This window comes from Antechinus flavipes, chromosome 3 (assembly GCF_016432865.1).
Source record: "Antechinus flavipes isolate AdamAnt ecotype Samford, QLD, Australia chromosome 3, AdamAnt_v2, whole genome shotgun sequence".
Classification (NCBI taxonomy): Eukaryota; Metazoa; Chordata; class Mammalia; order Dasyuromorphia; family Dasyuridae; genus Antechinus; species Antechinus flavipes.
Window position 1 is genome coordinate 566,049,432 of NC_067400.1, and position 144,179 is coordinate 566,193,610.

General features: G+C 39.4%; 2 protein-coding genes across 2 annotated transcripts; both read right to left on the minus strand.

The window, feature by feature from the left end:
- Nucleotides 1-18,766: 18,766 nt before the first annotated feature.
- TRIT1 (tRNA isopentenyltransferase 1) lies at nucleotides 18,767-85,588 on the minus strand. Its single transcript, XM_051987767.1, has 11 exons — nucleotides 85,394-85,588; nucleotides 49,544-49,686; nucleotides 46,170-46,266; nucleotides 44,944-45,110; nucleotides 38,818-38,960; nucleotides 32,011-32,122; nucleotides 31,169-31,281; nucleotides 30,746-30,823; nucleotides 24,552-24,661; nucleotides 22,442-22,559; nucleotides 18,767-19,912 (listed from the first exon to the last, which is right to left on the minus strand). The coding sequence occupies exons 1-11, from the start codon at nucleotides 85,571-85,573 to the stop codon at nucleotides 19,791-19,793; spliced, it is 1,383 nt and encodes a 460-aa protein (XP_051843727.1). The 5' UTR covers nucleotides 85,574-85,588; the 3' UTR covers nucleotides 18,767-19,790.
- A 22,979-nt stretch (nucleotides 85,589-108,567) lies between these two features.
- MYCL (MYCL proto-oncogene, bHLH transcription factor) lies at nucleotides 108,568-118,470 on the minus strand. Its single transcript, XM_051987768.1, has 3 exons — nucleotides 117,879-118,470; nucleotides 116,773-117,307; nucleotides 108,568-111,596 (listed from the first exon to the last, which is right to left on the minus strand). The coding sequence occupies exons 1-3, from the start codon at nucleotides 117,969-117,971 to the stop codon at nucleotides 110,983-110,985; spliced, it is 1,242 nt and encodes a 413-aa protein (XP_051843728.1). The 5' UTR covers nucleotides 117,972-118,470; the 3' UTR covers nucleotides 108,568-110,982.
- Between the last annotated feature and the right edge of the window lie 25,709 nt (nucleotides 118,471-144,179).

Consider the following 144,179-nt stretch of genomic DNA (forward strand, 5'->3'; position numbering starts at 1 on the left):
TACAAGGTTGTTAGGGTAGGAAGTGGGCAAGTTATGAAGGGTTTTAAAAGCCAGGGGATTAAATCAAAGGCCATGTGCTAAAAACAAGCAGCCTGGTGATGCAGAGGACTGGGCCTCTGGTCAGGTAGATCCAAATTTAAATCCATCCTCAGACATTAATTGTTTGATCTTGGACAAGTCACTTCATCTTGTTCTGTTTCCTCAACTCTAAAATGGAGATAAGAACAGCACTTTCTCCCCATTGTGAGAATCTCAAGAAGCATTTGTAGATAGATTCCTGCTAGTCCTCCCACTTCTGACATTTCTCTTTAGATATGGGTTGGACAGCAGGCCCTCTAATTCAAATTTGATAAAGTTCTAAGGGCCCTCCCAGCTCTGACATCTTGTTTCTAAGGGCCCTCCTGGCTCTGACTCCCTGGGTTCTAAGGGCCCTCTCAGCTCTGACATCCTGAGTTCTAAAGGCCCTCCCAGCTCAGACAGCCTGTGTTCTAAGCTCCTTCCCAGCTCTGACATCCTGGGTTCTAAGCTCTCTCCCAGCTCTGACAGCGTATATTCTAAGGGCCTTCTCAGCTTGGACATTTAAGGGCCCTCTGGCTCTCACACCCTGAGTTCTTTGATTCCAATCCCCAGTTACATAAATTGACTTGTTCTTTCCATTGGGGGCAAGGGGGAGCTGACTGGAGAAGTGCAGAGTGGACGGTGGAAGGGGGTCTTCGGACAGCTGAGAGAATTGAGTGGATGCTATCTGCACAGGCGGCTCAGGACCACCAGGGGGCAGAGTGAGCCTGTGGCACTCAAACTCCCCTTGCAGAGACCATTTCCCTTTGGAGAGCTTTGTCCAGAGCCCAGAGTGTAAGCCCTCCAGTCACACAGCTGAGCTAGTCCCTGAGGGGACCACTGAGGGAAGCCAGTTCAGATGCTTCATAGCATTCCGAGATGGAGAAGCGAGGGGCAAAAGGGAGATGAGAGGGAGAGAGCCCCAGAGTCAAATCTGGGTTCCTCTCCCTACCAAGAGCTTTGTATGGAAAGTTTTGTAGCTGAGCCTCCCCACTGACCCTCAAGAGTTTCAGTGTTGGCAGGGACTTTACTTTGTCCAACATCATTTTACAGATGAACAAACTGAGACCCAGAGAGCAGGAGTGATTTGCCCAGTCACACAGCTGGTGACCCTACTCCTATTGCTCATTCCATCTCTCCATTTCTTGAGGTCAGAGATCTGTAATAGCTAGGGAGTGAATTAGAAGGGCGAGGGTCCCTGAATCAGGAAGACTTGGCTTCCCGAGTTCAAATCCGCCTCAGATACTTCCCAACTGGCAAGAAAACCCCAAATGGGGTCGTGTGAGACGCAACCAAACAACTCCTTCCTTTTACAAATGAAGAAACTGAAGACCAGAGAGATTTAAGTAGTTTTGCCAGGGTAGTAGCCCTTGAACCTAGATCCTTTGACTCCAGAAAGGAAAAAAATTAAGACCGCTCCTATTTGTAAATCGTTTTTCAATTGTCTGACTCTTTATGACCTCACTGGGGTTTTCTTGGCAGAAATATGGCAGTGATTTTCCATTTCATTCCTCAACTCATTTTACAGATGAGGAAACTGAGACAAACAGGGTTAAGTAACTAACCCAGTGGGGTCACCCAGCTGGTCAGTGTCTGAGGCTGGACTTGACCTCAGCTCTTCCTAACTAGGCTGGCCACTCTCTATTGCCCCACCTAGTTGCCAGGTCCCTTCCTTTGGGAGGGGAAGGACCGGGGATTCCTTTAAGCCAATTTTACAGATTAGGAAACTTGAGGCTCAGTGAGGAGATGTGCCTGAGGCTCTGGGCATCATACAAGACCAGGGTTATATAACCCAGGACTCTAGCACCCTCCCCAGCCTCACAAAAGATAACGAAATAGGGTGGGGAGCACCACCTCTTTGCCCAGGGGTGGAGGAGGAACTAAATGAATCCAGAGCTCAGCCTCAAAAGGAAGCGTTCCATCTCTTTCCCAGTAGCTGCCTAGTCATTAAGCAGCCACAACTTGGCTTTGGCCACACAGAGAATAGGGATTCCCACAATGATCTCCTCACTCTAGGGTCCATGGATAGATTTCAGGAAAAGGGTTTTTTTTAAAGCATTTTTTAAAATAACTACTTCAATCTAATTGGTTTGTTTGTATTTAAGAACATGAAGACCTTAGACTTGGGACAGCTAGATGGCACAACCGATAGAACACCAGCCGTTGGAGTTAGGAAGACCTGCTGATTCAAATCTGGCCTCAGATACTTACTAGACATATGACCTTGGACAAGTCACTTAACTTCAACTGTCTCCCCAAACCACCACAGCCTCCATAGCAGTTCATCTCAAATCTCTTCCCAATTCAAAACCCATTTTCTCCTCAAAGAAGAGCCGGCAACCCTAAAGCTAGGTTTAGTCTTGGATTTACAGTGTGTGGATCTCCCAGCTGGGTGACGCATGGCCAGTTTCCTTACATTTCTGCACCTGTTTCACTTGTGAGATAGGGATGCTAAGCCCCTTGCACTCCTGCTTCACGGGGCAGTGGTGAGGAAAAATCTTATAACTCACAGGGTCATCAAACCTGGAACAATTCCACTACTGCTTACATATGCATTTAAATACAGAAATGAACATTTTCACTCACTGGTATCTGGAGCCTGATTTTCTATTCCAAAGATCGAGACCATCATCCTCCTCTTGAGGACCAAAGAGCCATCTGCTCTGATGGCCAGCTCACACCTGGACAGGGCAGGACACACACTCCAGATGAAGGCTTAGGGTTCTAGACATCTTTGCTGACTTTTCCCCAAAGTTGGAATGCTCTAGCTCTATATCTGCTCTCCCAGCTAAAATCCTACCTTCTTCCAAATCCCTCTTAATGCTAGTATTTTCCCTTTATTATTTCCAATTTACTTAAGATGCAGTTTATTTGTATGTCCTTGTTTGGATCTCTCTCCTCTTAAATTATAGGCAGGGGCCTATCTTTTTTGGGTACCTCTAGCCTTAGCATACTTAAATGTTTACTGATCTATGGTTTAGGGGCCACCACAGGGGCCTGTTAGGACCCAGAAATGCCAGTTCTTACCTGCTTCCAACAGAAGCAGTAGCCAAGGTGAAGCGGTGGCTGACCTGCTGTAAGTTGCTGACCTTGGAGATGCCTTCAGGCCTCTGGGAACACTGGGACAAGTGAGATTGCCCGTTCTCAATAAAGGTAATTTCCTGAGTCTTACAACTAAAAACTAGGGATTCCATATGAAACCAAAGCATCTCTTGTCTGAGGGCCTTTGATTCCCCCCTCCTACCTCCTGAATCAGCTCTCTCAAAGACCCCTGCTTATGGATTTTGGGGGGCAGGAAGGAATGGGATATGTGATAGGTTTACAGAGGCTTTCCTCACATAAACTGCACAAAGTAAGGAAAGAAGTAGCCTTATCCCCATTTTATAGATGAGGGAGCAGGGACTAGAGAGATCACATTTGGCCAGTGTGTCTGGGCTAGTGGCGAACCCAAGTCTCCTAATTCCAAGATCAAGTATAGTTTACAACAACTCTCTGAAGGAGACCAGAGAAGTAATATTTTCTTTTTCTAGATGGAGAAACAGCCTCAGAGAAGGAAAATGGCTTGTCCAAAATCACAACCTGGACAAAAGAGAAGTTGATCTAAGATTCAGAGCCAGGTTTTCTGAATCCAAGGCTTTTCCCTTTATTCCACCATGTGTATACTTAGCGTGTGCAGAAAAACCACACCCAATGTGTATCAACTTGGATTAGGAACTGCATAATGGAGACTTTCTCCTTTTAGATAAAAAGCAGCTGCTGGGGTTAGCCTTCAGGTAACTCATGCCTCTTCTTGTTTTGAGTTTTAAGGCCTTGATTCCTAGCAGCTGCCCAACTAGGAGTTGCCCTCTGAACCCAATTCAGAGACTAGAAAGCCATTTATTCCACAAGTGACCTAAGAGTTCTTAACCTTTTTTGTATCAAGAACCCCTGAGCTTTTATGTGAAACCTAGAACCTCCCTCAGTCATACATACAATTAACTGCATAGAATACATAGGATCACAAAATCATACTGAAATAGTTATTTGGGGAAAAAAAAAATTAAATTCTCAGATTCCAGGTTAAGAATCCCTGCTAGAGGTGTGGTTTCTGTGGTTCCTTCCAACATAGATGATCAATTAGGAAACATTTATTAAGTATCTACTTAATATGCCTGCCTAAAAGCATTAGGAGAACAAAGGTCAGACTGTTCCTATCCTCAGGAAACTTAGTCTAAAGCTGGAGACAACATTCAAACACAAGTATGCACTTAAAAAAAAAAAAAAAAAGCTATGTACTGGATAAATGAGAGATAATCAATGGAGGGAAGACACTAAAATGAATGGGAATTGGAAAAGGTTTCCTTTAGAAGTTGGAATCTTAGCTGTGACTGGAACAAACCAGGAGGAGACATGACTAGGAAGTGCATTCTAGGCATGGGGACAGCAAGTGTATTTTCTGGAGTTCAAAGTGTTCAAGAAACAAAAAAGATACTGGTGTCAATGATGTGTGGGTGTTTGTGTAAGGAGGAGGCACGAAGGAATCAAATTTTCATGAAGGGCTTTAAATTTAAGAGAACTTTCTATTTCATCCTGGAGATTATGGGCCAAATCTGCATTTTAAAAATGACCTTGGCAAAAAAATTGGATTGGGGGAAAGGGTGGATAATAGCGAGAAAGTTTCAGCTGAGGAAGATATCCAGATTGAGAGCCCAGGTGAGCAGGAGGATGGTGGAACCCTGGGAAGATTTGGAGAGAGAAGGTCAAAGACTGGTTCACTTTTGGACAAGATGAGTTTAATATATGTACACTACATCAAGCTTCAGCCATCCAACAGATAGCTGGAGATGTAAAACTGGAGAAGTCAGGGCTAGATAAGTGGATTTGAGAATCATCAGCATAGAGATGATCATTGAATTCATAGGAACTGATGTTACCAAGTGAAACGGTATAAAGGGAGGAGAGAAGGTTCAGGTTGCCTCCACTGGGCACCCACTAACTAGCAGGACCTGGCTGAAATCCCAGTGGAAGACTTGTATCCAGGAATAGTCAGTAGAACTAGGAGAGAGGAGTTTGAAGGACAAGCAGGTAATCCACAAGGTCAAAGGCTCCTAAGAGGTTAAAGAGGGCAAGAACTGAAAGGAGATCATAGGGACTTATGGTTGACAGTCTGTGGAACCGATTTGAGGGAACAAAGTGGAGCTCCCTTCTGCAGATGGCTGCCTAATAGACTGCCTGTAAGGTACCCATCCAGAGAACTGTCCACTTGGTGAGAACCACCCTCCTTCACAGGTGAGAAAACAGACGAATGACTTTCTCAATCACATACACATCTAATAAAGGCATCTTTTGAGTTGAAAGGTCAGCTCTTGGTAATACCTCAGAAGATGCTGGACCCTGGGATTGACTACAATCCTAAGGATACTTCTTGGACCAGGGACCTTTCCCCATTCACATAGGGATACGTGATAGTTGGAGCTGGGCTGTAAGAAAAGAGAGGTGGTCAGGTGCCCAGCAAATAACACCAGATCTAGATTCCTATACAGGTGTCTATATTCAGTGCCTAGCACAGCCTCAGGCATAGCAGGGATTTAATGTTTGTTGTGGACCGATGTGGACTAGTCATTCAAACTCTCTGGGTCTCAGTTTCCTGATTTGCAAAAATGAGAAATTTGGGTTAAATGACCTCTGGGGTTCTTTCAGCTCAAAAATCTATATTCCAATGAAATCCCAGCTCAGACACTGACCAGCTGTGTCCTTGGATTCTGGGTTTGTTTCCTCATCTGTAAAATATTGGGGTGGGCCCAGAGGGTTCCCGAAGTCCCCCAAACCCCATGATCCTGCGATGCTACGCAGTCCAGCTAGGTGACCACAGGCAGGCACTCTCCTGCTGCACCTGCCTCCATCTGCCAAGTGGGAATGATCCTTGTCTCCCCTTCCTCGCAGTGTTGCTGCCAAGGAAGTGAAATGTGGCTTTTTCCTATACCCATCCTTCAGGCAGGCTTGGCCCCATCCTAGCAGCAGAGTGGGGCCCCATCACCACTCGGACAGAGGAGCCCCCGGGGAGGTGAGGAGGGGGTAGAGGGAGGCCGAGCAGCTCTTTGTTGTTGTGGGCCGGGCCCGGAGCCAGGCACCCGCTGGGGAGGGGCTAAACCAAGCCGGCCCCTGAATGGGAGGCTCTTGGCTTGCTGCCAAGCCCTCTGACCTCATGCCCTGGCCAGGTTAGTTCCCGCGCTTCCTCCTTTAAGCCCGCCAGTGGTCGGAGGTTGCCAGGGGGCTCTCCAGAGGCCAGCTAGGGTTCAGCTTGATGTCAAGCGCTAATGCCAGACTGGCAGGCCTGCTCTAGGGTCGTGGTGGGTGAAAGACCACCAGACTCGAGTCTGGCAGCTTGCTTGGGCGAGCCTGTTCAGAGCCTATTTCCCTATCTGTACAATTAAGGGTCAGATTAGATGAATTCTCAGGGCCCTGGTGACACTAATATTCTGTTTATAAGTGGGGAGTTTTTTCCCATACCTTGGATTCCAACTGTGTGTGTGAGAAGCACCAGTGGCTTCAGGGGAAGAGTAAGTAATCCCCTACTGCAGGGAAGACAAGAATGGGCACCAGGGACTCCAGGTTTGCATCTTGAGCCCTGCCACTCACTCTATGGAAGGCCCTTGAAGGACTCGATGCCTTTTGGAAGCTTTCTCTATGGAAAAATGGAGACAACTATTGCCCTCAGCCGGCTGTTGAGAGGATCACGTAATGGTGAAAGTGCTTGCAAATCAGAATTACCTTCTCTTCCCAGAAGCCTTCCTTGGTCCTCTCCCTTCCTCCCTACTTATCAGTCCCTCCAGTTCCAGCTCAGATGCACTGTTATTAGTACAACCTTAGAACTGATCTCCAAGGTTATCCCATTTTGCAAGGAGGAAACTGAGGTCCAAGTTGGTCTGAGGTCATGCAAGGATTGTAGAACTGGAACTTGAATCCAAATCTGACTCCAGAATCCTATGAATAACATGAGTCTTGCTCTCCTTTTAAACCTTCCCTTTTCTGGGAATTGCACAAACGTTCAGCACACAGCAGATTCAAACTGCTTTTGCACTGAATTTTGAGGCTGACACACAGGATTCCAACTAATCACAACCATCACATGGAAGGAGGTGAGAGGCAGGGATCTGGAAGAAAAGGGAACAAGGACTCCTTAGGTGGAAGGAGTTGGAGGAATATGCTGAGAATTTACTGTACAAGTATCTAGCTGAGAATTCCAGCTCAATTACTTACTAGCTTTGTAACTATGGCTAAGCCCTTACCTAATCTTTTTTTCTCTGGGGGAGAGGGGGGGAAAGAACATTTAACTAGCTAATTTCTAAGACTTCCTTCTAGTTTAAATCCCATGATTCTATGACTGTCAGATCTGTTAGGCCAAGGATGCAAGAGCAAAGAAAACGCCACCTGTTTCCCAAATTTGGTCACCAATCCAAAGTCCTGTGGCTCTGAAGCATATGGGTTCCTGAATCCATGCCCTATCTCGGGTGTGGGAGCAGAGCACTCGAGGTCAGTGTGTAATGTATGTTTACCCTGGTGGGTCTGGCAAACAGTATCCAAAAGGAGTGCCCTTCTCTGGAGGCCCTATCATGCAGCTTACTGCCACCTAAAGGAAGTCACAGACAGGGCTGGAAGATGAAATTTGCCTGTTTACCAGCACCTGCAGATCCAGCTTCCTCCCCTACTGGCTGAGTCCCACCAGCAGGCAAGTCTGAGCAGAGAGAGCTGGGGCTGGGTTCTGTACCTGGAAATGTCTCAGAAAACCCCTCCCAACATCTGGACTAGATCCTCACCTGCTACATTTTTTGGCCCCAGTCCCCACTGACTGCTTAGTCTCTCCCCAGAGGCTTTGTCTCTACCTCCTTTTTTTCCTCCACCAACCCAAACTGTTAAAAGAAACAAGGAATCTGTGGGTCTCTTTCTTTGCTGCTTCCTACCTACTCTGGTTCTCTTCTGAAGAGCACTAGATTTGGTCAGATGAGTTGGGGTTGAATTCTTAATCTACTTATTACCTGGGACTTTAGGGAAGGCACTTCTACTCTCTGGGTCCATTTCCTCATATGTAGACAATTGATTCCAGTTTAGACCTCCAGGAATGGTCTTCTGAGGAAGCCCTTCCCATTCTCAGAAAGGTGGTTGTTGAAGATCCTTTGACATCGAGTCAAAACCTGCCTTTCAGTAACTTAGGATTTAGAGGAAGTAGAGTTCACCTGATTAAACCTGTTCGACTTACAGAACTCATAGCAGGTTCCAGCTGACTCCAAAAACCAGTGCTCTTCCAACGACACCATTCAGGCCCCGTCATGCTTTCTGAAGCTATACAGGACAAGCCTATGCCTATTGTCACAAGACAGTACTTGAGATTTCTGAAGACAGTGAGTGATCATTCCCTACTCCCCCAAAGGTTTTTATTATGCTTTGATACTTGTGATTTTATTCCTGTGGGCGTAATGCTTTTTCATCATGTGTGACGCCACCTGTGCTTGTCCTCCCATAAATCCTCCAGTTTATTCTCTCCATGTGGGGGATGCCTTCCTCTCTCCTGATGTTGCTTATGGGCTGGCCACTAGTTAGCCCTTGCTCTCACTCCATGATCTACCTTTTTCTGGCCATGTATCTTCTGTTGATAGCTTTTACATAAACTTTGCCTCTTCCATTGCCTTTTGGGCAACAACTTCTTTAAATAAACACTTTAGCATCCCATGATTTATTGCCATACATCAGCAATGGAATAATACTTACTGATCTTAAGAGGGAACTTTATTTGGGGGAAAAGCCTGAGGTCATTAAAAGTAACACATGATTTTTCAAAGGCAAATTTGGGGAAACTTCTTTTTCAGTTCACCTCTTTCTCCTTGATTCTGTTGTCCATCTATAATGACTACACAAGAACATGTGAACTATTGGACTAGCTTTATGGCCTGTTCCTCCAAATGCATTTCTAGTCTGGACAATAGATGGTTTTCATTAACTTGGTTTTTCTATATGAATGTGACTATAGACCTCATTCAGGAAGCTCTGCAATGTTCTGGGGCTGGATGAAACTAGCACAAGGTCATCTGCAAACAGGAAAGCTTAGAGGACTTCACGACCTATAGGAAATCCTTCTTTCATCTGGACTCTACACTAGGTATCATCCACAACAGTAACAAATAGCCTTTCTTTCTCTGCTGTAACATGTTTAAAGGAATAGTGCATGACTTTAACATGCATAGAGATACCTTGTTGAAGAGAGCTTTATCTTCCAGAAAGTTGGCTTTTTGAACTATTGAATCAAAACCTTTGTTATAATAAAAAATACAAAAAAAAGATTATTTTGGGACAGCTAGATGGCGGAGTGGATAGAACACCAGCCCTGAAATCAGGAGGACCTGAGTTCAAATCTGGACTCTGACATTTAACACTTTCCTAGCTGTGTGACCCTGAGCAAGTCACTTAACCCCAATTGTCCGGGGGGGGGGGGGGGGGGGAGGGGGAAGGGAAGGGGGCGGAATTATTATTTTCTGAACCATTAACTCTGTGATATCTATCACTTGCTAAAGACAGCCTGTTCTCTTCTCACACATTCACCAACAATGTTTTGTTTTCTTTAGGAACATTTCTATTTTTCCATTGGCACAGTGAATGAAGACTGTGATGTTCAAATGTAATGGTTTCACTGTCATGGATGGGAAGTTTAGTACGTTTTAGTATGGCTTCATTAGTTTTTCCACTCATGACCCCTTTTTACCCAAGAAATTTTGATGTGACCTCAGGTATATAAAATATACAAATCAAACATTTACTGATAACAAGTTATAATTTTGCGATCTCCCCATTGCTATGAGACGCAACCCATAGTTTTAAGAAACTGGGGTCTATATCAATATTTATTCTCTTATCCATTTCACATTTTCTGGCACCAGCAGTTTAACCAGTAAGTCAAATTTCAGTAGCTTCAACTGTATGCTGTCTTTGACATTTTTGTTTAATTTGCTATTTATATTAATCAGTATTCTAACACTCTGAGTGAACAAAAGCCACTGATTCAGAAATAATTAGTAAGCTATCATTTCCTGTTTGTAAAAATGTTATGAATTCCATTTTTAAAAAATTATTTGGCATTTGCTATGTCCAATACCTCCTGATTCTCTTCTTAAAGAATGTAACATAGCTATGTGGATTCTATAACATATATATGCTGCCACCTCTTTACTTTTTATTCCCAAACCATCTTTCCAAAAATCATTTTGTTGGCATCCTCAAGCTCATTTTTGCATTAAAGTTACTGAAAGTTAAAGTTAGATATTTATTTAATTTGGGAGATCTTTCAAGCTCTTTAGAAAATTTTTCTCTCTTCATCCTCTGTACTAGATAGTGGCACATAATAGCACAATGGCAATTACCTTCATGGTGGCTTTTTTGAAAATCAAATGCTCATCATAAGCACTTATTATATGAGATGACCAAGTATTCCAATGTTGCTTCTTCTTGGCTTTCTGTTCACAATAAAAATCATGTCTATCACCTCCTTTACTTGCCATCCTTCAAGGCAGGTGCAAGTCCCTTGTGTCTTCTAGTTTTACTTATATATAGCAAGGTCAAGATTGATTAAAATCATTTCCTCTGTGGGAATGTCTATCCAGTGGCCACTAGATAAGGATCTCATGTTGAGAGAACCAACAGTAAATTAATGTTTATAAACTGCCTAAAAACTGCATGATTCTTAGCACCTCCTAATCCTAATTATAAGATATTACATTATTGAGGGCCATTTTGTATTTCTTTGTTTTTTGGGTACAGTAGAACTTGGGCTAAGCTGACAACTTTCAAGAAGTAACCTCCATAGGGCAATGAAGTACCAATACAGAACGGTGGATTGTTATTAACATCATCTCTCTATTCTTTGAATTTAAGATCAAGTTCCTCATAACAATCCTGTGAACTAGGTAATAAAACAATGATTATTCTCATTTTAGATTAGGAAACAAACTCAAATTGAGAGAGAGGTGAAGGAGGACCAATGTGGTTTTCTAAGTCCAATGTACCAGTAGATAATCACAGAATCAACCCACATTTACAACCATTCCATTCCATTCTACTTCCTGTCTTTCCAGCCTTTAGGATCTTGTGCCCTCAAATAATCTTTTTCTCACTGAGATATAACTCAGTTAACAGGAAAGGTGGAAGAAATCGGGGAAAGCGTCACAGAAGAAATAGTACTTGTTCATTTTTGCCCTGAAAGATAAGAATCTTGCTCAAGGGGACACTGAGGCAACTCTCCCACCTCCAGGGACTCTTCTATGAGTTTTCCAATAAGATCGAATGTGAAATTGGAGGGGATGCGGGAAAACGGGGACACTGATGCATTGTTGGTGGAGTTGTGAACGAATCCAGCCATTCTGGAGAGCAATCTGGAATTATGCCCAAAAAGTTATCAAACTGTGCATACCCTTTGATCCAGCAGGGTTTCTATTGGGCTTATACCCCAAAGAGATACTAAAAAAGGGAAAGGGACCTGTATGTGCTAAAATGTTTGTAGCAGCCCTGTTTGTAGTGGCTAGAAACTGGAAAATGAATGGATGCCCATCAATTGGAGAATGGCTGGGTAAATTGTGGTATATGAATGTTATGGAATATTATTACTCTGTAAGGAATGACCAGCAGGATGAATACAGAGAGGCTTGGAGAGACCTACATGGACTGATGCTAAGTGAGATGAGCAGAACCAGGAGATCATTATACACTTCGACAACGATATTGTATGAGGATGTATTCTGATGGAAGTGGATTTCTATGACAAAGAGACTTAACTGAGTTTCAATGGATAAATGATGGACAGAAACAGCTACACCCAAAGAAGGAACACTGAGAAATGAATGTGAATTATTTGCATTTTTTATTTTCTTCCCGAGTATTTTTACCTTCTGAATCCAATTCTCCCTGTGCAGCGGGAGAACTGTTCGGTTCTGCAAATATGTATTGTATCTAGGATATACTGCAACATATTTAACATAACCCTGGGCAAGTAACTTTACCCCAATTGCCTTAGCAAAAAAAGAAACAAAGAAAACCTATGTTCTCCATTCTGCCATCTTGGGGGGGGGGGGTGGAGGGAGGGAGGGGGAAAAACGAAACATAAGCGAGTGCAAGGAATAATGTTGTAAAAAAAAATTATCCTGGCATGGATTCTGTCAATACAAAGTTATTATTAAATAAAATAAAATTTAAATTAAAAAAAATAAATAATTTTTCAAGAGTTCCAAAAAAAAAAAAAAAGATCTAATGTGAAAAACTAGACAGGGAGGGGGCTTCCTTTGGCAGAATGCCATTCAAACCAAAGTTGAACTAACCCACCTTATTGTATTTAGGAAAAGAGAATGATGTTAGAAATGTGCTTACTAGAGTGATCAGGCTGGAAATCATAAAGCAAAACAGAAATTTGAAGAATTAGCTATCATCAAGTTGGGATTCAATCATAAACTTTTTGAAGGACTTCCCAGGGTACCAGGAGACCGGAGTTTGAAGCTTTTGCTCTGGCGCTTGCCAAGTGGACTGATTGTTTCATCATGTGCCGTATTTGTACCCCATGTGCTTAATAAATACTTGTCTGGTTACTAGCTAGGTGACAGTGGGCAAGTCTAGTCCAGCTTTACATTTTATGATCTGAAGTCAGCCATAAAACTTTAGGGCAGGAAGGGGTCTTAGAGCTAATTTAGTCCAAGTCTCTTATTATGCAGGCGTGAAGGGAGACCCTCAGGGACCCAGTACTGGACTCAGAATGGAGAACATAGGTTTTCTTTGTTTCTTTTTTTGCTAAGGCAATTGGGGTAAAGTTACTTGCCCAGGGTCACATAGCTAGGAAGTGTTAAATGTCTGAAGCCAGATTTGAACTCAGGTCTTCCTGACTCCAGGGCTAGTGCTCTATCCACTTCAGCATCTAGCTGCCCCGAAAACATACTTTTTCATAGGATTGTCACAAGCAAACTGCTTTATAGATTGTAAGGGGCATAAGAAATAAGAGAAATCATTATAGGACAAGCTCACCCAAGGAAATAAGCTCAAACTGAAACCTGGTCTTCCTGATGACCAATCCAATATGCTTTTCATGACATCATACTTCTTTCTCTAAACCGCTATTTCTTCACTTATAAAATAGGGGATAGGATAAGCAGCTAGCTTCAAAGACTTGGGTTCGAGTCCTGTGTGACATGCTGGCTGTGAAGCTGGGCAAACGACTTTTTAGGGTAACACCAGGCAGCTAAGATAATAATTTGTAGTAAGGTAGCTAGCTGATCTGCATCAATGGTTTCCTTGAAAGGTCTTTTCTGTACCAATGAAATCATAACTTCAGGGGGAAGAGGAAAGAAGAAAAAGGGGGGGAAAAAGGAAGGGGAAGAGGTAAGAGGGAAAATGAATAACACCCTGGCAAGATTGTTCCAAAGGCAGTATTCTGCCAATCACAAAACAAGAGCAGCAAAAGCCTGGATGATGTATGAGGGAGGCATTCTGATCTCACTCAGGCCGAATTCTCTCTTTCAGGTCACTGAAAATCTGTATCTTGTTTCCTGATGGACTTCTTCAGACAATTAAGCATTCCCCAGGGGGGTGCTGTTCCCCACCTGTCAGGACCCACTTTGCTTTTCCCATCCATGCCCCAGGGAGCAGCAGATGGAACGTCCTGAAGCTTTAAGCTTTCCCATTCCCCAACTTTCAATAGCTTCCTGCACCTCTCTCACCGTCTTTAGGTCATCTTCATTAAGATTATCATTGGTAATTTTAAAATAAGCTTCCAGGAGCTCAGTCATTAAAAGGGCCAACAGCTGTGTTCTTCAACACTTCAAGATTTTTATCAACTTGGCCACTCCCTCCACCACTGAGGCAGGTCATAGACACCTCCCCCAGTCCCCCCAAGCTTTTTGGTTGGCCAGAAAAAATTCATTCCCTGGTGGTTCATACCTAGTGATGAAGCTCTCTTAAAATTAGTCTTCTCTTCAAAAACAAGCTATCCAGTCTATCAACAAGCCTGTGCTTTAATTTTTCTCAGCCTGGTATAACCTTTGAGTGCCCAGGGACTCAGCTACACCATCACGAGGCCTAGGAGGATGTCGGTGAAAACCAGTTAAGTATGGCTAAGGGAGAAAAGGCTCCAAGTGCCCCACCCCCTTTCCTCTCATCCTCAGACACAGAACAGCTGAGGCTTCTTAATGAAATTCTGACGCTATGGGAGGGCTCCCAGCATGACACTGGCCCCACCTCAGTTTCCAAAGGCCAAATCCAATCTCCAGACCAAATAGTAAGGTTTCAGCTCCCTGACACTAATCCAGAGTAACTTTGGGTTTGTATCTTGCAGCTGCCATGTGTCTTCACACATGTACCCATCACTCGTTGACATGCTATCCCAGCTTGCTGCCTGCTTCATTCAGGGTGGCTAAACCAGATGAACTCTCACCTTCTGGCTTGGGAATCTTTCTCTTAGGTAGAAGCTTAAGGATAGCAGTACCATGAGCCAGCTGTTAAACTGAATTGAAAGGCGTAAGACAGCTGCATTTCTGATATTCACATTTTCCCCCTCAATCCAACAATTATTCCAAAGGGACAGGAGCAACTACTGAACAGATTCCCCTCCCATGTACTACCTCCCCAGCTCCCAAAGACTGTTCTTCCCCAATAATACCCCCCCAAAAAAGAAAACTACATTTCTTTACTACTTGCCTCAGGAGTATTCTTTTCCTCTTGTCCAAGGAGTTATTTTAAAGTCAGGACTTGAATGTTTCTAAGATAAAGATGAGATAGGGAAAGGATTGGAAATCTGAAATCCCAAGAGCTGGGTTTATATGCCAATTCTGCCACTTGTCATGTACTCTCAAATTCCTTCCCTTTATCTGGCCTCAGTTTCCTTTTCTGAAAAACATTTAAGACAATCACTAAAGTTTTTTCCAGTTTTAAGGCTGATAAATTTCTCAACCTCCATATTCCCCACCTTCCCCTTTTCATTTGGACTGAGTTGCGGGAGCATAAGTGATTATTCCAAGGTTCCCCGAGGGTCAACCCAAGTGCCCTAACACTGGGAGCTCTGCTCTCCCACATACCACCCCTGAAGCTCAATTAAATTGTTACAAAAGGAGGGAGCTGGGCTTTCTTTCCAGAGCCAAAGTATCTGCTACATGTTTAAACAAAGCAGGCTGTCTCCACTTGGAAGGCAGGCAGAGTGTTTGGGATTGTAATTGATGGAGACATGCACAGAGCTGTACTCATAAGGTTTTCTAATTCCATTGTAATTAGTGACCTTCTTCTTGGCCAAAGCCATTTAGATAAAGTGACTGGTATGATAGGCACATAGACTCTAGCAGCCCAGATGGAAGAGCTACATTTGTCTGGGGATTCACAGACAGATGGTATTAAATAGCATTCTTCATCTTCATTCCACTCTGCAGGAACAGGCCAAAGCTGCTATCTTAAGGTCTTTCCCAGTTTGGAAATGTTATGTTTTTGACTCCTAACAACTTTGTTCTCATTTGGTGAAACTGCTTCCTTTCCCTGTGGCTTCCGGAGCCAGCAAATTAGGTAGGGAGGAAGCATAGTGCTAAAAAGGGATTTTCTAGAAAGCAAGATTGAGCCTGGGAATCTGAGGCAAAGACACTGCTTTCAAAGCTTCATCTTAATAGATGAGCTTGATATAGTGGAAGCAGCCTCCTATAAGCTTGAGTGACCTTGGAGACAAGTGGCTTCCCTTATTTGAGGCTAAGCATTATACTGGGAAATATTTGCTCAGGAAGATTTGGGGGTTGGGGATCAGAGGAGGGGGAACACAAGATCTTTTTTTAAATATCTGAAACTCAAGTTGAAAAATTAATCTTGCTTTGCCTGGGGCCAGAGGGCAAAATGAGTAATAAAGGGGGAGAGGGGGAAGAGAGTTGAAGAGGCCAACATCGGCTGGATGTAACAGTGAGAACTATCCCAAGTGGAATGGATTAGGGCCCCTTCACCAGAAATCATAAGCTGACAGATTTAGAGGTGGGAAAGACCCCAAATGTCCTCGAGTCAGATCCCTTCATTTGACAAATGAGCAAACCAAAGCCCAGGGGTCAGCACTAAGTGGCAGAGCTGTGTTTGAAGTAGGCCCTCTACATCAACCCCAGCTTTGAACTCCATCGCAGTCCTTCTGAAATGGTATGTTTTAGCCACAGTCACACAATTCTATCAACAATGCAAACCTGAATCCAGCGTCTAGTCTAGGATCTCTCTCCCACCTTCCTGAGAAAGCTGACACTAAACTGATAAAACTGCTGCTAAAGGTTTTTCAGGCCCAAAGCTGGGAGGGTTTGGCTTTGAGAGAGGATTATTAAAACTAGTCTTTCCAGTTCTTCCACTAAAACACATTTTAAAAAGAGCTCTAAAAAGACATTAGCAATTCAAGTTAAGTCTTAGGTTCTGAGTGTAGATGCAGTGGGGATAGCAGGTAGAATCCCGAGTTTACTCAAGGACCCAAGGGATTCCAAAAAACCAAAGGTGACCTTGGACAAGTCTCATTTATAAAACATGTGGGCTGAACTAGCTGCACTCTAGAGACTCTGGAAGGAGGTCCTGAAGCATTCTGGCCTGGACAGGGTAGGGACAAGCTAGAGATAACATTAGCTGGGGAAATGGAGAGCCTAGATGCTCAATGCAAGGATGGGGGTGAAGGGGGAGGTGAAGGGAGAGTGCCTGGACCCCATTTTATCACCTGACTCCAAAAGACAGAGATCTGGTTTAGCAAACAAGTAGAAATTGGTGGGATGCTGAACAAGGTATATGAATATGATGGAATAAGAAATGATGATCGTTGCAGAGATATCTGGAAAGACTTACATGAAATGAACCAGAGTGCAGTGAATATAACCAGAACAATTTGTAGCAAAACAACGATTTTGTAAAGATGAAGGCAACTTTGAAACTGACCAACACAATGCTCAATCATAATGTGAACAGGCTGCAAGATGAAACATCCTATCCAACTGTAGCCCAAGAGCCCAAGAGCAGTCACTCAAGAGTGACTGAAGCATTTTTTTTCCCCATTCTTTTGCTGAATGGATGGGAGAGGGTTGTAGCAGCAATTAAGTAAACACTATATTTGTAATGGATTTTGTTTTTTGTCTTCCCAATGAGTGGAAGGAGTGAAAAATTCAGAACTGAAAATAAAATTGGAATTTTGAAAAAGAGACCTGCCTGATCTGAAGCCAAAAGCTCTGAGTTCAAATCTTGATTTTTGTCATTTAACAGTTGTGTGGACTGGTGTAATCAAAAAATTTATCGGAGAGTCTTATTTTTCCTCTCTGTAAAAAAAGAATATTACCTTCAATATTGATCTCCCCAGAGGTTCAAAAGAAAAGATACATCAAAGGCGCTTTAAGCTAAACTACTATATAAATATCAGCAATATGAATTACACAAGAATCCCTGGAGATTCTAAAGTTAAATTACAATTCTTTTACTTCACTGTAAGTAACATAATACAATATAACATAAATACCGGGGCTCTGTACCTCACAGAGTTGTTGGAAAGAAAGCACTTTGTAATCTTCAAGAATTAAAGGAATCAGAACAATTCTTCTTACTGTTCGCCCCCAAAACAGGAGATAAGGGAGCATGCCCAGAGCTAAATTCCCAGTCCCAAAGGGCTCTTTTTCTAGGTGTTCCATAAAATCCATGGGCTAGCAGTCATTATTTCACTTGGAGTAATCTCACAATTTGGGAATCCTGAAATAGTTACCAAACTGGTTAGGAAAATTTAACCCATTTCTAACACAAAGAACAAGATGGGGCTGATCCAGTGATAAACTCTTCCCTCTTTCACAGAGTATGGACTTGGCTTGTCCCTGACATTTAAATCTGCCACTGGAGCTGAGGGAGGCATAGAAGTCTGAAATCTAGTGTCACAGCTCAACACTTGACTTCTTTATTCTAGCACCATCTCTAAAATACCAAGGTGGATAAAGCACTGAAAATTTCTATCTGTTAGGCCCCATTTTCTTTTTCAGCATGTTAAACGATGCATTGTTTTTCCTCTTCTCTCCACCCTTCAACAAGTCTTTATTGAGCACCCACTGGGTGCCAAGATATTATACTTGTTCCTAGGGATACAAAGACTCAGCCTGCCTCTACTCTTTATTCACCCTATGCCTTTGCATAGCCTATTTCCTGTGCCCTTAAGACAATATACTGCATTTCCCAAATGTACTCAAGATGGGGAGGAATTCAACACACTCCTGAAAGAGTTTTTAACTGGATATAACTTTGTACTTGAGCCAAACTACTGGTTCTCCTTTGCTTAAAACAAATAAAAGAAACCCCTAACCTCTAATCCTAGTACTCAAGACTCCAATGCATTACCCAGAGATCCTGTTCTCATCCTGCCCTCTCCCATCTTTCTGGCTTTGCTCATACTACTCCCACATCTGAAATGAACTCCATTTTCCCATATCCCATCAACTGGGTGTTGATACCTTTCTTTTTTTTCAAGGCCCAACTTAGGTGCCATCTCTTCAGAAGCCTTCCTTCAGATACTACCCATTGTGCTGCTTATAGCACTTTGCCCAGACCTGTCCTTTGCATATACCTTATTGTTCTTCACAAACTCTGCTAAGAATGGGCTCTGTGTCCTATGTGTATTCCCTAGTACCCTCAACAGCTGCTTAATAAATGTATGCTAGATGAATAAGACTTCCACTATCTATACAACAGAAAGTCCAGTGGAAATTACTAATTTTATTCCTAAACCAACACAAACAAGAGGCTATCATATAAACTACAAACAGTTCACAACAGCAATGGAAATAAACATTACATTTAAACAAAAAAGAGGACTTTGAATTATCTGTAGGGCTTCCTTTATTCAATTTGTGGAGCCAGACTCTCAGTGAGATGATGAGACAACTTTTATTGGGCTACATCTCACATGCAACATATTTGTATTTCAAGTCTTTATAGTCAAGGATTTAGGTCCTTCCCATCTAAATAATGAAACAGCTTTTAATAGGCAAAGTTTCATCAATATAAATAGCCCTATTTCCTGGCCTTTGCTTACATTTTCTTGATTGCACTGATTCCAGCCTGATTTCCATAACCATGGTCAAATGTTCCCAGTTAAAATACTAGAAACTGGTTCAGATAACTCTACAATTGACTATAAGACACCATAGGGCCCTAAACATATATATATATATATAGATATATGTATATATATATAGTAGGCACTCAAATGTTGAATGAATGAATGTTTAAACAACTGATTAGGAAGACTGAGTGTCCCAATCACTTTCCTAACCAAACCTTTGTTTTGGAGGTATGCAGTCTTTGTCTGGTAAAAACCAGATACAGCTTCACAGGAGTTCCTGAAAAGTGAAGAAAACATTTTCTGTATCTTTTCAAAAAGAGAATCTCTATAAAAACAAAAACCCTTTTTCAATCATAATTGCACCTATACCCCTCTGCCCCTAACCCCAAGTCCTCCATTACCAGTCCCCATGTAGAGGGGCCAACATGAATAGCCAGAGTTAGCAAGTCAGTCCATCTGAAGCCTTTTGCTTTTCTGACCAAAGCAGCCCATCAGTTCTGGAAGGACCTGCTCTTGACAGCCCCTCCCTCCTTCCTCTCTCATGGTAGGCACTGCTTTCTGGCTGCTGAGGTCAATCAGCTTGTGACCTGGCTGGCCACCTGCTTCTCAAATGGGAAATATAATCCCTTGATCCCTCTGCCCTGGGGAACCCTTCTCATGGAGTTCTTTCATCAGGTTTGGGGAAATGGCTTTGACTTGTCGAGGTGGTAACAGCATCAGGATCCAATTTTCTTCTTTTCTTCAGCTGGTGCAGGTGTGACTTGGACTTTGTATGCGCTGAGGACAATAGACAGAAAGAAAAATAAAAGGACCTCAATAAAATTTTCTAAGGGGTTGGAACATCCCCATCCATTTTTCCCTCTAGAAGTAACAGGACTAACTCGAGACTTGGGGAGGAGGGAGGAAGGGGGTGGGGAGGAAGGGATCTGGACTCATTACCCAAGACGAACAAGAAAAAAAGCTGTCTTTCCCTATTTGTTATTCTGCTTTCATGTGGCTCCGTCAAGCCTCTTCTGAAAGAGACAGAGCTCTGCTCCACCTCCCTCTTCCAGGAACATTTCAACCCTTCAGAAGGCAGCACTGCAAATTGTAGCAACCCTACCAGCTACCAAACACAGTACTTTTCAACAATGAAAAGAGGTCATCTGTTTATGCTGGGAGGACTGCAGATTGTCTTTTCTACCCAGCCATCCTAGAACCCTCTGGCAACTATGCTGCCCCTTCTATGTCTCTCAGACTGCTTCCTGGGTCTGCCCCCCAATCCCTATTTGTAGTTCAGGCTATCAAAAGCCAAAAGTATAGTCCTTCTTCTTGTGTCCAGCAAGCTGACCATTTAGGGCTGGAGTTTTCCAAATAAACAAAGCATCCTTGAATACACCGCAAGTATGAATCTCCTTCTAAGGAAAAAATAACAGGGATCTGAAATCCCACTGAAAGCCTCAAATGCAAAAGTCTCAATCACCTGGTCTTATTTCAGGCCGCTATACTGAATTAGTTCAAGGAGCCACATTTTTAACTGCCTATGTATTATCAAAGAAAGATGATCTGAGAAGAACAGACATATGTTCCAGTGATCAATTTTCCTGTGCAAGTACCACAAACTGATCGTTAGCAATGGTTTGAAAGAAATCCATAATGTTAAAAAAAAAAAAAAAAAAAAAGATTAAGAAGTTCACTTATCATCATTCTCAATCCAGACCTTGTGGCAAAGCACAGGGTTCTGGCTTCTCTTTCCACTGGCAACAAGAGAAGAAAGAAGGGGATCGACAGATGGTGCTATAGAATGTCTTACACAACCCACCCTCACAAAGCCTCACAAGTATGCTTCTATAAGAGGAATGGAGACAATTCCAGAAGCACTTTTTGCAGGTGGTACAACTGAGTTTATCAGCTACATTCTTCTCTCTTCCTCAACTCCCCCAATATGGCTTGTGTAAAACCTGAATATAGCCTGTAATTGGTAATATTTTTAAGTGTAAGTGTACAGATTTGGAGATCTCACTTTCAGAGGGTGGTCTGTATTCAGGAGCTACTTCTATTAGCACCAATACGGTATTCTCTCTTCCCCGTCAACACCACAGTCCAATTACAATTGGGACTGCTACTGGCAACAGAATACCCTGCTAGACAGTAGAGGGTCTGACCCCATATGGCAATTCCTGTATCTTGACAACAGAGTGATTTATTAAATTACCATTTAGGAGAACAAGCAACTTAGTTAAGTCAACATGAGCAAAACAATCTAAATTTCACTATTCTCATATTTTAATAGTGGCCATAATAAAAGGATTTCCTGGGGGGGAAAGGAGGGAAGAGGAGAGGAACTCCTTCTAGTTACCCTACCTACCAAAGTATAAATGTATACAGTATAAAAGAAACTGCTGTGAACCTGGAAGATTAGAGTTCAAGTCTCAGCTTTGTCTGCTGCTGTGGAGCTGTGTGAGCTTTGGCAATTGACAGAATGTGTGTTCCTGGAAGGATTCATCTACTCCATTCTTCTTATTTTACAGAGAAAAAAACTGAGACCCACAGTGGGGTCAAATGGCTTTCCCATAATCCAAAAAGCAAAAAGGCCCATAGTGACTTTAAATGAATTCAAGTCTTTCTGGAAAGATAATAATCTGGGGTAGTACCTAGTCACACAGTATCTGTGCTAGAAGATAAGTTCTAAAGGGCATCAACACCAAAGGACATCTCCAACTAGACAGTAATTCTCTCTAAAACAAGTTTTGAATGTTCATCCAGGGTCCAAGTGAACACTCAAATATTGGAAAACTCATTACTCCTCTCTGGATACTCAGTTTCTCCAAATGTAAATGAGATGTTTAAACTAACTTCTCTCTTCTGGTTCTGAAATATTATGACTATAATTTACTTAAACTTAAAACTCCATCTTCTTGTAGAGAGATGGGATTTGAAGTACATATGGACAGTCTGGTTCAATGAGTTCAAAATGAAATTACTGCAGGTTTATAGAGTAGAATTAACAATAAGTCTCTGTGGTCTTGTCCAGGAGCTCTTCGTGAAATTACATAGAGGAAATTATTAGAAGCTAGTCTCTGCTCTCTATTATCTATTTCAGCTCAAACCTGAAGTGACTGAGTTTTTTGAAATTCCAGATAAATTAGTAGCTCTCTCAAGAAAGACTCCTTTTAATTTAATCACTCATCATTAGAACCAAAGTACAAATTTCAGAAAAGATTTCAACGAGCAAAAGCTATTGTTTTACCAAAAGTCTTGAAAAAAGACCCAAATTAACAACTCTTCCAAACCCTCTGCACCCTTCAATTCTTTCACCAGATTTACCTGCCCATTCTCGGTCCCCAATGATGATTCTATCACACAGTTCACATCTGTGATGACTTCTTTTATTCTCAGTTACATCACATTGCAACCTTATGGGAGTGGCTACAGGTTGCTTGCCCTGGGGAAAGCAAATCAATTAAAAAAAATTTGACAGAAATTTCTATTTTATTCTCATTTCTCTGAGATAAAGCTTTGATTTCTATAGGGCTTTACAGATTATAGAACACCTTCACAACTGGTCTGTTAAAAAGGTGATAATCAATCTGCATATTAATTATCCCCATTTTACAGGTAAAGTAATAGGCTCAGAGAAAAATAAATTATCCCTAATTACACAAGCTAGTTTGCCACTAAGAGGCAGCCTAGTAGAATAGAAAGGATACCAGGTTTTGAGTCATAGCCCAATGCATTATTGAAGACAGGTCTCTCTCTTTCTCTCTCTCTCTCTCTTCCATTTCTCTCCCTTTCTCCCTCTCCCTCTCTTTTTCCTAATCTTTAAAATGGGGATAATACTTGAATTTTAGTCTTCTTGTGAACAAATCATTTTTAATCACCTTTTGAATTTAAGTTATTAATAAGTCTTACAAGTTCTACATAAATGTGAAGTCACTGTTCATTTATTATCCTGGGTCAGAGACATGGTGAGAGCACTGGTTCTGGCAATATTTTTACAAGTATGAAAAGCAGATAAGCCAAAACCTAAAACAAGTCTGTTCAGAGGAAAGACAGAGGAATCTCAAAAGTAATGTTTTGTTTCCTTCTTAAATAAAAGACTGATATGATCATAAACAATAAAATGGACAATTTTAATTACATGAAATTAAAAAGCTTTTAAACAAACAGAATTGACACATATAATAAGAGAAATGATCAGTTAAGGAACAGAAGCTCAGCACATGTATCTGGTAAAATACAGGAAATTTGTAATATAGAAGAAAAAGAACTGCTATCCAATTGATAAGTGAACAAAGGTTAAGACCCAACACCTTTCCAAAGAGAAAAACAAAGGAATGCTCTAAAACATTAATGGAGGAAAGCAAATGAAGACACTTTAAGGTTTCTTCTCAAAACAACCCGACTTCTAAAGATGATGAAAGACAGAGATAACCCACCTGAGAAAGGCTTAAGGAAAACAATCGAAGATTATCAGTCTCCATTAATTAACTATGAATGAGTTCAAATGTTCTGAAAAACCATTTGAAACAACTGACCATCTGTGTTCCTTGTTGCAGTGACACCATTAGTGGGCACAACTTGCAGTGAGATCAAAGATAGAAACAAAGACCCAATCACTACCAGAATATTCAAAGCAATACCTTTTTGCAGTAGCAAAGAAACTGGAGAAGAAGTAGGTTTTTATCCCGGGAAAATGACTGAACAAATTATGGTATAGAACAGTCATAAAACATTAAGTAAGAGTGTAAGAAACAAAGACTGTGAAGAATGCAGAGAAATTTTTATGAACTTTATGAGCTAATGCAGAGTGAAGCAAGCAGAATCAAAAGAATAATTTAGAAAAGGGTCACAATAACATAAAGAAAAACAATCTTGAATTCTGATTAATAGAATGACTAATCTTGAATTAGAAACATAGCTCTCCCCCAATGACAGATTTAAAATGCTAAATGATACAAACATTTTCTGAGCATGGCCAATGTTTAAGAATTTGTTTTACTGTTTTAATTTTTTATCATTCAATTTGGGGTAGGGGAAAAATTGAGAGGGAGAGGAAATAAGTACTTGTTATCGTTAAAAACAAAATTAAATTTTCCTTTCCCCAAAAAAACTTTTAAATAATAAAGATCTTTTTTGGATCAATGTCTCAAAATTTTTAATTAAAAAAGAAACAGGCCTCCCCCCTTCTCCAAGCAAAGAAGTGATAAGATTACAGATGCAGAATAAGATACAGCCAATAGACTGTGTTTAACAATATACTTTTTGGTTATGAAAAAAGGCTGAGAAAGACCTTGGAAAGTAAAAACTGGAAAGGCATGGAGAAAGCAATAAAAACAAGTAAACAAAGTTTGGTGCCTCAGAGGCAGGTTCAAGGCAACAAACATCTCTCCTGAGGAAAGAACCTTATCCAGACAGTACTGCACCTGGAAGGTACCTGGATGAAGCTTCCCACAATCTGCAGAGCAGGTCCCAGAACTGACTCATCCCATTTTAAGGTATCAGTAACCTCCAAACCATAAATCGGGGGCACATTGGATCCAGGGCCTAACAAAAAAGAGAAACTATTAGTTGACAGCATCCAAGCTCAAACTAACTTTGCTCCAAATATTCTGTAGCTTGATAACACTAAAACTTCAGAGACACCACATTCACTGTTCAGAATCCAATTCACACTTGATGATAAACATGCTACCTCGTCTCTGGGCCAAAAGGATAGTCCCAAGTGTTTTTGGTCTACTTTGGTCATCTTGACAGCAATAACAATGATTGTAAAAAATCCAAAACAGTCTGACTGACAGTAGTTCCAGCTGCCTAACTCCTAAAAGGTGAAGAAGCAACTAAACAAGAAATGGGTACCGGAACTCCTCAAGAAATCTGCACACATAGGATATGTACACATAGGAAGCAATGCCAATACACCTTAGCAGGAAACCTAGTATAGGCTTGTCTTTCTTTTTCTTTTTTCTTTTTTTTTTTTGCCAAAAGCAATGTCTGGCAGAGGAAAAAAAAACCAGACTCAGAATAAGAAGATATGGTTTGAGTTCTAGATCCATCGCTTACTACACACCCGACTCTATACCAGTCCCTTTCCTTTGATTTGCCCCTGTTTATCTCACAAGGGCTACTTTGGAGCCAATGAGATAAGGTATATGTAAGTATCATATCAGTGTGAGCTATTATAATAAAGTAGGTGTTTTTCCTGTAGCCTTAAACCAGAACATATAAAAGAAATAGTCCCTGGAAAATACTTGCAAATACCTTTCACCACCACCTCTAAGCAGATGATGTAAATCTTCTGTCCTGAACTCTCCAAGTTCTAGAGTTGAATAACTTAATTGCAGATATGAGGATGCTTTTGTCTCACTGGCACCTCAGATTCAGGATATCCCCAACTACCTTATTATTCATTCTCCTAAACCTATTTTTTAAAGACACCTTTCTGTCTGTGACACTACCAATGCCCCTTTATGCCCTAGCATTAACCTTGACTTCCTCTCTCAACAGAAGTCCTACTGACTCCACCATGGCAATCCCTTGCATGAATTGCAGCCACTGTCTCAACTGCAGTAAAGAGGTGCTCATCACCATCCTTCCAAATAACATAAAGTATCATTCCATTATTAAAGAATTTTCCTATCTTAAAGTATGGCCCTTCCATTTATCTTTCCTATCTTTTGTCAGAGGTAATCGTCTGCATAGATCTAGATCATGTCACTTCTGGTCAGAAACTTCCTGTCTTTTCCTACTGTCCATGAAACAAAGCTCATTCTCTCTGATATTTAAAGCCCTCCAGAATGTGACCTTTCTAATCTCATCTCATATTATTCTCTCTATATACTTTTAGGTACCAATTAGAATGGACCATGATTTTCCTAGTGCCTTGAATTTTTTTGTATCAGCATCTTTCTATTTCCATTTAGCCTAGTGTCTGGGGATATAGTTTGCTGTTATTCACTTGTTTCCAACTCTTTGTGACTCCATTTTGGAGTTTTCTTGCAAAGGCACTTGAATTTTTGCTATTTCCTTCAGTTGGTTGTGAAGATAAGGAAACAGAGGCAAAATGGGTTAAGTGACTTGTCCAGGGTCACATAACAAGTAACTGCTTTACTCTATCTACTTCCACACACACACACACTAACCGCTCCTCCCCTCCAATCAGAGTTAGTGCTTAATAAATGCTTACTGAGTGACTGTCTTTCTATTAGGTACTTCCCTAGGCCTGGAATGTCCTCCCTCTCTTTTCTCCTGTTAAATCCATACCAATACTTTAAATCTTGAAATCTTAAATGTCAACACTAACATGTCCTTCAACATAACCTCTCAGTTATTTCTAATGCACCCACTACTATCCTGTAATTCTCATAAGAAGGGTCTTTAAATATCCCCTTGCACCTGGCCAAAGACTCAGCACACAGTAGGCACGTAATAAAAAAGGCAAATGGGACTTGGAGTGGCAGAAAGTATGCTTCCATTTTATGATGTTAAAACCCCCTATGCCCAGTGACAAGCGAAAGTTTAGTGCTAATGAAGACTGAGGCACCCAGCTACCATTAGGAGAGGTGGAGGTGGACATCCTGGCACAATTCAGCTAAAGACAGGCAAAGAGCATCAAGCCCTGGACAAAAACATCAAAGGCCACAGCATGCCAACGGCTGGCAGGTGCTGGCCTTTTTACTGTGCCCACCACAAAATGAGCTTCTTCAGAGAGACGTCTGAGCTGCACCTGCCCTCCACCTGCCCTTCCAGGGAAAGGTGAGACTGGGAGGTACGGGCAGTGCCCACAGTCCACCTGGCTTGGGGTAAGCTCTGCACCTGTTTCAGGGCCACTCTACACTCTGCTCTCCTCCGAGGTCTTTGTTCGGTTTCTGTGTCTGCCCTCAGCCCCTTTCCACAAGTGCTCAGCTCCCAGCTGCTGTCGATGGCTCAGATCCAAGGCTGAGCTCGGCTGGGGAAGTCCCTCTGGCTTCCCGCCAAAGCGATGTCTCCCCAGCAGAAGAGGCCCAAGCCAATGGGACGGGCTCCTGATGGGGAAGGCGGCCGTGCCTCTCACTCCAGCACTGCGTGTGTTTGTGTGCAGGATAAGCAGACATATGACATGCTACGCCATCAGCTCCATATGCTTCTGGAGGGGGCGGGCAGTGCCAGAACTCTGTGGCTTTTCAAGATTACCAAGTTCCAACAATGAAAAGTGTTGTCTGTTAGAAAATACTTATTTCGGGAAGGCGAGGGGGAAGAGAAACATCATCTAGGGTTTGTGGCACACCCAGTCTTCATCTTGGCTGAGGATCAAATTTCTCTTAAGTGGACAAGCAATGAAAGAGTACCCAGTGTGTGTTCCTAGGGCCAAAGACCCCCTAACTCCAGTCTGCAAAGATGGCCTCACTCACCTGGGCAGCCCCAAGGAGTGTCTTCGAGAGTGTGAGGCCCAGGTGCTCAGAGAGAAGATGCCCTGGCACCGCAGCCCTGTAGCCCAAAAGAATACATTCGTTTTGCTAGCGTTTATGAAGACGAGGGACTCAAGCAGAGGGAGGAAGGCCCCGTGCTCATTGGCAGAGTTCCTGGAGTCCAGAAGCCTGTGATCTAAGGGAGAGGTTTGTGGAGAGAGAGAGCGATGACAAGGAGGTGTGGTATGAGGAAGGATGTGACAGGGCAAAGGACATCCAGGCTCAAGCTCCAAGAAAGTCCAAGGAGGGAAAGCTAATGAAAGCCATGGCTGCTGGGCTGGGCCTCTAAGGAAAAGAAAGGTTGTCAAGAGATAAAAATGTATTCCCTCAGCTGTCCTTATCTGCAAAAGAAAACTCACTGCTCAAAGCCACAGAGGTTCTTTACCCAGAAACAATCCCGGCACACCCACCCCCACTTTTTCAGGTGTCTCCTGATGAGCTGCGCTTCTTTTGGCCTCCAGCCATATTTGTTGCTCCTTCTGCTACCACACGGATGCTGCTCAGGTAACTGAGTGCTTGGCAGGGTGCAACTACAATCTGTTACCTGAACACCAGACAGACTCAGAAGGCTTAGTGTCAGTGTGAATGGGGAAGGGGAAACCTACAGCAGATTCCAAAGGCTAGAAAGCTTAAATTTAGTGTTTTATAATCTTACTAAGGACTGTTTCCTCTTGACTTTGGAAAGGAATTCCTCAGCAAAGAGGAAATGCTATTGGGTAAGAATGAGATATCAAGTTGTGGTTTTTTAAAGCTTAAGCTGATAACCAGGTACATGTTTTCCTATGTCTTTCCTACACCTTTCTGCAGAATGCCCATATCTGTATCACAATGAGGCAGATCTCACCTATGAGATGGTTTTTCCAGAGATAACAAAGGGGAGAGAATTCCAGAGAGTGAAAATGTTTCACTTGTGTATATGTCGTCTCACCTGGTCCTCAGCTACCTTGTCCATTTGATGGCTAAGGAGCCAATCTCAAAGAGGTGAAGAACTGGAATGTAACATGGCTAGTAAGTCTTTGTTCCTTCCTCTCTCTGTCACCTCTGATGAGCCACCCAATTGCCTTGGGCCTCAGGCTCCTCATCTATGAAATGAGGGGATTGGATTAGATGGCCATTATGATCCCTTCAGTTCTTGATGTGATTTTATGATTTCAATCCAGTTCTTCTGACTCCAAATGATACCACATTTGTCTTTTAACTACTTCAACAATGGCTCTCCCATCTAACTCAAGAGACAATGTGGTACACTGGAATGGTCCGCCCCCATTCCATTCTCTCACCCAAAGTTCCAATCAAATCCCAACTAGCCCTTCCACTAATTCCATTAGGATGCCTATTCCACAGGCAATAAAGTTCCCTTCATCCTAAGTATTTTCTTCTTCCATGCCTTAAATTTCCTAGCTATTACCAAAACCTGGTTCTCTCCTGATGACAAACCTTCAATAGTTTCACCCTTTCCAGCACTGGCTCCCCTTGGCTCACTGGTCAAGGAATAATCCTTGTTTCCCACTACCACTTCCAAGTTTTCTTCCCACCTCAACTACTCTATAATGTTTTCTCATTTGAGAATTGATGCAATTTATTATTATTACCCAGTCAAAATCTTTACTTGAACTTTCCATTCCTGCTATTATCCTATATGTCTTCTACCATTTTTTGCTAAACTCCTTAAAAAGACCATCTATATAAAGCACTTTTTTTCCTCTTACTCTTACAATATGACTTCTGAATCATTATTCTACCAAAACTGTTTTCCAGAGGTACCAATGCTCTTTTAATTGCCAAATCTAATGGCCTTTTCTCAATCATCACTGTATTCAACTTCTCTGCAACCTTTTTCTTGATTCTTCTCTAAGTTTTTGGGACACAGTTATCTTCTGGTTTTCCTCCTATTAACTGCTCTTTCCCTGTTTCCTCTTCAGATCATGCCCTTTTAACTGTGGGTATTCGATACAGGGCTTTGTGCTGGGAGTTTTTCCCTTCTCCCACTATACAACTTGTTGAGCTCATCAGCAAGCATAGATTTAATTACCATCTGATGTCAATGTTTCTCAAATCTATTTATCCTAACCCAACCTCTCTGCTAACCAATCTCACTCCCTTTTCAGACATGTCAAGCAAGATATTTAGTTGACATCCTAAACTCAACATTCCAAAACAGATTATTTTCCCCACTTCACCCTCCTCTCCCCTTCTCCCCAATCAATGCCTGGACTATTACAATAGCCTATTGGTGGGTCTACTTACCTCAACTCAAGCCTCTCTCCACTCTCACATCTTCCCTTCAGTCATCAAAGTGATATTCCTAAAGCACAGGTATAATACCTTCTTTTCTCTTCCCCCTCAATAAACTTTGCATCTCACTGCAACTAGGATCAAAAGCAAAACACCGCCTAATCTTCAAAAACTTTACAACCTATCCTTGTTCATAACTTTCCAGGCTTTTTATACTTTACTCCCCACCATGTACTCCGATTCAGTGACAATGACTTCCTTTGACATTCTATTCAATCTTTCCATTCTGGTCATTTTCACTGGCTGTCCCCAGGCCTGGAATGCTCTCCAACCTCACATCCACTTAGTGACTTCCCTGGCTTCCTTTAAGCTCCAACTAAAATTCCATCTTCCACAGCATACCTTTCCCACGCCTTCTTAATTTTATTGCCTTCCCTCTTTTAATTATTTATCCTATACATAAATCACTTTGTATATATTTGCTTGCATGTTGTCTTCTCCATTATTCTATACGTTCCCTGAGAGGAAGGACTTTTTGCCTCTTTTTGAATCCTCAGAACTTTGCACAGTGTTTACAGTATAGAAGGTTCTAAATAAATGCTCACTAAATGACTGACAGCAAGAATCAGGAGACTCAAGATTTAGGTTCAAATACCAGCTCTAACACTTAGTACCTACTGACTATAGTAAGTCACTAATCTCTCTGAGCCTCAGTTTTATCATCAATAAATTCGAGATAACACTTATTTATCTACACATATGATACACACATCTCACAGGATTGTTGTGAGGAAAACACATAAATCTTAATGTGCTTTAGAAGCAAGTTTAGAAGCCCAAGTTGTTGCAGAAGCCTAATTTCACTTACTGGGGTCCCCTAAAATTAAGGAAAACTAACTTTTCAGTATGAAAGAAAAGATTATAGGACAGGCTGGTCTAAGGAACTTACGACTTAAGAAGCGGTTTTTAATCCACTTGTTTTGTTTCCGAGCATATCTCTTGGTTACTTGTTTTAGCGCCTCAATACCTGAAAACAAAGAAGCCATAATAAACCAAATGATCAGCATCAATGTCCTCAGGGCCTGTTAAACAGAGTCCTAAAACTTGAGATTGGAGAGCAGATAGTCCATGGACAGCAGAAAAGAACATCTGAGCTTTGCTATGAACCCACATGTCCAAGGACATGAATGCTTTGACGGATTGGAGAAATGTCAAGGGCAGTGAGTCAGAGACTTTGAGGAAAGGACTTAGCTCAAAACACCAAACAGGAGGGAATTATTGCTATTAACGTCTCACCCTGGGCTATCAAGCTTGTACTTGTACTATTAATTTTGAGTTAAGACTCCCTAGGATTGAATAAAAAATTTCATACCTTTTGTAAGGAGAAGGTTACTGGCTTCTGGACTGCACTGATCATTACTGATCAGGTATTCATGGAACTCTTTGAAGCCAATGGACTGAAAAATGCCATGCTGATAGTTCTGACTGGTTTAAAAAAAAAAAAAAAGCAAAAAACAAAAAATGAGTCATCCAATTCTCTGAAGTGAGATTCCCACCCTCCACCCCCCACCTTTAAAAAAAAAAAAAAACATTCCTTAGAATCTCTTTCATTAGTATCACAGAAGCTCAAGTTGAAAAAGAGCTAAGAGACCATCTGGTTGGACAACTGTATAGGAGATGGCCTCTAAAGCAGCCTGAGAAAAAGCCAGATAGTCACTGCTGTACCTAATGATAAAGACCCCACTATTTCTGGTATTTGTACATTTCACTTCTGTACAGCACTGTCAGCATATTATTCCCTAAATCTGCCTCTCTGCAATTTCCGTTCATTGCTCTTGGAACACCCACGAAAAAGAATAAGTCTAATCCCTCTTTAAATACTTAAAGGCAGCTAGCATGTCTCTCTCCCCCTCAATCCCTCAAGTATCCTCTTCTTCTGGCTGAATATCCTCAGATTCATTCAAGGAATCTTTAAATGGCAGTCTCCAATTCATTCATTAAATCGGTCACCCTTCACTTGGTCAATACTCTTCTCAAATGTGGTACCAGAACTGAAAATAATAATCCAACTATGGTCTGAAGAGGAGGGCTATATGCCATAACCCTCTTCCAGGAGACAACAGAATAAGACTGACAGAAACTAGTTTTCACTCTATTAACTGAGACACAATTGAAAGGTACTGAAGGGCAAAGTTAATGAGCCTATATACTCACCAATTCTCGGCAACTTTCTCCTGATTGTAGCGTCTATGAAACTCTTTTAGCTCCTCCAAAAGTCCAGAAGCTATCATTTCATCCACCCTCTTATCCAGGCGCTGGTCTAGCACTTGAATTGAAATCAATCAACCAATAAGGCTATATTGACTCGGGGTCTTCCTTCATATGATCAGTATTAAATTCATACAAAACCAATTACATAAAATTAGAACTACTAACAAGGCAGTAAGGTGGCCAATGAATACCATACTGGGCCTGGAGTCTGGAAGCTTAAATTTAATTTCAGATATTTATTAGCTGTATGACCCTGAACAAGTCACTTAACTCTTTTGGCCACTGCTTCCTCATGTATAAAATGAGGATGTTAAAAGCACCTGCCTCCCACGGTTGTTATGAGGACAAAAATGAGGTAATATTTATAAAATGCTTTGCAAATCTTAAAACAATATAAAATGCTAGCTGTTATTATTATTACTTCACATTGCCACATTAGACCAAAACAGTTAGGAGAGCATAAATGCAAAAAACGATATGCTACTGGCATACAGCTCTAATCATGTCAGCTGAAGAATTTCAAACAGCATATTTTTAATTTACTGGAAGCCAAATGCATTAGTCTAAAAATTAAACTTTTTTTTTTCTGAGATTTTTAGACTCTCAGAAACCATCTAATCCAACTCCCACACTGCATATAAAGGGAAACAGTAACTTCTACTTCTGAAGTGTATCAAGCATTTTCCTAACTATCTTAACGGGATAATACAAATATCATTAATTCCCTCTTACAGGTAAAGATATTAAGGTACAAAAAGGTTCAATGCTTTTACCATCACGCAACTGGAAGGGCTGGATTCCAAATCTAGATGTCATACCCTTACCTCTTAGAAGCTAAAGCCCAGATGTTAAAATAACTCATCCCAGAATACAAAAGAACAAATGAAAGAGCTGGTATTCTTTAGGGACAAGTAGTCTATTCTAATTCTAAGTAAATCTATCATCCTATAACTATTTATTCATCTAATTCAAGTTATACTTCTTTTCTCTTATGATGTATTCACTCTTTTGTCATTTATTTCATTTGCCATTCTCACCTAGATAAATTATCTCAAAGTTTCAGGATTTGTCACCTTGAGGAAGAAAGTAGTGTTAAATATCTACTATTCTATCTGATAATGGCATGATGAATAGGCAAGCCTCCATAAAGTCTTACTGAGACAACTCAATCTAGTGCAGAAGTGATTCTGGACCCAAATGCAAAATGCAAGTTTTAGCACATTCTATCCTGTTGGAAAAATTTCTGAGTATGGTTCTGGCAAAAGACAATGTCTGCTTTTTCTAGACCAACCTAGCTAAATACAGAAAAACTCTTTACCTCTGGCTACTTTGTGAAAAATTCTTTGACCACAGCAACTCAAGAAATAAAGAAAAGATTTTAAAATTTCTACAGAGAAGGAAGTCTAGAGGCAGACACAGAAAAGCAAGACAATTTTAAAAACACAAACTGTGTGTAGATGTCCATGGATTTAGGAAGGAACAAACATCATGGTACCCGAATGTAATGAAATAATATTGTGCTGTAAAAATCAAGACATGATGAATGCTGAAATCTGGATGTTGTATTTGGAAAAATAAAATACTACTAAAAAAATTTTTTTAAAGGAAAAAAAAAAAAAGAACCAACAAGCATTATAGCTGCTCTCTTTGTGGTAGCAAAGAACTGGAAATTGAGAGAATGCCCATTAATTGAGGAATAACAATAAATTATGGTATATGAATATAATGAAATACTACCGTTCTATAAGAAATGAGGAGCAGGTGGATTTCAGAAAAACTTGAAAAGACATGTAAACTATGTTGAGTGAATTGAGCATAACTGGGAAAACATTATTCAGCAACACTGTGTAATGATCAAGTTTCAGAGACTTTGCTCTTCTGAGCAATACAATGATCCAAGACAATTCCAAAAGATTTACAATGGGAAAATGCTGTCCCCATCCAGAAAAAGAATTATGGAATCTGAATGCAGATTGAAGAATACTATTTTTACTTTTTTTGTTTTGTTTTTTCTTTTTTGTGGTTTTCCCCTTTTGTTCTGATTTTTCTTTCACAACATGACTAATGTGGAAATGTATTTAACATGACTGACTGAACATATATAACTAGTATCAGATTGCTTGCCACTTTGAAGAGGCAGGAAAAAAAGAAAATCAAAAGTTTATAAAAGTAAATACTAAAAATTAAAAATATATACAAAAAAGACTAATATATGGAAATAGATTTGACATGATTGTACAGGTATAGCCATCACACTGCTTGCTATCTTTGGAAGGGAAAAGCGAAAAGGAGGAGAGAGGAAAAACTTAAAACTCAAAATCTTACAAAAATTAATGTTGAAACCTATCTAGGTGTAAAATTTTATTTGAAATAAAATCTGTAGATGACATAAAGCTGAGAGGAATACTCAATACTCAGGATGACAGAATCAGGATTCAAAAAGACTGATCAGCAAGTATGTCACAAAATGAGATTTAATAAGCATTGCTAAATTTAAGGTTCAAAAAATAAAAAGACTAAATACAGAAGACATGACTAGAAGGCAACTTAAGTAAAAAAGACTTAAAAGTTAGTAATTCCAGCTTCAACATCAATCAGCATAATTAGGTAGCTGCCAAAAAAGCTGATCCATTCTTATTCTGCATTAAGGGACAAACATCCAAGAAGAGGGAAGTGACAGTCCCTACTGTATTCTGCATCAATCAGATTTCAATCAGATTACAATTAGGGTACTAGAGGGACACTGACCCTTACTCTATGCCCCAGGACACAGTCCTTTCTGCTGGGACACAATTTCCTGACAGGGAGCATTTCCATTGGCTGCTGATAATTGCCCTGAATGCTCTCCCTTCTGGTCTCAGCCTACTGGCTTCCTTCCAATCCCAGCTAAAATCCTACCTTCTACAACAACCCATTTTTGGTCTCCATTGATGTTAGTGACTTATACTCCTGTACATATTTTAAAGTCCAGTCAATAAACATGTATTAAGCACTTACTATATGCCAAATACTCTGTTAAGCAATGAATGTAAATATAAGCAGACAGTCCTGTTCTCAAGGAGCTGCCATTAGTCTAAGAGGAGAAGTAAGCTAAAAGGAGCAAGGAGATTTGGGGGTGGGGATGGGGAGGGAAGGAGAAGATAAAGAGAAGAGACTCAGAGCAAGGCACTGTAGAGGAAGCCTGGGAAGGTAAGGAGAGCAACCTGGAGAGGAATGAGAAATGGTTGGCCTGGGGGGCAGCTAGATGGCACAGTGGATAGAGCACCAGCCCTGAAGTCAGGAGGCCCTGAGTTCAAATCTGACCTCAGACTCTTAATTCCTAGCTGTGTGACCCTGGGCAAGTCACTTAACCCAAACTGTCTCAGCAAAAAAAGAGAGAGAGAGAAAGAAATGGTTGGCTTGGCACCCTCCTTAAATGGAGATTCTGCAAAAAACCAACCAAGCAAAGAAGAGTCTGCAAAAGCAAAGATAATGCAATGTTAAAAGATATTCTCTATCATTAGAATACAAATTCCTTGAGGGTAAGGTCTGTTTTTGCCTTTCTTTGTATCCCCAGTGCTAGCACAGCATAAGGACTTAATATGAGCCTCCTGACTTAAATGTGACAAATCAGAGCACATTTAGAAGAAGACAAGGATGGTGAAAGGAATAGAAATCATGTTATAAAAGGATTTGTTTAAAGAATCATCTTGATGATCACAAATCAAGAGCAAAGGGCAGCTGACGGACAGACAGACTCTACATACATACTATCTACGGATATAGAGGCAGGCCCCACAGCAGGGAGTACCAACATGGTGGGATCACTGACACACTGAAATAGCCAAGAAAGAAAAAAAATCAAGAAACATCACCAGACCAAATTCTTCAGTCTCAGTCATGGACTCTTAACTTTCCCTAACTTCTGCCTAGTCAATTGCTAAATCTTGTCAATTCTGTCTTATTAGCATTTCTTACATCCTTTCTTTGGAGGCAATCAGGTAAGGGGCAGAGGACAGAGAATTGAGTCTGGAGTCAGAAAGATCTGAGTTCAAATCCAGACTCAGATTCTTACTAGCTCTGGGCAAGTCACTATACTTCTGGCTGACTGTTTCCTCATCTGTAAAATGGAGATAATTATAACACTGACCTTCCAGAATTGTTATGAGGATTCAAATGAGATAATAACTCTGCTTAGCACAGTCCCTGGCACACAATAGATGCTTAATAAATAATATTTCTTCTCAACTCACTATTCAAAGTCAGATCTCCCTCTCAGCTGGACTATTTGATGCCTTCCTAACTGGCTTTCCAGTCCCATTCTCCCCCTTTTCAGTCTCTTGGGCACGTTAGTTTTTAATTTTTCTATAGTCCAAGTTGGACCATGTCACTCCTTTGCCATGGTCCCTCCCCCTCCCCCAAAAAATACAGTTTTCAATATTCACCCTTGCAAAACCTTGAGTTCCAAATTTTTTTTCTCCCTCACTTTCCTCCCCTAAACAGCAAGAAATCCAATATATGTTACACATGTGCAGTCTTTCTATACATATTTCCAAATTATGCTTCTGCCATGAACTTTCAGTGATTATGCATTTCTACTGGGATAAATGAAGAATTTCTCAATTTGGCATTTTATACTGTGGCTTGCATTTGCCTTTTTAGGAATAATACAAATTATGCTTATTAACAAACTCTTTTCAAGCCAAACTAACATTTGCCATTTCATGAACTCACCCTGGCCTCCCTTCTTTGTGCGTCTGCTTTTAAGCAACACCCCAATTCTAGAATATACTTCCTCTCAGTTTTGCCTTTTAGAATTGCTTACTTCTTTCAATGCTCAGGTCTTCTGCAATCCATAGTTTTTGGAAATCTTTCCAAACACTCTTTTCATCTTCAAATTATTACACACAATCATCTGTTTATGTGTTGTAACAACAGAATGTAAGCTCCTTGGGGACAGGAACTTCTTTCTTTTTATATCCTTAAGGCAAGGTTCTGTGTGTGTGTGTGTGTGTGTGTGTGTGTGTGTGTGTGTATAATAAATGCTTAACTCTCTTTAAACATATAATGAGTTGGTAGGGAAGAATTGGCTATCTTTATTCTCTTTTGCTGCAGAGGGCAGAAGTAGGATCAGTGGTTAAAGATTACAGGAAGCTAAATTCCAGCTCATATAGACATGTGTGAAGTTGTAAATTCAGAAACCCATGTCTGAATAGTGAGTCTAGCACTTACTACTTAACGTTGGCCAAGTAATAGCCTTTATAGATCTTGTTTGTGAAAATCAGAGGATTGAACCAGATGATTTCGAGTTCTAAATTCTAAATACACTTTTCTGTTAATTAGAATTATCAACAAGTGTTCTGAGCTGCCTGATAAGTTCTGAATAACTTTCCACTGAAGCTGGTCAAAGAGAAATTATATCACCTCTTGTAAAGAATAATGTAGAAGGAAATGTATGATTCAGGAGCGGATTGTCCAAGACAACCTTCCAAAGTCCCTTCCTTCCACCTCTGAGATTCTCTGATTCATATCTAGCAGCCACACACAAAACTACATGGTGAGCCTGGCAACATAATCTAATGTTGCCATTTGGGGCTTAAGTTTATTTTAGAATGTTCACCATTAGAGAGCTACTTCTTTCCTTCAAACAAGCACATAATTGACATCAATTTGAAAACAGCTTTTCTTAATCTCTTCTACATTTTTCCTTTTGTTTGGCAACTATGTTTCTGGATGAGATAAATTTGGGAATTTTCTTCTGGAAGGATCTATACTGTCTCTCAAGCTATACTATGTCTTTTATCTATGTCTTTATCATGTTCTAGCAATTTCCTCATAGGATTTCCTTAATGTATTCTGGGCATCATGGTGAAAGAATACTAGATTCGGTGTAAGATGATCTGGGATGCCTACTAGCCGCTTGCTTCTTTTTGACCAGAGCCACCGATGTGATGAGGTGGCATGGTATATGTAGTGCTGAGGTATCAAATTTGGCTCCCAATAGTGTCCCAACTGATTAAAATTAGGAAACATTTAACAAAATAAAAATACAATTCAACAAAGATAGTGTTAATTTGTGTTTCATACTACAGGTATAGCTAATAGAGAGGTCTGGGAGCCAGGAAAATCTGGGTTCAAGTCCTGCCTCTGATATATGCTGGCTAAGAGACAGTCACTCATCCTCTCAGTGCTCCAGGAGACTCTAAGATATCAGCTGTAGAGAAGACACTTAATTGTATTGATAGAGGGCATTTTCTCAGCAATGAGACCACAGGTCTATTTCCTTCACTTATCTAGAGACATGAAGCCCATAACCTTAAGGTCCTTTCCAGCTCTACATTTACAGCTCTACAATCTTTTCCCTCTGTAAGGCCTAACTATGGTATCTGAGTTTCCACTATGCCCTCACAATTTCAAAGTCTGCTAGCAAGTAATCACCAAGTAAATTATCTAATCCATCTTGACTCTAACCCTTCTAGTTTAACTGAGGATCCAACTAGTCTGTGGTCATTTTCCACCAAGACCCTCCCCTCTCTGTTCCTTTATCAAATCTTTCACAGGCCCCATTCTGTCTTCCTCTCCTTTTTTTATATAAAGCTGATTACTTGAACTCACTTCTCTATCACCTGGAAAATGGATTCTCCAGAATAGGGACAGAATTATTTTTCTTTTGGTCAATGGATACTGGACATATGGAAATCATGTGATATGGAGTTTATATATCTCAGAGCAACACATTTTAAGAAAAATCTTTAGGAATTATTTGCTTACCTGCTTGATCTGCATGTAACCAGAAAATACAAGGGTTAGGGAACTTCAAGGGACCCCCTAGAGGGCCCCCACCCTCTTCTGCATGTTGACGACTGAGAAGTTCACTATGTGAGATTCCTGTTTCTTCAAACACTTGTAAACTCCTAAAACATTCAAAAAAAAGATGGACACTTCCTGAAAGACCAATAGGAAACAGATGTTTAGTCTGTGTTAATGGGCTCAGCCAAGAGGGAAGCTGTTAGAAAACTGGCAAACTTGTTCTCACAATATAATTATGACTAAATGTCTTGTTGGTACAGAAACTCAAAGCTAATCCAAAGCTGCCTGGCTTCTCAAAAAGCAAAGAAAAAGGGTCAGAGATATGACTAAGCTTTTAAATCTATTATCTCTCTCTTCCTTCTTCCTTCCTCCTTCTCCCCCTTTTTTCCCCCTCCCTTCCCTGGACTCCCCTCTCATCTTTTATTTATAGATAGGCACAACTATTTATAAATCTCCTAATTATCTCCTATTCTCCCTTCTCTAAAATATCCCTTCAGATTGCTGTCCCCCAAATCTTCTTAATCCACAAGTCTACTGCTCAAAAACCTTCAATGGCTCCCTTCCTGTTGCCTGTAGTATAAATTTATAATAAGTAGAAATTGGGGTAGACCTCCAATTATCTTTCCTGTCTTCTTATACCTTACTCCCCCAATACACTCTTCTATTTATTAACACTGGTCTCCTGGTTGTTGCATGAACAAAAGCCTCCATCTCTCCACTTGAACCATTTGTTCTGGCTATCCTTCATGCCTAGGACATTCTCCCTCATGCCTAGGACATTCTCCCTCTTCCTCTCTAACTAATGATGTCTTTTAGCTTCCTTTAAGTTCCAATTAAAATACCATTTTCTAAAGAAAGACTCTCCCAGTCTAGTGTTTTCCCTCAGTTACTCCTATTTATCCTGCTTTGCATTATCTGTTTGCACACTGTCTTTCCCATTGCACTATAAGTTTCTTGAAGGCAGGGGCTATCTTTTACTTTTTTTTTTTTTTTTGTATTCCTATTAGCTTAACATGCCTGACATAAAGTAGGTGCTTTATAAAAATTTAATAATTGATTATTCAAAAAACTCCAGTGATTCAGTATTATCTCTAGGATCAAATACAACTATGCTCTGGAATATTTACAATCTGAGTCTAATGTAAACTTTTAGGCTTAGACTACTTGCAAACACAATTCGTAGCACATAGTATATGCTTAATCATTGTTTTTTCATTCATTCCTTCAGTCAAACAGAATTGCCTTTTTGTTATTCTTCATATCCATCATTCTATTTCCTCCTTCTTTAGTCCTCACTCCTCTGATGTTGCCAGCACTCACTTTGGTAACAAGGAAGCCTGCAGACCTATTGAAGAATACCTAGTGGGACCTTCATTTGTGAAAGCAACATGTAAGCCAACCTTCATTCCTTTCTTGGTTCTGTCCTAAAGCTTTGGATTTTACCACCTTCCTCTCACAAGATTCCTTCCCCCTCAACCCCTTTTTGTGTTCTTTTTAGTGTTGTCTTCCTGCATAAAAATGTAAACTCCTGGGCAGCTAGGTAGTGCAGCAGAAAGAGCACCAACCCTGAATCCAGGAGAATCTGAGTTCAAATTTGACCTTCAAACACTTAACACTTTCTAATAACCCTGGGCAGGTCACTTCACCCCAATTGTCTCAGGAAAAAAAAAGTAAGTTCTTTGAGGACAGTGCCTGATACAAGATAAGGACTAAATAAGTGCTACTATAGTTGAATGATTGCCTTCTTTTGTACACATATCCCAGATCCCCAGAATAGAGACTGCTCATTGACTGTCTGAAAGTTTATAAAGCTTTTATCATAGAAAAGCTTATTTGAGTTAAGAATGAGAAATACTTTTTTGACACTTTCAATCTAACTGATGTTTAAGATCTCCTACCTTTTCATCATCTCAGATCTGTTTCCATGACATTTTGTAAATGCCACTGAAGGGGTCTAGACACTGACCAAGTGTTCCTCTGGGTCCCTTGATATTGTAGAGATAAAAGTATTGCACAGAGGCTAGTCACTGGTTCATTTTGCTTTTGTTAAAGGAGGGAATACAGTGTAGTGGAGAAGACAGTGGATTTAAGAGGTGGGAAAACCTTCATTCAAATCCTAAGCACTTATTAGGTGTTTGATCCAGAGCACTCATTTTAACTCCCCGAGTCTGTTTATTACTCTGTAAATGAGGTCAAGACCTTCAGGGATCCTTCCAACCTCAAATCATAGATTCTGTGATCATAGATTCTGTGATTCCTTTTCCCACCCCAGGTATTATGCTCTTCAGAGCAAAGAGGCATAGAAAATAAGAGTGCTGGGCCTAGTCAGGAAGATCTGAATTCAAATCTGGCCTCAGATACTTACTAGCTATGTGAACCTGGGTAAATCATTTAATCCTGTATGCTTCAAGTTTCCTGACATATAAAAATGAACTGGAGAAGGAGATGGCAAATGACACTAGTATCTTTGCCAAAAAAAACCCTTCAAATTAGGTCATGAAGAATCACACACAACAATTACAACCTTCATTTTTATAAATGTAGAGACTAGATTCAGAGAGCTAAGTAAATTGGTCATTCTTATACAGTTAAGTATCAGAAGCCATGTTTTACAGACTGCAAGTCCACTGCCCTCTACCCACCATACCACCCTGCAGCCCTTTGTCACACAAAAACACAAATTTCTTCATTAGTTTGCAGATCCTTCATGATCTGTTTCCACCCAGTCCCTCATCCCTCTGAGGATTATAGCATCTCATGTTGAAAAGAGTCTGTATTAGTCCCAAGCCATTACTGACAAGTAGTCATCAAGCCTCTGCTTGAAGAACACTAGTGAATGAGAACCATTCTATTAAACCTATCGAGGCAGCATATTTCACTTTCAAAAAGCTTTGTTATAAAATGTTTTCTTAAATGAAGTAAAAATATTTCTATTTATTCTCTCTTTCCTGCCCTTTATCCACTCTACATTTTAGGCAAACTGAACTCTTAAGTATACCATGATCTTATCTTGTACTCTCCCATCTCATACATTTTAACAAGCTGTTTTGTATACCTAGAACATACTATTTCCTCATCACCACCATTGGAATCCTCCTCTTTCTTCGAAGCTTAAAGGCCATGTCCTCTAACATGTACCTTTTCCTGGTGTTTCCTAACAGAAAGCTCTGGTTTTTTGTACCTATCAGTTATCATACTCGTCTGTATGTGTACCTGTCATCTTATCCCTCCTTTAGATTTTAAGTTCCTTGAGAACAGGAACTGACTCTTTTTTCATATTTTAATCTCAAGTGACATGGTAGTCACTTAATACATTTGTTAAAAATACATTTTGGAAAGTTTATTCTAAAACCAAGTTGTTTTTCTAGATTACTTTTTCCATAGCACAAAGGTGTATTCATATGTCCACCATACTTCAAAAATATTTGAATGAATAAAGGATATGGTTGGACTGTGTATAAACATGCTCTTATATTATCATCTTCTGAAGGCATTATCTGCCTTCATTAATGAAGGCAGAATCAGAAAATTCAACTTCTATAGCCATACTCAAATCATTTAGGTAACTACATTTTTGGGGCTTAAATAAAATTCCCCCCTCATCTGCTCTTTCCATTTCCTGAACCTAGTTTATTAAAAGATCTCTTATTATTTATTATTTGTTTTCTTAGTTTCATTTATTTATTTGTTTTATTATTAAAAGATCTTTTCAAATTAGTGATAACTGAACGAAATGACAAAACAATACAGCACCTACCACCTCACTTGCAAAGAGATCACAATTGTTCAGATCTCCTCATAGAGCCTACCACCTTGAAAACAATGAAAATGAAAACAAAACAGAACAAAACAAAACAAAAACCTCTGAGCATACTTAGCACTACCTAAAGCACTACATATATTTAATATATGCTATATTTAAGCCAAGCAATTTTCTCCACCTAAGAGAGGCTCTAAGACCAGTTTCTGGCACAGAGCTTTAGTAAATTAAACACACAATTCAAGTAGACATAGCTTTCAGATTAACACCAACAAACTAGAAGTGATGGGAAAACATCAAAAGCAACTATTTATACATATAGTAGATCAAATAATCCTCCAGTAAAAAAAAAAGTTTCAATATGAAAGGAAATAAATTCTAGATTTACCATGCATATGCATAAAAGAAAGATTTTTTTTTTCCACAAGGAAAGCCTGTATTCTACATGACTTTTCTTTTCTTTTTCTTTTTTAAACTACTGCTGTTTTTGGAAAATTGGAAAATGCTAAATTTGGAAAAATTTAATTGGAAAAAGTTACTTACCAAACATGCCCCATACTCTGTGGACAGGCTCCACATAGCCAATGCCCAGGTTAAGAATCTCTGCTCTGACCAATCAAATTCCTCCATCAGGAATGACCTCCCTGCAATTTATTTTCTTCAAGTACTAGATTCCTAGCCACTTTGTAAAGCCCAACTTCAATATTATCTCTTTCTAAAAGCCTTCCTTGAAGCTCCACACAAAACCTTTTCTTATACAACCCTTATAAAATTCTTATCACTCTAACATCATCTATACCAGTGGTTCTCAAACTCTTTTTCTCAGTATCTTTACGGTATTAACAACTATTGAGAATATGTCCAAAGAGTTTTTGTTTATATGGGCTACATAATAGATTTTTATCATAAATAGGAAAAAAAAACTAATTTTGAATTTGTAGACCCTCTGAAAGGATTTCAGAGACCCTCCAGGATTCATTGTACCACACTTTGAGAATCACTGATCTATACATTCTAAGAGGGTGGGCGCTGTAGTTATCTAAAATTTGTTGTATCTTTCCCAGCAGCTAACAGTGTTACTTTTATTAGTATGGTGCTTAATCAAACATTTACTGAATTGAATTCCACCAGTAAAAAGTGGTAGGTAGAACTTTAGTACAAGAAAATCTAAAAATAAGCAGTATGCATAGTAAAGTTATGTATTGTTTCAACAATTACTTGATGCAGATCAAAACTAATGATATTATTTTTTTGCTCAAGAAGGGAAGGAAAGATTTTTGAAAGATTTCTGTCCCAACTAAAAGTCACAGTAGTGATCTCAGAAGTGGTCATTGTCTTTCAGTTGTATATTCATTTATATAGAGTAAAAACACAATGCCGAAAGAGACTGCTATGTGAGGCAACTCTCCAGTAATAAGAACATAAAATAATCAATCTTTCTTTTTCTACCATGATGATAATTTGCTATCACCTATAGTTAGCGTGGTCACATACCAAAATGTCACACTGATTCTTACTCTTCAGTTTCTAGTTGGACCTGACTTTAGTTCATAGTGTCCAAGGAAGTTGTGGAATTTGCCACTATGCATGAGACCTTGTCTGGTCACCCCAATGTTAGGAAGAAGATTCCCCTCAGATTCCAAACCCAACTCATTTACCACTATATACTGCTACCTCATCCCTTAGGGAGAATTTGAATATAGAAGGTGAGCAGGCAGAAGATTTTAAAAAGTCACCTCCCACACACCCCTCTGATGTGAAAGATGTTTAGTATAGAACCTGGTATTGCACAAATGATTGAGCAAAACAAATAAAATTCCAATGTAAATGGACTAGATGCCAGAAAGAAAAATACATGAAAACTGTTATTTAAGCAAAGATCAAATAGAAAATGAACCAAGATTACAGAGGCCCCAGGGAATTGTGCTATAGTGTACCAACAAAATAGGGCGTAGCTATTTATGGGGGAGTGGTATTGAGACAATAGCCCAGGGCTCCCTAACAGGTCTATCAGGATCAACCAGTCAATCTTGAAGCATCTCTTTGAACAGCTTCCATGCAATCCTCCCACTGGTCCAAGGGGATTTCCACAATTCTTTCTATCCCATCCCCCAAATGACTTGCACTGTCAGCATCCCCTACTTCTGCCCCACTCTCCCCCAAAAGAGTTGTCAAAATCCAGCAAATCTGGTCCAATCTTTTTTCTTCCTCCTCCCCCAACCTCTACACCTAAATTTCTCTTTTGGAAAAAGTTAGGAACTACTTTACAAGCCACAAAAATTTTCCCAGGAACCTGAAATCAGCTGGCCTTGGCCAGGACATCTCACCTGGCTACTTTGCGTTTATCATGTGGGTGCAGCTTGGCTGCCATCTCTGGATCCACCTGGCTTAGCCGGTGATGCAATTCAAAGCCATCCATTTTTTCCAATTCTATTTTCCTGTCGATCACTTTCTCTTCCTTACACATTTCCTCTGAAGAATGAAGAGCTTTCCCCTGGGGTTACCAAAAAAGTTTTAAAGTGAAGACAGCCTGCTTTCTGGTCAAAAAAAAAAAAAAAGAGACCTAGGACTACCCCCATCATGCTAAGGGCTTTAACCTTGATAGTACTACCTATAAACAGCAGAGCTGCTATTACATTAGAACATTTAGAAAAGCCTCACATTAATCAAGTCCCCCCTAAGAAAGAAAAAGTTGAGATAGTTTTAATAGCATCCACAGCTCCAGATTTCTAAGGCTAGCTATCAAGTGATGACTAAGCCTTTCTTATTCAGAAATCTGGTAATATCTACTCTGCTAAAGAAAATACTTAAAGGCTCCCTAAATACCTACAATATATTGTTCAAATTCCTCAGCCTGGCATTTAAGGCTAAAGTCATTCTATCTATCTAGTCCCAATTCTTACTACTCTCCCTCACTGTATATTACTCTCCAGGCAAACTGGTTTATGTATTGTTTGCTGAATGCTCTATTCCCTCCCAACTCTCTATGTTTTTGTTTATGGCTATATCTCATACACAGGCGGTGTCTCTTCTCCTATCAAAATTCTACTAATCTATTAAAGCCAAACTCAAATGTTACTTCTTTCAGGAGGCCTTTCTAAAGGCCTAGTCTGTCACGACTGCCTCACTTAGAGCCAGTCTGAACTTCTCTAAAGCACTTATCATATAATATTTTGTTCAAGTTATTTATATGTGTGTCATATCTCCCAATAAACTACAAGAGCCACAAAGGAAGTTTCATCTAAAGATCTTAATCACTACCTAAAGTTCCACGCTTTATACAGTAGGCATTATTTATTGAATTGCATTATAAAAACTACAGTAAACTTATACAAGATCTAATCTAACCTTAGGAAAGACAGTTTGCCCCTACATGTCCTTCCCATAGGTCAGCCAGGAGAAACTGCACACATGGAGCTGGTATTTCCTTCAGAATATTAAATGGGAAAATGACAGCTGCTATTCATAACAAAAAAAAAAGACTTGTAAGGGTATACTTCCTCCTAACAAAATTCACTGTGGGAGAAAGAAGAAATCTTTAAACCATCATTACCTTGGTATTGATCAGAACTTTCCAAAGCAAGGATTCAATATAATAATTAGTACCTCCTACAACAATTGGGATCTTCTCTCGAGCAAATATATCTTCAATGTTAACATTAAGAAATATAGCACCAAACTGTATTATCAGAGTTTTTCTTAAGTCGGAGACTATCCCCACTTTTACAGAAGAGGACACAGTGGATTACAAAGTTTTTTGTTATTGTTTGCTTGCATTTTATTTTCTTTCTCTTTTTTTTTCCCTTTTTCAATCTGATTTTTCTTGTGCAACAATGTAATTGTATAAATATGTGTGCATATATTGGATTTAATATTTATTTTTACCATGTTTCACATATATTGGATTACCTGCCAACTAGGGGGAGGAGTGGGTGGATGCGAATGTGGTCCCTTTAAGATTCCTTTCTTTCTGATTCCCAACCCCCACCAAGTTAATGTAAAGACCCTTCTAGCTAAATTTCCCATTATAAAAGGTCCACACTGGGCCTTTTACAGAGGTCCCTCTTTGCAGAGGTCCCAAACATGCTAGCCATGTCAGGACCCTCTGTCCACTGGACCCTCTGTCCGGTGCCCTCCTTATCTCTACTTTCCCCTATTTCCTTAACTATGCTTTAACCTTGCTTCCAAAACTTTTTTATCAATCTAGCTTTTCGGGGTGATAAATGTTTTATTGGGGACTCGCGTCATTACTAGACCTCATTTACCTCCGTATCCTTCTGCAGAATCCAGGGAGGGTTACAGGGGAGCTCCATTTGCCTCCCTGTACCCCGAATCTGTCACTAGACCTCAACTAAACTCTAATTTCATTTAGGTACCCCATATCTAGACCTCATCAGGGGGAAGAAGGTAGAAAACTCAAGATTTTGCAAGGGTCAATGTTGAAAAGCTATCCATGCATATGTTTTGAAAATAAAATGCTTTAATTAAAAAATAAATTAATTAAAATTTTTAAAAAAGAAGAAGAGGACACAAGCCAAGAACCAGACAAATTTTAAGGTCACACCAGTTAGTAGCAGAATTTGAATTAGAATCCAGACGTCTTGACCTTGTGTCCAAGGCTTCTCCAATAAATCCTGCATCAGTATATTCTTTCTTCTTGTCTTATCTGGGAATGACGATAATAAAAAGAACCCATATTCTTCTGCTCAGGAGGCTGGAGGGGAAAAGGAAAGTACAAAGACCTTGTTCTACCAGAAGACCACAGGGGAAGTTAACCAACCTAGAACAACATATACATTTAAGGAAAGAGTCTGAACTTTAGCACAACTACTTTGTAAACATCGTCCAGTTCCCTACCATGCAGCCAGCCTTTGTTTCTAAACATATGCAGCTTGGACAGCTCTTTTCAAAAAAAATAGGACAAAAACAGATCTATTTCTTATAGAACAACAAATATCTGCTACTTGGAGTCACAAGATTATTAGATTGGAAGAAGATTTTAGAGCGCATTTAAGAAGATTCATTTTAAGACCTTATTTTAAGAGGAAAATGAAAGAACTAGAAGGAAACGTGACTTGCTTCAAGTCATATATGAAATCAGTATTTGGGCTGAGGCTTAAAGCCAGTTCTTGCCACTCTGATTTCTACCATCCTTATACCATACCAAGATGGAAGCATAAGGGATAACATACTAAATGTTACTAAGCAATCAATTACTTTTAGAATCCCTCATCCAAATGAACACAAATATGTTCTAATTCAGAGAAAAAACTAGATCTACCTGGGATATCTGAATTGCTGTCTCCACAATGACTACGGAATAGGTCATTTGCTCTACCGAATGCCTTATACCCAAAGGCACTAGATAAAGAAGTCTTTCAACACCCAGATAAAGGATTATTTATAAAGTCTTCCCAGGAATCCCTGGATAGCAAAGCCTAGAGGGCAAGGGTAGAAATTCTTTTTTCTTTTGGAGGACCATAGAGGGAAATAAGCAATCTAAAACCACACAAATGTTAAAAAGAAACAAAGACCTCACCCAAATAAAAAGTTGTTTGTTCCAAGAGAAATTTTCCACTAACAGCAGGTATCATAGGAAAGATTAAAAAACAAAAAACAAAAAACAAAAAAACCTCTCATGAACAACTAAAATTCTTAAAATGTTCTGCTTTTAAAATTCTGAGATTAAAAAAAGAGGATATGGAAAAGAATGCTAAGTAGGCTGCTGGTGAGACCTGTCAGACTCTCCATGACCCCTTTTGGGGTTTACTTGGCAGAGACAGTTGTGCATTTTGCCATTCCCTTCTTCAGTTCATTTTACAGATGAGGACCTAAGCCAAACAGGGGTAGGTGATTTGCCCAAAGTCACATAGCTGCTAAGTATGTGAGGATGCATTTGATTCCTGGACAGGTGCTGTTTTCTACCTCAGTGGAATGCTCACCTTCAATGCCCAATGCTCAGGTTGATCAGTTACTAAAGTATTCCTCCTATTGTGTTCACTAAAGTGCGGTGTGTGTGTGTGTGTCCATATAAATAACCAATTGTCCAAAAATAAGTTGACCATGCTTTTGAATTCTTGTTACAACTGTTTGAAATATATCTTTCTGCACTAAAAATCTTCTGCTTAATAATATCTTAGATTTTAAAAGTACTTTATAGTTAATAAAGTGCTTTCACAGCTATGAACTCATCTGATCTTTAATAGATGCCACCATTCCTATTTTATGGTCCAAAGAAATAGCTTTCCAGATGGGAAAGACTTAAGAGATTATTTAGTCTAACTCCCTAATTTTGTAAATGAGGAAAGGGGGAACGAGAGGCAGGAAATGACAACTCTAAAGTCACATCACAATAGAGAATATTGATGTTTCTGCTCAGTTCAGCTTTTTTCCATTTTATTACTTTTGGTATTTTGAAAGATAAACCCTATTTCAGCAATAACTTTATTTCAGAAAAGAAAGTTTGAATAAGGCATTTAATCTATTGCATTATATTTACCTTTTCCAAACAATTCAAAAGCATTTTGTTTTGTTTGGGGCTGCAGGTGAAGAGGGGGTTAATGGGTCCTGGTAAGGGTGGTATGAAGTAAAAACAATCTTCATGAATAAATGGCTTATTTACTATTCACTACTCTGTAACTGCTCTTCTTAAAGCTTTGGGGATCTAAGTGAAATCTGAAGGAGTAGCCTGCAGAGGAGGGTAAAAGGACTGCATACTGTGTCTGCATCTGAGAAATATCAATTCTTGCTTTTAGTCAAAGAAATTAGAATCAGAAGGGTCTTTAGAATCTTCTAGTCCAAGACCCTATGTTCTCTTGGTTCGAGATACAAGAATCTAGGAGACATTTTTTCCTGTGTCTGGTTATTGTTACCCTCCCCTCCCCCCACCCCCTTCCTCCAAACCAGCTGCCTGCTTTCTCGAAGGATATTAGGGCAGTTGCTTTGTTCCTGAAGTCCACCACAGTGTAATTCATCACAAGGGGATCCACAAAGCTGATCATATGGTGTTGGCAGAGTCTCTGTTCTTGGGGGGAGACCTTGTTGGTGATGATATTTAGACCCTCATACACCTACAGAACAGAAAATTAAAAACAGAAAATTAAACTGTCCTCTCATAATCAAATAATATAGATCAAACACCAATGAGGTGGGGGAGAAAGGGAAGGGAGGAAGCTGGAGCAGATTGGGCCTTTCTGGGCACTAAAGACTTCCACTTATGTAAGACTTAGGACCAGGGATTCTTAACTGTTTTTATATCAGCAACCTTTTTGGCAAACTGGTGAAGCCAATGGACCCTTTCTCAAAATGTTTTTAAATATAAAAGAAAACCAATTACACTGAAACAGTTATCAAAATATTTTTTAAAAACAACTTTATAGACTTTCAAGTTAAGAAATTCTGTTCTAGTCAGGCTGGAAATAGAAACAAATAATGAATTTTTAAAAGGTTCTCAAAGATAGTATTTAAAAGTACCTGATAATGAATTCTTTGTTTTGTTTATTCAGTTTATCATAAGGCAAACTTAAGGTGAAATTCTGCATTGCTAACAACTCTCCTTCAAAAATGGTGACATTTCAATTGTTTGTTAATGGTACTAAAAATTTAGTCAATTTTCAGATACGGTCTACTTCTCTGATCTATCACTCACTTTGCCTACATTATCACCTATATATTACTGAATCTACTAATCTGATGCTGAAATCCCAAATGATAATAATTCATAACTCTACAATTCCTTACAATGTACTGCTTTCACCAAAAACCAATAATCTCTCAGTTTTGCTAAATCTGATGGCCTATATTCTCAGCCCTTTTCCTGTTTGACATCTCGAAAGCATTAAGGCAAACGCAGAATGGGGAGATGCTTAGGAAGGGAAGGAGAGGAAATAAGCACTTATCTATCACTTATAATGAATGTGATAAATAATCTCATTTGCTCCTCATAACCAGTGAAAGTATGTGCTATTACTACCAGGCCCAGTTTACAGATGAGGAACTTTAAACAAATAAAGGTCAAGTGACTTGCCCAAGGTGACACAGCAGTCTGAAGCTGACTCTAAGATCCTTCTATCGTGCACCTAGCTGCATTAGACATGCTGAATCACACTCTTTCTTATATTCTCATGACACTGTTATCTCCTGTTTCTTCTCTTAGCTGTCTGACCACTACTGAGACTCATAATGGGTACCCACTCTCACACCCCCTCTTGGATCTTTGTTTCTACCTCTGACCTGTTTTTTTGTGATTCTATTTGTTCTAATGGGATAAATATCAATCACCTTAAGTCAGATGATTTTCGTATCTATAATCTCAATTCCTCTATTGAACCCCAGTCCCTTTATCAGCAGCTTCCCACTAGGCATCTCTGAATGAATGTCCTAAAAGCTTTTCAAATACAACAAGCCTAATCACAGTCTTTATTTTTTCCCTCTAAGCCCTCTTCCTCATCAAAACATTTCTATTTCTCCTGAGAGTACCACCATCCTCACAACTACATAAATTTGTAATCTTAGAATTATACTGCCCTCTTTACTTTGCATCATCCCTCTTCCCATATCCAGGTGGTTCTCCAGTCTTGTCCATTTACTCCATCAACATCTTTGGCATCAATCTATTTTCATTCACAAAGTTAGTCAGCAACCCTATTTTGACTCCTCACCTTTCAGTCTCTTCTCTCTCCAATTCTTCAAAGAACTGCCAAAACAATTCTCATAAAGCACAAGACTAATACAATATTAGTTCTGCTTCAGAACCTTTAGTGGCTCCTTCCTACCCTGGAAACTGAATTTGACGTTTAATAGTTATCACAAAATCTACCTCCAGCTTACATTATCAGGCTTATTTCATATTACTTACTCCTATTCACACTAGTTTACTATTATTACACTATTTCCTTATCAATCACCTCACTTCCTACCTATGTGAAATGAGACCTTTTCATTAGTGGTCCCCTGTGCCTGAAATGCACTCCCTCCTCACCTCTTCCTAGCTCCATTCCATGCTCAATTCATATGCCATCTGCTTTTGGAAACTTTCCCTGATCATCTCAGTACTGTCCTTTTTCCTCAATTTATCCATTATTTACTTAAATTTGTTCACATATCATATGCCTCCCACCCAGCCCCTTCCCAGTAACCTCAGGCAAGAGCTTTGGAGGGCAAGGAATGATTTTCCATTTTATCTTATCACTAGGACCTAGCACAGTACTTTGAATAAAATAACAATTAGTACTTTTTAGACTGGGGCACAAAATGCTTTCTTCACAACCACTCAGCCAGGTAAGTAGTATGGTATCATTATCCCTATTTTTACAGCTAAGGAAACTGAGGCTAAGAAAGACTAACTTACTTACCCATTGTCATATAGGTTAGTGGTATAGTCAGGCTTGAAACTATAGCATTCGAGACTTACATGAACTGATGCTGAGTGAAATGAGCAGAACCTGGAGATCATTATATACCTCAACAACGATACTGTTTGAGGATGTATTCTGATGGAAGTGGACCTCTTTGATAAAGAGAGCCTTAATTGATCAAAGATGGACAGAAGCAGCTACACCCAGAGAAAGAACACTGGGAAATGAATATAAACTGCTTGCATTTTGGTTTTTCTTCCTGGGTTAATTATACCTTCTGAATTCAATTCTCCCTGTGCAACAAGAAAACTGTTCGGTTCTGCACACATATATTGTATCTAGGATATATTGCAACCCATTCAACATGTAAAGGACTCTTGCCATCTGGGGGAAGGGGTGGAGGGAGGGAGGGGAAAAATCGGAACAGAAGTGAATGCAAGGGATAATGCTGTAAAAAATTATCCTGGCATGCGTTCTATCAATAAAAAGTTATTAAAAAATTAAAAAAAAAAAAGAAACTATACATTCCCCACCAATACAAAACAAAAACGTTTGATTTCCCTGAACTCTACTTTGAAGGTCACTTAAGCAAAAGTCTGACTACCCAAACAGGAACATCTTGTCTGCTGGCTCTTTATCTGTCATTCTGACTAGTAAAAGTTCAGGTCACCCTTTTCCAGATACAGGTAAAGACATGTCTGAAAATATTTGTTAGAAAATGATTAATCCTTCAAGATACATAGTTACCTGAATAAACACAAATAATAAGCATTTCTGCAAATAGTAAAAGCTTTTCTTACTCTATTATTTTTCTTTGCTTCTAAGTTTTTGGTCAAGTAACCAAAGAAGAAGAAAAGACTGAAAACATCACTGAGATCACTCTGGTGACATCAATCACAAGAAGAACATCAACCAAGATTTATGTCCTAAGTGTTAAGAGCTGAAAAACAAAAAGATGAATAACAAATTGTACTTGCAAGGAAGTGACTATTAGGATACATCCTGATGAAGAAGACAAGTACACATAAGTAAATAGAGATTAAATACAAATAAATACAGGATAGTATGGAGAAGGAGTCCTAGCAGTTGGGGAAATCAAGGAAAGGCTTTATGCAGAAGACTTTGGACTTCACTGGGAAGGAAAGAGAGAGATCCTCTGAGAGATGAGAAGGGAGAGAGAACATACTAAAGACATGAAGGATGGACAATTTTTTTTAAATTTTTAATAGCTTTTTATTTACAAGTTATATGCATGGATAATTTTACAGCAATTGCCAAACCTTTTGTTCCAATTTTTTCCCTCCTTCCCTCCCCCCTTCTTCCCACCCATGGCAGGATGACCAATACATGTTAAATATGTTAAAGTATAAATTAAATACAAAATAAGTATACATATCCAAACCGTTATTTAGCTGTACAAAAAAGAATCGGACTCTGAAATATTGTACAATTAGCCTGTGAAGGAAATCAAAAATGCAGGTGGGCAAAAATATAGGGATTGGGAATTCTATGTAATGGTTCTTAGTCATCTCCCAGAGTTCTTTTGCTGGGTGTCCAGGGATGGACAATTTAAAGGCACAGAGAAGAGAAAGTAAATGTTAAGAGAGAAAGAAAGAAACCCAACTGAGATGGCTAACAATGAAAATAACAAAGGGAATGATGTTCACTGAGGCTAGAAAAAGCCAGAAGCCAGATTATAAAGGTTTAAAAAAATAAACAAAAGTTTATATTTTATTCTAGGGGCAATAAGGGACCACTGGAATTGAATGAGTAGGTAAGTGACAGGGTAAAATCTGCAAGCAAGGAAAATCACTTGGATAGCAGTGTGGGATGGACTGGAGAGAAGAGGGACTTGAAGCAGAGAGCATTCACAAGACCATTAATAATAATCCAGGTGGCTTATATCCCAAAGAAATACTAAAAAAAGGAAAGGGACCTGTATGTGCCAAAATATTTGTGGAAGCCTTTTTTGTAGTGGCTAGAAACTGGAAAATGAATGAATGCTCATCAATTGGAGAATGACTGGGTAAATTGAACGTTATGGAATATTATTGTTCTGTAAGAAATGACCAGCAGGATGAATACAGAGAGACTTGGAGAGACTTACATGAACTGATGCTAAGTGAAATGAGGAGAACCAGGAGATCATTTTATACTTCAACAATGATACTGTATGAAGATATATTCTGATGGAAGTGGATCTCTTCGACAAAGAGAAGATCTAACTCAGTTCCACTTGATCAATGATGGACAGAAGCAGCTACACCCAAAGAAAGAACACTGGGAAATGAATGTAAACTGTTTGCATTTTTGTTTTTCTTCCCAGCTTATTTTTACCTTCTGTATCCAATTCTCCCTGTGCAACAAGAGAACTGTTCAGTTCTAGCTAGGACATATATATTTAACAGGTATAAGACTGCTTGCCATCTAGGGGAAGGGGGTTGAGGGAGGCAAGAGAAAAGTCAGAACAGAAATGAGTGCAAGGGATAATGTTGTAAAAAATTACTCAGGCATATGTTCTGTCAATAAAAAGTTATTAAAAAAAAAAAAAAGAAGAAGAAGAATCCAGGTGGAGAGTACACCCTGAACTAAGCAGAGAGAAGGGAGTTAGATATTAGATAGATAGAAAGATATTATAGAGATAGAAATGGCATGATTTGACAAACAACAGATTATATGAAATGAGAGAAGCGGAAAAGTCAAACATACTATGAAGATTACAAACCTGGGATACTAGAAAGATTAAAGTGACCTCTCTGGAAATACATAAGTTTAGAATAGGGGAGAGGATTTGGAGGGAAGGGATAATGGAGTTTTATTCTAAACACTCTGAACTTTAGGTGCCTTGAAGACATTCAGTTAGAAATGTCTAACAGGCAATTGGTAACAGGATTAAAGCATATGGGAAAGTGATTGTTGCTGAATACACAGTGGATGTGTGAGTCACCTTCATATTGTTCCTTGTTTGTTTGAAAGAAAACCAATGACATCACAGGGTGATGTCCTGACTTGTGTATGAACTGGATTTAAGTGAAGCAGTGTTGTGCAAAGTCATCAGCCTCATCCTCTCTTCCATAGTCATCAAAGTCCAGTGACAGAACAAACATCAGGATGACTAGCAATGACCCTAGATGAAATAGATGACCTTGGTATTTTTGATTTCTGACAAAGTCAGAACTCAAAGACAAAGCTCTAAGGGCTGCACAGAGCATGCTTCATGGCTGCTGAAACAAACTGTTCTCATCTGCTCATTCTGTCTGGGGAAATTTTCACATGCTTGGGATAGACATCCCCAGAACTCACCAATTCTGAGTGAATTGGGGGCCCTCAATATATTCTACCATCTGTCAAGATAATTGTACCACATACCAAGATGAGGTCAAAATGGATACATGAATTAGACATAAAGGTATCATACTTTATGTCACGTGCATAGAGAAAAGAACTAAATTCCTGGAACTTGATGCAGTTACAAAAAGTCTCAGGAAGAGGAGAGGGTGCACAATAGAATCAGAACATTCAGTTCAGCAACTATTAGACCCCAGTTCTACAGTCTCCAAGGGGAATTTGAAAGCTACCAAATAAGGGAAGGATTTTAATTACAGAATAATAGGGGCAAAAAAGAGCTTGGAGGACATCTATTTCAGGTATAGAGCATGCTCTAAGCAAGACAAGGAGATTATAGAGGGAAGGACAATAAGAGATATAGAAAAGTCTACTTTGGCTGGAACAAAAGAGAATAGAATGACATAATGCTGGACAGATCAGCTAGAATCCTAGACACAAAGTCAGGAGTTAATGTTTTATTTAGTAGGTAACAGGTAATTTGAAGTTTTTGGAAGGGTAATGACATGATCACAGCAGGGAACTGGTTAAGATTATCTGGGTAGGCTATGGGTAATAGACTGGATAGAAATGTGGGGCAGTCTTATTAGAATATTCCCAAAATGTTGGCAAGAAAAGATGAAGGCATTGCCTAGAATTCAATAGTGCTATTTCTAAAAGCAGCAGAAAAACAATATAATAAATTATTGCTGGATTTAAAATAATAAAAAGAACAAACTTTTCCAGCAGAAATAAAGTAAGAAAATGGGAAAATAAGAAATAGATTAAGTAAAAATAGAGACAAAGCTTCAATAAGAAGAAGGTCAAATTCCAACATGTTATCTTGTGCCTGATAGTTCACTATGGTGAGATGCAATAACACTATGGTGTTATTTTTTCGATTTTTTGTTGTTGTTGTTGTTGGGCATAGTCTTTTTTTCCCTTTACTTATTTGTTTTTAATTTTCAATAGTGTTTTATTTCCCAAATACATGTAAAGATAGTTTTCAACATTCATTTTTATAAGATCTTGTGTTCCAATTTTTTCTCCCTCTATCTCTTACTTCCCCTCTCTCCAAGACAGCAAGCAATCCAACATAGGTTAAATTCCTTTTAAACACAGTTCCATATTTGTTATATTGTGCCCCCCCCAAAAAAAATCAGACCAAAAGGAAAAAAACATGAGAAAGAAAATTCTTTTCTCTTTGGATGCAAATGCCATTTTCCATCCAGAATCTATTGGAATTGCTTTGAATCACTGCGTTGTTGAGAAGAGTTAAGTCCATAGAGCAAATCATGACATAATGCTGTTATTACTGTGTACAATGTTCTCCTGGTTCTACTTGCTTCACCTAACACCAGTTCATACTATAAAACTTTCCAGGCTTTTCTGAAATCAGGCTACTCATCATTCCTTACCAAACAATAATATTCCATTACATTCATGTACCATAACTTATTTAGCCATTCCCCAATTGATGGGCATCTCAGTTATATCTCTTTTAATAGACTTCAACAACTGTTCAAAAAATGCTGAGTATCAACTATATGGCTCTTTGAAAACTTTCAAAGCAAAAAATGGTCGGATGAAAGACAAGTATGCTCAAGAGAGCTGGGAATCAGGCTACTTATTAGCCATATGATCTTGAATATTCTGCTTGTCTAAGAGTCTCAGTTTTCTCTTCTGTAACAAGAATGGCTTAAATTTAAAAAGATCCCACTCATTTTTGACACTGTTTGACTTTATCTGGAAGTCAAAAAGAAAAAGTAAACACAATTAGAATCTCATTCTCTTTCTTCTTGTCTCTCTCCTTCCTTCAACAATAACTATTCCTATCTCTTTTATATTTAACAAAAATCTTTTTCTCTCCCTTATCCTTTTCCCCACTGTGGGGGAAAAAAGGATAACATCCTTGCAGCAAACTGGCATAACCAACTAAAAGAAATTCCCATGCTGATTATGTCCAAAAACCTTATGTCTCATTCTGCAGCTGAGTCTATCACTTCTATAAAGTGAATGGAATTTTTTATCAGTCCTCTAGAACAGGGGGCAGCAAACTAAGGCTTTAGGGTCAACTCTCACAAATCCCACCAAGCTCTGTTTGTTTACTGTATGTGAGCTAAAAATGTACTTATTCCTGTTTTAGAATACTGGTTGGTCAGAGTTCCTCAATCTTTCAAAGGCAACTAGGTGGCACAGTGAACAGAGCACTGGGTTTGGAATTAGGAAATGCTGATCTCAAATCCAGCCTCAGACCCTTGGTAGCTACATAATCCTAGGCAAATCAATGAGCTTCCATTTGCCACTATTTTCTCAGCTTTAAAATAGGAATAATAACAGTATCTACCTCAAAGTAACTATAAAATCTTAGCACGGAGCCGTACACGTAGCACTTGATATAAATACTTATTCCCTTCTCTTTACCTTCTTCCTCATTACTTCTTACAGACCAAAGTATTACATACATTCACCACAGTTTGGTCATCACTCAATGAGTGGGTACAGTTCTTTTCTACTACAAAACAAGCTGCTATAAATATTTTTGTATCTATAGGTCCTCTTCCTCTTTCTGTGATCTCTTTAAGATATAGGCCTAGTAGGAGATATAGCCAGGAGGTAATACAATTTAGCAATTTTGGTGACACAGTTCCAAAATGCTTTCCCAAACAGGTGGACCAATTCAAAGCTCCACCAACATTGCATTTAGTTTGCCTATTTTCCTGCAGCATATCTTCGACACTTTCTTTATTTGTTAACTTTACCAAAAGTCCAGTGCATTTTTTAACTACACCATGATGTCAAGCTGAAAGATTTCTTTAAGCTCATTTAATTTGGCTTCTTCATTTTCCCGATGAGAAACGTGCCAGATTCAGACTTGTTGGGCCTACTTAGTATTAAGTTCTGAGCTAGTCATTTTATCTCTCTAGACCTCAGCTTCCTCATTTATAAAAATAGATGTAATATTTGAACTAATATAATTCAAAGGAAAGTAGTTTGTAAACATTATACATTACAAAAATGTAGATTAGTTTTCACATACCTTCTGATGTCTATATGCTATCTCATCTTGGCATGCAGGTTTTGTGGATGTTCAAAGGCTATATCAACAATATGGGATCTGATAGGTTTTCCCAAACAAGAAATCAAAGGAGCCTTCTAATATAGTTTGGTGACTTTCTGTGGTTCAAAATTTCAAATGATACCATAATCTAAATTACAGAAATTTGAACAGGCAATTTAACCACTGAAAGTAACTAACTATTGACTGACCATAAGTCATCAATGCCCAGGGAAACAGACTTTCCTATAAGGACATTTATCCACTCCAACAGCATTCAAAAGGAAATATAAGCTACAAATGTCTATATCCTTACACCAAAGTGCTCTTAGAAGAGAGAGCGGGTAGAAAACATGTAACTTTCTTCATGTCTATTATCAGATGGCTTTTTAGAGCTAGGTTAAATTTCCATATGAACATTTATCTGACTTGTCTACAGGTTTAATATTTAACTGATTATGAAAATGCAGGGGGAAAAAATTAAAGTTAAAAAAAAATGCAGAGTAGATAAGTAGACTCAGGAAGAGAAAAATGGCCAAACTATTCTCACCCCTACCCCCAATAATCTTAATTGTTTAATAAAAGGAAGGAATGGTTTCAATTTTCCCTGGTCTCCAAAATGTTCAAGTAATTCACAGATTGATGCAAAGAATTTGTCAGCTCAAAAAAAAAAAAAAAAAAAAAAAAAAGGCAGAAATTCACATCTTATTTCTGGAACTGTCAAATTAAAAGCTTTATAACAATACAACAAACAACAACAAAAAACAATTTCTCAAACCTTATTTAGATGTAAAGCTAAATGCCTGATGCTGTGATTCCTAGTCTCACTGAGAAGACTAGAAATCAGATCCCATGTGAATTAAAAAAAAACAAACAAAAAAAACCCCTGACTCTTCAGATATATGATGATAACTAGTGGCAATAAAGGAACTTTATAAAACTAACCCATAGATTTAAAACTGAGAATGGGCTTAGAAGCCATCTAATCTAATAATCTCATTCTATAAAGGAAGAGGTGAAGTTTTACTCAGGTTGTAAGAAAATCAACTTCCAAGTACAATATAGAAGAAACAATTCTACAAAAATTTAAACAAGATTTGGAAGTATTAGGGAGCTTTCAGCTCAGTGAATTTGTGGCAGGCCAAAGAGTGATAAGACTTAGTCCTGCATTAACAGCAGCACAACTTTCAAGCTCTAAAGAAACCACAGTGTTTGCAGTTTACTCTGGTCACACCATATCTAAAGGATGAATTTAGCTCTAAGGGCCACAGCTCAGCAAGGACAAGGATAAATTGGAGATCATCCAGAAGAGCAATCCAGATGCTGAAAGGGCCTTGAGTCTCAACTATATGAGAATTAGTTAAAGGAATAGGCTGAAAAGGTAGCTCAGGGGGACATGACAGCTGTTTTAAAGTATTTGAAGAGCTGTTATGATGAGGACCAGTCTGTTTGGTTCCAAAGAACAGAAACAGGATAAGGTTCAAAGCCAAATTGCAGACTTTAAAGAATTTTTTTTTAAAAAGTTTTTTGTTTTGTTTTGTTTTTGCTTAATGGCATATTATTTTTCCAATTACAAGTAAAGATAGTTTTCAACATTAGTTTCTGTAAGATATAAGATTCTGAGTTCCAAATTTTTTTCTCCCTCTATCTCTTCCTTCCCTCCTCCCCAAAATAGCAGGCAATCTGATATTGGTTATACATGTACAATTACTTTAAATATATAGGATAAAGGAGAGGGGAGAAAGGAAGAGAAAAATTTTGGAACACAAGATTTTACAAGGTTGAAATGTTAAAAACTGCACATATTTTGAAAATAAAATAAAAAGCTAAAAAAAAAAAAATGAAAACAAACAAACAAACATACAGAAAAGGTTTTTCCTGCAGAGGGATGTTTTGTAGATGGCCTTCATGGGGGCCTCAAAAGAGTCATGAGAGATGAGGAATCATCAGATCATGTATTTTGTTTTGTTTTGTTTTTTTAATAGGGAAGACACAGATAAGTTTCTAGGCAGAAGGAAGTAGTCCACTGACAGATGGATACAAAAGAGAAGCCAACCTTTTGGAGAAGATGAAATGGAATGGGATCACTTGTACCAGAAGGGTGAGCCTTCAAGGAGAAAGGGCACTTATGTGAAATAGATGAAAAAGGAGATAACAGCAGAAGGCATCTGAGTGAAATGAAAAGAGAGGAGAATAACTTTTCTGAGAATAATCTCAATATATTCAAAAAAATATGAGACAAGGCTCTCTCAGTTGAGAAGAGGAAGGAGCTGTGTAAAGTTTGAGGAGGAATGAAAAGGTATAGAAAAGTTACTGTGCTGAATGGATAGCGAATCTACTAGAAAGGTATAAAAAAATAGCCTTGCAGCAGTGAGGGCCCAGTTGAAGTTATGTAACATAAACTTATGTTATGTTAGAGATTCACGATTTTTTTTTCTACTTTGTTTAGCAGCCCAGAAACAGGAGGAAAAGGAATAGATTATGGGAATAATCTAAGGCTGGGATTGGAAGGGCAAGATAGAAAGGGCCTGGGAAGGAAAGGAAGGGATAAGTGATTAGAGAAGTATCGGTAAGAACAAAAGAATTTAGAGTTGTAGGAAATGGAGAGGTAGAAAGACAAAGAGATTAAAGGTTGTCAAATTAGATCAATAGGATTTTAGAGCTGGAAGGGACTGATGAAGTTAATCTAGTTCAACTCTTCTGGTTTTTACAACTATGCAAATCGAGTCTCAGAAAGTTATATGCCTTGCCCATGGCCAGACAGCTAGTCGAAGGAGCATCAGTGAAATCTGAACCCCCCAGGTCCTGACTCCCATGCCAGGGCTATTTTTTTGAATCTGTCACTCAGTGTCTTTATAAGTAAGCAGTTAAGTAAGCAGGTCATCAAGAGCAGATTTTTTTTTTTAAAGGAAGAAGTTAAGAATTATTTCCAGTACCCACAATTCTGTGAAGTTTTATAATAAAAGTCTCTGCTTTTCCTCACCTATTCCAAGAAACATAAACACATATGCAAATACCAAGCATTTATGAAGGGAACTTTTTGCACTAACCGCAGCTGTTCGGAGAGCCATTTGCCTTGATCCAAGGAACACGAAAAGATAAGTCTCTGAATATGAAAAAACCAACAAATTGAGTAAATATCAGAACTAAGCCCAGATCTATATGCTCGGGCAGTAAACAGCAGAAGCAACTTTGCTATTTTACTATTTTGTAGAACACTCAGTTCTACCAAGACAAAGAGTTTCCTAAAGCAAATTATGTTTACCCTACTTTAATAACTTCAATCCATATTACTTTCCCTCTCCATGAATCCCATAATCTAGACCAGGGCTTCTTAAACTTTTTCCATTCACAACCCCTTTTTTGCCCAAGAAATTCTTAAAGGATGCCAAGTATGTAGGTATATAAAACAGGTATACAAACAAAACAATTACTGATAACAAATCATAATTCTGTGATCCCCATATGGGATGGGTAAACCACAGTTTAAGAAGCTGGGTTCCAGACAAACTGGGGTAAATAGCAAATTACTATGACCTAGTCTCATCATGAGCTTTCCCACTTTGTGTAGTCTCACAGGCTGCCCACCCCTCAAGCACTCCTTTTTATGACATTTTTTCAGAATTACACATAGTGCCATAAGCGTCATACTTCAAACAGCCCGATTATATAATATAGATATAGTACAAATTATAGAGAAACTACTACTTCCCTTAGTCAAGATACTCTACCTCTTTTAATGTGGTAGAGGAGAGCACTATCTTTATTATCAAGTCAAATAATCAATGTATAACCCCAAACAGCCTGTGAAAACCCTCAGACTTCCCAAAAACACTCTACTCTCCTAGTTCTTTCTAGAGTCAGTCTCATGTTATATTTATGAAGCTAATTTTTTGGAACTTAATAGAAATTCATTTTTCCAATTAATTTCTCTAATGCAGCTCTATATTTGCTCCCAACTATTCTGGTAAGCATTGTGTCAACTATCCAACTCAATAGCAAACATTTTGAACAGCAAAGGATTATGAAGGAGAGAACCCTAGGCAAATCAGTAGAAAGCCCTTCAACAATTCATTAAGGACAACTTTCCAGATCTATCAACCAATCTAGAACCAACCCAACAACCATACTATCAGTATCACCACCCAGTGGTGTCAAAAACAATTAGAAAGAGATGCGGTTTGCCACATATTGACTTAGAAATTCATAAATTAACAATATTTCTGTTGTACTATATCAATTCTTGATGTCTCATGGTCTTTTTAGCTTTCACTTGCCCAATTCTAACTTTTAAAGAGTTGTTTTTCCTCAGTTAGCTTTTGCACTTTCTTTTTCATTTGGTCAACTGTTCTTTTTATGGATTTGTTTTCTTCAGTGGATTAGTCTATCTCCTTTCTCATTTGGCCAATTCTACTTTTTAAGTAGTTGTTTTTCTTTTTCTAGGCTGTAGACTCTTTTATCAATTCTCTTGAATCACTCATTTCTTTTCCCAATTTTTCTTCTACTTTTTTATATGAAATGAACAATCTTAAAGCTCTAAGCTGCAGTACAGTCACATAGGTATTAAGCAGAGGCAGGCTTCAAACTCAGATCATCAGATTCCAAATCTAGCATCCTATAAATATAGCCTGCTGCCCTTCAAACATGTATGCAGTGGACAATAATGAACAAAAGACAGACCCAGATAAGTGCTTTATAAAAATATGAGCAAGGAACAGAAAGCTTAAAGGGAAAAACACAAGTAATATTACCCCATTTTACAGATGAAAACACTGATATTTTCCAGGGACAACATATACAATGATAGTAATTATCAGATTTGGGGGATAAGAAGCTAAAGATAAAGAAGAGAAGAAATCTGGACCTCTGGTTTCATCAATACACAAAACTCCCAGTTCAAAAACATTCTCTAGCAATGAAGTTCTGTGAGTATACTAAAACTTATAGTTTTAAAGACTTGTTCAAACAATGAAAAATTCAATAACTTGTTCAGGATCGCATAAGTATGTATCACTAGAAGGATTTGAATATAAGCCTTTCTAAATCCAAGTTCTTTTCCCTTATCAACTATTCAATCACCTCCAGAATGGGCATATTAGAAAGAAGCATGAGAAATGCCATGAACATAGAAACCTTGAGTTACTTACAACTTAGGTCTTATCCAATATCAAATAATTCATACTGCTGAGAAACCCTTAAAAATGCAAGGAATATGAGAAAGTCTTCAATCAGATTAATATTTCATACCAAACATAAACTCAACCAAGGAAAAACCTTGAACTAAAAGGTTTGGGTGGTATAGCTAGCCCCTTGCTCCCAAGCAGAGGGAAGATCTTGAGAACTCTGTTCATGTAGCACCAGTGCAGGATAGCAATGAGATCAATGTACCATGGGTGTGTAGACTTGGATTCTTGTATCAGCTCTATCTCTGCCTGGCTATTTTATCTTGATCCCTTCACTCTCGAATTCTATAATTCAAAGAAATAGCTCTCAAATGGCTTTTATTACCAATTGAATGCTTCTCCCCAATTTCATCATAAAATATCAGAGACATTGAAAGAGTTTAAAGGAAGTGGAAGTCCAGCATGAGCAGAAAAGAAGTCACAATCCTCCTTCAAAATTCTCCTAGGAACACTTGTTCTGTGATCCTGAGAGAGGCCCTTCCCTCAAAATTAGAAACCTGGAAAAAGAATGCTGTGTCACTGATGCATTGCTGGTGGAGTTGTGAACGAATCCAACCATTCTGGAGAGCAATCTGGAATTATGCCCAAAAAGTTATCAAATTGTGCATACCCTTTGATCCAGCAGTGTTTCTATTGGGCTTATACCCCAAAGAGATACTAAAGAAGGGAAAGGGACCTGTATGTGCCAAAATGTTTGTGGCAGCCCTGTTTGTAGTGGCTAGAAGCTGGAAAATGAATGGATGCCCATCAATTGGAGAATGGCTGGGTAAATTGTGGCATATGAATGTTATGGAATATTATTGTTCTGTAAGAAATGACCAGCAGGATGAATACAGAGAGGCTTGGAGAGACTTCCATGAACTGATGCTAAGTGAAATGAGCAGAACCAGGAGATCACTTTACACTTCGATGACGATATTGTATGAGGATGTATTCTGATGGAAGTGGATTTCTTTGACAAAGAGACCTAACTCAGTTTCAATTGATAAATGATGGACAAAAGCAGCTACACCCAAAGAAAGAACACTGGGAAACGAATGTGAACTATTTGCATTTTTGTTTTTCTTCCCGGGTTATTTTTACCTTCTGAATCCAATTTTTCCTGTGCAACAAGAGAACTGTTCAGTTCTGCAAACATATATTGTATCAAGGATATACTGCAACATATCTAACATATATAGGACTGCTTGCCATCTAGGGGAGGGGGTAGAGGGAGAGAGGGGAAAAATCGGAACAGAAGCGAGTGCAAGGGATAATATTGTAAAAAAAATTACTCTGGCATGGATTCTGTCAATATAAAGTTATTATAAAATAAAATAAAATATTAAAAAAAATGCTGTGTCAGTATGCTGCTGAGAGTAAAACAAAGGGGTTCTTTGAAGATGGTGAAATAAAATGAACAATTAAGTTTCATTCTGTGGCCATCGCCTGTGCCTCAAGTTTGAAACATCTTTGATAATATTTGTGGCAGCTTGCCTTTTCCCCACCCCCATCATGTACCAAGTGTGATAACAATAGGATATAATCATGCTGATGTCTGTATATTTATGCTTAAAAATAAAGCAGTGCAACTCACTGGTAGTGGATAAACAGAATGGCTCTCAGATTTTTCCAATGGCACCCCTGGGCTACACAACCTGAGAGAAAAGGATCACAAAAACAAAGAACACAAGAACTGGAAGTAACCTTAGAGTCTACTGAGTGGAAGTGGGGTGAAGGTTTGGTTCTAAGCCATTTTTGGAGGGAGACAGGAGGTGTCAAGCACAATTCCTTTGCCAGGCTTTTGAAACCTCTGGTCCCTTTCTATGACTGTTTTTAATTAAAAACAGTAATTAAAAGACATTTCACTTAGGAGGTCAGGAAAAATAAAAATGTAATTTTTTTCTTCATCTAATTTCACAGACTCTTGAAATTCCACCAATTCCTTGGAAGTCCTTAGAGCCCAGGTTCTAGTTCACTATCACTTTAAGAGAGGAAAACCCAAGACCCAGAAAAGGGACAAAATTTCCCCAAAGTCACATACTGAAGGGATGAAAGAGCTGGGCCTATAACAAGGTCTGTTGACTGCTAAATTACATGCCCTTTCTACAACACACTATACTGATCAAAAGTTCATGAGATAAGGAATATGTTTCATGGGAGGCAGACAGGAAGAAGGAACCTGGCATGTTCCAGATTAGCAGTAGATCTGCAGCAGTAAAACATACTTCAAAAGTTAGCAGGCAAAATCAATTAATCAACATATTTATTAACAAGAAAATTTCATACTTATTGAGGGACTTTTAATAACAGCCTAAATAACTCTAAATAAGTAACTTTCTTTTTACTGGCATCAGTTTCCTCACATGTAAAACAGAAGGAGAGGGGAAGGTTGATTAAAGAAGCCATGCAGGCTCTAAATCTTACAATCACATTAAGAATGGTTAATGCATGGATGCAAGTATACCTTGTTAAGTCCACATACAGACCGTACTCCTAAAGTCAGATCTCTTCGAAAGGGGAGAATCCCAACTTTGCAGGCATATCGAACAGCCAAGTTTTATAAACCAGATTTGGAGGAAAAAATATGGCTTATATTCCAACTAATACAACTGTCTGTGGCCTCAAATAACCCTGGCATCATAAGTAATTTTTGTTGAACTCTATAAGAGTGGTCTGAGAGTATATGCAGCTGTTCTGAAAATCACCAAGGAGTCTAGGAGATAAGGAAGAAGGCTCTGTTCCCAAGGTCATAACTGAATGTAAGAGCCCCAAACCCTTAGGTGGTGGCTGAGCTTCAAGCAAGCTGTGGGCTTACTTCCATTTCATCAAAAGATTCTAAACTTCAGATTATGTTAAGAAAAATTTTTAGATTTTAAAAAGCTTATTTTAAAATGTAAAAACCATTCTCAACTCTATATAGCCAGTACAAACCAGTGGCAGTGGAGTCTGCTCACAGAATACTTTTTACAACATTCCAGACAAATCAATATCCAGTAATCCAACTGAAGATTTCCAATTTCCACTATCCTAGAAAGTGACCCCCTGCGTGTACGCTCTCTCTCCCCCCCCCTTTCCTTCCCCCTCTTCCCCTCCTTCCCTCTCTACTTTCCTTCCTCCCTCTCTCCCCCTCCCTTCTCCCTCTCCCTCTCATTTTACATACTAATTCTACATATGCCTTCTAATGCCAAGCAGAGTAAGTTTTCGCTCTTTCCCATGATAACCCTTTCAATTGCCTGGGGAGAATGAACAGTGTTCTTCAAGAAAATAGTTCTTCAAGAAAAATACAGCATAGTTTCAGGCTTTGATAAGTGGGACTCTGGACTCAATCCAATTTGTTAAGGTCTTTCCTAAAACATGACACTCAGATTTCTACACAATACCTCTAGATGTGGTCTAACCAGGAAGGAGAACAATAAGATCATTACCTCTCTGGCTTGGGATTCTATATTTCTATTAATGCAGCCTAAGATCAGGCCTTAGTTTCCAAACCCTCTGAAAAATGAGAGGGTGAGACTAGACAATCTCTCTGATCTTATAATTTCTTTACCAGCCAAGTCTCAGAGACTCTTCCTGCCTACATTGAATAGATCAAACCAAATCAGACTGCATTTCACTTTAGCACATATATACCATGTACAAATTTCCAGATACCTAAAATAAACTGTAAACAATTAATCCAACTAATACTAGATCCAGATAGTCTGCTTCTAAAACACTGCTGCCACTCAATCAACCCATCCTTAAAAATTTTTTAAATCTTTTAAAATGTCTTGTGCTCTGCCCTTCTGGCCAATGGTCACTTTCTTTTCCAAACAAACTATAGGACTTGAAATGTCTCTAATTCTCTTTCTTTAAAGTACTAAAAGGAGAGTCACAGAATACAGGCACCCCATCCCACACAATCCAGGAACCTCAGAGCTCACACATTTTTCACAAAGCAGAAGGAGCCCAAAGATCCCAGAAGCTTAGTAAAGATTAGGCTAGTCAAACATGTTGTCTTTTCTCTCACTTTGTCAAGCTGCTAAAAACTCAGTCCTTTGAATAGGACTGTCTCTACTACCTGTGGCATATGTCCCCATCACACTACAGATGATGAGGGTCTTTACTCTTGCCTTTTGTTTTCCATCCTACTTATGGGATTCTGTAATTTCATATTCCCTTTCTCTTTCCTGGAACAACACTGGATAGACCTGCTTCTGGTACAAAATCCTGCTTCTAGAGGATGAATCCACGCAGACACAAAGAAAACCTAGCTTCACAACTACATCCATGATACCCAGTCAGACTGCAGTGAGGAGCACAGAACTTATCTGATGCTCTCTCCAATGCTTTATTCAAAAACAAAGTAGACCATGCCCCAATGCAGAATGGACTAAAAACATTGATGCTTCCTCTCTGTAGAAATCACAGTGTTGCACTTGTTTATTTTCTTTAATTTACAGTTGAGAATCTGTAATATTACACTATCTTTGTATGTCTTTTGCCAAGTGCCTTCAAGTTTCTCAGTGCAGCACTTTATCTAGTTACTAAGGCCTTGAACATATATAGAGAACAAGCTCAGGATTCTTCCTGAAATACCTCAGACATTACAAAATATCCTGAAAACCCGATGTAGTTCCAAGCTCTGCCATTTGCCCAATTGTACAACCTCTCATTTTTCTGTGCTTCAGTTTTTCCATCTGGAAAAAAAAAGGGGGGGGGCGGGGAGAAATAACATTAACTGCTTACTATAGAAATATCAGGATGAACGAGCACATCCATGATTCACTGATTTAATGTGAAGCATTTGGGGTTTGAGGGAAAAAAATTAAAGCAAAGCAACAATAGTACAATAGAAACACCAATGTTTCCCGTGCAAGGCTTTGAGAACAGATTAGAGGGCCCTTACATTTGCCCTGTCAGCTGTGCAGGAATCCACAGCTCAGCCTTGCAGGGGACCATCTGTCTTCACCCGAAAATGAGCAATGCCTCATAGACAGAGGATGTCAACTCCCCATAGAGACTGCTTATGCTGAACAAGCAGGAGACTGAAAGCCTAAATCAGAATAATTGGGTATCTGAGCTACAGTGGGGAGGGTTAGTCCAATACTCTCTGGGCTCTGTGACTCTACTGCTTAGCTACAGAAGGATTCCATTAATAAAGGGGTCACTGTGTACCAGGCCTCATGCCTACATTATCACAACAGGTGGTCTCTGGAACCCCCTCACCCTCACATACTCCCCACCCCACCATGATTTCTACTCCAACAGCTGCCCAAACACTGCCAGCATTTGTCTGATGTTTGCAAAACCAGGACCAGGCATTTCCCATGAATGGACAGAGGGTTGGAACTTAGCCTCTGTCAAATGGTACAGAATGATAAGCTGACAGAGCAAATTGTAAGGGCATTATACTCTATAAACACTCATAGAATCACAGGATATCAGAACTGGGAGGGACCTTCGAGTCCTCATCTAAACCAATCTCATTTTACAAAGAAGTAAACAAGGGTCCAGAGAAAAGGGACTAGTCCAAGGTCAAACCACTAGCAAGAGTAGAGACAAAACAAAAACAAGTCTTCTGACTCAATCCCAGGACTCAGTCTTGTGCTTTTTACACTATCCCCAACCTGCCTATTCAAATCCCTGTAGGAAAAAAAAAAGGACAACAAATCTCTATAGATATAATGCACATCGTTAATAAGAACTTGATTAATTTGAGTGTTCTTTTAATAAAGGTAAAGAAACATTGAGAAAAGAGGAAACAAGGAATCCCAGATTTCTTTGAGGGCAAGGATTGTGTCATTTTCATTTCTGTAAACCTAGCTCTTAGCAACAAACTGAAAACAGTTAAAAAAAAAATAAACTTTTTGAGACATACATCTGGTAGATTACATAGTTCTGTTCTACATTTTTCCAATATCCGTTAAATGTCACTGAAGATGCTAGAAGAGGATTCATAATGACCTGAATGTGAATCCGGCCTACAATTCGTAATGACAATGGGAATCTAAACCAATCACTTAATCACAAGCCTCAGTTTCCTCATGTGTAAAATGAAACTAATAACAGCATCTACTTCACATGGTTGCTGTGATAATCAAGTGAGAGAACATGAAATGTTTTACAAACTTTAAAGCACTATATGAAATGTTAACTATCATTATTTTGAGTAAGACAACAATTCAAATGCCAATAAATGTTAAGTATTAAATAAGTACATTTGGGGAGCTCTTTCACCTCCATTTAAAGCTGAACAACAACACTTCACCAAAGCAAATCACAATTAAGATCCAAGAACAAAGAAGAAAAAAGAACCAAGGCTCTTATGAATCAAAATAGATATCATAGTAAGCATTAAGACTGTACACGGAATACTTTATTCATAGGGGACCCTCTCAAATTCTTAAGAGCCAGCTTACTCTTACTTTACATATATTCCTAATGGACTTCATTAGCTGGTTCCTAAACCCACGATAGGATTATAAACAGCAACTAAAAAGAAGCAAGGAACAGAAAGTCAGTTTCCAGGTATGTTTGAGAGAACACTGGGCCTGGTTGGCAGTGTAGAGGGCAGTTGAAGAGTTAATCTTGTAATACAAATGGAAGTTTGAGAGTCAATGACTGAAGTCAATAAAAATGGATATAAGTGAACAAGATTTATGACAAGGAGGGAACAAGAAAAAGCTTAAGGGCAGAATCTTGGAGGGTATTTACACAGAGCGGGTGGAAAGAAAAGGGACAAGTGAAGGAAATCAAAGAATGGACAAGGAAGAGAAATAACCAAGAAAGAGTGTTTCAGAAATCAAAGGAGAGAACATCAATAACAGATTACATTTCCCAAACAAATAAACTTCATACTTCTATTTGTCCTTTAACTCAATCTAAATTCAATTTAAACATAACTATACTAACTCAAAACACATACAATTTACAAATGGGATGGGGGAATCAAAATACGTTCATAGTACATAGCCTATTAGAACTTAGAAGTGATTTTGTAAAAGATGATTAGCAGAAATTACTCATTACTATACAGTATATAGCCACAGCTAACCTGCCTGGAATGGAATGCTGATTATTGATTACATTAATATGCTAATTTGGCTTTTTGGGGGGGATTCAACATTTAAGGTAAAGCATGGCACAAAAGACCTGGATTTGGAGTTAAGACAAAGATTAGCATCCTGGCTCTGTCTTTTATTATCCTGTATGACCTTAAACAAGTTTCTTAACATCTCTGACTCTCAGTTTCCTCATCTGTAAAATGAAAAGACTGGAAGAAAAGACCTCTGAAGTCCCTTCCAACTCTATATCTATGTTCCTAAGATCAGTCAGTTATACTTGATATAACATGGCATAAACAAGGAGTTCATAAACTCTGATGGGGAAAAAAATTACCTCCTTCTAATTGAAAATTAATATTTCCAAAAAACAAAAAAGTAATGTTTCCTTCAATTATGAATGAAAAACCCAAATAATAGTAGTACCTGTGATTTATCAAGAGAAATCAAATAGTTACATTTATTGCAAATAGTTCAAAGTGTTTCTATTCTTCAGTATTTCAAGCCCCCCCCCCCCGGTCGAATGCATGTAATCTTCTCAATCTTCCCATCTACAAAATGGATTTCAATACAACTGGCTTCCAGATTTTATTCATTTAAAACAACCTGAGAAGGTTGAAAATGAAAATATTTTAAAAATATGAATATTACTCAATTTAGAGTTATACAAAATTTACAATTAGTAGATTGTAGCTTGCAGACCCTGGTTCTAAAGATTTCAGGGCCTGAAGTTTTTAAAATCTTTAATTGGAGAAAATCAAGTGTCTCTTTAAAGGAAAAAGCACTGGCTAAGGGTCAGGAATTTAAATCCAGCTTTGGATATTACGTGTGTCTTTGGGCAAGTCACTTAACTCTTCAATTCCTCAACTGCAAAATGGGGGCACTGAATTCCCAGACTTGTGAAAATCAAATGAGATAGTATTTGCAAAGTGCTTATTAGTACTATACTGCGCACACAGTAATTTAATAGATGCTTACTTCATGTTCTTCCTCTTCCCTTTTGGATATGGATAAAAAATGGATATTTTTGGATATGGATAAAAAGGGAAAGGTTAGGAAAACTGTGTTCCATAGTCAAGAAAAAAAGAATGAGAAAGGAAAAAAGATATGTTAGCTTTCAATTCATAAGCTCTCCCTAATAACAATAGCTGGCATTTATTTACTCAAGGTGCTTTAAGGTTTACAGCACTTAACATAAACTGTCTAATTTGAGCCTCTCAAGATGAGGAAATTTAGGTTCATAAAGGTTAAATAAAGAGTTTGTGGTCAGAGGAATTTTTCTAAAAATATCTTATTTTCCCCCAATTATATGTAAAAATTATTTTAAATACCTTTTGTTTATCTTTTTTTAAAGTTTTCAGTACTAAAGTCTATCCCTTCCTCTCTCCCCACCCCTTTCCTTGAGAGAGTAAGCAATCTGATATAGGTTATACATGTACAGTCATATAAAACATTTCCATATTAGTCATTTTGTGTAAGAAGACTTAAAAGAAAGAAAAACAACATGCTTCAATCTGTATTCAGACAACATCCATTCTTTCTCTGGAAGTGAATAGCATTCTTCATCATGAATCCTCTGGGACTGTCTTGGATAACTATTACTGAGAATAGCTAAAACAGTGGTCTTCAAACTTTTGTTCTCAATATCTTTATCCTATTAAAAATGATTGAGGATCTGTCCAGAGTTTTTGTTTATGTGGTTTATAGTTATAGATATTGATCACATTAAAAACAAAAACTAATTATGAATTTGTAGACTCTCTGAAAGGATTTCCAAGATTCCCAGGATGCTCTGGATCAGACTTTGAGAACCACTTAGCTGCTAAGTCATTTACAATTGTTTGCTGGATGATATTGCTATTATTGTTTACAATGTTCTCCTGGTTCTGCTCACTTCTCTTTGTATAGGTTCATATAAGTCTTTCCAGATTTTTCCAAAACTATCCTGTCCTTCATTTCTTATATCAAAATAATATTCCATTATAATCATATACCACAACTTGGTCTGCCATTCTCCAATTTATGGGCATCCTCTCCATTTACAATTCTTAGCTACCATAAAAAGAACTGCTATAAACACTTTTGTATAAATAGGTTCTTTCCCCTTTTTTAAAAAAATCTCTTTGGGATATAGACCTAGCAGAGAGGAGGGAAAAAGTCACTGTGGGATTGGAAAGTGTAATTTCATTTGTTCAATAAGCATTTTTTAAGGATTTACTATCTGTCAGTCAGTTGGTCCATGAGCTGAAAGTACTAAAGATAAGTAAGGCTACAGAGAAGGGAAGGGAAGACAGTGATACTGTACCCCAAAGGCAGAATTGAAACATAAAATGTTTTAAGGCTTACAAAATGTTTCACACACCAGAGGTGTAAAATGAGACAGTTTTTGGCCTTGGACAATGCAAGAATTTGTTTTGCTTGACTATGAATGTTTGTTACAATTGTTTGTTTGGGGGCAGCAAAGTGGTGTAGTGGATGTAACACTAGAGAGGACCTGAGTTCAAATGTGGCCTCAGATATTTAACACTTCCTAGCTAGCTATGTGGCCCTGGGCAAGTCATTTAACCCCAATTGCCTCGGCCAAAAAAAAGAGAAAAGAATAATTGTTTGTCTGAGAAGCAAAAGTAGGGAAAAATAAAATAATTTTCTGTAATTGAAAAAAACCTAAATTAAAAAATTTCTCCCAAAAAAATCCTAAGTGTTTTGCATAGCACAAATGAGCTTGATAATAGCTCCATCCATGAGGTGAGCAGCAGAGATATCATTAGCTACATTTACAAATGAGGAAAAGAGGTGACTTGACACAGTCACATAAATAGAGAATTTGAATCTGAGCCTTTTAAACCCAGAATTCTCTGTCCACTACATTACGCTGCCTCCCAAATTCTGGAACTGTTCAATAGTTTAATCCAATTGTTATTAAGCCATTTTTCAGTCCTGTCTGATTCTTTATGTCCCCATATGGGGTTTTCTTGGCAAAGATATTGGAGCAGTTTGCTATTTCCTTCTCTCAGCGCATATTTAGAGATTAAGAAACTAAGGCAAAAAGAGTTAAGTGACTTGCCCAGGGTCAAACAACTAGTAAACTTTTGAGGGCAGATTTGAATCCTCGAAGTCTTCTTGACTCCAGACCCAGCACTCTATCCAAGCTAACACAAAGCTGCTTAATCCAGTAACTCTAGTCAATTTTTATTCAAATTAACCAGATATAAATGATTTCCATACTGGGAAAAAGAGCAATCTTTTGACCAAAATGCCATTTTGGTTTAAAGTTACACAACAGAATGTCAGCAGAAAGCATTAAGAATTAAAAACATGTTCTCTCAGTGGTTTAAAATAAGACAAGAGTAGCACAAGATGAAGTTTGGAAAGCAGAAATACAAAAAGCAGCAGAGTTCCCCTGCTCTAGATGACCACAGTGAATCAGACCAAACTATTTTCACTGAGTTGAAAAATTACACAGACACTCAAGGTATTATTAAGAGTAAATGCCAACTAGGAAGTCCAAAAGTTTAATAATCTTTAAAGAACTTTTATATATATACATATTAATTTTTGACATAGGAAAGAACCCTAACTTTGCTTTCCATATTGTTCATGGTTTCCTCATTTTTAAAAACTCTTGCTCAAACTCTAGCTACCTCCCTATATCTTCTTCTCTTTATACTTAAATTCCTGTTTCCCTTCAAAACTAAATGCACCTTCAAAATTTAGGTACAAGGCTTCGGCATGAAACACTTCCTGATCCTCTGCTACCAGTAGTCTAGTCTCCCCAAAAAATCTTTTTTATGTGTTATTATATTATATTTTATTATATTTGTATAATATAATACTTTGCAAGAACTTGTATAAATGTTATCTCCCATGGCAGTAAATTTCAGTTCACTGACTGCAAGGGAGAAGTCTTGCTAAACTGTGTGTGGACGGACATTAATATCATAATATAATAACAGAAACTATAACAGTAACATAAAAGGATTCTAAACGTCACTGCAATATTTGAACAAGGCCTCCTTCACCTAGTCTGTTAGCTTTTCCCCATAACTTTGTGGTCAATTACCTCAACCCTCCCTGGATATTATAAACTCTCACACCAACTATCATGCCCCCTGCTATACCAATTCCCAGACATATCATTCCAATGTATCTTTTATTCTTCTTCTAGGCTAAATAACACAGCTGAAGAAAAACACAGGAATTTCTTCCAGACAAGTGGTAAAAGAATAAGAATATGCAGTATTCAAAGCAATCCAAGCTATCAATAATAATAATAGCTAACACATACCATTTGTTACATGCCAGGACATGTGCTAAGTGCTTTACACTCAACTATTTTGATCCTTCTGAGAGGTCAATGCTATTATTACAGATTAAATCCCATTTTACAGATGAGGAAACTGAGTTGAACTGAAAATTCTGGTCTTCCTGACTCCAAGTCCAGAGCTCTATGCATTGAACCATGAAAAATGCTCCAAAAAGAGAATAAATTAAAGCAACTCTGGGGACCTATCTTAAATCCATCAGACTGATAAAATGATAAAAAGAAAAATGACAAATGTTGCAAAGGGTTTCTAGGAAATCAGCACATTGTTGCACTCTTGATGAGGATATGAACTGGCCCATCCATTCTGGAAAACAATTTGAAACCATAAACAAAAATTCACTAAACTATGTAAACCCTTTGACCCAAGACAAAACCCTTTATTGCTTCTCCTTTTGAAGTGGCAAAGAACTGGAAACTAAAAGGATGTCCATCAATTAGGGAAGAGACCAATTTGTACATATGAATATCAAAAAATTATTACAGCTACATAAATAGTGATGGAACCGACTGTTTCAGAGAAAACCAGGAAGACATATAAAGCGATAAAGTACAGTGAACGCAATGAAAACAACTTATACAAAAGACAAAAAAAACTCTGAAAGACTTAACTCAGATAAATGTAATGAGTAATCCCTATTCCAACTAACTCACTATGAAAAAACGTTATCCCTTCTCTCAGAGAAGTAATGGAACAAAGGTGTAAAATAAGACAGACATTTTTGGATGTAGTTAATGTGGAGATGTTTTGCTTGACTGTGCATATTCATTTTTCTTTTTCAAAGGGAGAAAATGGGAGGCAAAGAGAAGACAGGATTGGGTTCCTCTTCCCCCAACTAAGAAGTGAATGGAAGAAAGGGAAATCCAGAAGGAATAATGCCTGGCACTTAGTAGGTTCTTAATAAATGCCTGCTGCCTTGATTTGGCAGACAAACAGGACAGCTTTGAAAGTTACATATTATAGATTTAAAAAGAAAAGCAAGTGCTACCTAACAGATTTGCAGTTTCATGAATAATCTTCTGTCATTATATATATATATATATATATATATATATATATGGAAATGCTCATTTTATTTGGTACTTAAAGCAACTAAGAGATTGCATTCCAACCATAAATTTAAGTTTGGTATTATATATATGTATATATATGTATATGTATACGTGTATACACACACACATAAACATATATATTTACAATACATATGGACATATATATATTCATAATATATTTATATAAATAATATATATATAAAATGGCCCATTACTATTGCATCCTGGCCAACTTCAGCTGAGCCCTTGCCACTACACAACAATACCTTTATTCATCTTTCATTGATTTCCTAAGATATACAGGTCTTCATAGCTTTAAAAAAAATAAAAGAAAAAAAAAAAAGAAAAAGAAAAGAAAGCACTTCTTATTTCAGACTACAACCCCCTTTTTCTAAAATTCAATTTTCCTCAATCCTCTCAAGGGAAAATTTCTAATACAAGTATTTACAACCAAGTACCACATCTGTTACCTTCTAGTTACTATCAGAAATAAAAATGTTCTTTTCAAAGGCCTTTATTGCCAAATCCAATGATTTGTTTATCTTCTCTCAGGACTCATTCTTCTTGGCTTCTTTGATACTGTTAATCAGTCCAATTTTTCAATATTTTCTTCTAGTCTTCCCTAATACATCCTGCTTTTCCAGATGCTTCTTTAATCACCACTGCTGTGTCTCTCATTTCAGAGATTCATTCCCCTGTTACTTCCCAGCTATGAGTGTTCTCCAAAGTATAGTCCTTGCACTCCTTCCTTTCTCTCTTTCCTTACATTCTCTCCTGAGAAAAGCTCATCCATTCTTTTCTATGATGATGACTTCCAAATATTTATTACCAGACTTATTAACCAAAATCTAGTACATACCTCCAAATGACAATAAAATCTTTCTTATGGCCAAAAACCAGGTCCCTAAAACTAAATTCCCCCTCTTTATTCCCGTGTATATCAATTTGATTCAAATTCAATAGACATTTATATTAATCATCTATTGTTTGCAAAACACCACATAGGTTGCTGAAAGAGATAAAAGGTTTAGATAATGGAGTTTAGAGTTTAGATGAGAGATAATGACAAAAACATGGATACACAACACAAAATATCATGAAAGATCAGCGTGTCTGAAACTGTTTAAAACCAAGTGCTTTTCAAGGTACAAAAGAAAAGATAATTACTGAAAGGGAGATCATGGAAGACTTCATGTAGTAAATGTCATTTCGATTGGGCTTTAAAGGAAAGCTAGGAATTAAGTAGACCAGCTCTAAGCTTTATTAGAACCTCAGGGAAAAATATAGAAAGAGACCACTGATCAAAGATCACCTTTAAGAAAACCCAAAAGGAAAACTTCCAGAAAGCAGAGTTCCTACATCAAAGAAAAAATACAGTAAGCATCCAGAAAGAAGCAGTTTAAGTGCTGAAGGAATCACAGATTGCCAGGATCACATTAAGACCTAGCAGCTTCTATTTAAAAGGAAAGCTCTTAAAATATGGTATTTCAAAAGGGGGAAAAAAAAAGCATAGAAAAATGACGGGAAGTTTTGAAAGTAATGTGGAGTATATGTGTGTATATATATATATATATATATATATTATATCTATCTATCTATCTATATATATATACACACACATACACATTTTTTTAAACAAAAGCAAGCACATGAAATGTAGATTAAGTTTCAAAAGCAATCCTATTTTTACATTTTTTATATATAAGAAAAAGATATTTAAGTTCAGAATTTTTTTTAGAAAAAATTTAAAATGTTCGAGCAGGAGGAACAGCAGGAGCAAAAGATAAGTAGATGCAGCAAAAAAAAAAAAAAAATGCTTGCTTGGAAAACAGAATACTTGGAAAAGAACAAAATGAGATAAAACTGGAAAGGAAAGTTGGCATCAGATATGCAAGGGCCTTGATTATTAAGATAAAAAAATTAAACTTAACTTGCCAGGCAATAAGGAGCAATTAAAGATCAATTTAGAGAGGGATGACATGTCTAGATCAAAGCACAAGGAGAATTAATTTAGTGGGGCTGGAAATGTAAGGATAAAAAAGAAAAAGCCCCGGTCCTCATGGAGCTTGCATTTCAAATGGGGAGACAACATGTATATAAACAGTACAGGACAGTTAGAGGCAGGAACACATTTACTATTTAAGGATATGGTAAAAGCTTCTTGTAAATGGAATTTTTGGTCACTGAGCTGAGTCCTGAAGGGAATGAGGGATTCTAAGATAGAAAAGGGAGGAGAGAAGCCATTCCAGACACAGAGGCCAGTCAGTACAAAGGCACAAGGACAGGAGGAGAAATGTCACAGATTAAGAAAAGTAAGAAGGCCAATTTGGTTGAACCACAGAATGTATGTGGGGAAGTAACATATAATAAAGGTACTACCAGGTATGAGGCCAGGTATTTAAGGGCTTTAAAGAATAAAGTGAGAATGAGCCACTAGAGCAAGGTTTTTAACCTTTTCTGTAACAATCTCCTCTGGAAGTTTGGTGAAGTTTATAAACTCCTTCTTTGAATGTCTTTAACTGCATGAAATGAAATGCCTAAGATTACAAAAGAAATCAATTGTACTGAAATACAATTATCACTTCCAAATGAAAACTCTTAAGAATATCATAGTCAAAATTTGGAGCCTACATGCCAGAAACAAAACAAAACATACAAAGACCCCCCCAAAAAAAACTCCTAAAACTGCAATCTTCCAAAAAGAAATTCAAATACCAAGGAAGCCACAGTCAGCAATCGCCACTTCAAAGGAGTGGAAAGATTGGAAAATGATATTTAAAAGAAAAAAGAAGCCTACAGCCAAGATTAACTTATCTAGCAAAACTTGGTATAATCCTAAAGGGGAAAAAAAATGAATCTTTAATGAAATAGAGAACTTTCAAGCATTTCTGATGAAAAGACCTGAACTTAATAGATACTTTCTTGCTCAAATATAGGAATTAGGAATTAAGAAAAACATAAAAATATACAATTGTAAGGAAATAATAAAGAAGAATAAACTATTTACATTCAAATACAGAAGGATTTTACACATGTTCTCTCAACACTATCAACTGGTGACAGACAGGAAGTCCAATTATGCAAGGTCTGAGTGTTTCTATTATACCTTGATCATCTTATGAGAAAAATGGAAAGAGAAAAGAAGAGGAATACTCTAGGAATGAAAGGAAGGAAGGTTAGGAAAATTATTCCACATAAGCAGGATGAGCAAATAAGCATCTATAACAAATAAGGAAAAGAGAATAAGGGGAAATGGCTGATGCTTGGTCCTCATCCTCAACTGAAATGTTCAAAAGAAAAAAGAATACATATAAACTCATTCAAAAAGGAAAATAAGAGGATAGATATGAAAGAAGAGATAATTAAAGAGAAGGTAGATTAAAGTATAGATTAGTCCTAAGCAAAACAAACACTTCACTAAGGTCATACAAAAAATATTTATAGCTCTTTTTGAGGTAGTAAAGGATCAGAATCTGAGAGGGTATCCATAAATTGAGGAATGTATGAACAAGTTATAATATTGTGATGGGATTGTTACTGTACTGTACAAAATGATGATAGGGGTGGTTTCAGAGACCACTGTTAAGACTTGTATGAAGTGATGCAGTAAAGAGAGCAGAACCAAAAAAAAAAAAAAAAAAAACCCAAAAAACAATTTATACAAAGGCAACATTATGAAAAAGACAAACAAGTTCAAAAGAATTAGGGACCCTCAAAGAATACAAAGACAATTTTCAGTTGAAGAAATTAAAGCCTTTTATAGCCATGAAAAAATGCTCTAAATCACTATTGATTACAAAAATGCAAATTAAGACAACTCTGAGGAATCACTTCACATCTCTCAGATTAGCTAAAAGGAAAAAACAATGATAAATGTTGGCGGGATTAGGAAAATTGGAACACTAATGCATTGTTGGTGGAGCTGTGAAATAACTCAACAATTCTGGAGAGCAATTTGGAACTATGCCTGAAGGGCTACAAAACTACATGCTTTTTGAGGCAGCAGTCTCACTACTGGGTAAGTATCCCAAAGAGATCACAAAAGAAGGAAAAGAACCTACAGGTGCAAAAATGCTTATAAGAGCCCTTTTTGTGAAAGAAACTAGAGGGAGCTAGGTGGCCCAGTGGATAGAGCATCAGCCCTGAAATCAGAAGGACTGAGTGACCCAAGTTCAAATCTGGTCTCAGACATTTAACACTTCCTAGCTCTGTGACCCTGGGCAAGTCACTTAACCCCAATTGCCTCAGCAAAAAAACAAAACAAAACTAGAAATTGAGTGGATGCCTATCAGTTGGGGAACGGCTAAGTAAGTTATGGTATATTAATGTAATGGAATATTTTGTTCTATAAGAACTGATATGCAGTATGATTTCATGATTTCAGAAAAATCTGGAAAGATTTATATGAACTGATGCTGAGTAAACTGAGCAGAACCAGGAGAACATTATATGCAATAAGAGCAATATTATATGATAATCAACTGTAATGGACGTGACTTTTCTCAACAATTTGGTGATATAGGACAATTCCAAAAGTCTTAAGAATGGAAAATGCCATCTGCATCTAGAAAGAAAGAAAGAAACTTAATATGAATGGAAGCATAGTATTTTCACTTTTTTGTTGTTTGTTTTTTCTTTCTTGTGGTTTTTTCCTGTGTTCTGATTTTTCTTGTACAACACAACATGACAATGTTTAAAAGGATTGTACAAGTATAACATCATATTGCTTACTGTCTTGGAAAGAGGGTAAATAAAGGAAGGAGAAAGAATTTGGAACACAAAATCTTACAAAAATAAATGTTGAAAATTACCTTCACATGTATTTGGAAAAATGTTATTGAGGGAAAAAAAGAAAATAACAGTATCAAATATAGGAAACTAGGTAAAGAGTAACCATATATAAGAATGTTATGGAATATTATTGTTCTGTAAGAAATGACCAACAGGATGAATACAGAGAGGCTTGGAGAAACTTACATGAACTGATGCTGAGTGAAATGAGCAGAACCAGGAGATCATTATATACCTCAACAACGATACTGTATGAGGATGTATTCTGACGGAAGTGGATTTCTTTGACAAAGAGATCTAACTCAGTTCCAAATGATCAATGATGGACAGAAGCAGCTACACCCAAAGAAAGAACACTGGGAAATGAATGCAAACTGTTTGCATTTTTGTTTTTCTTCCTGGGTTATTTCTACCTTCTGAATCCAGTTCTCCCTGTGCAACAAGAGAACTGTTCGGTTCTGCACACATATACTGTATCTAGGATATACTGCGATATATCTAACATATATAGGACTGCTTGCCATCTGGGGACGGGGCGGGGGAGGGGGGTAGAGAGAGGGGGACAAGGGGTGGAGGGAGGGGAAAAATGGGAACAGAAGTGAGTGCAAGGGATAATGTAAAAAATTACTCTGGCATGGGTTCTGTAAATAAAAAGTTATTAAAAAAAAAAGAGTAACCATAGCATATAAAAAGGCAGTCTGCAGTGGATAGACCACCAGCCCTGAAATCAGGAGGACCTGAGTTCAAACCTGGCCTCAGATACTTAATACTTCCTAGCTGTGTGACCCTGGGCAAGTCACTTAACCCCAACTGCCTAGGAAGGAAGGAAGGAAGGAAGGAAGGAAGGAAGAAGGAAGGAAGGAAGGAAGGAAGAAAGAAAGAAAGAAAGAAAGAAAGAAAGAAAGAAAGAAAGAAAGAAAGAAAGAAAGAAAGAAAGAAAGAAAGAAAGAAAGAAAGAAAGAAAGAAAGCAGTCAAGGGGAGCAGCAGATTTAGGAGGAAATAAAATGTTTTAGATAGGTTGAGTCTGACGTTGTCAGGTAGGATGTCCTGAGAGTAATGGAGTTGTAGGCCTGGAGAAAATCATCAATAAGTCATGTGCATAGCGGAAACAGTTAAAGGCTACCTCAGTAAACAGAAGAGCAAGTCAGCTTACCTCCCTGCACCGGTTTCCTTATCTATATAAGGAGAGAGTAAGACTAAGTGATCTCAAAGGTCTCTTTCAGCTCTATGTCTAAGAACTTCTATATGATCTTAAGGCTAAGTTATATGCAGTGTGTTGGCTGAGAGGAGAGGAAAAAGGGAAGACAGTCAACAAGAACAGAAAAGCTGATAATTAGCAGCAAAGATGAGGTTGTGTACTATCAATTTATAGTGGATAAAATCAGCTCAATTTCTTGCCTTTCTTCAGCAATAATCTGCAACCCAGAATTGAGAAGTAGTAGAAAAATCATACAATTATGTAAAGAGCTGAAACTCTTAAAAGGTGTGCTTGAATCAGACAACCAAGCACTTAAGGCTAATTACCTACTGGACAATAACTCCATTAGCATATCTTGGAAAAATGGCCCTTCTCACTAGTCCATACTGGCTAGATCTTTTGGTGTATATAGATAATCATAGGAGGGATTAGAGGGTGGAGTGAGATGGACCAGACTCACTTGGTGGCAGGACTGAGAGGAGAAAAGTGTGGAGATTCTGAACTCTAGATCTTTGGCAAAACTCCTGGCAGTTTTGTCCATCTCCTTCACTCCTCTTCCTAAAGACCAAGGACTTATTTATCCTGACTCTGGCTGATTCTGAGGCCTCCAGAGAGCCAGCTCAGACTTTACATAGTATTATTTAATCAGGAATGAGATTTACCTGTAATACTGAAAAATCTAGCAATTAAGTCCAAAAGGACTCTAGAAGAGCAGTCCATGAAATGTTAAAATGACAGGCCATTAGATCAAGGCTGAAAACAAGATAAAAAAAAAAAATCTAAGATAAGATAGGTCAAAGCCCTGATATAGTGACGGGGGGAGGAGAGAGGGGCAAAGAATAAGTTTAGTATAAAGGAACAGAAGAGATAAAAGCAGATCAGGCTGCATTTGGAGAAATTTCAGTCCTTAAACTCTTGGGACATATGACTTCATGTGTAATCTTGCTTTCTCTATAGGTAAGGGGGAGAGGAAAGGCAGAGAATTTGGATCTGAAAATAAAAATACAACTTAGGAAAAAAAAAACTTGGGCATGGTGAAATTACAAGAAGTTTTAATCATGAGTTTAACAGAGTACAACTGAAATAGGGTTGAGGAAGTCACTAGAATCAAAGCATTATGTGATCAGGGATGTGAGAGAAGTCCTCAGTATGAACTATGAAGTCTATGAGGATGATAAATAAGGAATTGGATAGATATTAAAGTCATTGAGAAAAGCTCAAAAAGTTATCTGGAAACTGACAAAGACATGGATGGGGAGAAGGAAAGGCAGACAGATTGAATGGACTTGAAAAGAGAAATCATGGAAGTATGGTAATAGAACAATATGGAAGCAGCAATGGAAGGAAGAAGAAAAGAACTGAACTACACAAACTCTGCTTTCTATTCATGAATCCAAGTTATAGGAACAACATTTTTAGTTATGTCCTTGGGAAAGAGTAAGCTTTCCTTATTTTACCTTCCTGCTTTCTAGGTCAATCAATGAACATTTATTAAGAAACCTACTATGTTTCAAGCACTAAAGAGCTAGGATATAAATAAAAGCAAAAAATAATTCTTGTTCTCCAAAAGATCAGTCTAATGGGGGATAAAATATGCAAATAATTATGTATTAAAAAGCTATCTGTAGAATAAATTGGAAATCCTCAAGAGGGAAGGCACTAGAATGAATGAGGAAATTAAACCTTTCATACTCTGTACCTTCTACCAAGGCTTTTCAGAATTTAGCCCTCTAAATCTACTGTAGGGTTCATTTAAAACTCTCCATACATAAAATGGTTTTTGTCCTCTTTCTCCCAAAATAAAATCTCTTCTCTACTCATTCAAACATTCCAAATTCATATTTTTTCTTCAAGCCTTTACTCCCCATAATCTCCAAAGATGTCCTCCTTTACATGACCTTTCCTTTTCCTATTCTAATGGTACAATCCAAATTCTACTTTCCATATGAAGCTTCCTTAACTTACTTTTCACTTCTATGACTTGGACAGAACTCGGTTTACCCTTTAAAATTTAGCATAATTCTATATTGTCATACTCTTTGGTCAGGATCGCTTGTCTAGTCTGCCCAGTTAATGATCTTTGTGAGGTTCCAAATCATAGCTTTTAATTGTTCTCTAATTCCCATTTTAGCATCGGGTATATCCCAGCATTCACATGTCAACAGACTACTTCAAAATCAGTAATAGTTTACTTTCATTCTTCTATCATTTCTCACTTTTAAAAGGGCAGAGAACACTCAAATAAGAAAACACTCCCCTAAGAAAAGCAATCTAAAGTAATTCTCCACATTCTACGAGATATAAAGGATAGGCTCCTTCCCTCTAAAAAAGAAATTTAAATATGTTTGCTCTCTATCACCAAAAAATTTTAAAAATACAGGTCTATGTGTCCATTCCCCTTCCACCCCAACAGTCACACCTAACATGCAGCGGGTATAGAGGAATCGTTTAATATTTACTGAATGCTTCTAGAATACCCTTTTTAAAAACACCCCAGGACCTAACATTCCTATCCTGTATAGGGAGAAGAAAGAGATATGAACGTCTATAATCTTAGGTAAGGAGAAAAAAGGAAAGGAAGAGACAAGGAGAGGGGGTTAAAGAGCAGAAAGAATCACTGATTTAGAGCTGGGGAAGAACTCTGGAGAGCATGTGGTCCAATTCCTTCATTATAACTCAACAAATACCTACTATATGTAAGGCACTATGTTATGTGCTTGATTTACTGACAGAAACAAATGACTTCAAGAAGATATGTTATGGCTAATCCAAGGTCACAAAGGTAGTAAGTAGACAACTACTATTTTAACTCAGGTTCTTTTAAGGCTTTTGAAATGTATCACTATCTTGGATGAGGTAGGGAAGCTAGAGGGGGCTCGGTGGGTAGAAAAAGAAAAGAAAGGGGATATTTGGGGAAGAATGACAGAGAAGTAAGAGAAGGCTGGAAGGGAGAGAAACTCACAGGAGAGAAGGAGAAAATGATGGTTCGGGGAGAAGAGAGGAAAAGGAGGGAGGAAGAGAGAAGGAAGGGAGAAAGGGATCGAGGGAGGGAAGGAGGGAAAGAGGAAGGAAGAAATAGGAGAAAGGGGGAAGGGAAATAGAAGGGGAAAGAGAAAAGGGAAGGTGGAGAGGGGAGAAAGGGAGAAGAGAAAAAGGAAGACAGAGGAAGAATGGGAAGGGGATAAGGGAAGGCAACGGGGGAAAGAGGAAAGAACAGGGAAGGGCATGCAGGGAAGGCTGTCTTGGGCTCGGAGACGCCGGCTGGGGCTGCTGGGAAGAAGAGGCTGAAGGACCGGGCGCACGCCGCGCAAGGTGCCCAGCGTGGACATCTCAGTGAGGGCCAGGCGGAGCAGGCCTCCTTCCTCTCCTCGGCTCTCAGGCCTCCCCGCCGTCCTATTTCAGCCTCCCGCCCTCCCGGGCCTCCCTCGTTCTCTCCTCATCCCCGGCCCCGGCCCGGGCCGAGTTACCTGCATGGAATCGGCGCTGACAATCTCGCCGCCAAGCCGCTGACCCAGCTGCAGCGCCAGCTTGGACTTGCCAGTGCCCGTGGCCCCAAGAATCACCACGAGTGGCAGAGACCCCCGCAGGCCTCGGGCCCTAGGCCCGGCCCGCGCCGCGTTAGCAGCCGCCATGACCGCGGCCGCCATCCACACCGGAACCACCGCCGCGGCCGCTGGGGGAAGAGTGCTGGTCGCAAGCATCGCGAGAGCACGCTCGCAGCGCGCGCGCGCAGGGCGGCATCCCGTCCCGCCTGCTGTAAGCCATCCCCATGGTGACCACGGTGTGGGAGTGAGAGAGGGCGGAGCCTGAGGAGCCCAATCCTAGGGCGGGGCGAGCGTGACTCAGATTGTGCCAAGCAGGTGGAGAAAAAAAGGAAGGGAGAACCCACATAATCACCGAAGGTCAAAGCGGGAAGGGACGCTACAGATGCCCGAATGGGGAAGGGAGGGTAATAAATGCTTTTATTTTTTTTAAAAAGCATTTATTAAGCGCCTACTGTGTACCAGGCACTGTACTAAATCCTTTCCGATCATCTCTTTTGATTTTCACAATGACCCTGGGAGGTAGGTGCTCTTTAAATTATTCCCATTTCTCAGACGAGAAAACTGAGGCAGAAGTGAAGTAACACACAGCTAGGAAATGTCTGAAGCTGGATTTGAACTCAAGTCTTCTAGGCTCCAAGTTGACCAACCCAATTTACAGCTCCTCCTAATCTCTCACCTGGCAGATGAGGAAAGAAAGGTATAAACACTGACCACTAGCTAATAATCTTTACCCAGGTCTTCTGAATCCATTCGGGGACTTTCTCCCCAGTAGATCTGCTGCCTCTGAAAAATTAAGAGATATTCTTAAAGGTCAGTAAGGCCTGAGTCTCTTTGGACCTCATTTTCCTCATCTATCAAGTAGGGATGGTGGTCTCACTATGAAGCATCGTAGTAAACTGCTGTATCAGGTGAGGAGCATGTGTAAAGCACTTAGCACAGTACCTGGCGCAGAGTAGGCACTTCATCAATGTTGTTTCATTCCCCTTCCCTGTAGGATCTAGGATCACCAAGTATTGCACTAGAGACAAGAAGGCATCAGCATTATCCCTTAATATCTGCTGAGGAAAAAAAATTCTTCAGGACTGGGAGCTGTCCAGCAGGGTGTCTAAGAAGGTCTTCCTAGCAGATACTGTAGCACTCACAGGATGCATCTCCAAGACCATCTAATCTTCCTTGCTTTCCAGATGAAGAAACTGAGGGCCAGAGAGCCTCAGTCACCTACAATCTGCCTTCTGGAGCCTCCTACTATCAACCAGACTTCCACTAGACCTCCACTCCCACCCCCACAATTGCCCAGTGTACTGTGCTGGCTCAGCACAAGAGACTGGAGAAAATAGCAGTATCAGATCATTCAGCAATAGTGACTCGTTCCTAAGGAAGAAAGAGGTGGCCCAATCAGCACTGCACACCTCTCAGATTGGCTAAGATGACAGTAAAAGATGATGATGAATGTTGGTGGGGATGTGGAAAAACTGGGCTACTGATACAGCATTGGTAGAGTTGTGAACTGATCCTACCATTCTGGAGAGCAATTTGGAACTATGCCCAAAGAGCTATCAAAATGTCCATACCCTTTGATCCAGCAGTGTCTTTACTGGGTCTATATCCCAAAGATATCGTTAAAAAGGAAAAAGGACCCATATGTGCAAAAATTTTGTGGTAGCCCTTTTGTAGTGGCAAGGAACTAGAAACTGAGAAATCCATTAGTTGGGGAATGACTGAATACGTTATGGTTTATGAAAGTAATGGAATATTATTGTTCTATAAGAAACAATCAGCAGGATGATTTCAGAAAGGCCTGGAGAGACTTACATAAACTGACACTAAGTGAAGTGAGTAGAACTAAGAGAAGATCGTACACAGCAACAATGGATCAATTCTGATGGACAGGGCTCCTTTCAACAACAGACCAGTTCCAATGGTCTTGTGATAAAGAGAGCCATCTGCATCCAGAGAGAGGACTGTGGGGACTGAGTGTGGATCACAACATAGTATTTTCACTTTTTTGTTATTTTCTTGTCTTTTGTTTTCTTTCTTATTTTTTTCCTTTTTGATTGGATTTTCTTATGCATGATAATTGTGGAAAAATGTATAGAAGAACTGCACATTTTTGACATATATTGGATTACTTGTTGTCTGGAGGAGGGGGGGTAGGAGAAAGGGAAAGAAAATTTGGAACACAAGGTTTTGCAAGGATGAATGTTGAAAACTCTGCAAATGTTTTGAAAATAAAAACAAAGATGGTATCCTATCAGTATTGCCCCAGGAGATTGATCTCTGGTAGTTTCCAGCTGGACTGGATTAGACTAAAAAAGTCTTTCCTGATTGGTGCAGTACTAGGCCTGGAGTCAAGATGTGAGTTTAAATTTAAACTGTGTGAATCTGGGCAAGTCACTTAACTCCTATTTGCCTCTGTCCCTCATATATAAAATGGAGACACACTATAGAAGGAAATGACAAACCACTATATTATTTTTGCCAAGAAAACCCTGTGGACATGTCCCTGGGGTCATATAGAGTCAGATACAATTAAACAACAAAAGAACAGTTGACTGATTGAATGAGTGATTGGCTTGACTGACAGATTGCCCTGGACTATGCAGGAGCCCTCAGGGACAGGTTCTTGTACTTTCTTCTCCTTCATTCTTGATATTCCCTATGTAGATATTCCCTAGGATAGAGGAAGATTCCAAATTACCCACACCTCATCCTATGATACTGTCCATATCATTCCACAAATTATTCAAAGAAGAGCTTGGAAACCTGTGTCTGGTCCAGGAATTTGTAATTATTTTTGGTTTGACCCTTTAGCAACCTATCTAGCAAAACTTATGAAATATTTCTCAGAATAATGTTTTTAGCTGTATAAAATGAATTACACGGGATTAAGAAGGAAACTAATTTATTGAATACAGTTATCAAAATATTTGTTTTTAAAAGTACATCCCATGATTTCGGAAAAACATGGGAAATCATTTATGAACTGATATAAAATGAAATGAGTAGAACCAGAAAATTGTACATAATGACAGCAATATTGTATGATGATCAATTGAGAAAGACTTAGCTAATCTGATTAGGACAGTGATCCAAGACAACTGGAAAGGACACATGATGAAAAATATTATTCAATTGCAGAGAGAGGACAGATGAACTCTTGAATATAGATCAAAGAATAATTTTTTCACTTTATTTTTCTTGGATTTTTTTGTATATGTTTTCTTTTGCAACATGGCTAATATGGTAATATGTTTTGTATGACTTAACATATATAATATCATATTACTTGCCTTCTCAAAGGAGTGAGAGAAGGGCAGGAGGGAGAAAGAGAATTTGGAACTCAATTTTTAAAAATGAATGTTAACTATGAAGACAATGTAAATCAAAGCAAAGTATTTTCATCTTTTGTTGTTGTTTGCTTGTTTTGTACCTTGTGATTTTTTTCCCTTTTATCTAGTTTTCCTTGCACAATATGACAAATATAGAAATATCTTTAATAGAATTTCATGGGGCAGCTAGGTGGTGCAGTGGATAGAGTACCAGCCTTGAAGTTAGGAGGATCTGAGTTCAAATCAGACCTCAGACACTTACCATTTCCCAGCTGTGTAACCCTGGGCAAGTTATTTAATCCCAATTGCCTCAAGGGAAAAAAATTTCACATATTTAACCTATATCAGATTGTTTGCTGTCTTGGGGATGGAGGGAAAAAAAATTGGAACACAAAGTTTTGTAAAAATGAATGTTGAACTATCTTTGCATGTATTTGGAAAAATACTTTTGAAAAAATGTTAACTATATCAAATTGCTTAAAGTCTTAGGGAGAGAGGAGGATAGGGAGGAAGAGAGAATTTCAAACTTAAAAATTTTTAAATGAATACTAAAATTGTTTTTATATACAATTGAGAAAAATAAAACATTTTTAAGCTCAATGTTAAAATTTCATGTTATTAAGAAATATTTCATTAAATAAATTAAAATGTCTTAATTTTAAAAGAAGTCAGATAATAAAACACATATACATATACATCCTGGATTAAAAATCCTTCTTCTGGATCACTCAACATTTGCCCAAACCATTGCAGCACTGGAGCTATCCATGTGGAGCTACCCCTTGCTGTCATGTGAATGGCTCACTTTCTTATCTGATTTCCTCCTGCTGAATGGCTCTGTCCTGTTTTGGTGAATGCTACCTCTCTAAATCCTTTTGGTGAGTCAACACAGTGCAATAGAGATCTGGGGTGGGGTGGAGGGTGGATGGAGGGAATGATGATGGGGGTGACAATGGAAGGAAATACAAAACAAGTTCATACTCATCATGTTTATACTGATACTGACACTGATTCAATTTCAATTCAATTCAAATTCAAATGAATGCCCACCTTTTTTTTTTTAATCATCCCTTTCCAGTTTTTATGACTCTTCTTTTGCCAAAAATCTTATTCAGATGCCTCATTATGGAGATACTTGAGGACTATGTTAGAGTAGCATGGGCTTTAGAAGATTCTTTCATGCTGGACTGGCTTCATGTGTAATCCCAAAGATGGACATTGTCTTTTATCTGATGGTCAGCAGACAAATTTATGGAAAGACTCAGCAGCAGCAAATTGATCATTTGGTGACGAACAGTTTGGCCATGACAACTCATAAAACAAAGAGAAATATAAAATGGCCCACATTCCTGTGTAGCTCCTTTCCTACTCCTGCAATATCAATGGTAAAACTGAAGAAAGAGGACAGAAGGAGTTAAGAATGCAGCTGCTTTTAGACCAATCATGAACAACAATTTAGTTCTTGGTATTCTGAGTGTGAGATACTTTCCCAATGACCAATGAGTCTATGTATTCACAAAAGAAGTAAATTGTATCACTATTGACCATTTTGCCAAAAATGGAAGCAGAATATATAAGTTGCAGACAAAATGAAGGATAGTTCAAACATTCTCCTTAGAAAGGCAATTATTTCACAGTTTTATTAGACATTCAAAGTAAAAATAAAACATCATTCCCAAAATCACCATAAATTATAAGGAAATTCTCCTGAGGACTCAATAAGACTGTCCAAATTAAACATATTCATTAATGCTCAATGACTTAAGCACAATGATGGACATAGAGGAAGATTGAAAAATATATTAGGGAAAAACACCAAAGATTAGGAGGACATAGTATTGTAGGTTATATGGTTGCTTCACACCTATATATTTTGGATTTTTTTAAAGAAAACAAAGAGAAATGCAGAGAGACAAAGAGAGAGACAGAGACCAAGAGAGAAACACAGAGAAACAGAAACATACACACACACAGAAAGAGAGAGGAAGAGGGGAAAGAGAGAGACACAGAGAGAAAGAGACAGAGACAGACAGACAAAGAGAGACAATATAATCAGAAGGCATTAGGCATTGCAAATACCAGTATCAAGAACCGGCTTGATTCTCCTTTTACAGACAGGAAAAGACTAGTTAACTTGTTGGGAATATTTTCCAATTTTTTTGTATATATCTACCATTAAATTGTTAGAACAAAGATAAAAATCAGCACCGAATCAGACAAATCTGCTTCTGTCTGATATATTTAGGTAAAGTGTTGACCCTGAAAAATGGGAAACTGATAAAGGAACAAACATCAGTAGAGACTCTTTATTTCTTATAGAGATTTAACTGATCTGGAGCAAACACAATTGGGATGCTCAAAGAGCCTAAAAACTACTTCAGCCAGGCAAATATTTCATCTCTTTGTATCAAACAGAAAGAAGCAAAAGGAACTCCTGTTTGGAATATAAACTATTTTGTAATCATTTATGGAGGAAAATGGCACAAGGTTATGAACTCATAAAACAGTGAAAAGTAGCAGACAGAAATATGAATTTTTTTACCCAGGTTGGCAGGAAACATAAAATCAAAAGAGCATTTGAAGACAAAAATAAACATAACAAAACAAACAGGCAAAAAATGACTACTATCTGTCAGTACTTATATAATAAATTATTTTCTTCATCAGTGACAATGGAGGTACTGCATAAGGATTATAATATTGCAATCCCCAGTGAAAAGCATGGGGAATTGGAAATAGCATTAAAGATACAAAGATCAGAAAAGCAGCTGGACTAAACAAAACATAGACAAAGGAGATGGGGACAGCCCAATTTTGAGGGCAATTAAAGAGAGCAATTCCCAATGTATTTGAAAGAGATAGTGAACAACTGATGGGGAAAAAAAATCAGATAGTATTATTAGGGGAGAGAGGAAAGGCAATCAAGAGAACATTATTCAATACTGCTCCATATGCCTGATTTCTCACCTCTACAGCATCTTTATGAGAATGCTCTGTATATACATCAAATATATCCTTGCTCCAAGCATGAGAAACAAACAGGCTTTTGCAAATGATATTCTACAATCTTTACAATCACATAATTGACCAACAGATGCCATGAATTTAAGATCCTTGCTCTTTGTGAACTGACAATGTGAATCAATAAAGCAAAATATTCCCTTAAAAGTTCTCCTTCAACAAGATACTTCCTATGGATATGTTAAAATCACACAAGATGCCTTGATTAAAACAACCAAGATCATTTTGTTTAATGCTCCTCTGTTGATATCAAGTGAAGCCTAGAATAATGTTTGCCACTATGATGGTGGATGTATAGCACAAAATTAAGGTGGAAGAAGAATCTGTTATAGGTGGTGAGGTCCTCCACATTTTCCTATTTGTGGATGATGTTATATTGATTTCAAAAAGCTTTAGAGTAAGGCAAATATTCTCAGCAATACTATTAACCATGACTATTCTGAAGGACTTATAATAAAAATTCTAAGCACACCCAAAGAAAGAACTCATTATGTCTGACTACAGATTGAAACTTTCTCTGTCTCTCTCTGTGTCTATGTGTATATGGGGTGTGTGTGTGTGTGTGTGTGTGTGTGTGTCTGTCTGTCTCTCTCTCTCTCTCTCTCTCTCTCTCTCTCTCTCTCTCTCTCTTTCTCTTTCTCTTTCCTTTATTTTTCTTGAGGGACTTTTAAGGGAGGAAATCCATGTTTTCTTTCACAACATGATTTTTATGGAAATGCTTTGCATAACTTCACATGTGGTTTCTTAATAGAAAGTGAGAGTAAGGATAAAGGAGAGAATCTGAAACTCAAAGTTTAAAAAAAAATTAAAATTGTCTTAAATATAACTGAGGGAAAATAAAAATATTTAAAAATTTTTTAAAATCAGGAATAGAGTAGGCAGAGGCTGCCAAATGAGATTCACAATGAGACAGATGAAATCAGCTTCACAATCCATAGAGGAAAAAAACAAATGCATAAAGAATTCTTGCTGTCCAGAATGTAATATGCAGGTGTATAGACTAGGCCTGTTGAGTCCACACTTTCACCATATAACTCATAGACAGATTCTGCAAATGGACTGTGGGCTGGATCCAGAATTAAATGGGAAAAGGATAGCAGACTATGATGTATTTGAAAAAAAATGTGTAGATCTTTTAACAATTCTGTTCTCCTTGAACAAAGCCCTATCTTTTTAATATCAGCATTTTTCTAGTGATAAGATTGCAAATCATGGAAAAGTACAACCAATCTCTCAAGTTTTTTTTGGGGGGGGGGCAGAAATATAGATATATATTTGTATGTGTGTATACAATCTATATTTTGCGTATATATTATATATGTATACACACATATCTTCATATATCTATATCCATATATATATATATATGTATATATATATATATATATGAACTAGATCTATGGACTCACCATCTAACTGAATATCCTAGTTTGACAATAACCATTCTTCATTTGGTTTTTCTACCATGGAAAGTTATGTTTAATTCTTTTGAGGCATAGTACATCATATTAAGAGCTTAAGAAAGCTTTAGTATTTTGGGATTAGATACAGTTAGCACAGTATTATCTGCAAAAAGGAAACTTTATAGAACTTCATTAATAGAGAATCTCTCCTTCATTTGGACTCTGCATATAATTTTTTTAATAATAATTTTTTTTATTTTCAAAATATATGCAAAGATAATTTTCAACCTCACCCTTGCACAACTTTGTGCTCTAAATTTTTCTCTCTCCTTTCCTTCTACTCCCTCTTCTAGATAGCAAGTAATCTAATATAGGTTAAATATGTGCAGTTCTTCTATACATATTTTAACATTTATCATGCTGCACAAGAAAAATCTGATCAAAAGGGGGAAAAATTAGAAAGAAAAAAAAGCAGGCAAACAACAAAAAAGAGAAAATATGTTGTTGTGGTATACTTTCAATCTCCACAGTCCTCTTTCTGGATACAGATGGCTCTCTCCATAATTTTCTGCAGTTAATTGTTTTTAAAAAATCACAAAATCTCAGATTTGAAAGGGATTTAGAATCAGTCAATCAGCATTTATTAAGCACCTATGTGCCTAGGCACTGAAGATATAAAGAAAGGGAAAAGAGTCCTCATTCTCAAGGAGCTCACAGTGTAAAGGGAAAGCTATCATGCTGACATCTATGTATACAAGATAAATTGGGAACAGTCTCCCAGAGGGAGGACTAGGAAAGGTTTGGGGTCTTTAGCTGAGACTTGAAAAAAGCCACGGAAGCCAGGAGACGGGGATGAGAAGAGAAAGTGTTCCAGATCTGGAGAACAGCCAGTGAAAATGCTCCAAGTTGAGAAATGACTTTTGCAAATGATATTCTACAACAGATCACATCTTTATAATTACACAATTGACCAAGAGATGCTATCAATTCAAGATCTTTTTTCTTTGAGAATTGGCGATGTAAATGCATGTGAATCAGTAGATCAAAATGCACTCTTAAAAGGAGGCCAGTGTCCCTGGCCTACAGAACATATGAAGAGAATGAGAAGGTAGAAGACTAGGAAGGAGGTGGCCAAAATTTTGTAGGGCTTTAAAAGTCAAACAGAGGAGTTTATATTTGATTCTGGAGGCAAAGGAGAGATACTAGAGATTAGTGAAAGGGAGGATGATTGGACATTTGAGGATTGATCAATTTGAATAGAAAGGACTTGAGGTTAGATATATCAACCATCAGCCCCAAAGCATAAGAGAATAAGGGCTTATCCCAGGGTACTTGTAGGGTCTGAGGAGAAAGGAAGGCATTTAATTTTTCTTATACCTGATTAGTAGTCTCTGGGGGAGATGATATTTGTTAATGGCTGTAGCCCCAATGTCCAATCTGCTTGAAGACTCCCCAGTAAGAAAAACTCTTAGAGTTTCTTAGCAGCCTGTTTCACTTTGGGACGGCCCCAATTGTTTGAAGGTCTTTCCAGACATAAAGTCAAAATATGCATTTCTGTAGCTTCTACTCCTCCTCGTTCTGTTGTTTGGTCAGAACAAAACAAACATAATCTCCTTCCCCCAAGAGAATCCTTCAAATAACTGAGCTCTTCCGACTTTTATTCTTCTCCAATTTAAATCTTCCCACTTCCTTCAACCAATCTTCCTTTTGCACTGATCTCGTGTCTTTCCCATCCTGACCCCTAACCATCACTGTCACTTTCCATTTTGTCAATGCCATTCTAAAATGTGGGACCTCTAAACTGATTACAATACTCTGGAGATGGTCTGACAAGAGAGAAGAGTGGAAAGACTTCGCGTGACCTTCCTTGTCCTGGCTACTGTGGCCCCATCTGCGTCACCTTAGATCGTGCTACCTTCTGGGCCACCAAGGATACAGAAGGATTCACAGGAAAAAAAGAGGAGGGGGTGGAGGAGGAGTGCCCGGATGGATGGATTTCCAGGAGCACAGGCAGAATTGCAGACACTCAGAGATGAATGAGAGCCTTTCCAAGCCACTTTGATGAACACTGGAGTAATGGCCCTAATTAACACTTAGGGACTCAGCCTAAGGCATCCTGCTGCCTGTCTCCACTTGCACTGAAAAGCATTATTTGAAGAACAGACGTTTTGCTGGCCCCTTGTCCCTTCAGTATCTCTTTCCTCACTACAGTTCTTCCCACAAGCTTCTATCCAGCCACAATTTCTCATGTTAGTGGCACATGCCTGGGGCTGAATTTAAAATGGAGACCTGAACTTTTCTGAGGGTATTGTCACTATGACAACCGCTCAGGAAGACAGAAGGGCCCGAGGAAATAATGCAGATGGGGAGAATGGGGAACAAGGGGGGCTATTTTCATAATGACAATTTGACCAAGACAACAGAGGACCCTCCCTCATCGAAGGGAGGGGGAGGAGAAAAACTAGAGATGGAAAGGGATTGCCCAGGCAACAGAGCAGGTGACTGTTGCCATAGGAACCAGAGGGGAGGGGGGCACAGAAAGGATGGGAAAACTGTTACCACCGAGCCTGGGAGAGAGAGAGGATGGTTACCAAGGCAACTAGGCAGGGAGGAATGCAAAAGGGGGACTCCTACCACAGCAACAGAAACAGAAATTGCTTTTACCCAGGCAACACAAGACTGTCGCTATAGCAACAGAGAGAGCTCAGATCCTAGAGACCATGGGGAGAATTTATCACTGACTGCTTAGCAGAGAGACTCTGAAATCAGTGCAGAGCATGTGGTTTAAGGGATGTTGTACACGAACCAGGAGAATAGAGGGAGACCGCAGAGCTTTTGTTACTTGTCCTTCCAAAATGTAGTGTAATAGAGAATTAAGGTCAAAGCCAGAGGACATAGGTTCGAATTCTGGGACTGCCTGCCACTAATTAGCTATTCATCTTGCCCTCTCTGGGCTTCCTTTTCTTTATCTATAAAATGAAGGGATCAGATCTGATGATAGCTCTAAGACCTCTCTGACAGTTAAGTTTGTTTTTTTTTAAGGTTTTTTCCAGAACTAACATTTTATATTCTAAGTCCTTCCCTGCTCTAATATTCTGGCTTCTAAGGGCCCTCCCAACTCTGACATTCTGTGTTCTAAGGGCCCTCCCAGCTCTGACATCCTGTGTACTAAGGTCTCTCCCAGTTCTGACATTCTGTGTTCTAAGGGCCTTCCCAGCTCTGATATTCTGGGTTCTAAAGCTCCTCCCAATTCTGACATTCTGTGTTTTAAGATCTCTCCTGTCTCTGATATCCTGTGTTCTAAGGCTTCTTCTTCTTCTGATATTTTATGTTCTAAAATCTCTCCCAGCTCTGACATTCTCTGTGCTAAGGGCTCTCTCAGTTCTGACTGTCTGGATTCTCTCTTCTAGCTCTGTTCTATGTTCTAAGTCCTTGCCTGCTCTAATATTCTTGTTCTGTTATTCTCTGTTCTAGGGGCCCTCCTAACTCAGACATTTTATGTTATAAGGTCCTTCCAGCCCTGACAGTCTATGTTCAAATGTCCTTCTCAGTTCTGACAATTTATATTCTAACTTCCCTTACAGCTCTGACATTCTGTGAAAAGGAACAAGATGTTCTGAGAAAAATCACTTGGAGCAGTTCAACCTGTATCCTCAATTTTACACATTTCCCCTAAGTGACATTCTGGGAATTAAACAATCTAACTCGGAGTTACATAGAAGATAAATTTGTAAATACTAATACCTTGAAATAGTGTATCTGGGAGTATTGTTTATAGAAAATGGGGGAATAGGGACGTCCCATCCACCATTGGTAACTTTTTAAAAAGATATTTAAACACAAAGTAGAAAGTAGGCCTTGATACTTTGTTTTCCAAAGTATCTACAGGAGTGATGTGTGCTTGGGGGGAAAAGGGGGTGGGGAGAGAGCAGAAAGAGAAGGGAAAGTCAATTTTGCTGTTTTGCTCAAAGGCTATCCTGTCTCTATTTCTTCTTACAAGAGTGAAATCAGGTAGGAAGGTGTTTCCTGGCTCAAATCCTATGGACCATGCTTTTTTATTTAGGAAAATGAAGACTGGGGCAGATGGTGCAGTGGTTAGAACATTGATCTTGGTGTCAGGAAAATCTGAATTCAAATCCAGCCTCAGACACTTAACATTTCCTAGCTATGTGATTTTGGGCAAGTCACTTAATTCCAGTTGCCTTACACACACAAAGAAAATAAAGAGCACAGGGGAGAAAAGTTATACAGAAATCAGAAGGCCTAAGTGTGAATTCTGGAACTATCCTTTTATAACACTAGGTGAACCTGGACACATCGCTTCCCATAGTTGGGCCTCAGTTTCCACAGATATAAAATGAGGAATTTAGATAAGGTCCATTCCAGAAATAAATCCTATGACCCTAAAGTAGAGTGAGGGATGTAGGAAGGAGAGGGAGTAGAGACATTAATCAGAATAATAACTCACAGTTACAGTATGTTAAAGTTTGTTCTTTTATTCGATCTTTACCACTCTGTGAGATAGGTACTGATTATTTCTATTTTGTAGATGAAGAGACTGAAGTTTAAAAAGGCCAAGTGACCTGAATCACACATCTAATAAGTGACTAAGCTAGGATTTGAATCCAGATTCCAAGTCTGGAATTCTACCTATTAGCCTGCTTGCTGAGGTCCTGGCATTGTCTCCTATATACATTCTATGAATGGGAAATGGATTGGCATTAACATTCTCTTTGGGTATCATTCATTTTATGTTTACTGTAAACAGACAATGCTGTTACCTGGATCTAAGGATTCACTAACCTAGGAGAATGGGAGGGATATTTGGGAGTGAGGAAGGGATGCTCTGAAGCTTTTCTCCACCAGTAAAAATCATAACTCATCTATATGATTCTTATGCCTGCCTTCCATCAAGCCTTCACAGAAGATCCACCAGCTGTTGTGTCCCCCTGGCTTATTGACTATTTCATGGAAACCAGTGAGGCAATCTGGCTAGCCTTCTGTTCCTTTTCTCTTCCAATAGGAGCATCCCATCATCCCCTTTTCCAATCATACCTGTGCTTTAAAGATGTCTTTTATGCTATCTCTTGTCAAATAACAGAATCTCAGAGCTGGGAGGGAGCTTGGAGAGCATCCACTATTGCTTTTCTCTGAACAAGAGACCCCTGTAACCATAATATCCACAACCCACTCCCCATTCTGGGACCAGCTCTTATTGTTAGGAAGTTTTTCCCTTTATGCTAAGGCCAAATTTATTTCAATACAAATACTACCCATTACTCTTCATCCTATCTTCAGGGTCCAAACAGAACAAGTCTGTCTGATTTAAGGGTTCTTAACTTTTCTGTCTGTCCTAGACTGCTCTGGCAAACTGGTAAAGCCTAGAGATCCTTCCCAAAATAAGATATTTAAATGATTAAAATAAAATGCAAAGGATTACAAAAGAAAGCAATTATACGAAATTTTTATAAGTTCACAGATCCCTGGTTAATAACATGGCCTAATCCCTCTCCCACAGGGCAGTTCTTAAAATACTTTAGTGACAGTTATATCTTCCCTATTTTTCTATTTTTGAGGATAAGCAATCCCAGTCCCTTCAGACAATTCTCATGTGGCATGATGTCTCAGGCTCTTGCTTGCCTTGTTCTGAATTCTCTCCAGTTCATTAATATCCTTTCTAAAAAGCACAAGAACTGAGTACAGCACTTGAAATGGGGGCCTAATAGAGTAGAAATAGTAATTCTGCAGTCCAGAGGATTGTATAAGGCTTGTTACCTCCATAGTTCTGTGCAGAGGATAGTGTTAGTCTTGTCACCTCCCTAGACCTGGGCAAGATAAAGAAGAGTTGTTACTTCCTTCACAGTAAAAACATAGTGATTAATTTTGTTGATTGTCTAGCTTTAAGAACCAATAGTTAAACTTTCTCCTAGACATTCCTGTCCTTAAGACTTGACCCTTTGCCCAGTTAACTCATTGAACTAGATTTAACCCAGGGATCTAGACTGCCATGATCTTTTTGAATTCTAACTCTGTTATCCATTGCATAGATCATCATAGTTTGGAATCATCTGCAAATTGGATTAGAATAAACAAAATTCAGGTCAAATATAATGAACTATGCAATTGGAGGCAATTGGGGTTGAGTGACTTGCCCAGCGATACACAGCTGGGAAGTGTTAAGTGTCTGAGATCAAATTTGAACTCAGGTCCTCCTGACTTCAGGGTTGGTGCTCTGTGCCATCTAGCTTCCCCTATTCTTTTTTGAAAGGAACCAGTGCCAAGTGATATCTTGACTTATTTCTGAAGTGGATTTAAGTGAGGCAGAGTTGCACAAAATCACCAGCCTCACTCTCTCTTCTGGAGAAATCCAGAGGCAGGACAAAAGTCAAGATGACTGTCGATGGCCTAGGATGCAGGGAATAGCCCTCACTTCTTCAATGTCTGACCAAGCTCTAAGCGTGGCACAGCAGCACAGCACCTGCTTCAGTGGCCTTCATGGCCAATGGAATAATTGTTCTCATCCGCCTATTCACATGCTTGGGACAGACACCTCCCTAATTCACCTATGGGTCTGAGGCATGTTGGTTACCCTCAATCTGGCTTAGAACATCTGGGAACAGTTTGCTAAGGGAGAGCGGCTGCAAATGCTTCAACTTCTTGGAGCTAGAGAGTCAGACAGACATGTCTTATATAGTAACATATTAATCTCTATTAGTTTTAAAATGGAGTATGCTAAAAAATTGGGAAGTGTAATTTACTATCATCAAAATCACTCTATTAGGCTGCTTTACACCACTGTTTTAGGGTTATGATCTTTGTTTTTGATAGGTTTCTTGGGAAGAATATGTTGTATCAAAACAGAATGTATTGATACATTTTTTTAAAAATGTACTTTCCTTTGCAGAGATGGGGGACTATGGGTATAGAATACTGCATTTACATCCAGAAGCAATTGATGAATTGGTTGGTTTTATGGAATGTTTTTTTCTCTTAATCTTTATTATAAGTATGGATGGAATGAAAAGAGATACATTTGAATAATATATAGTAATAACAAGCAACAAAAATATCAAAGGGAACCCATACAGATAAGATTTTTAAAGATATATAGTAAAGTTTTTTAAATCACTTTATGTTGAACAGATGTTGTTAAATCATTTGCCTATACTGATATAAGATTTTTTTAATACAAATGTGTATAATTTTACACACACACACAAACCTTAAGTAAACATACCATCTATCTCTTTATCCATGTCACTGACAACATTGTGAGCTAGCCCAAAGCTAGGCACAGATCCCTGGGGAACTCCACTAGGGACCTCTTTCCAAGTTTGTACTGAATCCTTAATTTCTGTTGGGGAAGGGATGAGAGAGAGACAATGGCTAAGTATATTGTTGCCTTCTTCACTTGTCTCTGTCTTGTGTAAAGAATAGCATAGGAGAAGTTTTGTCAGTTGTTTCACCAAAAGCTGTTCTTTGGTACTCTTCCTCTTCCCACTGGAACTCCAACTCCCCCTCTTGGGATTCTGAATTCTGAGAGATGAACTTTCTATTTATCTCACCTGGAATCAGGCCACCATGCTATTTCCCAGACATCTCCAAACCATGCAGCCCTTGACTGGCCAGACTTTCAACACTAGTAGCTTATACATGTTTTCTTCCCTTATTAAAATGTAAAACTCTCACAGGGTTTGTATTTGTAGCAATGTACCATTCTTAGCACATAGTAAATGCTTAATGAATCTTTTTTCATTCATTTATTCATGAAAAATATATCTTCGACATGTCCCTTGTTGCATCATCCTACCCCCTGTGTCCAGAAAAATGACATCAGATAGCTTCACTTCATGAAAACATATGGCCTCTTGTAAGCACCTACCTCTTTTTTCCTCTATATGTTCACTAACCATCCCTTTCATAATAATCTCTAGAATTTTGCCAGGATCAGAAACTGAAATCAAGGTTACTAACCTCAAATTTTCAGGTTGTACTTCCTTCCTATTTTTGAAAACCAGGACACCATCCTAGCTTCTCCAGGCCTATGGATGGCACCTCTCCCATTCTCTAAGATCTTTCCATGATTACTGACAGTGGCTCAGTAATCACATCCTCCAGCTCTTTCAGCACCTGAGATATAGTTCATCTGGATCTGGTGACTTGAATTTATCATGGACAGCAAGTGTTCTCTTACAGTCTCTCTACTTAACTTGAATTTCAACCTCCTAGTAACCATTTTTATACTGTTCTTTCCAGTCAAAGGACCATTTTCTTTGGAAAACAGAAGCAGAGTATGAGTTCTGCCTTTTCTCATCCGCCCCATGTGAGATCTGGTCATTTCACTTCTTTTCTTTTCTTTTATACAGCTTAAAACAACTATTTGTTAGCTTGGTTTTTCTTTCTTGTGTTTTTTCCCCCTTTTTCTGATTTTTCTTGCACAGCATGACAAATGTGAAAATGTGTTTACAAAAATTGTATATGTATAGCCTACACTTGATTGCTTGCTGTCACATTGTGGAGAAAGAGAGAAAAAAATTGGAAAACAAAATTTTGCAGAAATAAATGTCGATTGTATCTAGGATATACTGTAACCTATTCAACATGTAAAGGACTGCTTGCCATCTGGGGGAGGGGGTGGAGGGAGGGAGGGGAAAAATCGGAACAGAAGTGAATGCAAGGGATAATGCTGTAAAAAATTACCCTGGCATGGGTTCTATCAATAAAAAGTTATTTAAAAAAATAAATGTTGAGAATGATCTTTCTATGCATTTGGAAAAATAAAATACAATTGAGAAAAAATACCACCAAGTACCCCTCACTGTTGACCTCAACTTTCCCCAGCTACCTCCTCAGCTCATTGTCAGAATCTTCCTGACACTGTTCTTATGGGACCATTTCTTTTGTCTTCTGAGTCATATCCAAATTGTAGCTTTCTTAAGTCATAGTATCAAGGGCTAGAAGGATAATTTGAAAAAAATAGAGTACAGAGGAGGCAAAGTCTGAGGAGTAATGCAGTGAGAACTTTCGAATAGTCAGGAAGAGAATAGGAGCAAGGCAGGCTGCAATGGAATGAAGGTCCATTTTGTCTACTTTTCAACTTCCCATATGCCCCTGAAAACCATCTGCTGCTGCCTTTAGCTTGTGGATGGTTGGAACACACTCTAATAATGTACTTGAATCAGTGAAACTCGAACCTATGTAAGCTGGCTGGGGAGAATGTATTCCCTCCCTTCCCTATCTTTTTTTCCCTGAACGATGCTGCTATATGACTTCATGTGGCCACTTACTAGAAATCAGTTTAGATTTAAGCAATAGTGATTAAGCACCTGCTGTGTGCAAATCCCTCTACTAACCAGCAGGTAGAGACGAGGTGAAAAGTTTCTGTGAGATTCAGTCCTTTCTAGAGGAGCTTAGGCTAATAGGGGGAGAGAGAAAGAGTATGGAGGCTCTACTTAACACAAAGTTATCCGACATTTTATCCTAATCATTTTGTTAAATATTAGATTGTACCACTACACCAATATTTGGCTTCCTTCTCTTCCCTCCTAAATTAGCCATCATAGGATTTAGAGCTAGAAAGAGACCTTAGAGATGATGTCATTCCTTCGCTTGTAAAATCAGAATAAAACTGATATTTCTCAGCAATGATCAGAAGTGCACTTGGTATACCTTCAAGAAAAGGCAAGTAATTAATATTCTTAGCCCATCCCCTAATTTTACATATGGGGAAACTGAGTCCCATAGAATGAGAATGGGTACGATGGGGATTCTGAGCCACAGTCTGCAGATTCCAAACCTGGCACTCTTTCCACACCATAAAGACTGAGGAGGTTCCTTTCCTGTAACTTTTTCATCTGGGATCTATGAACTTTATTAAAAATACATTTTGATAACTGTATTTCAATAGAATTGATTTTCTTTATAATACTATGTTTTATTTTTTGCATTGAAAAACATTATTCTAAAAAAAAAAAAGAAAAAAAGAGAAATGACACTAGGAAAAAAAAAAAAAAAGAAAAACATTATTCTGAGAAAAGGTGCATGGGTTTAACAGATTGCTCAAGATTCCCATGACATAGAAAAGGATAATCCATGCTCAATACTGGTGATTCCTATGAAGCTTTGCTCTACCAAGTTTCCTTCCCTGTGGGTTTTAGCCCATTTTCATGTTTTTAGCTCTCATTGCTAGCTGATGAACTGAGTCTCTTGGTCCTAAACTTTTGGTCTCTATCTCCATCTCCCTGCTGGGCACTGCCATGTGGATAGCTCACTGTCCCCTCATGGATCTGTGTCAGGATTGATGGTTCTTCCAGAAGGGCAACTCATAGCCCATCCACATTTCATCCTCTGTGAATCTTGTTTACTTCTCCATCAGTTCCCTAAGGGGGTTCTCCACTGGACTGGGTTTGAAAGAGCTTCCTCTAAATCTCTGGACATTGTATGCTGGGGCAGTTTATCTCAGTATATAACCAGTTTGTTAATCCTTTTACAGTCATGATGACATCTGATATGGAGGCCTAATTACAACCCAATCTGAGTTCAAATCCAGTCTCAGATTGGCCCTGGGCAAGTCACTTAACCCTTATTTGCCTCAGTTCCTCATCAAAAAAATGGGAACACACTTTAAAATGAAACGACAAACCACTCCAGTATCTTTGACAAGAAAACCCCATGGAGAAGTCCAAATGGTGACAATGAGTGAAACAGGACTGAACAACAATTACATCGAGCATAAGCACTTAACTAATAATATGGCTCTGGACAAATCCCTTAATGTCTCCAGAGTCTTTTTCCTTCCCTGTAAAATAGTGATAATAATGATAATACCTGTAACATCAGGGCTGTTGTGAAAATCAAGTGAGATAATGCATGTCAAGTACTATATAAAGGTGAGCTATTATTAATTCTTAGGTTAGGAAATGTGATATTACATGACTCAAAGCCATGTGTTCTCTCCTCACTGGCTTTGGTGAAAGGGAGAGAAAACACTGAGTATGGTCTTAGAGAGTGAAGTGCCTGCATTTCATCCACTTCCTGGCTTTCACTAGGATTTTATGCCAGTGTTTACTGTTCTTAACCTACTAGTTTATTTACCTTCTCTTCCTTATGGAGGAATAGCACATCAAAGAGCTGTTATAAGAACAAAAATTAGCTTGTGGCCAGAAATACAATTGATTGCTTTTCCTGGACTCTCCTAAACAAAGTGAGCATTGAAATAAAAAGGCACCCGTGCCTAGAATTGTACTCTGGGGCCAAAGCAACTAATTTTCCAATTGTAAATGGACTTTTGTCTTGACATTGATAACGCTTTCCAGGCTGTTTAGAAGAGACCTTTAAACTCCAACTCTTTATCATGAGAGAGAGGAATGTCCTTCCCCCTCCCTCCTACTACCTTTTGAACACAAGGTCTGGCATCAATTACCCCAGTCTTTTCGAGGCCATTTTTAGTTTTTTGACCTCAGAAGATGTGCCTGAGGTAAGTGAAATGTATTCCCTTCCCAAAGAATAACTGCAAAGGACATCCACCCCACACCCCCAAAAAAAGCATAACCCAAGCCCTTTTCTTCATAAAGAGTTCCTTCTTCCTTTGGCTGCAGTTTCTTAAAATGTTCCTCTAATAATTCTACTGCTCCAGGCAAAACTGGGTCTGCAGCCACTTGAATGTATCAGCCAGAAAATCAGACGCAAACTTTATTTTTAGTGATTCCGCAAAAGTCCCAGGAGAACAGACGGGCTTACCTGGCTCTTTTCAGACAAAAGTGCAGGAAGAAATCTGCAGAAATGAGTTCACAGGACAATAATGACACTGTACACTTATGACAAAGCCAACTTTGAGAATGAGATCTCATTGGCTTCTCACAGCAATCCAGGGAGGTGAGTGCCTCACTTAAAGGCACTAAATTAGCATCTCCTTTTTAGAGAAGAGGAATCAGCATCCGAAAGATGAGGTGATTCCTTTCTCAAAGCCCAAGTAGGTGCTTAGAAGGGTGGCTGAATTGAACTGCCCATACCGACAGTGCCACTGTGAGAATTGGGGATCAGAAATCAGACACAAGATCCAGTCTGGTTCTTTTCAGAGGAAGGTGGGGAGGAATTTGTACAAACCAGTTCACGAGACAATAATAACACCTGACATGAATGTAGCCCTTCAAGGATGAGAAAGCCTTACTTACCTTTACCTTAGCTGACCTCATTTGCTTTTCACAATTCAGGGAGGTGGATATTAGATAGGATTATTCTCAGGATTCAGTTTTCTTTTGTTTTGTTCTGAATTTGTGATTTCAATGATGCAAAAATTCCATTCGCCAGTACAAAGGGGCAACTGGATTGCAACTTCTGGTCTCCAGACCAGAGGATCATACAGCCAGTATATATCAGAGACAGATATTGATTACTTGATGACCCTCAAACTCAATGTACCCAAAAGAGAACTCATTATCTGTCTCCTTCAACTCACCCATCTTTCAGTTACTGAGCTTTGAATCTTAATAAAATCTTTGACCTTCCCATTCATTTGCTTCTCATTTCCAATCAGTTGCCAAATGCTGTTGTTTCCATGTCCCACACCTCTCTCCATAGCACGTCTCCTCTCCATTCACACAGCCACCACCCTGAGTCACACTGTCATCACTCGTCCTGGCCCCTGGACTACTGGCAACAGCCTTCTGCTAGGTCCAGCCTCAAATCTACTTCAATCCTTGTCTATACAGTCCTAGTCCTAAAGCACAGGTCTAACCACATCTCCCTCCCCCTCCTCCTTTTCCCCTCAGACAATAAACTGCAGTGGCTCCCTATCACCTCTGGCATCAAATATAAACAGCTATGTTTGGAATTTAAAGCTCTTCAGTATCTGGCTCCATCTTCTCTTTCCAGACTTATTACACAGTGCATCTCGGAGCTTCTTGCTTGCTATTCCTCACACACAGTTTTCTCTCTAGCCAAGGTGCTTCCTCTGATATCTGAAATATACCTCTTCCTACCTGGTATCTAGTAATTCCTAACTTCCTTACGATTCAGCTCAAGCACCACCTTCGGCAGGGAGATTTTCCCCTCAACTGTCTGCTTTGACTAGATTTCTTTATATCTCTCTAGGCATACATGTATTTCCCTCAGTAGAACATAAGTTTCTTAGAGGCAGGAACTGTTGTGCTTGTCTTGTTACCACCCCTCATCTCTGCATCTCTAGGCCTGGCACATAGTGGTAAGTGTTAACTGAGGCTGGAACTCTTAATCCCCAGAGTCAAGCTGCCTCTCATTCCCATCTTCTGGATGAGAAAACAGGCCACCAGGAGTTAAGAGCCTTGTTCTCTGAAGAAGGATTTGTTGAACTGGATTTGTCCATAGCTTCAGCTATGGTGGGCTGAGTGTAGCGTTAGAACCAGGTCTCTCAAGACATCATCCACTGTAGCTCTGTGCTTTTTCCTTTGTATCGCACACAGGCTGTCACTGCTCACCTAGATACTTGGGGCATTCCCCAAACACCTTCTCCATTCCCTTGGGAGATCAGGTCTTTCTCATTAGGCAACGTCTGTGTTCTCAACTCTCTCCCCTCACATGAACTTGGCAAGCCCTAAGGGCTGGACTGTCCACTGTGGGACCTAGAAAATGGCAAAGAACTTTGAGCTCCAAGGTCTCCACTGGGAGCTGTGATTCAAGAGAGAAAAGTGATAAGAGGACAGCCCCCAACAATCCCAGCCTTATTTCACGAAGGGCTGGCTGATAAAGCAGCAGCTGGATCGAGTGGCAGCAGTAGCCTTGGCTCAGGTTCTGTTCTCCCCCCATTCCCTTGGGTCCCGGCGCCCTGCTCAGGGTAGAGGCTTAGCCATGGCAACAGGGAGATTCCTATCAATGGTTGCAGGGTGGGAAGAGAAGGCCGGGAGAATCAGGTTTCTAGCACAGTGCTTCACTTCAGACCTTTCTCAGCCGGAACTGCCTCTGTTGAGTTGTCTCCCAGCTTGGATGGGGCCAGTTTGGGGCAAGGCAATCTTGTCCAGTCAATGACATGCACTAGGCTGACCGGGGGACAGCAGCTCTGTGAATATTTGCTGTACTTCTTCCCAGGATGCAATAGGCTTCCATGGAGGAAGGGCCACTGAGATGGGTAAAAAGGCTTGGGTTCTCATGCCCTTCCCCCACCAGACCCAACTTCTACTGCTGCATGACACAAGACAAGTCAACCCTTTCTTTGGACCTCACCCTTCCTTGGTAAAATGAGAGGATCATCAGGGAGTGAGCTAAATGATCTCTAAATTTCCCTTTACTCTTTTTTGGCATAGACTTCTTTGGCTGAGTTCATCTATAGATCCCTTCTCTAAACCCTGTTTTAAAATGCAAAAAAAAAAAATGAAATTCATAGAACTACAAAGGAAATTAAATACATTAAAATTCAACTATAGAAGTGCTACTAATAAAAACAACTTCATGGGATTTATTGCAAGGAGAAAAAAAAAAAAGCCTCTACTACTCACATTAAACTCCAAATATATGATCTCTACCACTACCCTGTTCCCATGGTTGGGAGAAGGAGCTGTGCAGTTTCCATTGCCTTAATGCCTGACAGCTTTTACATGGGATAGCAGCAAACTAGCCATCTACTTTCCTGAAACAAGTGGGAAAATCACTTATGTTCCAGAAAGAACAATACCCAATCTCTTTCAGTATAAGCATACCCTCCCTCCACCCCAACCAGCACAGCCCCTCCAATTGTTGTGGCAGTCCTTCCATAAGGCCTCCAAAGAAGAACTACCAATGTGCTGGAAGGCCCTCTTGTATTCTTAATAAATATTTCATGGGCACCAATGTAAGACTAAAGCTGCCCATCTGTTACTCCTTGTTAGTGCTATGCAACTAGCCCCCGCTCTCCTGAGAAATGACTCGAGACACACATTTTCAGGGGCTTAAAAAAAAAAAAAAAAAAAAAAAAAAAAAAGCAACACAGGAACACAGTACTAGAGTTTATCTAGTCCAAGCCCTTTCATTTTATAGATGGGGAAACTGAGGCTCAGAGAAGAAAAGATTTGTCCAAAGTCTCCTAGTAACAAGTCAGGCACCATTTCTAGTGTTCCCTTTGTTATGTTAGATAAATCACTTTTCCTTTCTGGATTTCAATTTCCCCAGCTGTAAAATGAGGGCATTGGTTTAGATGGCCTCAAAGGTTCTTGCATCTATATTATAGAAGTCCTATTCCCCATTAAGCAGCAGGATGAGAAGCACCAACTGTTACCACCTCAAAAAGAATTTTGTTGAAGTGGGACCTGAGGCATTAGCACAAGTCAGCTTAAATGCTTTTTCTCACCTGCCCCCTTGTGTTGGGGTCTTGGAGAGAGCATGCATTGCCAACCACTTTGAGAAATCTTTTATTAAGTGTTGATGATGTTTCAGGGTTAGAGGTATAGGGAACAGTTCTTAATTGGGAAGTTAACCACAACTAAAGAATCGAAATACAAAATTTCAGGCATATTTGCCTTCGGAAATAAATCAAACCCTTTTAACAGGGGCATGAGCTGGGAGGTCTTTCTTGTACAAAAACAATTAACAATACTTTGCAAAAGTCATACAAAAATACAGTATAGAAACCAGTCTCCCCAACCCGACACCCAACAGCAGCTTCTGGTATAAACCCAAACCCGAGCAACCCAACCAACCCTGACCCAGCCCAAACCTTCCCACAGACAATAAAGTTAGCAACTTTGCTTCCACAGGCCACAGAATAATCCATGGAAGTCATGTCATTCAGGATGGGCCCCTTATTCTTAGGGTATGCACACTGGATATCAGAAGGACTTCAACCCTTTGGCCCTGTTGGTCTCTGGGGTCCAGGATCACCATCTGCTTGAAAGAACTCTGGAAGCAGATATCAAAGCTTCCAGTCCCTCTTTACACCCAGAGTCAGGTGTCAATCAGAACCACATTGGGTGTTTTGGGGGAGGTGGGAAGGGGTTGCAATAGGGGCAATCCAAAACCTATGGCCTAATAAAAGGCACCGGAGTGTCAAGTTGTCAAGTGGCTATAGGAGGCTGACATATTAATCCCTCCCACTACCCAGTCGGGTGGTTCCTGAAATTGTAATCATAGGATCTTTTTAGCAGGGAGGACCCTTAGGGTTCACCTAGTTCAACCCTCTGCCCAAGAGATGGAAGGGTAGATACTCTCTACAATATACTCAATAGGTAGTCACCAGCACAGAATAGTAGGTAGTGCACGGGGATTGGGGAATCAGAGGTCCTAGGTCTGAATTCCTGCCTTTGTCTCATGATCTCTGTGACCTCGGAGGCCTTTTCTCACCTGTAAAATGAACAGATTGTACTAAATTGCTCTTCCAGTTTTAAAATCCTATGATCTCATAGCCTGGCATGAGTTAAATTCAAACTCATCCCTAGAATTAGCATTGCACCAGAACTGGCTGTAGTTTGCCCAGATAGGGCATGAGCTCATGTGATCAAGCAACCAGAATTTTGTCTTGGTCTGGGATTGTACTCTGGGGACCTGCCATTGGACTCATCTTCCATATCTAGCGCTCTGAGTTATTTCAGCAGGTCTATTCTGGAATGAAAGCCAGATTCCCAGAGGGCTCAGCCAAGCAGCTGAGCCCCTGAGCTCTCTAAGGAAACTAAGGAAGAATGTCAGTCACGCCAGACAGAGGAACAGGGACGACTGGAGGGGCCATTGATGCTGTGGGAAAGAGAGGCGGGCAAGACTGGGCCAGCTCTTCAGGACCCACCGCCTCCTAGGGCTACGGGGAGAAGGAAGAAAGAAGGGAGAGTAATTTTCTAACTCCAGCCTTCCCCACGCCCAGGTACCACTCCCTACCTCCATTTAGGCCTTAAGTGCCAATGGTTGGGGGAGTGCACACCAAGGCGGGCTCTATTCTAGGAACTAGGTCCTACCCAAAGCCTTGCTGCTAAGACCAACTTAAACAGGATTTGAAGAGTGCTCCCAGTCACTAGGATGATGGAGGGGACATAGCAACAGGATCTCACCTCGTATCTCAAACCCACCCACCAGAAGCCTCGGGTGAAAGAAAACAAGAGGCGCAGTTCTGGTGGCTGAGTTAACCCTTCTCCCTCTGCGGCAGGCCAGCAGTTCCATAGACGGCTCTGTTTGCAAGTTTGTAGCATCATCAAAAAGTTGCCAATTCCTTGGCTACTGTTAAAGGGTTTAACAGAGAGGTGAGGGTCTCCATAGCGAGTAACTCTCCAGGCTCCTCTCCAGTGAAAACAGCTCATGTATCCACTGGAAAAAGTATCTTGAGTCGTCAGCCTCAGAGCCCAGCTGTCCTCGGCTAACCCCACAGGGACGGCCCCAGCAGGAGCATCCCTCACCATGACCAACCCCTGAGCTCCGGGAGGGTGTGATTTCAGGGAGGGCAACATCACTGGAGGATACCACCTGTCGCTCAGCATCTGTCACGCCTTGCCCTTCTCTCAGAGCTGCACCCCGAAGCTCCACCCTCAGGCAGCTGCTTTGCTGGACAGAGACTGTCCCCCCAAACGAGGCAGAGGATCTGGGGAGCAAGGGGGCGGGGGATGCAACATGCCAAGATAGTCTTTCAAAGGTTCCAAGAATGCAAGCCGTGTGTGTGTGTGTGTGTGTGTGTGTGTGTGACGTGAGTGCGTGCATTTGGCCACAGTGCATTCTGGGATCGATAGTCCAGTTAGTCCCATGGGACCCAAAATGTGCAAATTACCAAAGGGGGAGGGGGAGAAAAGTAGAGATCTGTTTTCCACAAAGAGAGCCCCATCTCTGTCTTTTTGGTAGGTTAGTGGCCTGTGAGCTGAGCGAGTCTCTTCTGTAGCTGCTGCTGCCGTGCCCTGAGATGCCTCTTCTCTAAGGCCATGGTCTTCTCAGCACTCACCAATGTCTGCAGATACTCAAGGGCCTTGCTGAGGATGACCACCTTAGGAGTCTTGGTGCAGCTGCCCAGGGCAGGCACCTGATCCCGTAGTGCCAGGAAGCGAGAGCGGAGGTCATTCCGCCTTTTCCGTTCCAAGAAGTTGTGGTTTTTCCTCTTGGTCACATCCTCGGTGTCAGAAGAGGCTGGTCTGGCCTGGCTGGGCCCCATTTCTGAGGAGGGGGGGCTGGCCGGCCCTGGGGGACCCACGAGCTCCTCGACTTCTTCTTGCTCTTCCTCCTCTTCTTCCTCTTCCTCTTCCTCCCCCTCCTCCTCTTTGGCCTCCTTCTCTGGAGTCTCCTCCTGAGGACAGTTGTCTGGAGGGAATCGGGCAGCGTAATTGTGCTGCTGTTGGTGGATGGAGATGTGGAAATGTTTCATGCAGGGATCCAGGGGGTCAGCTCGAACTGTGATCGTGACTGGCTTCCGGACACTGAGGGATTGCCTCCTCTCCACTGTCACCACATCAATCTCTTCACCCTCTGTCCAAGGAGAGAGAAGCAGAGAAAATGACTACAATGTCTACTACATGTATATGTACCAGCTGAGGATACCAAGATAAAAGAAAAAAAAAAGGTTAACAATCAAAGATGGAACAAACTAAATGTGGTGGCTATACAGGACCACAGATGTGGAGCTTGAGGTAGCTAATTCCACCCACTCATTTAACGGCTAAGGAAACTGAGGTTTGGAGAAGTAAAATGGGCTAAGGTCCCATGGAGGCAAGGCACTGTGGAATGGTGGAGTATCTGCTTCTGGAGTTTGAACCGGAGGTTCAAATTCCACCCTTGAGGCTTATTACTCTCTATTATGCACAACTTAGCCTTGTCCAAGCCTCAGTTTCCCCATCTGTCAAATGAAGGAGTTGGCCTACTAGTTGCTGAGGTTCCTTCCAACTCTGGTCCTATGATCCTAAGTTGGCAAGGCTTAGGTCCTCTGACTCCAGACCTTTGAAAACTTCAACTTCAAATAAAGAAATGGAAACCAAGGATTTTGCCCAAGATATCCAGTAGTATCTGCAAGCTGCTTCATATTCAATACTATATGTACTATAAAAATGCCATCTTTATTATTAGAATGAGAATTCAAATTTAGGCCCTCAAACATTCAAACAATAGAGTTCAGAAAGATCCTGTCTGCCTGGTAGTACAGAATGATCACCAGGTTGGGTCTGAATCCTGGCTCTAGCATCTACCACCTAAGAGGTGGACAGTTAGATGGCACAGTGGATAAAGAACCAGTCTTAGAGTCAAGAGGACCAGAGTTCAAATCTAACTCCAGATACTTATTCGCTACATGACCCTCGACAATTTACTTAACCCTTTTTATCTCAGTTTCCCCAACTATAAAATGAAAAGGAAATAGCAAGCCATTTCCATATCTTTATCCAGAAAACTCCAAACAGAGTCACAAAGAGTCAGACATAATTAAAAGACAACAGCTATAAGACAGTGTGACCTAGTCTGACACCTACTACTCTCCTGTGATTTGGGGCAAAAGTAATCAGCAAGTATTAAATACCTATTATGTTCCAGGTACTAAGGTTATAAAGACCAAAATAAAAATATACTTAAAATGCTTATATTTTTCTATGATTAGTTTAAAAGGAGAATCCTAGATGAAGGACTAGAAGGGGCCTTGAAGGACACCTAGTCTACTTTCCCTCATTCTTCCTGAACTAAGGACCAGATAATGATGATCCAAATCACACAGATAATAGTTATCTGAGGCAAGACTTGAACCCAGCTCCCTTTAGGACAAATCACTTTCTCAACTATCAACTTCATTATTCAAAAAACTAGAGTATTAATAATCATGCTCATTATGTATTTTTTAGGGTTTTTGGAAGGAAGTGATTTAAAAAGTGCCACAGAAGTCGCTTTTATTAGAGGCAGGAATCGATAGCATCATACAAAGAAATCTGGGTTCAGATCCCTGTCCTACCCTATACTAAGCTCTATAACCTAGAGACCATGTACCTCAATTCCCCATTTGTAAAATAACCCTGGTTACCTCACTTGGAAATAGAGACCTTGAAGATCTCTTGCTATTCCAAAAGCCTGTGAGTCTAGGGGGCATTTATAGATAGAAGTGACCAGAAAAGGCTTGACTCTTAATGGACACTGAAAGTGGGGATTTCAATAATCTATGCATTTGGCTATCCCAGAACCTTCTGCTTTGGTATCTTGCTCTGGGGGCTGAGAGCTAAGAGGCAGATGGATGTCACTTTCCAAGCCAGGCACCAACAACTCCCAAGCGACAGAGGATCTGAAAGCCAGCTGATTTGCTCCCCACAAAGTGGTGGAAGAAGGAAAATATTCTCCAATTTCCTTTTGCACAGCAAGGTTTAGATAAGAACAAAAGCGTCCCGGCCTAGCCAGGCCCTCCCCTCCCCCATGGAAGGGAGGGGAAGAGGAGAGGGTGCCCCACAAGCCTGGGACAAAGTTGAGCTATAAAGATCTTCCCCTGGTCGGACTCTTTCATGCGCAATCAGAATTGTAAATGAGGGGTCTAGGGGCCGAGCGGGGCCCTTTGTTCGTGCCCAGCACAGCCCGCACTCTGGGCCATTGTTACTTTTCACAAGTTATAAATCCTATTATCCCCCCACCTCGCTATTCGGGCGTCCCATTCAGCCGAAGACTTTCAGAGACAGACAGAGGGGATGCAATGTGCCCCTGCTCCCCCCTGGGGGAGGGAAGGGGCTGTCTTTAAGAACATTTCACCCTTGGGCTCAATGGGCTTCAGGAACATTCATCACCCACAGGTGGTCTCCCCCCACCCCCAGGCTCCCAAAGTTAAGCTCCCAAAAGAGGTTTTCTAGTTTTTGGAAGACTACAGGTTTCAAAATAGAAGGGGAAGGCTTGGGGTACTGGACAGATGGATCACTAGCAGTGTACTAAACTCTCTGTGAGGATCTGTCAGCAGTCCCATTGCCCTAGCAGAAGAGGCTCACCAAGTGCAAAACAAGAGAAAGCACTAGTTAAGAGTACAGTGTTCGAATCCTGCCCTGATCCTAGCTATGCCAATTACTTAACAAAAGTGAGTTTCAGATTTCCCATCTGTGACCTTTTTCTCGATTCACAAAGGGTCCTGGGAGAACTATCCAGGCCAATCTTGTCATTCTGCTTTCCCAAGGTAGCAAGCAGACAGAATTGCTCCTAAAAACCAGGTCCTCTAATCCTCAAATCTAGTTCTTTAACTAATTACAACACCTCACCTCTCTACAAGCACTTTGTAACCCTTTGGGAGTTATATGAGTGTTGTGTAAACCACTGGGGTAAGGCAAGGCTCCTAGGAGTGGTACCTGACTCACTCTTTGCTTCCTGGGAAGGTCACTCCCCCAAATTCTTCTGAAGCCAGAGGGAGGCTCCCAGAGGTAGAATGGGGAGCTGAGAAATCTGCCTCATTCAGCCTCCCTCTCCTTCCCACATTTTTAACAACACTAAAGCTAGGTCTTTGAACTAATTTCCTAGGCACTTTGCATATCAAGATACTTAAGCCCCTTTGTGACTCAAACTTGCTTTGTGGGAACAATTGCATTATTTCTCCATTAATAAAACTGGCCCATTCAGCTCTTCTAAGCCTAGGCTGGAGATTGGCTAGCTCGCTGCTGTTTGGAATGCTGCTTCAGACAGTCCTCAGACTCTCATTGGCTGATTTTCGATGTCAGTCATTGTTCCCACCCCCCTCATTGTTTGCAATCTGTTGCTTTTTGTTCGCAGGCCATGTGGCCAGTCCCAGAGCCAGGGGCCCTGGAAACAGGTTCAGGTGAAAGGCCAGGTCAGTAAGTAAAGCTTGGAGGAAAGTAACATTAAAAAAAAAAAAGTCACATTGAACACACCCACAAAGGGAGGTTGATTTGCAACCCTTAGGGTGTCAAGCCTCCAGCTTTAGAAAAGATTCTGCTAGGAGCAACCTGAGAAAAAAGTAATTCCTTTCATTGTTAAGGTTTAAAAGAGTACATTCAAGGCTTGGGCTTAGAGCAGTGCCAGCCGAATTGGCTCCCCAGGGCATTCCAAAAGCAGGGCTGTTGGAGAGAAAGCCAGCTCCTTCCCCTTCCAACAACCACCACTGCCTTCAGCTCAAACCAGTAAACACGAGCTTCAGAGTATAGGGTAGTGGTGGGATCCCTGGAGTTAAAAATCCCAGAGTTGCAATCCAGGATCTGTCATTTACTCAAGTATCCTTGGGGCTGAGTACCTGTTTCCCTTAGTATAAAATGAGGGAGTCTGACTCTTCTAGCTGATATTCTATGCTTTAAGGTCCCTTTCCACCCCTGCAATCTAGGTTGCTGTAGAAGGAAAGCAGTTTGCCAATCTCCCCTCAGGACACCACATTGTTTAGGAAAAAAGGGATCTAAGTTATGTGGTGTGCCTCTGTCTGTCCTTTGGATGAGATTCCCCCTGTTTGCCTTCATGTTCCAAGGACCCCTCCTTTACTACTAGTCAACCACAAGCTCTGAGATTGGGGGGCAGGGGTGATGGTTCTCCATTCATTTCTGAGTTAAATATGAGCCAGGTCTCTAGCAAAGATCTGTCAGTTTTCAAACATGGAAAAAATTGTGATGGGCAAAGGCTGAGGTGCCAGAGGCACCAGCAGAATCCACTTTAACAGAAGCTAACTTGGCATTCTCAGATCAATTCCCCAAAGTCCCCAAGGTAAGAAGAGACAAAACTGGGACAAAGAATACTCTGCTATATCAATGCAGCAAGGCAATAGAAAAAAAGTGCTGATTTGAGAGGCAAGAGCCAGACTTACTACCTGCAAGTAACACTGATTCTCTCTGGATCTGAGTTCCTTCCTCTGTAAAACTGTAGGTGTCGGGAGACTTAAGTACGGGGGAGGGGGAATAGATGCTTCCTAAGGTTTCATCTTTTTGTTCCCAGGCAAGTTATAATCCCATGAAGAACAAACTGAACAGATACACTGCTGGCAGAATATAGAATGGGTTATACCCCTCAGCCTCAAGAGCTGGCAGAGTTTTTTTTGTTTTTTTTTCAGAGTAGGAATTAAATGTTTACAGAATTAGCACCTTGGGAGACTAAGGGGCTTCCAAGAAAGAAGTGAACAATGTTGGCCCCAAGAATTCCTTTGCTGCACCCCACTGAGATATCCCAGGAGAAAAATCCGGGAGTCAGGGAACCTGGGCTTGAAGCCCCATCACTAAGCTAGCTATGAGACTACAAAGTTGGGGGTTAGAATAATTGACCTCCAAAATCCTAAAATGCTATGAAACAGGACAACAGAAACCCTGGCATTGGGGCCCTATCGACACTTCCTCCTCAGACTCAGTGGGGTCACTCCCTCCCCCCAACTCTCAGGAAGGAGCATTTAACTCCCACCCCCTTTTGTTCCTTTGGGGCTTCAGTCTATTTACCAACACACCCACGTGTATGAGAGAAGCGGCTAGAGGGCTCTGTGCCCCAAGAGGCAAGGTGGAGAGGGCAGTCTGCAGGTTTTCGCCCGGATGGATCCCGGAGAAGGCAGCTGATCCAACCCCCGGGCTCCAGACAGCACTAACACCTGTCTGGGAGGGGCAGGGAGAGGTGACCCGAGTTCTCCCCACACACTGGTGGCCCCAGACCCAGGCAGCCACCCTAAGGTCCGCTCTATCCCCTCCCCCTATCCCCAAGGGTCCCGGGCAGGCGGAGTCCTTACCGGAATCGCTCTGGCTCTCCGAGCCCGAGAAAGCTTGAGGCTTGGGTTCGCCCGGGGCGCAGGGGAACACGGCAGTGGGATCCACGCCCTCGGGTCCCGGGTGGCCGCAGCCCGGGTCTGCGGAAGCCGTCGGCTTGGCTGGATTCCCCTTGGGTGTCGCGGCTGCCACGGCGGCTGCTGAGAGTTTGTCGTTCATCACTTTCTCCAGCCGCTCCCGGGCGGAGAAACCGCTCCACATGCAGTCACTGCGGATGATGGAGGCGTAGTTCCTGGCCAGCGCCTTGGAGTAGCCCCGGCCCTCCGCCTCGTCCACCCCGCAGCCCCCAGGCCACGGTTCGGCCGGGCCATTCGCGGCTGACGAGCAACAGGCACCCGGGCTGGAGCCCGAGCCCCACGGGGGCGACATGGGGGGCGAGGGAACCAGCTCGAATTTCTTCCAGATGTCCTCGCTGGGCGCCGTGGAGCGGTAGAAATCTTCCTCGTAGTCACAGTCGTAGAAATAATGTTGGTACGAATCGAAGTCCATCTCCGCTCCCTGCAGGAAGGGGGGGATGGGGGCACCGGTGGGCTGGGGGGCCGTGGCTCCAGGAAGAAGACCCGTCGCCCCTCCCTCCCACTCCTCTCTCCGCCGGCCTGCCAGCCTGCCTCCCTCCCCCTTCCTTCCTTTCCTCTCCGCCTGCCTCCAGCCTCCCTCCCACAGGCGCCGAGAGTGAATCCCCCAGCCCCAAACAGATAACCCAAGCGCCTCCCTCTTAGGATCCACGCCCCCCCCTCGGGGCTGCCGATCAGAACCCCCACCCCTAGCCAGTTCGGGCGCCTTCCCCCGAGAGCTGACCCCATTCCTCCCTCGGGCAGCAGAGTCCCGAGGCATGGCAGGGCAGGGCACTGGGGCCACTCCCCCCTCGCAGAGCCCGCAGCCAGAGCAAAGGGCCGCGGGGAGCAGGAGGGTAGAAATGAGGAAGGGAGAGTTAAAAGCAAACTTTCCCAAGCTCGGTCAAAGTCGAGCTACTTAGGGGCGAGGAGGTGCAAGGGGATTGGTACCTCGGTCCCAGGAGCGCCCCCCAAATCCCCCCCGCCTTTCAGGGTTGACCAGCCCAATATCTCACCTGGCTCCGACGGCCCCACACCTGGAGGGAGCCGGCTCCCCCGCGTGCTCCGGGCCGCCTGCACACATGCACCCCCCGCGCGCACACACACATGCACACACACACATGCACACACTCACTCACTGGCGTACGCGCGCGGACACACACAAACACACACTCACTCCCTCCCTCCCACACCAGCGGAGCTCCGGGGATCAAAGACGAGAGCCGGGAGCCGGACGTATTGTTCCCAAGCCGCCTTATATCCAGCCCTGCGCGGCCCCAGCCACCCCAACCAGGAGGCGCCGATTTGCATAGTGGGCGGGGGCCGAGCCCCCTCCTCCTCCCCCCTCCCGCTCCCCGCCCCAGTCTGCGCGCCGGGAGCCCCTCCCCTTTGCGCGGCTTCCCCCCCCTCCTATCTCTGGCGGATGGGCTGCACTCCCACCCCTCCGCCCCCTCCCACCTCCCCTCTCCTTCCCTACTGCGGCCCCGCAACGGAGGGCCGACCTGGGCGGCGGCGGCTCCCGCCTCCCGGAAGGGTATAGGACAGGTTTGGCGAGCTTCGAGGCCCGGCGCTCCCGCCCCCACCCGCCGCCGGGGAAGCCCCGCAGCCCCGGGAGCCGGAGCGGGAGCGGGAGCGGGGGCGGGGGCGGGGATCCCGCAGCGCGGGCCGCGCTCTGGGACAACCTGGCGCCGCAGTGGCAGAGGTGACGCAACCTTGTTGCAGACCCACGGAGGAGACACCCCCGCCTCCCACCCCCCGCCCCCCGCGCACTACTTCAGTCGCCTCCCTCACAACGCGAGCCCCTAGCTCCCCGGGGCACGCCCCCCTGCCCGGTGGTAACTGGGCTGGGGGCCCCTTCCTCCCCTCCACTCCCCACTCCCATTCCGCTCCCTGGAGGGCCCCTTCCACCCCGGGAAACTCCCTCTCCGGAGCCCCCAACACCCCAATGCACGCACTGCTATAGGCCTGGCGCAGCCCTGGGCTGGCTGGTGAGTGTCCTGAAAGACCAGGTCTCAGATCCTTCCGGACCCCTTTCCCCAGGGCCGCCCCGAAGACAGGGACAAGCAGCCCGACTTCCGCCCCCTCCCCAGACACTCAGGAATGGTCTCTCTCCCCCAAACCCCCCAGTATTGACTGCCTGGTTCGACCCAGTCTTTGACCGCAGTCTAGTGCCACCTTGTGGCTATGGTTTGGCCTGATCATTAGGGTGTGTGGGGTCGGGGGGAGGGAGGAACAACCTGCAAGATAATTTAGAAGTCTTCTCAACCAATCCTCTTCTTTGACAAAAGAACATTCGGAGGCCTGTAGCCCTCTCCCGGCTTACTCTGGAGAGAGTAGCTGGGATTCGAACTGAAATCTGAAGCCAGACTCAGGCTCTCTCCATTACAACGCACAGTTGGCCTGTAGGTGGTGCTTACTCAGTATCAGACAAAATCGATTTCTTTCTCCTAAATCCTGGCACGGATAGAGAGAAGGGTTTGGAGGAAAAGCTAAAGAGTTCAGTTTTGGGATATTTTGAAATGAAGATATCTTATGGCACACCCAGTTCGAGATGGCCAGTAGGCGCAGGTAGAGATGTGGAACTGGAGGTCAGCAGATAGATTAAGATAGATATATAGGTTTGAGAATCATCAGTATAGACATGATAATCGAATCTCTGGAGCTATTGAGATTGTTACGTGAAATCTACGAGGGAGAAGAGAAAAGGGGCCAGAACAGAACCAGGGGTGGGGGAGAGAGACATTTACTGTTAGATAGCATGACCTGGATGCAGGTTCAGAAAGGAGCAGTGAGACAGGAGGAGAATTTAGGGAGATCGGTTCATGGAAATCTAGAGAGAAGATTATCAAGGGAATAATCAAAAGCATCAAGTAGGATGACGTTGAGAAATGACCATTAGATCTGGCATGTAAGAGATCATGGGAATTTTGGGAAGAGTAATTTCAATTGTATGAAAATAATGAGAGCAGAAGACAGACTAGAGAGATGAAAAGAGATCGAGATCAAAGGAAATGGAGTGATTGATTATAGAAAGGTTTCTCAAGGATTTTTACCTGGAGAGGTGAGAGATGGAGGTTTGTTTGGGATGGTTGGAACAAGTGATGGATTTTTGAAAGTGGAGGAGACATGGGGATGTTTATTGGCAGGGCACCCAGCAGCCAGGGAGTGAGTAAAGTTAAGTAAGAGTTAGTATAATAGTGGGGGGTGAGAGGGAGGCAATCTGCTAGAGAATAGGGGATAGGATGGATTTACTTGTACATATAAAAGGAGTTTGCCTTGACAACCAAAAGGGTCACAGGCACCTCTTCGAATGAGAGGGACATCTCTCACAGGGTAAGGATAAGGAATAAGAGATGGGTAGTGCTATTATTAGGAGAAATCAAGGAAAGCCTCCAGCAGCTTGAGTGTCAAATTTTGGGGAAATGTGGAATCAGAATGGAAAGATAGAAATGAATTAATGAGTAAATGAGTGAATGAATAAAAAGCATTTATTCATTTCTTAACATGTACCAAGCCCTGTGCTATGTGCTAAAGATATAATTACAGAAGCAAATACAGTTCCTGCCATGCTCTTTACAGCTTATGTTACATCTTGTGAGCACTCAAGCTATAATAGTGCCCTCCACATACAGAACACTGGATTCTGTACCTAGGGACACCCAGCTCCAGTAGGTGAGCTTTCATTCCTTTTTATCCCAAATTAGGCCTCCACATCAGATGCATACTTCCATGTTATCTACTTACTTTCCCTCCTTTTTTGTGCCCCCAATTAGAATATAAATTCCTTGAAGTTAGGAACTGTCTTTCTTTCTTGTATTTGGATGTTTTGTCTTTAACTAGTTATATTCTGGTGAGAAAAGCCATGTACATTGTGTCGGGGTGGCCATAAAGGGGTACTTTTCTCTGAAAAGTTGCAGAGGTGGTGATGGGATCATAAGGGAGTAGATTGATGAATCTTATAGGCTTCTATCAACTCTGGATAGATTCTTGTGTATCTTTTTTGTTAGAATCTTTACAAGCTATTAAGTCATTAGAATTGATGGAGATAATAATTATCTAATTTAGCATGGTTCAATATGATTGATCTGATCCTATGAGATGTTATGGGCCAGAACTTGAAACAAGGTAGTAAGTGGAATTGAGGAGACAATGTTTAAATCTAGTTTAGCATTGATTTAATCATACAACAAATACTGGTTTCCCAGTGATATAATGATTTGTGTATACGCAGTGAAAAGCATATAAGCAAGAAGCTCTCAGGGCCAAAGAGCACTCTGGGAGATACAGAAGCCCACAAGCCCACTCTCCGAGGTGAAATCAGATTCATTCCCTCTTCCACCTTTATGCTGGCTGGAGGCTGAAGAAAGCAGAGGCAAAGGACAAGCTGCAAGAGCTCTTGGAACCAGAGAGATAGGCCTCTAAGAAAGCAAACCAGGCCCAAGGAAAGAGATAAGAAATAAACGTTTGGATTTTATAGCTGTATTTGGAGTGATTATTACTCTGAACTGAAACTAAGGCTGCCTCCAGAAAGCCTCCCCAAGAACCATTATATTTTAAAGAAGAGAACACCACACTTTTTGTTTTCCCCCCAAACAGAGTAAACTCCTTAGGAACAGGAGCTATTTGTATCTTTATTTTGTATCTCTAGCCTTTATTTGTATCTCTACCACTTAGCAAAATTCCTGACACATAGTAAGTATTTTTTAAAATTCATATTTACTGACAAACTAATTCCATCTATGACTTGATTTAACTACAATTCATTTCCAGAAGTGGGAGAGGGTGGAGCCAAATGAGGAGGAAATGGTTTCTGGTCTCTGGTATGGGCTGAGGGATGGGCAGTGAGCAGGCTATGGAAGTAGTGGGGGATGTGAGTTCACAAGAGGAAACATCACTTCCTCAATTCAATGTAATGCAAAGGAATATGAAGCACTTTCCCTGTGCAAGTTTCTGTACCCCTTTGGGGACTGGAAATACAGGAAATAAAGCCACTTTCATTTATATAGTGTTTTAGCATTAGTAAATGAATTTACTTACATTATTTTATTTGATCCTGATCCTACCCTGTAGGTCCATTACAATTTTGTAATGTTGGCACAGATTTTCCCACTTTACTGATGAGAAATTGAGGTTCAGATTTCATGATTGCCCCAAATCACATAGTGTTAGAAGCCATACTTGAACCCAGGCTACTCTATATTAGTCAACACTATATTTGGCTTGCATTGAGTCTGCTTGTATGTAACTTAGAACCTAATTGGATCGAGAGAGGAAGACAGACAAGTATATAAATAATTATGATATAAGAGAAAGCTATATCAGGGTAAAAGAGAGGATTCTGGGAATATACTAGGAGAAATTTCAGAGAAGGCATCAGTTGGGGTAGGGGGTATGTCTAGAAAGGCTTCCTGGAGGAAGGAGCATCAGAATCAGTGTTGAAGACAGAGGGGTTGGAAAGAAAGGAGACAGAAGGGGTAGGAGGATCCCTTGCAGTCATGGACAAAGCTCAAGCTTTACCTCCCACCATGCCAGGAATTCACACTCTTTTTACCTCCTTGGCAAGTCATCTTCCTTTAAGATGCAGTCAGGCACCATCTTCAATCAGGCACCTGCTAGATGTCTTCATGAAGTCTTTCCTTATTTCCCTGAGTATTTACTCTTTGTATAGGTAGATAGGTATGTATGTATACATATGGATGCATACTTTATGCTGAATATATTTGTGTACTTTGTGTTCTCCTCTATTAGAAAGTAAGCTCATTTCATGTAAAGATTGTTTCATTGTACACGTATCCTAGTATCTGATGTATAGTAGACATTCAATAAATAATTGACTGAAATATAAATATTTCTCTGGTTCCCCCAGGTCCTAGTCCACTATTATCAAACTACATTTCATTTATTTTGTATTTGTTTCATATTGCATATGTATGTATGTATTTTTGTTGTTGTTCAATCATGTCTGCTACATTTGGGTTTTTCTTGGCAAAGATACTGCAGTGGACTGTCATGTCCTTCTCCAGCTCATTTTATAGATGAGAAAACTAAGACAAACAGGATTAAGTGACTTGCCCAGGATCACATAGCTAATAAGTGTCTAAGGCCAGATTGGAATTGTTGAAGATGAGTTTTCCTGATTCTGGATCCAGGATTTTTATCCACTGTACCAATAATCAATGGGTAAAGGGCACTCCCAACATGTTTGGATAACATAGAATGTCCACTAATAGTATAGTTCTCCACTCACTCAGAAGCAGATCCTCAGCATCTTCCATCTCTAGTGATTTAGGCGTGCGCTTAGTTCCCAGTACACTTATATATGTACATGTTTTCAACCAGGTGCTTAATAAATTCTTGTACATTGTTTCTTGACTAATTGGAGTTATAAATTAGTAATAATGAAGTTTGGCTGAAATGGATATTACATAGAAAGGAGAAGCGTGAGATAAAGCTAATAGTCAAATTATAGAGGATTCTGAATGCCAGCATAAAGGAATGGATAAAGAATTTTCCTGCATCCCTACAGCAAGTTGAGAAAAAGATCCTTAACCAGTTTGAGAGGATTATTGGTCCTGGTCTTTAGGTAAAAGGGACACTACAGAGAAACTATCTATCTAGCCCAAGAATTCTTAATTTTGGGGTGTGTTCTTGACCCCTTTGGCTATCTGGTAAAGCCCTTGGATCCATTCTCAGAATGTTTTTAAACACAAAAAATAAAACATTATTACAAAGAAAGTCAATTATATTGGAATATAATTATCAAAAAAAAATTTTTAAAGACAAGCTCATGGGATGCCAGGTTAAGAATCCCTAAACTAGTCATTATTTAAGAGAATTAACCGTGCCTCTAAGAACTATATAACAATGCAAACCATTCATCTCTAGTTAGAGTAAGATCTGCTACTTCTGGGTCTACATTTGAGTCTTTTTCCCCAGTTTTTGGGATAAGAATGCATTGTTTGACAAAAATTGCTGGGAAAATTGGAAATTAGTATGGCAGAAACTAAGCATTGCGCCACACTTAACACCGTACACCAAGATAAGGTCAAAATGGGTTCATGACCTAGGCATAAAGAATGAGATTATAAATAAATTGGAAGAGCATAGGATAGTTTACCTCTCAGACCTGTGGAAGAGGAAGGAATTTATGACCAAAGAAGAACTGGAGATCACTATTGACCACAAAATAGAAAATTTTGATTATATCAAATTGAAAAGTTTTTGTACAAATAAAACTAATGCAGACAAGATTAGAAGGGAAATAGTAAACTGGGAAAACATTTTTACAGTCAAAGGTTCTGATAAAGGCTTCATTTCCAAAATATATAGAGAATTGACTCTAATTTATAAGAAATCAAGCCATTCTCCAATTGAGAAATGATCAAAGGATATGAACAGACAATTCTCAGACAAAGAAATTAAAACTATTTATAGCCATATGAAAATATGCTCCAAATCATTATTAATCAGAGAAATGCAAATTAAGATAACTCTGAGATACCACTACACACCTGTCAGATTGGCTAGAATGATAGGGAAAGATAATGCGGAATGTTGGAGGGGATGTGAGAAAACAGGGACACTGATACATTGTTTGTGGAATTGTGAACACATCCAGCCATTCTGGACAGCAATTTGGAACTATGCTCAAAAAGTTATCAAACTGTGCATACCCTTTGATCCAGCAGTGTTTCTACTGGGCTTATACCCCAAAGAGATACTAAAGAAGGGAAAGGGACCTATATGTGCCAAAATGTTTGTGGCAGCCCTCTTTGTAGTGGCTAGAAGTTGGAAAATGAATGGATGCCCATCAATTGGAGAATGGTTGAGTAAATTGTGGTATATGAACGTTATGGAATATTATTGTTCTGTAAGAAATGACCAGCAGGATGAATACAGAGAGGCTTGGAGAGACTTACATGAACTGATACTAAGTGAAATGAGCAGAACCAGGAGATCATTATATACTTCAATAACGATACTGTTTGAGGATGTATTCTGATGGAAGTGGATCTCTTAGGTAAAGAGATCTAATTCAGTTTCAATTGATCAAGGATGGACAAAAGCAGCTACACCCAAAGAAAGAACACTAGGAAATGAATATAAACTGTTTGCATTTTGGTTTTTCTTCCCGGATTATTTATACCTTCTAAATCCAATTCTCCCTGTGCAACAAGAGAACTGTTTGGTTCTGCACACATATATTGTATCTAGGATATACTGTAACCTATTTAACATGTATAGGACTGCTTGCCATCTGGTGGAGGGAGTGAAGGGAGAGAGGGGAAAAATCGGAACAGAAGTGAGTGCAAGGGATAATGTTGTAAAAAATTACCCTGGCATGGGTTCTGTCAATAAAAAGTTATTTTAAAAAATACATTTGAGTCTTTTTTCTCTTTGTTCTGTTATTGATCATTCCTCGTAATCTCAACAGTGGATACTCACAGCATTCCCTCCTCCCTTCACTATTATTCCTGTGCTGCTGAATGGAAATGGAGAAAATCACAAAACTCTGCTGAGTCAATTATAGATTTGTGTTATGCAATTTTAACTGGGCCCTCACTGCTGCAAGGCAATCCTTTTACACTTTCCTAAGTGACTTATTATCTCAATCACCACAGCAACTTTTTCATATCCTTTTTATCCCTTCTCAAATCATGCAAGGGGCCCTCTTTTTTATTCCTTTCAGTCAAGAACTTTGCCTCATATTTAATTGAAAAAAAAAATGAGACCATTCTATCTAGTGTTATCTTTTCTCTTATATTGCCTATAGATCTTCTCCCACCATCTTCTTTACTATTGTTTCAAATGAAAATGGCCCTTCTTGCCAAGGCAAAATCTTCTATATACATCTCTGGTCCCAAATCCTTGCTGTCTTCTCTGTTAGCTTGCTCCCACTATTATCCCCACTCTTCCTATTGTTCAATCTTTTTTTTTTAATCTACTGGTTCTTTCTTTGATGCTTACAGACATACCTGTGTCTTCCTTCTCTTTTAAAAAATGTTCATCTACTGAAAATTGAGTGGATGTCCATCAGTTGAGGAATGGCTAAATAAGTTAGGGTATATGAATGTTATGGAATATTAGTGTTCTATAAGAAATGATCAGCAGGATGATTTCAGAAAGGCCTGGAGAAACTTACATGAACTGATGCTATGTGAAGTGAGTAGAACAATGAGAGCATTATAAACAGCAATAAAAAGATTATATGATAATCAACTCTGATGAACTTGGCTCTTTTCAACAATGAGGAAATTCAGGACAATTCCAGTTGTGATGGAGAAAGCCATCTGCACCCAGAGAAAGGACTGTGGGGACTAAATATGTGAAATATATGTATGTATTTGTTGTGGTTTGCTTGTTTTTGTTTTCTTTCTCTTTTTTCCCTTTTTGATCTGATTTTTCTTGGGCAACATGATAAATGTGGAAATATATATAGAAGAATTATACATATTTAACATACATTGGATTACTTGCTACCTAGGGAAGGGGTGGGAGAAAGGAAGGGCAAAAAATATTTTGGAACACAAGGTTTTGCAAAGGTGAATGTTAAAAATTATCTTTGCATATATGTTGAAAATAAAAAGCTATTACTTAAAACATTAAAAAAAAAGTTCACTTGGGATCTCTTTGTTAAAGAGAGCTAATTCAGTTTCAATTGATCAAGGATGGACAGAAGCAGCTACACCCAAAGAAAGAACACTGGGAAATGAATATAAACTGCTTGCATTTTTGTTTTTCTTCCCGGGTTATTTATACCTTCTGAATCCAATTCTCCCTGTGCAACAAGAAAACTGTTTGGTTCTACAAACATATATTGTATCTAGGATATACTGTAACCTATTCAACATGTAAAGGACTGCTTGCCATCTGGGGGAGGGGGTGGAGGGAGGGGAAAAATCGGAACAGAAGTGAATGCAAGGAATAATGCTGTAAAAATTTACCCTGGCATGGGTTCTATCAATAAAAAGTTATTTAAAAAAAAAGTTCACTTGACTGAGCCATCCCTTCTATCATTTTATTTCTTTCAAATTCCTTGAGAAAGTCATCTACAATAGGTGCCTTTTCTTCTCTCTGTTGCTTCTAAACCTGTGATCTGCCTTTCACCCTCCTCAATCAACTGAAACTGCTCTTTCCAAAGTTATCAGTGATCTTTTAATAGACAGATTTAATGACCTTTTCTCAATCTTTCTCATTCCTTTTTTTAAAAATTATTTATTTTTTAACACACATTAGCTTTTGAATCATGTTGGGAGAGAAAAATCAGAGCAAAAGTGAAAAACCATGGAAGAGAAAAAAATTAAAAAGAAGTGAACATAGCATGTATTGATTTACATTTAATCTCCATACTTCTTTTTCTTGATGCAGATGGCATCTGTCCAAAGTGTATTGGGATTGCTTGGGATCATCAAATCACTGAGAAGAATAAATCCTTCATAGTTGATCATTGCACATTCTTGCTGTTATTGTGTACAATATATTCCTGGTTCTGTTTGTTTCACTCAGCATCTTCCAGGCTTTTCTAAAATCAGCTTATTCATCATTTTTATAGAACAATAATATTACATTATCTTCATATACTACAGCTTATTCAGCCATTCTCCAACTGATGGGCATCTATTCATTTTCCAATTCTTTGCTACCACTAAAAGAGCTGCTACAACTATTTTTGCACATGTGGATCCTTTTCCCTTCTTTATGATTTCCTTGGGATACAGATCCAGTAGTGGCACAGCTGGGTCAAAGGGTATGCACAGTTTGATAATCTTTTGGGAATAGTTCCAGATTGTTCTCCAGAATGGTCAGATCATTCCACAATGCCACCAAAAATGCATTAGTGTAATCCTTCTCATTCTTAACTTCTTTGAGGTCTTGTACAATCTTTATTAATAATCTTCTTCTTCTGGATAATCTCTCCTCTTTAGAATTTTTGACTTCTTTCCAGGTTCTGCTCCTATCTCTCTGACTGCACCTTCTTGATCTACTCTACTGGATGTTCTTCCATGTCATATGCATTTATCTTGCGTTTCCCCAAGTTTCTATTCTGTATCCTTTTCTCTTCTTCTGTACTTTTGATAATCTTGTAATCTAATAAATTTTCTTAGATTTAACTTTCATCTTTATCCAGATCTGTAAAACTAATCTCTCTCCTCAGCCCCAGTCTCACAACATCAACTACCTTTCTGGAAATCTGAAATTGGATGTCCTGAATGTAGCTCAATATATCTCAAAGAAAAGTCATTACTTTTCTCTCAAGTCCTCTCTTTTAGACTTCCTTATTACTATTGAGGGCAACACTATCATCCCACTCACCCAGCTTTATATCTTTAGTATCATTCTCAACTCCTCACCCTACATTTCTAATCTGCTACAAATTTTTTTTCTATTTGATCTTTAAAGCATCTCTCATAAATATATCCTTTCTCCAATGTAGAGACCATTGTCACTTCTTACCTAAGATGAGGTAAAGTGATTTTAAAAGTCTTCCAATTATTCTCCCTGTTTCAACTTTCTTTACATCTTCTATTCAACTACTGGAGTGATTTTCCTAAAGCATTAGTTTGACCATGTACTTCCCTCCTCAATCTCCTAGCTCCTTTTTATTTTCAGGATCAGTACCTTGTTTTGAAAAAATAGCAAAGAGGACAGTGTTATGGGGTTGCAAAATAAATAGGGGTGAGTAAAATATTAAAAGACTGGAAAAGTAGTGAGAGAGTGAGGATTCTGAAGGCCAAACAAAGGATTTTATATTTGGCTTTTTTGTCTTTTTTTGTAACCCAAGAATATAGCACAATGTTATGTGCAGTTGGGAAAGAAATCAGCTTTTCATCTCTTGCTGTGAAGGAGGAGATTTTCTTTCCTTTTCCCCCATAACCCCATTGAACATGGCACTACTTGCTCAGGAGCCAGCTCATTCAGAAATTGAAGAGTAATGTTGCAAAGGTTTAAAGCCCAGGTGAGAGAGCAGAAACATACAGTCAAGGCAGACAAATATACATAGAGGCTGTCCCTCAAGACTGAAAACAGTTACAAGGAATATAACTCCTGGCAGCAGAGAAAAGAGCTGGCTTTGGAGTTGAGAAAACTAGTCTTGGCATTCAAGATTTGAGCTTTCTGAGAACTCCACTTTGATAGAAAAGACTTTGAGACCCAGAAATACCAGAAGAGTAATTGACTTTGGCCACATATATCTCACTATATTGGGCTATATGATGAGTGCTTGATACTTCTAGTCTCTAGTTCAAGAATAAGACAACTTTTTATGTAAAGCACCTTATGGTAAATATTTTAAGCTTTCTGGGCCAACGGACAAAATCAAGAATAGTGTGAAGGTACTTATATAACACAGGCAGCTAGGTGGCAGAACAGATAGAACAATGGGCTTGGAATCAGGAATGCTCATCTTCATGAGCTGGGTGACCCTGAGCAAGTCACTTAATCTTGTTTGCCTTAGTTTCTCATCTATAAAATGGGCTGGATATGGAAATGGCAAATAACTCTAGTACCTTGCTAAGCAAACCCCAAATTAGTGTCACAAGGATTCAGACACAATTGAACAACAACTGCAACTTACATGACAAGAAAGAAAACAAAGTTCCATAAATTTTCAGTTCATGAAATTTGAAATACAATGATTGTAATTGAATGTACATGTATATGTATATACATATATATGTGTATATATATAAGACTATTATGCAAATGAGAATGGAATTGAGCGGGGATGTCATTTCACTTAATTGAAGTCCAAAGTGTATTTCTTATCATCAAAATTGATTGCAGATGTTTATTTGTTCTATAATGTGATTTCATGGTTTATCTTTGAAAATGTCTTTATGCAGATAAGTGCTGCCATACTGATATCAATCCGAGTACATGATTTTAATTGAGTATATTCATTTCTTAGAAGGTATTTGTAGAATTATATTAAGTCCTTCTCTTGATATTTGCCTTTCTGCAGATTAATCATTTCCAACTGAAAAATTGTTAGTTTTCAACTGCTCAGTTAAATGGATTTTTAAAATCTTGAAATTTTTTTTGTATTTGCATCAAGATCTAAAAAACGTTGCTGAAACTGTAGTTTGAGCTTAGACAATACTTCTGAAAATTTGTGGAAGAATGAAGATCTTGCTTCTTGTTTTAACTTTTGACAGCATGGGAAATATATAAGCCAGTTTAATGTTACTTGTGCTTCCAACTACATTATTTGTCTAATTCATCTTACTTCAGTAGAAGTTTCACATCTAAGAGCTACTTTGTCTTTGCTTTTTCAGTCGAGTTCATTAAGGAATATTGTCAATTCTGTAGCAAAAGCTGAATCATTCAGTGTTCAAAAATAGCAATTGAGAGGCGTTCTAATTCAGAAAAATTTCAATTTTGCCCCGAATTTTTAAATCATATTAAACCTTCCCCTCCCTTCTTTGTTGTTTTGACATATTGCTTTTGTTGTGTTTAACTCTTGATTACCCATTTGGCAGAGTTACTGGAGTGGTTTCCCATTTCCTTTGCCAGTTTATTTAACAGATAAGGAAACTGAGGCAAACAGGGTGAAGCGACTTGTCAGGGGTCACACCTGTCAGACCAGATTTATACTCTGGAAATTGAATCTTTCTGACTTCAGGCCTGATGATCTTTATGCACTGTCCCACCTAGCTGCACTATTTTGATGTGATGGGGATACAATGGTTACAAAATAATTTTTAAAGATTGTGGTAAGTGATACATATAGCATTCTAAATTCTGTGAAGTTACAACTGTGTTACTGTACTTTGTAGTGTACTGAGCATTATGAGAAGCAGTGAGACCCCCCTACACACACATAAAGTTTCATCACAACTACTCATCCTTGCTATTGTAGAGAGAATTAGACCATAGACAAAACAAATTAAGTAGTTGAAATAAATTAACAAATATGACTACATTCTAGAAAAACTTCATTTATGAACACTAGAATTTGAATTTCATATAATTTTCATTTCATTTTATTTTTTATTAAAGCTTTTTATTTACAAAACATATGCATGGGTAATTTTTCAACATTGACCCTTGCAAAGCCTACTGTTCCAAATTATCTCCTCCTTCCCCCCACCCTCTTCCCTAAATGGCAGGTAATCTAATACATGTTAAATATGTTAAAATATATGCTAAATTCAATATGTGTATACATATTTATACAGTTATTTTGCTGCACAAGAAAAATTGGATCAAGAAGGAAAAAAATACAAGTAAACAACAACAGAAAGAGTGAGAATTCTATGTTGTGGTCTACACTCAACTCCCACGGTCCTCTCTTTGAGTGCAGATGGCTCTCTTCATCACTGCACAAGTGAAACTGGTTTGAATCATTTTGAAGAGAGCCACATCTGTCAGAATTGATTGTCATATAGTCTTGTTGTTGCCATGTATAATGATCTCCTGGTTCTGCTCATTTCACTCAGCATAAGTTCATGTAAGTCTTTCCAAGCCTCTCTGAAATCATCCTGCTGATTATTTCTTACAGAACAATAATATTTCATAACATTTATATACCATAATTTATTCAGCCATTCTCCAATCAATGGGCATTCACTCAATTTCCAATTTCTTGGCACTACAAAGAAGGCTGCCACAAACATTTTTGTCCTTTTCTCTCCTTTAAGATCTCTTTGGGATTTAAGTTCAGTAGGAATACTGCTGGGTCAAAGGGTAGGCACAATTTGATAATTTTTTGAGCATAGTTCCAAATTGCTTTGCAGAATGGTTGGATCTATTCACAGTTCCATCAACAATGTACCAGTATCCCAGTTTTCCCATACCTCCTCTAAAATTTGTCATTATCTTTTCCTGTCATCTTAGTCAATCTAAGAGATGTGTAGTGGTATTCAGAGTTGTCTTAATTTGCATTTCTCTGATCAATAGTGATTTGGAGCACATTTTCATTATGACTAGAAATAGTTTCAATTTCTTCATCTGAAAATTGTCCATATCCTTTAAGCATTTATCAATTGGAGACTGGCTTGAATTCTTATAGAGTTGAGACAATTCTCTATATATTTTGGAAATGAAGCCTTTATCAGAACCTTTGAATGTAAAAAAAGCAAAGTTTGTTGCTTCCCTTCTAATCTTGTCTGCATTAGTTTTGTTTGTACAAAAACTTTTTAACTTACTATAAGCAAAATTATCTATTTTGTGATCAGTAATGATCTCTAGTTCTTTGGTCACAAATTCCTTCCTCTTCTACAGATCTGAGAGGTAAACTAGCCTATATTCTTCTAATTTGTTTATAATATCATTCTTTATGTCTAGATCATGAACTCATTTCGATCTTATCTTGGTATATGGTGTTATATGTGGGTCAATGCCTAGTTTCTGCCATACTAGTTTCCAATTTTCCCAGCAATTTTTGTCAAATTGTGAATTCTTATCCCAAAAGCTGGGGTCTTTGGGTTTGTCAAACACTATATTGCTATAGTTGTTGACTATTTTGTTCTGTGAATGTAATCTATTCCACTGATCAACTGCCAATTTCTTAGCCAATATCAAATGATTTTGATGACTGCTGCTTTATAATATAGTTTGAGATCTGGTGCAGCTAGGCTGTTTTCATTTGCTTTTTTTCCCATTAATTCCCTTGAAATTCTTAACCTCTTGTTCTTCCAGATGAATTTTGTTGTTATTTTTTTTAGGTCAGTAAAATAGTTTCTTGGGAGTTTGATTGGTATAGCACTAAATAAGTAGATTAGTTTAGGTAGATTTGTCATCTTTATGTATTCACTGTTACCTATGCAAGAGCACTTGATATTTTTTTTTCAATTGTTTAGATCTGACTTTATTTGTATGGAAAGTGGTTTGTAGTTTTGCTCATATAGCTTCTGACTTCCCCTTGGCAGATAAGATTCCCAAATATTTTATACTATCAACAGTTATTTTAAATGGAATTTCTCTTTGTATTTCTTGCTGTTGGGTTTCATTAATGATGTATAAAAATGCTGATGATTTATGTGGATTTATTTTGTATCCTACAACTTTGCTAAAGTTGTGGATTATTTCTAATAGTTTTTTAGTTGATTCTCTAGGATTCTCTAAGTATACCATAATATTATCTGCAAAGAGTGATAATTTCCTTATTATCTACTTTAATTCCTTTAATTTCTTTTTCTTCTCTTATTGCCAAAGTTAGCATTTCTAATACAATATTGAATAGTAATGGCTTATCCCCATTACATATGATGCTTGCTGATGGTTTTAAATAAATGCTACTATTTTAAGGAAAAGTCAATTTATTACTATATTTTCTAGTGTTTTTAATAGGAATGGGTCATTTTCATTTTGTAAAGTATTTTTTTTCAATCACTTAAAAATTTAAAAACCAATCTCAGTTCACAAAACAGATTTTTTTTTGTCTTTTGTCACTCCCTTAAAAGATCTTTCTCTCCCCCTCTCTCTCCCTTTCCTTTTCCCTCTTCCTCTCTCTCCTTCTCTCCCTCTCTCTCTCTTCCCTCCCATCCCCATCTCTCTGTCTCTTCCTCTCTCTCTCCTCTCTCTTCCTCTCCCCTTCTCTCCTTCTCTCTCTCATAGTAATAATAGCCTTTTATTTTTCAAAATACTTGCAAAGATAGTTTTCAACATTCACTCCAGAAAATCCTCGTGTTTCATTTTTCCCTCTTCTTCCCCACCTCTCCTTTCCCTAGACAGCAAGCAATAGGTTAAACATGTGCAATTTTCTTAAACACATTTTCACATTTATCATGTTGCACAAGAAAAATCAGTTCAAAGGGGAAAAAATGAGAAAGAAAAAATACAAACAAACTAGTAACAACAACAAAAATGGTACAAATACTATGTTGTGATCCACATTCAGTCCCCATAGTCCTCTTTCTGGATGCAGATGACTCTCTCCATCACAACTATACTAGAATTGATCTGAATCACACCATTGTTGTAAAGAGCCACATCCATCAGAGTTGATCATCACATAATCTTGTTGCTGTGTATGATGTTCTGCTCACTTCACTTGGCATCAATTCATGTAAGTCTCTTCATTCTTTTCTGAAATCATCCTGCTGATCATTTCTTATAGAACAATAAAATTCCATTACATTCATATATCATAACTTATTCAGTCATTCCCCAACTGATGGGCATCCACTCAGTTTCCAGTTTCTTTCCATTACAAAAAGGGCTGCTATAAACATTTTTGCATGTGGGTCCTTTTCCCTCGCTTATGATTTCTTTGAAATACAGATCCAGTAAAGACACTGCTGGATCAAAGGGTATGTATAGTATTATAGCCCTTTGGACATAATTCCAAATTAGCTTTTTATTTTTCAAAATACCTGCAAAGATAGTTTTTAGCATTCACCCTTGTGATACTTTGCTCCTTCTCTTCTCCCTTCCTCCTTCCCCAAGATAGCAAGTAATCCAATAACAGTTAAACATATGCAATTCTTCTAAACACATTTCCTTATTTATCATGCTGTCCAAAAAAATCAGATCAAAAGGGAAAAAATGAGAAAGAAAAAAACAAGCAAGCATACAACAACAAAAGGTGAAAATACTCTATTGTGATCCACATTTAATCCCCATAGTCCTCTCTCAGGATGCAGATGACTCTCCATTATAAATCCATTGGAACTGGCCTGAGTCACCTCGTTGTTGAAAAGAGTCAAGTCCAAAAAGATCACTTTCTTAAAAAAAAAACAAAACTCTGCTTTCCCTTCAATTACATAGAAAAACATTTTAAAAACATTTTTTCTAAGTTTTGAGTTCCAAATTTTATCCCTTCTTCTCTTCATGTGTGATAATATAAACCATATTTTTATATTGGTCATTTTAAAGAAGAAAACTCAAACAAAAAAAGAGAAAAAGAAAGCAAGGAAAGAATAAGAAAATAAAGAAAGAAAAATAAAGGAAAAAAGGAAGAAAGGAAGGAAGAAGTATGCTTCAGTTTGTATTCAGATGACATCAGTTCATTCTCTGCAGGTGGATAGCATTTTTCGTGATGAGTCTTTTGGTATTGTCTTAGACCATTGTGTAGCTGAGAATACCTGAGTCATTCACATGACCATCATTAGTTGATATTGTTGTTTCTGTGTACAATGTTCTTCTGGCTTTGTTCACTTTACTGTGCATTAGTTCATGCACAGTTCATTTACTGTGCATTAGTAAGTCATTTCACATTTTCCTGAAATCAATCTGTCATTTTTTATAGCACTAGTATTCTGTTACATTCCCATATCATAGCTTGTTCAGTCATTCCTCAGTTGATGGGCATCCCTTCCCTTTTCAATTCTTTGCCACCACAAAAAGATCTACTATAAATATTTTTGTACAAATAGATCCTTTCTTCTCCTCACTTTAAAAAAATTTCTTAGGGACACAGACATAGCAGTGGTATTGTTGGATGAGAGTATGCACAGTTTATAGCCCTTTGTAGCCCTTCAGATTCTGGAGGGCAATTATCACATCCTCTATTTAGTCTTATCTTCATCAAGTTAGATATCTTTGGGCTTTGAACCCAATTCTTTCATGGACTTAGTCTTCAATTCTTTCCCCATTATAAGACCCTTCCTTCTGACTCCCTTCAGCTTATCAGTTCTTTTCCTAAAATGTAGCACTCAGAAATGAGTGGAACTCTGAGAATAGGGTCTGAGCAGTACAAAGGGCAATGGGACCACCAAGTCCTATGTTTTGGAGATGGGGCCTCAATTAATGCAGCCTAAACTGACATAATCCATGGAGTCTGAAGAGCTGGCTGTGATTGAATGATTTAACAATAACAGCAGCAAAAACAATCTTACAGTGAAAAGCAATGTAGCAGAGTGGATAGAAAGCTGTTCTCAAGGTCAGGAGGATTTGGGCTCCAGTCCTACCTCTGATACATGATGGGCAAGTCACTTAACTTCTTGATATTCTATGCAACTCTCTAAGGCAATATCCCTAAGGTATAGAAAAATAGGATTTCCTCATCAGACAGTTCTGTATACTAATGAAATCTTGATCTAGTCCCAATTCCCTAAGTTCACATTAGTTTTTTTTGGATGCCCTCTTGTCAGTTAAGTTGTAGAGAGAATTCATGCTCAGGTCCAGGATGGATTAGATGGTTTCTGATTCTCTTCCAACTCTTACATTCCATGATCCTTCAAGTTTCCATCAAGCATCTTTTAGATCTCTAAAGTACTGGATGTGTTGGGTAGGAGGGGAGAGAGCAAGAGTGGAGGTTAAGGCAGATTACCAATTTAAATTTTCTTTTTCAGTTAACAATCGATTTTTTCCTTTTCACATCTTATCTACCATCCCACTTAAAAAAACACACATACAATCAAAATCTTTGTAAGAAATATGCAGAATCAAATAAAACAAATTCCCCTGTTAGCCATATCTGGTAAAATATGTATGTCTCATTCTTCAACCTGAAGCTATCATAGAGAAGTCCTTCATCAAGTAGTATGTTTCATCATCCATCTTCTATAATCATGATTGAATATCATAATTTTTTCTAAATAACTTTCAGAGTTGTTTGTCTTAATGCTGCTGTTATAGTAGCAGTTGTTCTGCTAGTTCTGCTTACTTTACTGTTATATTCAGGTCATCTAAGTCTTCTCTTGTTTCTCTGAAATTTCATTATTTTTTAAGATACAATAGTATATATGCCCAAAGGGCTATAAAACTGTTCACATCCTTCTATCCAGCAGTGTCAGTATTGTGTTTGTATCCCAAAGATATCATAAAAGAGGGGAAAGGATCTATATGTGTAAAAATAATTATAGCAACTCTTTTCTGTAGTAGTAAGGAAATGGAAATTGAATGGATTCCCATTAGTTGGGGAATATGGTATATGGATGTAATGGAATATTATTGTTCTATAAGAGATGCTGAGCAGGTTGATTTTAGAAAAACCTGGCAAGACTTACATGAACTGATGCTGAATGAGTTGCATAGGAATTAATGCAGAATGAAGTGAGCAGAACCAGAAAAACAATTTGTACAACATAACAACATTGTTAAAAACAAACAAATAAACAAAAAACCTTTGAAAGACTTAGAAATATCTATCAGTATAATGACCAACTGTGATTTCAGAAGATTCAAGGTGAAACACTTTATTCACCTCCTGATAGAGAGGTGATAGATTCACAATGCAAACTGAGACTTTTTTTTGAACATGACAAATTTGGGGAATTTGTTTTATTTAACTATATGTGTTTGCAATAGGGTTTTTTTTATCTTTCTTGATGGGAACATAGGAAGGAGAAGGCAGAATTTCATTCAAGGTCATTTACTGGAATTTTAAAAATTTAATTTAAAGAAGAGAAAAATAGTTAATGAGATTATGTCCTCCTTAGCATACCATCAGAGCATTTGGGTAAGTCCTTATTCCTCTCAACTTCACCCAGTATAAGTTATGAAATTTCCTGGATAAGATAAAATGATTTGGTAAACTATGAACATGGGAATTAAGTTCACTGCTAAGGATTAATAGTGACTACTTGAATCAATGTGTTAGCATTATATATGATTAGGTTCACTCAGCATACTTGAGCTTGGGATGGTCCTTGAAAAGGAGACCTGGATCAAAGGATTCAAGTAGACACTTTTCAGAGGAAGAAAACCAAACTATTAACAGATATGTAGAAAAAATGCTCTAAATCATTAGTAATTAGAAAAATGAAAATTAAAACAACTTTGAGATACCACCTCATTCCCATTAGTTTGGTGAAAATGACCAAAACAAATAAACAAATAAAAAAAGAAAGTGACTGGAGGGAATGGAAAAATAGATTTACTAATGCATAGTTGGAGAAATTGTGGGTTAGTCCAACTATGTGGAAATCAATTTGGAACTATGCACAAAAAGCTGTAAAGCAGTACTGTTAAATCCTTTGACTCAGTGATTCTGCTACTATGTTTATATTCCAGAGAGCAAAGAAAAAGGGAAAGAACTCAGGAGCATAAAACTATTTATAGCATCTCTTTTTGTGGTAGCAAAGAAATGGAAAGTGAGGGGATGTCCCTCAATTGGGGAATGGATGGATAAGTTATGATATGTGAATGTGACAGAATACTATTGTGCTGTAAGAAATGATGAAAGGAATAGTTTTAGAAAAATGTGGGAAGGCTTATATAAATGAATCAGAGTGAATTAAGCAGAAGCAGGCAAACAATTTCTATAATAACAGCATTATTACAAATAAAATCAACTTTGAAAGATTTAGTAACTGATGGAAACAATCACAATTCCAAAGAATTCATCATGAAGAATGTTATCCACCTTCAGATAGAGAATTGATGGAACTCAGAGTACAAATTTAAACATATTTTCTACTCATTTTTTTGAACATGCTAATATAGGAGTTTATTTTACATGTATACATATTTGCAATGGTTTTTGTTTTTCTTGCCTTACCAGCAAATAGAGAAGGAGGAGGAAGATACTTCAGGACTTAAATAAAATAAATCTGAATTTTTAAAAAAGGGACCTGATACCTTTCATGGAAAAATACGGAGAGAAGAAAAGCAGATATCATCATCACTTCCATTCCCCTTCTATTGGTGTACCATAGTTCTGATGGATTATGTTTCTTAGAAACAGTTTTATCCATCTAGTACTCCTATCATACTCCCTATTGCCAAGAGAGAAGGAGCTGAAGCCTAAAGGAGAAGAAATCTGGATATGACCTTTTGCTAGTATAGTAAGCCATGTATATGATAAGTCCCTGGGCAAGGTGGAATCTAGAGAACAAGTATTTCACCTTTTATGAATTCAAATATGAGTCAATTGCATTCTTATTGTACTCCATTTTTCCATCTGATACTTGTTAAATCTAGCTATTTGCTTGGAAGTTGAGGGCCTTTTGTCTCTTAGACAAAGGGTCTAAATCCTGATTTTCTCAAAAGAAAGATTGAATAAGGCATATACAATATAGACTTACTTGTCAAGAAATCTCTACAATCCTGTAAAAAAACCTGGCAGTCCATGATTCACATTTTTAAATTTCCTCAGCTCATTTCATAATTCAGAAATTCCATTAGTTTTATGTGAAGACCGAGTTAGCATCCTGGATACCTTAGAATCAGCCAGAGTCAGGATAAGCAAAAGTCCTTGGTCTTTATTCTTGGTCCTTAGGGGTAGAAGTGAACAGGACAGACACAGGATCTCCACGACCTTCCTTCTCTTCATCTACCGCCAAAGTGACTCTGGCTTGTCTTACTCCACCCCCTAAAACTTCCCACAATTCTGTGTATACACCAAAAGATTGAACCAACACAAAATAGTGGGAAGGGCCATTTTCCAAGCATATGCTAATAGAGTATTGCCCAATCAGTAATTAGCCTTAAGTGCTCAGTTGTCCAACCTCAGTGCATTCAACTCAGAGTTTCATCCTTTACATCTCCCGTTTTCTTTTGTTTTAGAACATAGGTGGTCACGCCATCCCTGACTTCTCAGGGAGGTGAGTACCCCAAAAAGAGGTGATCATGTCCTCCCTGACTTCTCAGGAAAGGAGGTGAAAACACCGAAAAGGAGATGATCACGGTCCCCTCCACCCCCCGCCGACTTCTCAGGAATGGAGGTAAAAGCATTAAACAGGAGATGATCATGTCCTCCCTGACTTCTCAGGAAGAGAGATGAAAAACACCAAAGGGAAGTGGGGAGTCAAGCCAGATATTGCTATCAGGTTTCTGGGCTGAGAAACAGGTGTGCACAAACCCATCAGCATGGGAGGTATTATACAAGCACATAGCAATAATGCACAGGCTATTAGTCATGACTCTCCCCACAGCCAGTGCAGGCTCAATGTGGTGTAAGAGACATGAGTTGTACATGCAAGTAGTGATATAAAAAACAATATAAATTAACATGGTGTTGTAAAAGATTTCCAGAGGTCCTAGAAGGAGGGTATGTAAACAACAGTCACACATACGCCTTCTTCAGCAGCCAAGAGGTAGTCCAAAACCAATCTATTGTCCATTGCTTCACATGTTAGGGAATCCAATGATACCTGCAACTTTTTAAAGTCCTGCAACAGTCTTTTTATGTTGGGGAATACAATGATTCCTGCAGATTTTGAAGTCCTGCAACAGTCTTATCATTTCTCAGAAAATCCAATGATTCCTGAAGGTTTTCAAGTCCTACAACAGTCTTATCATATCTCAGAGAATCCAATGATTCCTGAGGGTTTTCAAGTCCTACAACAGTCTTACTGTGTCTCAGAGAATCCGATTCCTGAGGGTTTTCAAGTCTTACAACAGTCTTATCGTATCTCAGAGAATCCAGTGATTCCTGAGGGTTTTTGAGTCCTACAACAATCTTTTCATGTCTCAGGGATTCCAATGATTCTTGAGGGTTTTGAAGTCCAACAATTTTTGATGTCCATGAGTCAAATGCCATAACTGCCATGTTCTTTCAGTGGTGGGCACCATCAGCAATGGAACCACCCAATGTTTCTTGGGTCTTCTCCTTCATTTCAAGGGTCTGTTCTGTCTCTCTCCAACGGAGAAGGCATATATAGCTTGTTGGCACCCGTCTGATTCCTTCTCCATCTGTGGAGATATAAGCAAACCCTCCCCCCGAAGCAGTTAACCTATCTGGTCCCTTCCATTCACCACTTTCTGGGTCTCTCCACATCACCTGGTGATTACCTAAAGATAGTGGAGCCGTTCATACTGGACACTGCCCTTCCAGTGGGTTATAAAACCTGTCTGCTGGAGCCAGTGCATCTTTATCAAAAATCAAGAAGTTAATAGTATAAAAAGCTAGATTTAGAAATTCTCTAGGGTTACCTTAGCTCCCCCTTTCTTTTGGTATTGGAGGAGCATCTTAATGTCTCTGTTTCTTCTCTCTACTATTGCCTGTCCTTGAGGATTAAAGGGTATATCAAGCCATTCTCCAATGGATAAATGGTCAAAGGATATGAACAGACAATTCTCAGATGAAGAAATTGAAACTATTTATAGCCATATGAAAATATGCTCCAAATCATTATTAATCAGAGAAATGCAAATTAAGACAACTCTGAGACACCACTACACACCTGTCAGATTGGCTAGAATGACAGGGAAAGATAATGCGGAATGTTGGAGGGGATGAGGGAAAACAGGGACACTGATACATTGTTGGTGGAATTGTGAACACATCCAGCCATTCTGGACAGCAATTTGGAACTATGCTCAAAAAGCTATCAAACTGTGCATACCCTTTGATCCAGCAGTGTTTCTACTGGGCTTATACCCCAAAGAGATACTAAAGAAAGGAAAGGGACCTGTATGTGCCAAAATGTTTGTGGCAGCCCTCTTTGAAGTGGCTAGAAGCTGGAAAATGAAAGGATGCCCATTAATTGGAGAATGGTTGAGTAAATTGTGGTATATGAACATTATGGAATATTATTGTTCTGTAAGGAATGACCAGCAAGATGAATACAGAGAGGACTGGCGAGACTTACATGAACTGATGCTGAGTGAAATGAGCAGAACCGGGAGATCATTGTATACCTCAACAATGATACTGTTTGAGGATGTATTCTGATGGAAGTGGATCTCTTCAATAAAGAGAGCTAATTCAGTTTGATCAAGGATGGACAGAAGCAGCTACACCCAAAGAAAGAACACTAGAAAATGAATATAAACTGCTGGCATTTTTGTTTTTCTTCCTGGGTTATTTATACCTTCTGAATCCAATTCTCCCTGTGCAACAAGAAAACTGTTCAGTTCTGTACACATATATTGTATCTAGGATATACTGTAACCTATTTAACATGTAAAGGACTGCTTGCCATCTGGGGGAGGGGGTGAAGGGAGGAAGAGGAAAAATCGGAAGAGAAATGAGTGCAAGGGATAATGCTGTAAAAAAATTACCCTGGCATGGGTTCTGTCAATAAAAAGGTTATTTCAAAAAAAAAAAAAAAGAGGACTAAAGGGTATGCCAGTTGTGTTTAAATCTTATATTGTGCACAAAAGTGTGCAAAATGTTTAGAAGTATATGCAGGTCCATTATCTGTTTTTATTGCTTGTGGCACACCCATAATTGCCAATGTTTGTATAAAGAATTCAGTGACCACTCAGGCTGTCTCTTTTGCTGCTGGTATTGCAAAAGTGAATCCTAAGAAAAAAACAAAAACAAAACAACATGTATAAAAGACAGACGACCAAAAGATTTATAATGGGTCACATCTATTTGCCAAATTTCATTGGGTCTTAAACCATGAGGGTTCTTCCCTGGAGGCAGTGTAGGAGCGTAGAAAAGAAGGCAAGCTGAACAGGCTTTTACTATGCTCCTAGCTTCCTCTCTTGTTATTCTAAATTGTAAACGTAAAGCTCGAGCAGCCTGATGACATGTAGAATGAGATTCTTGGACTTCCTGAAATAAAGGAGTATTGGCCAACATGGTTAGAAGGCTATCTGCCTTTGCATTACCATGAAAAATAGAACCTGAAAGTCCACTATGAGAGTGGACATGCAAGATATAAATCTTACCTGGATGCTTTCTCACTTGCTCTTGAAGTTCCTTAAATAGCTGACATATATTAGAGGCTACAAATTTTATTTGGGCTGTGGCAATTCTTTGTACCACATCTACTGAATAGGCCGAATCACATAATATATTTATATCTCCTGGATAATGAGTAAGAGCTAGAATGATTGCATACAATTCATTCTGCTGAGTGGACTGAAAAGGAGTTCTGACTACTCTCTTTATAGTTAAGTCACGAGAGTATACAGCACAAATATTATGTTTTGATGCATCTATAAAGATAGTCAGTCCTATAAGAGGAACTTTAGAAACTTTTTCTTCAAGAATTCATCACCAGTTATGTAATAGTCTGGTTATTGGAGCCATGGCCAATAAAATTTGCCACTCTAGGATGGTTTCACACCATACATTAATTTGTGCATTAGTATAAAAGGTGTATATCTTGTTAGGTCTTATCCTTGATAATTGAACTGCTTGCTTAATGGCCTTTAATAAAATTCTAGCCACAAGCATTGGGTAAGGAGTAAGGCTTTGTTCTGGTTGTGCTGGGAGGTTCACCCTCTCTATCACATTGTCTCCTTGATGAAGGACTGCTGTGAGTCCCTCTTGTGTAGCAAAAACTGATATTTCCAAGGGTTTTTCAACCGTTGGTTGACTTTCAACCACATTGGATAAAGCCAGTTCAACTTTTCTCAAAGCCTCTTGAGCTTCTTTTGTAAGCTGGCATGGTGAGTTTAAAGCACTGTTTCCCCTTAAAATGTCATTTAATGGTTGCAATTGATACGTAGTCAAGCCTAACACTGGATGCATCCATTGGATATCTCCTATCAATTTCTGAAAGTCATTTAAAGTGTTTAGCTACTCTGTTCTTAAGGAAAGTTTTTGTACCATAAGCACCTTAGGATATACTTCATATCCTAAATATTGAAAAGGAGTATGTCTTTGAATTTTTTCTGGAGCTATGTGCAATTTGAGGTTCCTTAGTGTTTCCATGGTCTTTTGTAGACATGCTTCTAACATTTGTTCCTCAGGTGCACATCCCAATATATCATCTGTGTAATGTAATAACATTACTTTTGGAAATGCTTTTCTTACTGGAGTAAGAGCAGCAGCAACATACATTTGACACATAGTAGGTCTGTTTTTCCTTCCCTGTGATAAAACTGTCCATTCATATCTTTTATAAGGCTCAGCTAAGTTAACGCTGGGCACTGTAAAGGTAAATCTTTTCATATCCTCCTTATCTAAAGGGATAGAATAGAAACAGTCCTTAATGTCTATAATCCAAAGAGGCCATTCCCATAGTTTCCATCTGTTCATTTACCTTTCTTAAATTAGTCAACATCCTCCATTTTCCAGATTTCTTTGTTACAGCAAATATTGGGGAATTCCAAGGACTTAGAGAAGGTTATAAGTGTCTTTGGTCAAGTTGCTCCTGTACTATATCTAATAAGGCCTGAATTTTATGTCTGGCTAAATTTTATGTTCTGTCCACACTGGTGTATCAGTTTTCCATTTGATAGGAACAGGTGAAAGTGGTAGGCAGGCCTTCAACAGCCCTTCCTAAAAAAAACAGTTCTCATTTGTAATCCTAATTGTTGTAAAATGTCTCTTCCCCACAGATTGATGGGGATTTTTTCAACTACAAAAGGAGTAAAAACTCCTGTTTCATTTCAAAGGGGTAGCACTAACTTCAGCTGCTATCGATCCTCCTATGCCAGACATGTAGGTGTCTGCCTTAATCTTTAGCCAGTGACTGGACCAGTTGGCACCTCTAATGACTGTATGATCTGCACCAATGTTGACCAATGCTTCTAATGGTTTGCCATTTATATAGATAGTGAGCATAGGTCGGTCAGCTATCACAGTT

Coding starts and splice junctions, on each gene's coding strand:
- MYCL (XM_051987768.1), bottom strand. CDS start 117,971: ATGTGTGTGTGCGCGCGGGGGGTGCATGTGTGCAGGCGGCCCGGAGCA. Junction 117,308..117,878: donor TGTGGGGCCGTCGGAGCCAG/GTGAGATATTGG, acceptor CCCTTCCTGCAG/GGAGCGGAGATGGACTTCGA. Junction 111,597..116,772: donor GGAGAGCCAGAGCGATTCCG/GTAAGGACTCCG, acceptor CTCCTTGGACAG/AGGGTGAAGAGATTGATGTG.
- TRIT1 (XM_051987767.1), bottom strand. CDS start 85,573: ATGGCGGCCGCGGTCATGGCGGCTGCTAACGCGGCGCGGGCCGGGCCT. Junction 46,267..49,543: donor AACAAAGCAACTGCCCTAAT/ATCCTTCGAGAA, acceptor TAATGTTAACAT/TGAAGATATATTTGCTCGAG. Junction 19,913..22,441: donor TGGGGACCGAGAATGGGCAG/GTAAATCTGGTG, acceptor TATTGTCCTCAG/CGCATACAAAGTCCAAGTCA.